This window comes from Martes martes (assembly GCF_963455335.1).
Source record: "Martes martes genome assembly, chromosome: 17".
Taxonomy (NCBI): domain Eukaryota; kingdom Metazoa; phylum Chordata; class Mammalia; order Carnivora; family Mustelidae; genus Martes; species Martes martes.
Genome location: NC_137905.1, coordinates 43,868,658 through 44,012,836, shown reverse-complemented (window position 1 = coordinate 44,012,836; position 144,179 = coordinate 43,868,658). Strand labels below are relative to the sequence as shown.

At 38.1% G+C, this 144,179-nt stretch overlaps 2 protein-coding genes across 4 annotated transcripts; one reads left to right on the top strand and one right to left on the bottom strand.

The window, feature by feature from the left end:
• Positions 1-54,435: 54,435 nt before the first annotated feature.
• ZNF569 (zinc finger protein 569) lies at positions 54,436-103,507 on the bottom strand. The gene is made up of 6 exons (XM_080828053.1): positions 103,357-103,507; positions 101,932-102,085; positions 92,926-92,976; positions 64,788-64,914; positions 64,340-64,435; positions 54,436-57,659 (listed from the first exon to the last, which is right to left on the bottom strand). Exons 3-6 carry the CDS (start codon positions 92,938-92,940, stop codon positions 55,837-55,839), a joined length of 2,061 nt encoding a protein of 686 aa, XP_080684179.1. The 5' UTR covers positions 92,941-92,976; positions 101,932-102,085; positions 103,357-103,507; the 3' UTR covers positions 54,436-55,836.
• A 9,871-nt stretch (positions 103,508-113,378) lies between these two features.
• On the top strand, positions 113,379-143,719 carry ZNF570 (zinc finger protein 570). Of its 3 annotated transcripts, none has more exons than XM_080827806.1 (5): positions 113,379-113,546; positions 114,281-114,466; positions 119,671-119,797; positions 120,124-120,219; positions 139,972-143,719. In XM_080827806.1, exons 2-5 carry the CDS (start codon positions 114,434-114,436, stop codon positions 141,327-141,329), a joined length of 1,614 nt encoding a protein of 537 aa, XP_080683932.1. In that variant the 5' UTR covers positions 113,379-113,546; positions 114,281-114,433; the 3' UTR covers positions 141,330-143,719. The 3 variants fall into 3 exon arrangements, with proteins under 3 accessions (XP_080683932.1, XP_080683933.1, XP_080683934.1); XM_080827807.1 differs by having other exon boundaries at positions 113,466-113,546; positions 114,285-114,466; XM_080827808.1 differs by having other exon boundaries at positions 113,504-113,546; positions 114,383-114,466.
• The last annotated feature ends 460 nt before the right edge of the window (positions 143,720-144,179 follow it).

Here is a 144,179-nt window from a genome sequence, read left to right as displayed (position 1 = left end):
TGTGTGGGAGGGTGTATATATATATATATATATATACATCTTAATCCATTCATCTATTGATGGACACTTGGGTTGCTTCCATATCGTGGCTATTGTAAATAATGCTGCAAAAAACTTAAGGGTACATATATCTTTGAGTCAGTATTTTGTTTTCATTGGGTAAATACACAGTGTGGAATTAGAGGATTGGAAGAGTTTCCATACTGTTTTCCAAAGTGGCTGTACCAATTTACATTCCCAAAAACAGTGCACAAGTATTCCTTGTTCCTCAAATCCTTGCTGGCAGTTGTTATTTCTTGTCTTTGTAATTTTAGCCATACTGAGAGGTGTGACATGGTATCTCATTGTGATTTTGTTTTGCATCTCCCTGATAATTAGTAATACTGAGTATTTTTTCATGTGTCTGTTTGCCATTTGTAAATCTTCTTTGGAAAAATGTCTCTTCAGGTCCTCTACCCATTTTTAATTGGATTATTTGTATTTTGGGTTTGGATTGTATAAGTTCTTTATATTTGGGGTATTAACCCTGTATCAGATATATCATTTGCAAATATCTTCTCCCATTCAGTAGGTTGCCTTTTTGTTTTGTTGGTTTCCTTCACTGTGTAAAACTTTTTGTTTTGATGTGCTCCCAATAGTTTATTTTTCTTTTTGTTTCCCCTTGCCTTACCAGACATATCTAGAAAAACATTCCTATGATGAATGTCAGAGAAATTACTGCCTATGTTCTCTTCTAGGACTTTTATGGTTTCAGTTCTCACATTTAGGTCTTTAATCCATTTTGACCCCTTTATGTATAGTATAAGAAAGGTGTCTGGTTTCAGTTTTTTGCAGGTAGCTGTCCTGTTAAATTAAAAAATTTATTTTTAATGTAATTTTTTTCATCATGGGAAGTGTATTCTTTAATCCCCATCACCTAATTCACCCATCCCCTACCCACCTCCCCTCTGGTAACCATTAGTTTGTTCTCTCTAGTCCAGCCTGTTTCTTGATTTGTCTTTTACTTTTTCCATTGTGTTTCTTTTATTTCTTAAATTCCACATATGAGTGAAATCATATGGAATCTGTCTTTCTCTGAGTTATTTCACTCTAGCTCTGTCCTTCTTGTTGCAAATGGCAAGAGCTCATTCTTTTTTATGGCTGAGTAATATTCACAGTATATACAGTATACTGAGTATACACAATATTCTCTTCAAAGTATACACAATATTCATGATTATACACATTGTGTATACTTATACTACATCATCTTTATCCATTCATCTATTGGTGGATACTTGGGCTGCTTTCATAATTTGGCTATTTTTAAATAATGTTACTGTAAACATAGGGAGCATATATCCCATTGAGTTAGTGTTTTTGCATTTAAATACCCAGTAGTGCAATTACTGGATTGTAGGGTAGTTCTATTTTTAATTTTTTGAGTTAACTCCATATTGTCTTCCACAATGGCTGCATCAGTTTGCATTCCCACCAACAGTGCATGACTGTACCTTTTTTTCTACTTCTTCACCAACACCTGATGTTTCTTGTTGATATTAGTCATTCTGATAAGTGTGAAGCAATATTTCATTGTAGTTTTTATTTGCATTACCCTGATGGTAAGTGGTGTTGAGTATTTTTCATGTGTCTATTGCCCATATATTTTTGGAGATATGTCTTTTATGATGTCTTCTATGATTTTTATGGTTTTAGGTCTCAAACTTAGGTCTTTAGACCATTTTGAATTTATTTTTGTGTATGCTGTAAGAAAGTGGTCCAGTTTCATTCTTTTGCACATAGCTGTCCAGTTTTTCCAATACCGTTTATTGAAAAGACTGTCTTTTCCCCATTGGATATTCTTGCTTCCTTTGAAGATTGACCATATAATTGTGAGTTTATTTCTAGGTTTTCTATTTTATCCATTGATCTATGTGTCTGTTTTTCTGCCAGTACCATACTGTTAAAATATAGCTTTATTTATTAAAAATATTATTTTTATTATTTTTATTATTATTATTATTTTTTCAGTGTTCCAAGATACATTGTTTATGCACCACACCCAGTGCTCCATGCAATACGTGCCCTCCTTAATACCCACCACCAGGCTCACCCAACTTCCCAATACCCCCCCCCCTTCAAAACCCTCAGATTGTTTTTTCAGAGTCCATAGTCACTCATGGTTCATCTCTCCCTCCAATTTACCCCAACTCCCTTCTCCTCTCCATCTCCCCATGTCCTCCATGTTGTTTCTTACGCTCCACAAATAAGTGAAACCATATGATAATTGACTCTCTCTGCTTGGCTTATATCACTCAGCATAATCTCCAGTCCCGTTCATGTTGATACAAAAGTTGGGTATTCATCTTTTCTGATGGAGGCATAATACTCCACTATATATATGGACCATGTCTTCTTTATCCATTCATCTGTTGAAAGGTATCTTGGCTCTTTCCACAGTTTGGCGATTGTGGCCACTGCTGCTATGAACATTGGGGTACAGATGGCCCTTCTCACTGCATCTGTATCTTTGGGGTAAATACCCAGTAGTAGAGCAATTGCAGGCTCATAAGGTAGCTCTATATTTAATTTCTTAAGGAATCTCCACACTGTTTTCCAAAGTGGCTGCACCAACTTGCATTCCCATCAACAGTGTAAGAGGTTCCCCCTTTCTCCACATCCTCTCCAACACTTGTTTACTGTCGTGTTAATTTTGACCATTCTAACTGGTGTACAGTGGTATCTCAATGTGGTTTTGATTTGATTCTCCCTGATGGCTAATGATGAACATTTTTTCATGTGTCTATTAGCCATTTGTATGTCATCTTTGGAGAAGTGTCTGTTCATGTCTTCTGCCCATTTTTTGATGTGATTATCTGGTTTTGTTTTGTTTTGTTTTGAGTGTTGAGCTTGAGGGGTTCCTTATAGATCTTGGATATCAGCCCTTTGCCTGTAGTGTCATTGCGAATATCTTCTCCCATTCCGTGGATTGCGTCTTTGTTTTGTTGACTGTTTTCTCTGCTGTGCACAAGCTTTTTATCTTGATGAAGTCCCAGAAGTTCATTTTTGCTTTTGTTTCACTTGCCTTTGGAGACATGCCTTGAAAGAAGTTGTTGTGGGTGATGCTGAAGAGGTGTTGAAGAGGCCTGTGTTCTCTAGGATTTTGATAGATTCCTGCCTCACATTGAGGTCTTTTATCCATTTCAATTTTATCTTTGTGTATGGTGTAAGAGAATGGTCAAGTTTCATTCTTCTGTACATAGCTGTCCAATTTTCCCAGCACCATTTATTGAAGAGACTGTCTTTTTTCCACTGGATATTTTTCCTGCTTTGTCGAAGATTATTTGACCATAGAGTTGCAGGTACATATCTGGGCTCTCTACTCTGTTCCACTGGTCAATGTGTCTGTTTTTGTGCCAGTACATGCTATCTTGGTGATCACAGCTTTGTAGTAAAGCTTGAAATCGGGCAACATGATGGCCTCTGTTTTTTTTTTTTTTTTCAACATTTCCTTAGTGATTCAGAGTCTTTTCTCGTTCCATACAAATTTTAGGATTGTTTGTTCCAGCACTTTGAAAAATGCTGGTGGAATTTTGATCGGGCTGGCATTGAAACTATAGATTGTTCTAGGCAGTATAGACATTTTAACAATGTTTATTCTTCTGATCCATGAGCATAGAATGCTTTTCCATCTTTTTGTGTCATCTTCAGTTACTTCCTTTTTTTATTATTATTTTTTATTTTTTTTAAATTAATTTATTTTAATAAACATATAATGTATTTTTATCCCCAGGGGTACAGGTCTGTGAATCGCCAGGTTTACACATTTCACAGCACTCATCATAGCACATACCCTCCCCAATGTCCATATCCCCACCACCCTCTCCCATCCCCTCTCCCCCCAGCAACCCTCAGTCTGTTTTTTGAGATTGAGTCTTTTATGGTTTATCTCCCTCCCAATCCCATCTTCTTTCATTTTTTCTTTTCCTACCTTGCCCCAACCCCCCCACATTGCATCTCCACGTCCTCATATCAAAAAGACCATATGATAGTTGTCTTTCTCCCATTGACTTATTTCGCTAAGCATAATACCCTCTAGTTCCATCCACGTCGTCACAAATGGCAAGATTTCATTTCTTTTGATGGCTGCATAGTATTCCATTGTGTATATATACCACATCTTCTTTATCTATTCATCTGTTGATGGACATCTAGGTTCTTTCCATAGTTTGGCTATTGCGGACATTGCTGCTATAAACATTCGGGTGCACGTGCCCCTTCGGAGCACCACGTTTGTATCTTTAGGATATATACCCAGTAGTGCAATCGCTGGGTCATAGGGTAGCTCTATTTTCAGTTTTTTGAGGAACCTCCACACTGTTTTCCAGAGTGGTTGCACCAGCTTGCATTCCCACCAGCAGTGTAGGAGGGTTCCCCTCTCTCCGCATCCTTGCCAGCAACTGTCATTTCTTGACTTGTTAATTTTAGCCATTCTGACTGGTGTGAGGTGATATCTCATTGTGGTTTTGATTTGTATTTCCCTGATGCCGAGTGATGTGGAGCATTTTTTCATGTGACTGTTGGTCATCTGGATGTCTTCTTTAAAGAAATGTCTGTTCATGCCCTCTGCCCATTTCTTGATTGGATTATTTGTTCTTGGGTGTTGAGTTTGATAAGTTCTTTATAGATTTTGGATACTAGCCCTTTATCTGATATGTCGTTTGCAAATATCTTCTCCCATTCTGTCAGTTGTCTTTTGGTTTTGTTGACTCTTTCCTTTGCTATGCAAAAGCTTTTGATCTTGATGAAATCCCAATAGTTCATTTTTGCCCTTGCTTCTGTTGCCTTTGGCAATGTTCCTAGGAAGAAGTTGCTGCGGTTGAGGTCAAAGAGGTTGCTGCCTGCATTCTCCTCAAGGATTTTGATGGATTCCTTTCTCACATTGAGGTCCTTCATCCATTTTGAGTCTATTTTCGTGTGTGGTGTAAGGAAATAGTCCAATTTCATTTTTCTGGATATGGCTGTCCAATTTTCCCAGCACCATTTGTTGAAGAGGCTATCTTTTTTCCATTGGACATTCCTTCCTGCTTTGTCGAAGATTAGTTGACCATAGAGTTGAGGGTCTATTTCTGGGCTTTCTATTCTGTTCCATTGATCTATATGTCTGTTTTTGTGCCAGTACCATACTGTCTTGATGATGACAGCTTTGTAATAGTACTTGAAGTCTGGAATTGTAATGGCACCGACTTTGGCTTTCTTTTTCAATATTCCTTTTGCTATTTGAGGTCTTTTCTGGTTCCATATAAATTTTAAGATTATTTGTTCTGTTTCTTTGAAAAAAATGGATGGGATTTTGATAGGGATTGCATTAAATGCATAGATTGCTTTAGGTAGAATAGACATTTTCACAATATTTGTTCTAATCCATGAGCATGGGACATTTTTCCATTTCTTTGTGCCTTCCTCAATTTCTTTCATGAGTACTTTATAGTTTTCTGAGTATAGATTCTTTGCCTCTTTGGTTAGATTTATTCCTAGGTTTCTTATGGTTTTGGGTGCAGTTGTAAATGGGACTGACTCCTTAATTTCTCTTTCTTCTGTCTTGTTGTTGGTGTAAAGAAATGTGACTGATTTCTGTGCATTGACTTTATATCCTGACACTTTACTGAATTCCTGTACAAGTTCTAGCAGTTTTGGAGTGGAGCCTTTTGGGTTTTCCACATATAGTATCATATCATCTGCAAAGAGTGATAGTTTGACTTCTTTGCCAATTTGGATGCCTTTAATTTCTTTTTGTTGTCTGATTGCTGAGGCTAGGACTTCTAGTACTATGTTGAACGGCAGTGGTGATAACGGACATCCTTGCCGTGTTCCTGACCTTAGCGGAAAAGCTTTCAGTTTTTCTCCATTGAGAATGATATTTGCAGTGGGTTTTTCATAGATGGCTTTGATAATATTGAGATATGTGCCCTCTATCCCTACACTTCGAAGAGTTTTAATCAGGAAGGGATGCTGCACTTTGTCAAATGCTTTTTCAGCATCTATTGAGAGTATCATATGGTTCTTACTCTTTCTTTTATTAATGTATTGTATCACATTGATTGATTTTGCGGATGTTGAACCAACCTTGCAGCCCTGGAATAAATCCCACTTGGTCGTGGTGAATAATCCTTTTAATGTACTGTTGGATCCTATTGGCCAGTATTTTGGTGAGAATTTTCACATCTGTGTTCATCAAGGATATTGGTCTGTAATTCTCTTTTTTGATGGAATTCTTGTCTGGTTTTGGGATCAAGGTGATGCTGGCCTCATAAAATGAGTTTGGAAGTTTTTCTTCCATTTCTATTTTTTGGAACAGTTTCAGGAGAATAGGAATTAATTCTTTAAATGTTTGGTAGAATTCCCTGGGAAGCCGTCTGGTCCTGGACTTTTGTTTGTTTGGAGATTTTTGATGACTGTTTCAATCTCCTTACTAGTTATGCATCTGTTCAGGTTTTCTATTTATTCCTGGTTCAGTTGTGGTAGTTTATATGTCTCTAGAAATGTATCCATTTCTTCCAGATTGTCGAATTTGTTGGCGTAGAGTTGCTTGTAGTATGTTATAATTATTTGTATTTCTTTGGTGTTGGTTGTGATCTCTCCTCTTTCATTCATGATTTTATTTATTTGCGTCCTTTCTCTTTTCTTTTTGATAAGTCTGGCCAGGGGTTTGTCAATCTTATTAATTCTTTCAAACAACCGGCTCCTAGTTTTGTTGTTCTATTTTTTTAGTTTCTATTTCATTGATTTCTGCTCTGATCTTTATGATTTCTCTTCTCCTGCTGGGTTTAGGCTTTCTTTGTTGTTCTTTCTCCAGCTCCTTTAGTTGTAGGGTTAGGTTGTGTATTTGAGACCTTTCTTGTTTCTTGAGAAAGGCTTGTACCGCTATATATTTTCCTCTCAGGACTGCCTTTATTGTGTCCCACAGATTTTGAACCGTTGTGTTTTCATTATCATTTGTTTCCATGAATTTTTTCAATTCTTCTTTAATTTCCTGGTTGACCCATTCATTTTTTAGAAGGATGCTGTTTAGTCTCCATGGATTTGCATTCTTTCCAAATTTCCTCTTGTGATTGACTTCTAGCTTCAGAGCATTGTGGTCCGAAAATATGCAGGGAATGATCCCAATCTTTTGATACCGGTTGAGACCTGATTTATGACCCAGGATGTGGTCTATTCTGGAGAATGTTCCATGTACACTAGAGAAGAATGTGTATTCTATTGTTTTGGGATGGAATGTTCCGAATATATCTGTGATGTCCATCTGGTCCAGTGTGACATTTAAGGCCTTTATTTCCTTGTTGATCTTTTGCTTAGATGATCTGTCCATTTCAGTGAGGGGAGTGTTAAAGTCCCCTGCTATTATTGTGTTGCTGTCGATGTATTTCTTTGATTTTGTTATTAGTTAGTTTATATAGTTGGCTGCTCCCATGTTAGGAGCATAGATATTTAAGATCGTTAGGTCTTCTTGTTGGACAGACCCTTTGAGTGTGATATAGTGTCCTTCCTCATCTCTTATAGTCTTTGGCTTAAAATCTAATTGATCTGATATAAGGATTGCCACCCCAGCTTTCTTCTGATGTCCATTAGCATGATACATTGTTTTCCACCCCCTCACTTAAAATCTGGAGGTGTCTTCGGGTCCAAAATGAGTTTCTTGTAGGCAGCATATTGATGGGTTTTGTTTTTTTATCCATTCTGATACCCTGTGTCTTTTGATTGGGGCATTTAGCCCATTAACATTCAGGGTAACTATTGAGAGATATGAATTTATTGCCATTGTATTGCCTGTAAGGTGACTCTTACTGTATATTGTCTCTGTTTCTTTCTGATCTACTACTTTTAGGCTCTCTCTTTGCTTAGAGGACCCCTTTCAATATTTCCTGTAAAGCTGGTTTGGTGTTTGCAAATTCTTTCAGCTTTTGTTTGTCCTGGAAGCTCTTTGTCTCTCCTCCTATTTTCAATGATATCCTAGCTGGATATAGTATTCTTGGCTGCATGTTTTTCTTGTTTAGTGCTCTGAATATATCATGCCAGTTCTTTCTGGCCTGCTAGGTCTCTGTGGATAGGTCCACTGCCAATCTAATGTTTTTACCCTTGTATGTTACAGACTTCTTTTTCCAGGCTGCTTTCAGGATTTTCTCTTTGTCGCTAAGACTTGTAAATTTTACTATCAGGTGACGAGGTGTGGACCTATTTTTATTGATTTTGAGGGGCGTTCTTAGCATCTCCTGGATTTTGATGTTTGTTCCCTTTGCCATATTAGGGAAATTCTCTGCAATAATTCTCTCCAATATACCTTCTGCTCCCCTCTCTCTTTCTTCTTCTTCTGGAATCCCAATTATTCTAATGTTGTGTCGTCTTATGGTGTCGCTTATCTCTCGAATTCTGTCCTCATGGTCCAGTATTTGTTTGTCTCTCTTTTGCTCAGCTTCTTTATTCTCTGTCATTTGGTCTTCTATGTCACTAATTCTTTCTTCTGCCTCATTTTTCCTAGCAGTAAGAGCTTCCATTTTTGATTGCACCTCATTAATAGCTTTTTTATTTCAACTTGGTTAGATTTTATTTTATTTATTTTATTCTTTTATTTCTCCAGAAAGGGCTTTTATCTCTCCCGAGAGGGTTTCTCTAATATCTTCTATGCCTTTTTCGAGCCCGGCTAGAACCTTGAGAATTGTCATTCTGAACTCTAGATCTGTCATGTTACCAATGTCCGTATTGATTAGGTCTCCAGCCTTTGGTACAGCCTCTTGTTCTTTTTTTTGAGGTGAGTTTTCCGCCTTGTCATTTTGTCCAGATAAGATTTGCTTTCTCCTCCTCTGGAATTCCACTGTTCTCCTTGGTGAGTGAAGTTGGTCTTGGCTGGATTTCTTGTTGATCTTCTGGGGGAGGGGCCTGTTGTAGTGATTCTCAAGTGTCTTTGCCTCAGGTGGAATTGCACCGCCCTTGCCAGGGGCCGGGCTAAGTAATCCGCTCGGGTTCGCTTTCGGGAGCTTTTGTTCCCTGAGTGCTTTCCATAGAGTTCCAGAGGACAGGAATGAAGATGGCGGCCTCCCAATCTCTGGCCCGAAGGAGCCGAGTGCTTGGGGTCCCGCTCCTCAGTGTGCCCTCAGAGAAAAGCGCCCAACCGCCCCTGCCTCCCTGGCCTCTGGTCGCACCTGGAGGAAAGCAGTCAATTGCTGGCACTTGGAGAAAAGCGCCCGGTCGCTTCCGTCTCCATGGCCTCCGGCTGCGCTCCGAGCCCACCCAGCCTGAGATCGGCTCAAGGTAACCCCGGGCTGAGAGCTCACTCCTCGTCTTTGTTGCTGTAGCCGGCTTCCCCGCTCTAATACCTGCAAGCTCTGCGGCACTCAGACACCCCCCGTCCTTCTGTGACCCCGCGGCACCTGGGGTTACGCTGACCCCACGTGGGCTTCCCCCCAGTTTAGCCTCTGGAGCGATGTCCCTCCGTGGAGCAGACTTTTCTTTTAAAAGTCCCGATTTTTAAAAGTCCCGATTTTGTGCTCCGTTGCTCCGCCGCTTGCCGGGAGCTGGCCCCTCCCCCCACAGTCTGTCTTCCCGTCGCTTTGGATTCACTTCTCCACAGGTCCTACCTTTCAGAAAGTGATTGATTTTCTGTTTCTAGAATTGTTGCTCTTCTTCTCTTCGATTTCCCGTTGGATTTGTAGGTGTTCACAATGGTTTGATAAGCTATCTAGCTGATCTCCTGCTACCTGATGTTGTCTCAGCCTGCTACTTCTCCATCTTGACTCCTCCCTCTCTTCAGTTACTTTCATGAGTGTTCCGTAGTTCCCCGAGTACAGATATTTACCTTTTTTTTTTTTTTAAGATTTTATTTATTTATTTGACAGGACACAGTGAGAGAGGGAACACAAGCAGAGGGAGTGGGAGAGGGTGAAGCGGGCTTCCCGCGGAGCTGGGAGTCTGATGCGGGGCTCCATCCCAGGACCCTGGGATCATGATCTGAGCTGAAGGCAGATGCTTAATGACCGAGCCACCTAGGCACCCCAATCCTTTATGTCTTTGGTTAGGTTTATTCCCAGGTATCTTATGGTTCTTGGTGCTGTAGTAAATGGGATCAATTCTCTAATTGCCCTTTCTATATTTTATTTTTATTGTATAAGAAAGCAACTGATTTCTATGCTTTGATTTTGTATCTTGCAACATTATTGTATTGCTGTGTGAGTTCTAGTAGTTTGGGGGTGATTACTACAGCTTTGTAATATACCTTGGAATCTGGAATTTTAGTACCTCCAGCTTTGCTTTTCTTTTTCAAGATTGCTTTATTCAGGGTTTTTTGTGGTTCCATACAAACTGTAGGATTATTTTTTTTGTTCTGGCTCTGTGAAAAATGCTGTTGGTATTTTGATAGGGATTGTATTAAATGTTTAGATTGCTTTGAGTAATATAGACATTTTAACAATATTTGTTCTTCAATCCATGAACATGGGATGTTTTCCATTTCTTTGTGTCGTCTTCAATTTCTTTCACCAGCATTTTAGAGTTTTCAGAATATAGGTCTTTCACCTCTTTGATTAAGTTTATCCTAGGTATTTTATTATTTTTGGTACCATTTTAAATGGGATTATCTTAATTTCTCTTTCTGATGCTTTATTATTATTTTTAAAATGATTTTATTCATTTAATAGAGACAGTGAGAGCAGGAACACAAGCAGGGGGAGTGGGAGAGGGAGAAGCAGGCTTCCTGCTGAGCAAGAAGCCTGATGTGGGGCTTGATCCCAGGACCCTGGAATCATGACCTGAACCAAAGGCAGAGACTTAATGACTGAGCCACCCAGGCACCTCATCTACTGCTTTATTATTAATGTCTAGAAATGAGAAGATATTTGTACATTGATTTTGTATCTTGAGACTACTGAATTATCAGTTTTAGAAGTTTTTTGATAGCGTCTTTAGGGTTTTCTATACATAATATGTCATCTGCATATTATGAAAGTTTTACTTATTCCTTCTTTGCTGATTTGGATGCATTTTATTTCTTTTTGTTGTCTGATTGCTGTGGCTAGCACTTCTAGTATTATGTTGAATTAAAGTGCTGAGAATGGAAATCCTTGTTTCTTGTTCCTGACCTCAGGGGAAAAGCTCTGAATTCTTCCCCCACCGAGTATAATGTTCAGTGTGGGTTTTTCAGATAAGGCCTTTATTGTGTTGTGGTATGTTCCCCTCTAATCTTACCTCATTCAGGGTTTTTTATCATGAATTGTACTTTGTCAGATGCTTTTTCTGCACCTACTGAAATGATCATATGGCTTTTATCTTTTCTCTTATTGATGTGATGTATCACACTGATTTATTTGTTAATATTCAATCAACCTTGCAACCCAGGAATAAATCCCATTTGATAGTTGTGAATTTTTTTAATGTATTGTTGGATTTGGTTTGCCGATATTTTGTTGAGGACTTTTGCATCTATGTTCATCAGAGATATTGGCCTGTAGTTTTCTTTTCTTGTGGTGTCTTTATTTGGTTTTGGTATCAGGGTAATGCTGGCCTCACAGAATGAATTTGGGTTTTCCTTCCTCTTGTATATTTTGGAATAGTTTGAGAATAAGTATTAACTCTTCTTTAAATGTTTGGTGGAATTCTCCTGTGAAGCCATATGGTCCTAACCTTTTGTTTGTTGAGAATTTTGGTAGTAATCTGTTTGTTGAGAATTTTGGTAATAATCTGTTCAAATTTCCTACTTCTTCCTGCTTTAGTTTTGGTAGATTTTATGTTTGTAGGAATTTATGCTAGGTTGTCCAATTTGTTGGCATATAAGTTTTCATAATATACTCTTTAGCTAAAGATTTATTAATTTCTTTCACAAGAACCATTTCCTGGTTTCATTGATCTGTTCTATTGTTTGAAGTTTCTATATCATGTATTTCTGCTCTAATCTTTTATTTCCATCCTCCTGCTGGGTTTGGGTTTTGTATGTGGTTCTTTGTCTAGCTCCATTAGGGGTAGCATTAGGTTGTTTGAGATTTTTCTTGCTACTTGAGGTAGGCCTGTATTGCAGTAACCTTCACACTTAGAACTGCTTTTGCTGAATCCCAAAGATTTTGGACCATTGCATTTTCATTTTCATTCGTTTACATGTAATTTTTTATTTCTTCTTTGATTTCTTGATTGACTCATTCATTGTTTAGTAACATGTCATTTAACCTCTATGTATTTGTGTCCTTTCCACATTTTTTCTTGTGGCTGATTTCTAGATTCATAGTGTTGTGGTCAGAAAGGATACATTGGTATGACTTCAGTGTTTCTGAATTTGTTGAGACTTGTTTTGTGGCCTAATATGTGATCTATTCTGAAAAATGTGCCTTGTGCACTTGATGAAAAGAATATGCCTTCAGAATGTTCTGAGTGTATGTGTTAAATCCATTAAATCCATTGTGTTATTCAAAGCCACTCTTTCCTTGTTGATTTTCTGATTGGATGATGTGGCCATCAGTGTAAGTGGGATGTTAAAGTCCACTACTGTTACTGTATTGCTATCAGTTATTTCCCTTATGTTTGTTATTCACTGTTTTATATATTTCGGGGCTCCCATGTTGGGTTCATAAATATTTATAGTTGTTATATCTTCTTGTTGGATTGTCTCCTTTATGATTATACAGTGTCCTTCTTTGTCTCTTTTAAGAGTATTTGTTTTAAGTCTAAAGTGATCAAAGTATTGCTAACTGGCTTTCTTTTGACAACCATTTGCATGATAAATAATTCTCCATCCCCTCAACTTGCAATTTGCAGGTGTCTTTCAGTCTGAAATGAGTCTCTTGTAGGCAGCATATAGATGGGTCTTGTTTTTTTATCCACTGTCACCCTATGTTTATTTGGATGTTTACTCCTTTTACATTCAAAGTTATTATTGATAGATACAGTGCCATTTTGTTACTTGTTTTGTAGTTGTTTCTATAGGTTTTCTCTGATCCTTTTTTCTCTTGTTATCTTCTGTGATTTGTTCGCTTTCTTTAGTGATATATTTGGATTCCTTTCCCTTTATTTTTTGCATATGTATTACTGATTTTTGACTTGTGGTAGCATTAGTTTTGTATACAACATCTTCTGCTTATAGTAGTCTAAGTTTATGGAGGCTTAAGTCTGAACCCATTTTTTTTTTACTCTTCCCTTACTTTTTAGGTATATAGCCTCATATTTTACATCTTTGTATTTTAAGGTTTTTTTTTTTTTTTACAGAAATACTTATACAAAATACTTTTGTGTTTTACTTTTTATACTCTCCCTCATGTTCTTTCCTTTCTACTCATAGAATCCCCTTTAATATTTCTACCACTTTTTGTGGTAGACTTTTTCTCTGAGAAAATCTTTCTCTCTCCTATCCTGAATGATAGGTTTGCTGGATAGGATATTCTTGGGTGCAGGTTTTTCCTTTCAGCATTTTAAATGTATCATGCCCCTTCCTTCTGACCTGCAAAGTTTCCTTCCCAGCACATTTACTGAAGAGACTTTTTCCCATTGTATATTCTTGTTTCCTCTGTCATAGGTTGGCTGACCATATAAATGTGGGCTTTATTCCTGGGATCTCCATTCTGTTCCCTTGATTCATTTTTGTTTTGGTACCATATGGTTTTGATTACTATAACTTTGTAGTATATCTTGGAATCTGGATTGTGATACCTCCAGGTGTTCTTTTTCAAGATTGCTTTGACTCTTCTGGGTCTTTTTTTGGTTTTAGCATTATTCTAATTCTGTGAAAAATACTTGTATTTGTTAGGGATTGCTTTGAATCTGTAGATTGTTTTATGCAGTCTGGGTATTTTAACAATATTAATTCTCCCAGTCCTTGAGCATGGAATATGTTTTTTTGTGTGTGTGTCAGTTTCAGTTTTTTTCTGACAGTGTTTTTTAGTTTCAAAATACAAGTCTTTCACCTCCTTGGTTAAGTTTATTCCTAGGTATTTTGTTGTTTTTGGTGCAACTGTAAATGGAATTTTTCATTTTTCTTTTCTTTTAAAAAGATTTTATTTGAGAGAGAGAGTGAGCGAGAGCACAGGCTGGGTGAGGGGCAGAAGAGCAGATTCCTCAGATGATCCTGGGATCATGACCTGAGCTGAAGGCAGCTGCTTAACTGACTGAGCCACCCAGGCATGCTGTTTTTTGTTTGTTTGTCTGTTTGTTTCACTTTTCATTCTGCTACTTCATAATGAGTATATAGAATGATACCAATATCTGCGTATTAATTTTTTTTTACTGATTTAATTATTTTTATTAACATATAATGTATTACTTGCCCCACAGGTACAGGTCTGTGAATAGTCAGGCTTACACACTTTACAACACTCACCATATCACAACCCTCCCCAATGTCCATAACCCAGCCACCCCCTCCATTCCCCCTTCCCCCACCAACCCTCAGTTTGTTTTGTTAGATTAAGAGTCTCATTGTCCCTCTCCCAATAACATCTTGTTTCCTTTTTCCCTTCCCTACCCCCCAAACCACCCACTCTACTTATCAAATTCCTCATATCAGGGAGATTATATAATTGTCTTTCTCTGACTGACTTATTTTGCTCAGCATAATACCTGTTGGTTCCATCCACATCGTTGCAAGTGGCAAGATTTCATTTCTTTTGATGGCTGCATAGTATTCCATTGTATATATATACCACATCTTCTTTATCCATTCATCTGTTGATGGACATCTAGGTTCTTTGCATAGTTTGGCTATTGTGGACATTGCTGCTATAAACATTTGGGTGCACGTGCCCTTTGGATCACTACATTTGTATCTTTAGGGTATACACCAAGTGGTGTGATTGCTGGGTCATAGGGTAGCTCTATTTTCAAATTTTTGAGGAACCTCTATGCTGTTTTCCAGGGTGGCTGCACCAGCTTACATTCCCACCAACAGTGTAGAACGGTTCTTCTTTCTCTGCATCCTTGCCACCATGTGTTGTTTCCTGACTTGTTAATTTTAGCCATTCTGACTGGTGTGAGGTGGTATCTCATTGTGGTTTTGATTTGTATTTCCCTGATGCCAAATGATGTGGCACACTTTTCATGTGTCTGTTGGCCATCTGGATGTTTTCTTTGCAGAAATGTCTGTTCATGTCCTCTGCCCGTTTCTTGATTGGATTATGTGTTCTTTGGGTGTTGAGTTTGATAAGTTCTTTATAGATTTTGGATACTAGCCCTTTATCTGAGATGTCATTTGCGAATATCTTTTCCCATTCTGTCTGTTGTCTTTTGGTTTTGTTGACTGTTTCCTTTGCTGTGCAAAAGCTTTTGATCTTGATGAAGTCCCAATAGTTCATTTTTGCCCTTGCTTCCCTTGCCTTTGGTGATGTTTCTAGGAAGAAGTTGCTGCGGCTGAGGTCGAAGAAGTTGCTGCCTGTGTTCTCTCTTAAGGATTTTATGGATTCCTGTATCACATTGAAGTCTTTCATCCATTTTGAGTCTATTTTTGTGTGTGGTATAAGGAAATGGTCCAGTTTCATTTTTCTGGATATGGCTGTCCAATTTTCCCAGCACCATTTGTTGAAGGGACTGTCTTTATTCCATTGGACATTCTTTCCTGCTTTGTCAAAGATTAGTTGACCATAGAGCTATGGGCTCTCTATTCTGTTCCATCGATCCATGTGTCTGTTTTGCGCCAGTACCATACTGTCTTGATGATGACAGCTTTGTAATAGAGCTTGAAGTCTGGAATTGTAATGGCACCAACTTTGGCTTTCTTTTTCAACATTCCTCTGGCTATTCAAGGTCTTTTCTGGTTCCATATAAATTTTAGGATTATTTGTTCCATATCTTCAAAAAAAATTGTTGGTATTTTGATAGGGATTGCCTTAAACGTGTAGATTGCTTTAGGTAGCAATCTACCTAGACATTTTCACAGTATTTGTTTTTCCAATCCATGAGTGTGGAACGTTTTTCCATTTCTTTGTGTCTTCCTCAGTTTCTTTCATGAGTACTTTATAGTTTTCTGAGTACAGATTTTTGCCTCTTTGGTTAGGTTTATTCCTAGGTATCTTATGGTTTTGGGTGCAATTGTAAATGGGATTGACTCCTTAATTTCTTTTTCTTCTTTCTTTTTGTTGTAGAGAAATGCAACTGCTTTCTATGCATTGATTTTATATCCTGACATGTTACTGAAATTCTGTAAGTTCTAGCAGTTTTGAAGTGGAGTCTTCTGGGTTTTCCACATAAAGTATATCATCTGCAAAGAGTGAGAGTTTGACTTCTTTGCCGATTTGGATGCCTTTAATTCCATTTTGTTGTCTGATTGCTGAGGCTAGGACTTCTAGGACTATGTTGAATAGCAGTGGTGATAGTGGACATCCCTGCCGTGTTCCTGACTTTAGGAGAAAAGCTCTCAGTTTTTCCCCATTGAGAATGATATTCACTGTGGGTTTTTCATAGATGGCTTTGATGATATTGAGGTATGTACCCTCTATCCCTACACTTTGAAGAGTGTTGATCAAGAAAGGATGCTGTGGTTTTTCCAGCATCTATTGAGAGTAGCATATAGTTCTTGTTTTCTTTTATTAATGTATTGTATCATGTTGATTGATTTGTGGATGTTGAAGCAGGCTTGCAGCCCAGGAATAAATCCCACTTGGTCGTGGTGAATAATCCTTTTAATGTCCTGTTGGATCCTATTGGCTAGTATTTTGGTGAGAATTTTTGCGTCTGTGTTAATCAAGGATATTGGTCTTGCAATTCTCCTTTTTGATGGGGTCTTTCTCTGGTTTGGGGTTCAAGGTAATGCTGGCCTTCTATTTCTGTTTTTTGGAACAGTTTCAGAATAGGTGTTAATTCTTCTTTAAATGTTTGGTAGAATTCCCCTGGGAAGCTGTCTGGCCCTGGGCTCTTGTTTGTTGGGAGATTTTTGATGACTGCTTTAATCTCCTTACTGTTTATGGGTCTGTTCAGGTTTTCTGTTTCTTTATATGTCTCTAGGAATGCATCCATCTCTTCCAGATTGTCAAATTTGCTGGTATAATAGTTCTTATAATTGCATTTCTTTGGTGTTAGTTGTGATCTCTTCTCTTTCATTTACTTGGGTCCTTTCTCTTTTTGATAAGTCTGGCCAGGGGTTTATCAATCTTATTAATTGTTTCAAAGAACCAGCTCCTAGTTTTGTTGATTTGTTCTGCTGTTCTTTTGGTTTCTATTTCATTGATTTCTGCTCTGTCCTTTATTATTTCTCTTCTCCTGCTGGTTTTAGGCTTCCTTTGCTGTTCTTTCTCTAGCTCCTTTACATGTAGGGTTAGGTTGTGTACTTGAGAGCTTATTTCTTGAGAAAGGCTTGTATTGCTAAATACTTTATTCTCAGGACTGCCTTTGCTTTGTCCCAAAGATTTTGAACAGTTGTGTTTTCATTGTTATTTGTTTCCATGAATTTTTTCAATTCTTCTTTAATTTCCTGGTTGACCCATTTATTCTTTAGTAGCATGCTCTTTAGCCTCCATGTATTTGAGTTCTTTCCAACTTTCCTCTTGTGATTGAGTTCTAGCTTCAGAGTATTGTGGTCTGATTGAGTTCTAGCTTCATAGTATTGTGGTCTGAAAATATACAGGGAATGATCCCAATCTTTTGTTACTGGTTGAGACCTGATTTGTGACCCAGGATGTGATCTATTGTGGAGAATGTTCCATGTGCACTAGAGAAGAATGTGTATTCTATTGTTTTGGGATGGAATGTTCTGAATATATCTGTGATATCCATCTGGTCCAGTGTGTCATTTAAAGCCTTTATTTCCTTATTGATCTTTTGCTTGGATGATCTGTCCATTTCAGTGAGGGAGATGTTAAAGTCCCCTACTATCATTGTAGTATTGTCAATGTGTTTATTTGATTTTGTTATTAATTGGCTTATATAGTTGGTTGCTCCCATGTTAGGGGCATAGATATTTAAAATTGTTAGATCTTCTTGTTGGACAGACCCTTTGAGTATGATATAGTGTCCTCCCTCATCTCTTATTATAGTTTTTGGCTTAAAATCTAATTTATCTGATTTAAGAATTGCCACCCCAGCTTTCTTTTGATGTCCGATAGAATGGTAAATTGTTTTTCCACCTCCTCACTTTAAATTTGGAGGTGTCTTTGGGTCTAAAATGAGTATCTTGCAGACAGCATATTCATGGTTTTTTTTTTTTAATCCGTTCTGATACCTTGTTTATTTTAATTGGGGGAATTTAGCCCATTTACATCCAGGGTACCTATTGAAAGATATAAATTTAGTGCCATTGTATCGCCTGTAAATTGACTGTTACTGTATATTGTCTCTGTTCCTTTCTGGTCTACTACTTTTAGGCTCTCTCTTAGCTTGGAGGACCCCTTTCAATATTGCCTGTAGGCCTGGTTTGGTGTTTGCAAATTCTTTCAGTTTTTGTTTGTCTTGGAAGCTTTTTATCTCTCCTTCTATTTTCAATGACAGCCTAGCTGGATATAGTATTCTTGGCTAGATATTTTTCTTGTTTAGTGCTCTGAATATATCATGCCAGTTCTTTCTGGCCTGCCAGGTCTCTGTGGATAAGTCTCTTGCCAATATAATATTTCTACCATTGTATGTTACAGACTTCTTGTCCCAAGCTGCTTTCAGGATTTTTTGTCACTAAGTCTTATAAATTTTACTAATAGATAATGGGGTATGCAGCTATTTTTATTGATTTTGAGTGGGTTCTCTGTGCCTCCTGGATTTTGATGCTTGTTCCCTTGACCATATTAAGGAAATTCTTTATTTTTTTTTTCTTTTTACCCTCTTTCTTCTCCCCCAGTATGGGGTCTCTTCTGATTTGATTAGCGTACATTCTTCTGGGGTGTGTATGAATATATATATATATATATATATATATATGACTAGTGAATAGAACAGAGCCACCTACTTGATTTTGGGTGTATTTTGGTCTCTTAGAAGAAACTACCTCCAAAATTAAAAAATATATATATGTATACAAAAATAAGGAGTAAACACAATGAAGGGATGGAATATGACTATAAAGATGAAAATTTTTAAAAAAAAATTCTAAGAAAGGAATTGGTAAGTTGGTTGGAAAAAGGAAAAAAAAAAAAAGAGGAAAGAATGTGTTAGGCTAGAGACTAAAAGCCCTGTGCTAGATTTAGGGTATATTTTGATCTATAAGAAGAAACTGTATCCCAGAAAAAATTCTGTATGTATACAAAAAATAAGGTTAAATACAATGAAGGATAAAATATGACTATAATAATGAAGGTTTAGAAAGATTTTTTTATAAAGGTATTGTTAATATATCTAGTTTAAAAAATGTTAAAAGAGGAAAGAGGAAAAGTTAAAATAAGAATAAGACCTTAATTTTGGAAGACTAAAGGATCATGGGGAGAGAGCCATGAATTCCATGGATTGCTTTCCCCTAGCTCTGCTATTCTCCTTGATCAGTAAGCTTGGTCTTGGCTGGATGTTCTTGTTGATCTTTTTGGGGAGGGGCCTGTTGCAGTGATTCTCAAATGTCTTTGCCCAAAGTGGAATTGTACTGCCCTTGCCAGGGGCCAGGCTAAGACATCTGCTTGGGTTTGCTCTCGGGGTTTTTGTTCCCTGAATGCTTTCTGTAGAGCTCTGGAGGACGGGAATGAAAATGGTGGCCTCCCAATCTCTGGCCTGGAGGAGCTGAAAGCTCAGGGCCCCACTCCTCAGTGCTCCCTCAGAGAAAAGCAGTCAATCCCTCCCCTCTTCCTGGTCTTCGGCCATGCTCTGAGCTCCCCTGGCCTATGACTGAGCATATTGGTCTCTGGCATACAGCCCCATTTGAAGTCTCCAAACCCAGCAAATTCCTGCCGCTGCTCCTCTGGGCGAGGAAGGTGAGTCTCCCCTAATCTGCCGCTTTTGGGGTCCCTGCTTAAAGAGCAGTGACCCGACTGTGGCACGGATCCCAGTTTAAGGTAACCCTGAACTCGGGATCCCAGTTTAAGGTAACCCTGAGCTGAGAGTTCACTCCTCAGCTGTCTCTGTAGTCGGCCTCCCTGCTCTAGTACGCGGGAGCTCTGCCACACTCAGACACCCCCGATCTTTCTGTGACCCTGTGGGACCTGAGACCACACTGTCCCCATGAGGGCTCCACACCACCCCCTGCTTAACCTCTGGAGCGATGTCCCTCAGTGGAGCTGACTTCTAAAAGTTCTGATTTTGTGCTCCGCTGCTCCACCGCTTGCCAGGAGGTGGGTCCTCCTCCTCCTCCCCCATCACAGCCTATCTTCCTATCACTTGGATTCACTTCTCCGCACATCCTGCCTTTCAGAAAGAGGTCGATTTTCTGTTCCTACAATTGCTGCTCTTCTTCTCTTCGATCTCCTGTTGAGTTTCTGGGTATTAATTTTTATTTATTTATTTATTTTTAATTTCTTTTCAGCATAACAGAATTCATTGTTTATGCACCACACCCAGTGCTCCATGCCATTATGTGCCCTCCATAATACTCACCACTTGGTTCCCCCAGCCTCCCACCCCCCGCCCCTTCAAAACCCTCAGATTGTTTTTCAGAGTCCATAGTCTCTCATGGTTCATCTCCCCTTCCAATTTCCCTCAACTCCCTTCTCCTCTCCATCCCCTTATGTCCTCCATGTTATTTGTTATGCTCCACAAATAAGTGAAACCATATGATAATTGACTCTCTCTGCTTGACTCTCTCTGCTTGACTTATTTCACTCAGCATAATCTCTTCCAGTCCTGTCCATGTTGATACAAAAGTTGGGTATTCATCCTTTCTGATGGAGGCATAATACTCCATAGTGTATATGGACCACATCTTCCTTATCCATTCATCCGTTGAAGAGCATCTTGGTTCTTTCCACAGTTTGGCGACCTTGGCCATTGCTGCTATAAACATTGGGGTACAGATGGCCCTTCTTTTCACTACATCTGTATCTTTGGGGTAAATACCCAGTAGTGCAATTGCAGGGTCATAGGGAAGCTCTATTTTTAATTTCTTAAGGAATCTCCACACTGTTCTCCAAAGTGGCTGCACCAACTTGCATTCCCACCAACAGTGTAAGAGGGTTCCCCTTTCTCCACATCCTTTTCCTGTCTTGCTGATTTTGGCCCTTCTAACTGCTGTAAGGTGGTATCTCAATGTGGTTTTAATTTGAATCTCCCTGATGGCTAGTGATGATGAACATGAACATTTTTTCATGTGTCTGGTAGCCATTTGTATGTCTTCATTGGAGAAGTGTCTGTTCATGTCTTCTGCCCATTTTTTGACATGATTATCTGTTTTGGAGAAGTGTCTGTTCATGTCTTCTGCCCATTTTTTGACATGATTATCTGTCTTCTGCCCATTTTTTTTTTTATAAATTTTTTATTTATTTTCAGCGTAACAGTATTCATTGTTTTTTCACCACACCCAGTGCTCCATGCAATCTGTGCCCTCCCTAATACCCACCACCTGGTTCCCCCACCCTCCCACCCCGCCCCTTCAAAACCCTCAGGTTGTTTTTCAGAGTCCATAGTCTCTCATGGTTCACCTCCCCTTCCAATTTCCCTCAACTCCCTTCTCCTCTCCATCTACCCTTGTCCTCTATATTATTTGATATGCTCCACCAATAAGTGAAACCATATGATACTTGACTTTCTCTGTTTGACTTATTTCACTCAGCATAATCTCTTCCAGTCCTGTCCATGTTGCTACAAAAGTTGGGTATTCGTCCTTTCTGATGGAGGCATAATACTCCATAGTGTATATGGACCACATCTTCCTTATCCATTCATCCGTTGAAGGGCATCTTGGTTCTTTCCACAGTTTGGCGACCGTGGCCATTGCTGCTATAAACATTGGGGTACAGATGGCCCTTCTTTTCACTACATCTGTATCTTTGGGGTAAATACCCAGCAGTGCAATTGCAGGGTCATAGGGAAGATCTATTTTTAATTTCCTGAGGAATCTCCACACTGTTCTCCAAAGTGGCTGCACCAGTTTGCATTCCCACCAACAGTGTAAGAGGGTTCCCCTTTCTCCACATCCTCTCCAACACACGTTGTTTCCTGTCTTGCTAATTTTGGCCATTCTAACTGGTGTAAGGTGGTATCTCAATGTGGTTTTGATTTGAATCTCCCTGATGGCTAGTGATGATGAACATTTTTTCATGTGTCTGGTAGCCATTTGTATGTCTTCCTTGGAGAAGTGTCTGTTCATATCTTCTGCCCATTTTTTAATATGATTATCTGTTTTGTGTGTGTTGAGTTTGAGGAGTTCTTTATAGATCCTGGATATCAACCTTTTATCTGTACTGTCATTTGCAAATATCTTCTCCCATTCCGTGGGTTGCCTCTTTGTTTTGATGACTGTTTCTTTTGCTGTGCAGAAGCTTTTTATCTTGATGAAGTCCCAGAAGTTCATCTTTGCCTTTGTTTCCTTCGCCTTTGGAGACATATCTTGAAAGAAGTTGCTGTGGCTGATATCAAAGAGGTTACTCCCTATGTTCTCCTCGAGGATTCTGATGGATTCCTGTCTCACGTTGAGGTCTTTTATCCATTTCGAGTTTATCTTTGTGTACGGTGTAAGAGAATGGTCAAGTTTCATTCTTCTACATATAGCTGTCCAGTTTTCCCAGCACCATTTATTGAAGAGACTGTCTTTTTTCCACTGGATATTTTTTCCTGTTTTGTCAAAGATTATTTGACCATAGAGTTGAGGGTCCATATCTGGGCTCTCTACTCTGTTCCACTGGTCCATGTGTCTGTTTTTATGCCAGTACCATGCTGTCTTGGTGATCACAGCTTTGTAGTAAAGCTTGAAATCAGGTAACGTGATGCCACCAGTTTTATTTTTGTTTTTCAACATTTCCTTAGCAATTCGGGGTCTCTTCTGATTCCATACAAATTTTAGTATTATTTGCTCCAGCTCTTTGAAAAATACTGGTGGAATTTTGATTGGAATGGCATTAAAAGTATAGATTGCTCTGGGCAGTATAGACATTTTAACGATGTTTATTCTTCCCATCCAAGAGCATGGAATGGTCTTCCATCTTTTTGTGTCTTCTTCAATTTCTTTTAGGAGTGTTCTGTAGTTCCTCGAGTACAGATCTTTAACCTCTTTGGTTAGGTTTATTCCGAGGTATCTTATGGTTTTTGGTGCTATAGTAAATGGAATCGATTCTCTAATTTGCCTTTCTGTATTTTCATTGTTAGTGTATAAGAAAGCCACTGATTTCTGGACATTGACTTTGTATCCTGCTACATTACTGAATTGCTGTATGAGTTCTAGTAGTTTGGAGGTGGAGTCTTTCGGGTTTTCCATATAAAGAATCATGTCATCTGCGAAGAGAGAGAGTTTGACTTCTTCCTTGCCAATTTGGATACCTTTTATTTCTCTTTGTTGTCTGATTGCTGTTGCTAGGACTTCTAATACTATGTTGAACAAGAGTGGTGAGAATGGGCATCCTTGTCGTGTTCCTGATCTCAATGGGAAGGCTGTAAGCTTTTTCCCATTGAGGATGATATTTGCTGTGGGTTTTTCATAGATAGATTTGATGAAGTTCAGGAATGTTCCCTCTATCCCTATACTTTGAAGCGTTTTAATCAGGAACGGATGCTGGATTTTGTCAAAAGCTTTTTCTGCATCAATGGAGAGGATCATGTGGTTCTTCTCTCTTCTCTTATTGATTTGTTCTATCACATTGATTGATTTGCGAATGTTGAACCATCCTTGTAACCCAGGGATGAATCCTACCTGGTCATGGTGGATAATCTTTTTAATGTGCTGTTGGATCCTGTTTGCTAGGATCTTGTTGAGAATCTTAGCATCCATATTCATCAGTGATATCGGTCTGAAATTCTCCTTTTTGGTAGGGTCTTTGCCTGGTTTGGGGATCAGGGTAATGCTGGCTTCATAAAAAGAGTCTGGAAGTTTTCCTTCTGCTTCAATTTTTTGAAACAGCTTCAGGAGAATAGGTATTATTTCTTCTTTGAAAGTTTGATAGAATTCCCCAGGGAATCCGTCAGGTCCTGGGCTCTTGTTTTTTGGGAGGTTTTTGATCACTACTTCAATCTCGTTACTAGATATCGGTCTATTCAGGTTGTCAATTTCTTCCTGGTTCAATTTTGGGAGTTTATAGTTTTCCAGGAATGCATCCATTTCATCTAGGTTGCTTAGCTTATTGGCATATAACTGTTGATAATAGCTTCTGATGATTGTTTCTACTTCCTTGGTGTTAGTTGTGATCTCTCCCTTTTCATTCATAATTTTATTAATTTGGGCTTTCTCTCTTTTCTTTTGGATTAGTGTGGCCAATGGTTTATCAATCTTATTGATTCTTTCAAAAAACCAGCTTCTAGTTTCGTTGATACGTTCTACTGTATCTCTGGTTTCTACCTCGTTGATCTCTGCTCTAATCTTGATTATTTCCCTTCTTACGTGTGGAGTTGGTTTGATTTGTTGTTGATTCTCCAGTTCTTTAAGGTGTAGAGACAGCTGGTGTATTCTGGATTTTTCAATTTTTTTGAGGGAGGCTTGGATGGCTATGAATTTCCCCCTTAGGACCGCCTTTGCTGTATCCCATAGGTTTTGGAGTGAAGTGTCTTCGTTCTCATTGGTTTCCATAAATTGTTTAAGTTCTTCTTTGATCTCCTGGTTGATCCAAGCATTCTTAAGCAAGGTGGTCTTTAGCTTCCAGGTATTTGAGTTCCTTCTGAACTTTTCCTTGTGATTGAGCTCCAGTTTCAAAGCATTGTGATCTGAGAATATGCAGGGAATAATCTCAGTCTTTTGGTATCGGTTGAGCCCTGATTTGTGACCCAGTATGTGGTCTATTCTGGAGAAGGTTCCATGTGCACTTGAGAAGAATGAGTATTCTGTTGTTTTAGGGTGGAATGTTCTGTATATATCTATGAGGTCCATCTGGTCCAATGTGTCATTCAATGCTCTTATTTCTTTATTGATTTTCTGCTTCGATGATCTGTCTATTTCTGAGAGAGGCGTGTTAAGATCTCCTACTATTAATGTATTCATATCAACATGACTCTTTATCTTGATTAATAGTTTTCTTATGTAATTGGCTGCTCCCATATTGGGGGCATAGATATTTACAATTGTTAGATCATCTTGGTGGATAGTCCCTTTAAGAATGATGTAGTGTCCTTCTGTATCCCTGACTACCGTCTTTAGTTTAAAATCTAATTTATCTGATATGAGAATCGCTACCCCGGCCTTCTTTTGAGGCCCATTGGCGTGAAAGATGCTTCTCCATCCCTTCACTTTCAGTCTGGGTGTATCTTTAGGTTCAAAATGGGTCTCTTGTAGACAACATATGGATGGGTCCTGTCGTTTTATCCAATCTGCAACCCTGTGTCGTTTTATGGGTGCATTTAGGCCATTCACATTGAGAGTGATTATTGAGAGATACGTTTTTATTGACATTGTGTTATCTTTGAAGTCTTTCTTTCTGTCGATTGTCTCTATATTTCTGTTCAATGCTATTCTTAGGATTTTTCCTCTTTTATAGAACCCCCCTTAATATTTCCTGCAGTGTCGGCTTGGTGGTTGCATAGTCTTTCAAGCCTTGCCGGTCTTGGAAACTCTTTATCTCTCCATCCATTTTGAATGTCAGTCTTGCTGGATAAAGTATTCTTGGCTGCATGTTCTTCTCATTTAGTGCCCTGAATATATCTTGCCAGCCCTTTCTGGCTTGCCAGGTCTCTGTGGACAGGTCTGACGTTATTCTGATGGGCTTTCCTCTGTATGTAAGGAGCTTCTTTGTCCTAGCGGCTTTCAAGAGATTGTATCTAGAATTATGATTCCTCAATTTTACTATGAGGTGCCTGGATGTTTTTTTTGAATTTATAATCTTGGGGGGGGGATCTTTCTACTTCTAGTACATGAACACTTGTTCCATTCGCAAGATTGGGAAAATTTTCATGAAAAACTTGATCCACTATATCTTCTAGACTTCTTTCTTTCTCCTCCCCTTCAGGGATTCCAATAATTCTGACGTTGGAACGTTTCATGGCATCATTTATTTCCCTGATTCTGTTTTCGTGGCTTCTAAGCTGTTTGTTCCAGGCTTCCTCCTGATCCTTTCTCTCTATTTGTTTGTCCTCCAGATCACTAATTCTATCTTCTGTCTCAGTTACCCTAGCTTTTAGAGAATTTAGATTAGATTGGAACTCATTGAGAGCGTTGTGAACCTCATCCCTGGTGGCCTTCAGCTCTGCCCTAACATTATGAACCTCCTCTCTGGTCGCTTTCAATTCTGCCCTAATCAATTCTGTTTGGTCATCCATGGCTTTCTCCAGCCTAGCTATTGCCTGGATAATTGTTAGCCTGAATTCTCTTTCTGACATATTGTCTATGTTGATAGCCGTTAACTCTGTTGCAGAAGGCCCATCCTCTGTATTTTTCTTCTGTTGGGGATTCCTCCTCCTAGTCATTTTGGTGAGAGATGACTGGACAGATGTAGCTGAATGTATTGACCGTGGTGCAGTCAAGGTGCACCCTGGAACGCTTCTGAGCACTCAGGATTCCCCTGGTGGATAATCTTTTTAATGTGCTGTTGGATCCTGTTTGCTAGGATCTTGTTGAGAATCTTAGCATCCATATTCATCAGTGATATCGGTCTGAAATTCTCCTTTTTGGTAGGGTCTTTGCCTGGTTTGGGGATCAGGGTAATGCTGGCTTCATAAAAAGAGTCTGGAAGTTTTCCTTCTGCTTCAATTTTTTGAAACAGCTTTAGGAGAATAGGTATTATTTCTTCTTTGAAAGTTTGATAGAATTCCCCAGGGAATCCGTCAGGTCCTGGGCTCTTGTTTTTTGGGAGGTTTTTGATCACTGCTTCAATCTCGTTACTAGATATCGGTCTATTCAGGTTGTCAATTTCTTCCTGGTTCAATTTTGGGAGTTTATAGTTTTCCAGGAATGCATCCATTTCATCTAGGTTGCTTAGCTTATTGGCATATAACTGTTGATAATAGCTTCTGATGATTGTTTCTACTTCCTTGGTGTTAGTTGTGATCTCTCCCTTTTCATTCTTAATTTTATTAATTTGGGCTTTCTCTCTTTTCTTTTGGATTAGTGTGGCCAATGGTTTATCGATCTTATTGATTCTTTCAAAAAACCAGCTTCTAGTTTCGTTGATACGTTCTACTGTATCTCTGGTTTCTACCTCGTTGATCTCTGCTCTAATCTTGATTATTTCCCTTCTTACGTGTGGAGTTGGTTTGATTTGTTGTTGATTCTCCAGTTCTTTAAGGTGTAGAGACAGCTGGTGTATTCTGGATTTTTCAATTTTTTTGAGGGAGGCTTGGATGGCTATGAATTTCCCCCTTAGGACCGCCTTTGCTGTATCCCATAGGTTTTGGAGTGAAGTGTCTTCGTTCTCATTGGTTTCCATAAATTGTTTAAGTTCTTCTTTGATCTCCTGGTTGATCCAAGCATTCTTAAGCAAGGTGGTCTTTAGCTTCCAGGTATTTGAGTTCCTTCTGAACTTTTCCTTGTGATTGAGCTCCAGTTTCAAAGCATTGTGATCTGAGAATATGCAGGGAATAATCTCAGTCTTTTGGTATCGGTTGAGCCCTGATTTGTGACCCAGTATGTGGTCTATTCTGGAGAAGGTTCCATGTGCACTTGAGAAGAATGAGTATTCTGTTGTTTTAGGGTGGAATGTTCTGTATATATCTATGAGGTCCATCTGGTCCAATGTGTCATTCAATGCTCTTATTTCTTTATTGATTTTCTGCTTCGATGATCTGTCTATTTCTGAGAGAGGCGTGTTAAGATCTCCTACTATTAATGTATTCATATCAACATGACTCTTTATCTTGATTAATAGTTTTCTTATGTAATTGGCTGCTCCCATATTGGGGGCATAGATATTTACAATTGTTAGATCATCTTGGTGGATAGTCCCTTTAAGAATGATGTAGTGTCCTTCTGTATCCCTGACTACCGTCTTTAGTTTAAAATCTAATTTATCTGATATGAGAATCGCTACCCCGGCCTTCTTTTGAGGCCCATTGGCGTGAAAGATGCTTCTCCATCCCTTCACTTTCAGTCTGGGTGTATCTTTAGGTTCAAAATGGGTCTCTTGTAGACAACATATGGATGGGTCCTGTCGTTTTATCCAATCTGCAACCCTGTGTCGTTTTATGGGTGCATTTAGGCCATTCACATTGAGAGTGATTATTGAGAGATACGTTTTTATTGACATTGTGTTATCTTTGAAGTCTTTCTTTCTGTCGATTGTCTCTATATTTCTGTTCAATGCTATTCTTAGGATTTTTCCTCTTTTATAGAACCCCCCTTAATATTTCCTGCAGTGTCGGCTTGGTGGTTGCATAGTCTTTCAAGCCTTGCCGGTCTTGGAAACTCTTTATCTCTCCATCCATTTTGAATGTCAGTCTTGCTGGATAAAGTATTCTTGGCTGCATGTTCTTCTCATTTAGTGCCCTGAATATATCTTGCCAGCCCTTTCTGGCTTGCCAGGTCTCTGTGGACAGGTCTGACGTTATTCTGATGGGCTTTCCTCTGTATGTAAGGAGCTTCTTTGTCCTAGCGGCTTTCAAGAGATTGTATCTAGAATTATGATTCCTCAATTTTACTATGAGGTGCCTGGATGTTTTTTTTGAATTTATAATCTTGGGGGGGGGGATCTTTCTACTTCTAGTACATGAACACTTGTTCCATTCGCAAGATTGGGAAAATTTTCATGAAAAACTTGATCCACTATATCTTCTAGACTTCTTTCTTTCTCCTCCCCTTCAGGGATTCCAATAATTCTGACGTTGGAACGTTTCATGGCATCATTTATTTCCCTGATTCTGTTTTCGTGGCTTCTAAGCTGTTTGTTCCAGGCTTCCTCCTGATCCTTTCTCTCTATTTGTTTGTCCTCCAGATCACTAATTCTATCTTCTGTCTCAGTTACCCTAGCTTTTAGAGAATTTAGATTAGATTGGAACTCATTGAGAGCGTTGTGAACCTCATCCCTGGTGGCCTTCAGCTCTGCCCTAACATTATGAACCTCCTCTCTGGTCGCTTTCAATTCTGCCCTAATCAATTCTGTTTGGTCATCCATGGCTTTCTCCAGCCTAGCTATTGCCTGGATAATTGTTAGCCTGAATTCTCTTTCTGACATATTGTCTATGTTGATAGCCGTTAACTCTGTTGCAGAAGGCCCATCCTCTGTATTTTTCTTCTGTTGGGGATTCCTCCTCCTAGTCATTTTGGTGAGAGATGACTGGACAGATGTAGCTGAATGTATTGACCGTGGTGCAGTCAAGGTGCACCCTGGAACGCTTCTGAGCACTCAGGATTCCCCACCCAAATGAGAGAAAAAAGAAAAGAAAAAGAAAAAAGAGGGAGAGAGAGAGACAGGAAAAAAAGGGAAGATAAAAGTGAAGGTTCAGCCCAAATGGGCCCCAGGGTAAGGTTTATGACGTATACAAACAAAAACAGACAAACAAAAAGACTGATGAAAGTATATGACGAGAGAAAAAATATATATATATATTAGCAAAAAAAAAGGAGGAGCCTCGTCAAGAAGAACCCCAAGTATAAGATTTATATACTATCCGGACAAACATAAATACACAGAGACACTGGCAGAAGAAAAAGATGGGAGCATGGTTATAGATTCTCGGTGTGGGCGAGGAAGGTTATTTTGGTTCTTCCTGGATGTATCTTGATATCTTTGTTAAAGGACTCAACTTTCCTAAGAAAAAGGGGGATTAAAAATTGGTTCACCTATAGGGGTAGCATTGCTTGGAGAAAGGGGATTACCTTGAAGTTTAACTCTATATGAATATTAGAAAATAAAAATAAAAAAGGAATAAACTGGACTAAACTAAATTAAAAATTTTTTTTAAAAATTAAGAAAATAGAAAAGCAAAAGAAAAACACATGTGTATGTATCAAAAAATTCAGGTTAGAAGTTTATCATGGAATTTGATGTACTGGACATCTCACTGTGATGGTAAATAGGTTAAAAAATTATCTATATAAAAAAAGAAAAAAAAATGAACCAGAATAGTGGGAAAGAATTAAAAATAAAAGTTGTATCTATGAAGTAGTGGTGGTTGTTCTCTTGTAGTCTTTTTTTTTTTTTTTTTCCTGATTTGTTTTCTGGGGGAGGGGGCTGCCACGTGGGTTTTCAGTCAATGATGTTCCCTGAGTTAAGTCCTCCCGACCCCCTCAAGGGGGTGGGCTCTGAGAAAAAAGTTTTTTTTCAGGTTTTTGTTCTCTGGAGGTTTTTATGCTTGTTCACTTCTTTTCTCTCGCCTTGACAGCTTTTGATGGTTTTTGGAGGTTTAGAGGAAAGAAAACTGCACCCCAACCTCCCTCTCAGAGAGAAGCCTCAGTCTGCTCCCCTGCAGGTGCTGCAGCCACTGGGCCGCTGGCAGAGCAGGTTCTGAGTCACGGTCCCTGGGGACGCAGGATCTCCTGCTTGTACGCAAAACCAAGGCAGCTGTGGCTGTCTGGGCAGCTCCAGACCGCCAGAGAGGTTCCAAGCAGCAATCGCACACTGAGATTTTCCCGCTGGCTGGGGCTGAGAGCTCAGGGCTTGCGCGCACCTCTCCCAGGGGATGGTTTGGGGCGCGGCGCCTCCAGCTCTATCGGCTCTATCGCCGCGTGGGTCTATCGCCGCGTGGGTCCCAGAACACCAGGCTGGGCGTGCACCTCTCTCAGGGGAGATTGAGGCACGCGTGCATCTCCAGTAAGGTGCGCGTTCTGCCGTCTGGTGTGGCTCCCAGCCCCTCACGGGAGCCGGACTCCACCCATTCTCGGGCGCACTGGCGGCTCTGGGACAAAGACCAGGTTTCTCCGCCGCACTCTCCGGCTCAGCGCCAGGGGATGCTGCCCTGGGTCTGGGGACTTAAGCCCCTATCCCTATCCGCCCCGATTCCCACAATTTCCCCGCTCGAGTCTTTGCTCTTTTGAGTGCTTTCAACAAGACTCCAAGTTAATGCTGGTCCCCAGATGCCGGGCACTCTCGTATCGGGGTATTATTTTCCAGTCGGTCGCCTCTGGTGGCTCCCTCCCCCTTTTGTTTATCTTCCGATATCAGTCCGACGTTCCCACTCCACTTTACCTGCCCACTGGCGTCTTCTGGCCCCCGTAGAGATCCAGACGTGTATAATTCTGATCTCAGGCTGATTTCATGGGTGATCGGAGTTCTTTGTTAGGTAATCAGCTCACTTTAGGGTGCAGGTTGAAAAGGCGCCTCCTCCTACTTCCCCTCCATCTTCAAGATCCCTTCTGCCCATTTTTTGACATGATTATCTGTTTTGTGTGTGTTGAGTTTGAGAAGTCCTTTACAGATCCTGGATATCAACCTTTTGTCTGTACTGTCATTTGCAAATATTTTCTCCCATTCCATGGGTTGCCTCTTTGTTCCTATCACTTGGATTCACTTCTCCGCACATCCTACCTTTCAGAAAGAGATCGATTTTCTGTTCTACAATTGCCGCTCTTCTTCTCTTTGATCTCCTGTTGAGTTTCTGGATATTAATTTTTTATCCTGCAACTTTACTACATTCATTTATTCTAGTAGTTTTTTGGTGGAATCTTTAGTGTATGTCATCCACAGATGGAGACGGTTTAACTTCTGATACTGATACCTTTTTTTTTTTCTTGTCCAATTGCTTTGACTAGGAATTTCGATACTGTGTTGAATAATAGTAGTGAGAATAGACATGCTTGTCTTGTTCACGATCCTAGAGGAAAAGCTTTCAGTTTTTCACCATCACGTGTGATGTCAGCTGTAGGTTTTGTTTACATATGGCCTTCACTATGTCAAGGTATGTTCCCTCTGTATCCACTTTGTTTTGATCATGATTGCATGTTATGTTTTGTCAAATCCTTTGTCTACATCTATTGAGATGATCATAATTTTTATCCTTTTTTTTCCTTAAAGATTATATTTATTTGACAGAGATCACAAGTAGGCAGAGAGGGAGGCAGAGATAGAGGGGGATGCAGGCTCCCTGCTGAGCAGAGAGCCCAATGCAGGGCTTGATCCCAGGACCCTAAGTTTATGACCTGAGCTGAAGGCAGAGGCTTAGCCCACTGAGCCACCCAGGCACCCCTATCCTTCATTTTCTTAATGTGGTATATTGTTTTGCAAAGATTGAACCATTTTTGAGTTCATAAATAAATCCCACTTTATTAAGGAGAACTATCCTTTTAAATATATTGTTGAATAGAATTTGCTGATAGTTTGTTGATAGTTTGTTGATTATTTTTGTGCCTATGTTCATCAGGAATATTGGCCTGTAATTTTATTTTGGGGGGTGGTTCTTTGTTCAGTTTTGGTATCAGAATAATGTTGGCCTTGTAGAATGAATTGGACACTTTCATTTCTTTTCTATTTTTGGGAATAGTTTGAAGAGAAAGCATATTAACTCTTCTTTGGTAGAATTCACTGGTTCTTGTGTACAGTCATCCCCTGTGTATATTGTGTGCGCTTGGTGACTTTCACTGGCTGGCTGGAGCTGTGGGTTGTGTGGGCTGCGGGTGGTGGGGTACTCTGTGCTCGGGCTGCCCTGACAGGATGGCTGGGGCCAAAATGGACACACAGTGGGATGGTCCTGAGGCACTCCACATAGTAGGTTCCCTGCAGGAAAGCTGACGCTGATATAAGTGCAAGGGGAGGTGTCCTGGGACCCTATACACAGAAGGTACCTTGGTAGGATAGCACAAGCTGAAGTGTGCACACAGTCCCTGGGCTCTCCATGCAGAGGACACCCTGGCAGGACAACTGAAGCTGAAGTGAGTATAAGTCTGAGTTTTCTTGTTCTGTGTAGATAGTGCCCATGCAGGATGGATGGAGCAGAGATGGGCATTGGCCAGTGTGGTCTCTGGGCTCTCTATTCAATGTCTGCCATGGGAGGAGAGCTGAAGCTGAGGGGGATGCCATTTGGGAATGTCCCAGGGTTCTCTACACTGAGGGTGACCTAGCAGAGCAGCTGAGGTGGGTGCAAGCTGGGGTGTCCCTGGGTGCTCACTGTAGTGTGAGCTGGTGAAGTGGGTGAAACCAAAGCTGGCACACGAAGGGTGGGGCTGTCCTGTGCTCTCCATGCAGGAAGTCCTTTGGCAGTGTGGCAGGGCTGAAGTAGGCATTAATGAGGAGGTCCTGGAGTACTCTGTGTTGGGCGTGCTCTAGCAAACCATCTAAAGGTGAAGTGGTGGGGCACCTGAGTGGCTCAGTGGGTTAAAGGACCCCAATCCCGGGGTCCTGGGATCGAGCCCTGCATCGGGCTCTCTGCTCAGCGGGAAGCCTGCTTCCCTTCCTCTCTCTCTGCCTGCCTCTCTGCCTACTTGTGGTCTCTGTCTGTCAAATAAATAAATAAAAATCTTTAAAAAAAAAATAAAGGTGAAGTGGTGTGGGCCTAGAATGTTCCAAGGTGCTTTGCCTATGTTACCTTGATGCAATGGCTGGAGCTGTAGTGAGCACTGATCAGGAGTGTCCTGGTGTGCACTGCCCCATGTCTACCTTGATGGGATAGCTGGGGCTGGTGTGGGTTAGAGGCCTGGGGCTCAGTGAAGTGGCAGACCAATTAGGGCACTGGATCCTGCTCACGTTCATACCAAGATGGAGGGGGAGTGTAAACCATGTTTCTCACCAGCTCTCCCAACTTAGAATTCCAGCAGCTTTTCTAGCATTTGGCAGAGTTCTAGGGCTGGCTTTTTGGTATGTTAGTTGCTCTTTTAAATTTTGGCTTTATTTCTATGCCCAAGTGTCTGGGGCTGGTGTAGGCTAGGAACAAATGCCTCTCTGAGGCAACAGGCCAGCTATAGGATCTGGACCCTGCAGCCTACACTCTCAAGGTGGAGGGGTTGTGTAAATCATGGTGCTCACCAGCCCCACCAAGGTGGAGAGAGTTCCAGGGTTGGATTTTTTTTTTTTTTTTAAGAGAGAGCAAGTGTGTGTGTGAGCTGGGGGGGAGGGGCAGAGGGAGAGAATCTCAAGCAGACTCCCCACTGAGCACAGAAGCCCGATATGGGGCCCCATCTCATGACCCTGAGATCATGACCTGAGCCAAAATCAAAAGTCAGATGCTTAAACCATTGCACCACCCAGGCACCCCTAGGGTTGGATCTTTTATATAGTAGTTGCTCTTTTAAGCCATGGCTTTTTACCTGTGCCCCAGGACAGATGAATCTGCTTCTGGTCCTTCTGTCCTTTCCCACTGCAGTTTACTTCATTGGGGGTAGGGGTTCCCTCCATTACCATGTTTCAATCTGTCTTGCTATTCTGTCTTTTGTTTTGCAGAAGCTTTTCAGTCATCCTTCAGTTCTTCTTCAGGAGGAAGTGATGTATAAATAAATAGAGATCTGGTCTGTCTGTGGAGGAGGTGAGTTCAGTATCTTCTAACATCACTATCTTGGACTGGACTTTCATAAATTAAATACAGTTAAGTACCTGTTTACACCAACAGTGGCAGAAGGTATATTCTTAACCAGGGATAATTACTACATAATTGCTGAATTAATCATATAGACTATCCTTATGACAAATATGAATTTTATTGAGTCTTAAGGATAAAACATTGTATAGTAAAGGGCAAACACTGTGGCACTAACTAGATACAAAATTTATTCCTAGCTGTGCCATTTTCTCCATGTCCTTGGAAAAAAATTATATCTCTAAGCTTTATTTTCCTTATCTGTGAGAATTAAATGGGAAAAAGATCTAAGCTAAGTAAATTGGAAAAAGATTGGAAAAAGATCTACTCCAGAATTGGTCAAAAGATCTACCCCAGAACTGGTCATTATTAAAAATGTGATGCACAGTTATTGGGTATAGGGAGTGAGTAGGGATTCTTGGTGAAAAGTAAGTTAGATATTCTTCAGAGTAAAATCCATTTGACTGAGTGAGAAGATTACTTAGTAAGTTATATTTAATAATGTGGTTGTGTGTATTCCAGATGACATGCAGCCTCAAGTGCCTCATCTGGAATACTCTCATGCCTAAAAATAAAAATATGCCTAAAAAGTGGCAGACAGTGTTCTCTCCCCTGAGCCTTTAACACATGGATGCTCATAGGGTACCTGGAAGGTGGTGATGATGGGGGTTTTAGCCATAGAAGGGGCCCAAATATTCTGAACTCTTGGAGGCCATCATTATTCTTCCTTCTCCCCTTACAGTTCAAGGAGCACTGCTGAAGTAGCACTTTTTTCTCTTATCCTGGGGAAGCAGGATTTTTTTTTCCTTTTTCACCCCTGACTTCCCCCTCCCACTAGTACAGGTGTAGCACATTCCTAAATCCTTCCCTTCCCACGCAGGAGATGGGAGACCTATCCTTGACATTTCTTCTCTTGCTGTGGAAATAACTTCCCTAGAATCAACAAGATATCTTTGATGGGTTAAAAATATGCCAGGAGTCCTTTATCTAATTCTCTGCCTCCTGAATCTGAGATGTTCTTAATGGTTTGGTTGACCAATAGAATATGGCAGAAGTAAGGTTCTGAAGCTAGGTTATAAAAAGCCTGTAGCTTTAGTCCAGTTGTCTTGGAATGCTCAATCTTGGGGTACTCCATATAGGAATCCAACCACCGTATTATAAAAAAACAGAGCCAACCTGGGGTCATATATAGGGAGTGGTGTCAAATGCACCAGCTGAGGTAATCAACTGCTGGCATTAACTGCCATCCATCTATGTGAATAATAGTGAGTATCCCAAATTTTATGAAAGACCTGAAACTATACATCCAAGAAGCTCAGTGAACTTCAAAATAATAGTGAGTATCCCAAATTTTATGAAAGACCTGAAACTATACATCCAAGAAGCTCAGTGAACTTCAAGGAAGATAATCTCCGAGGTCCACACTGAGTAAAATGAAATCGCTGAAAGACAGAATATCTTGAAAGCAGCAAGAGAAGAGCAGATAAGGGATCATCAATAAAATTAACAGCTGATTTCTCATGAGAAATCATGTGGGCCAGAAGATAATGGGATGAAAAATTAAAGTGCTGGGGTGGGAGGGCAGAAGTCTTTCCAACCAAGTGTTTATTGGCAAATCTGCTCTTTGAAAATGAAGGAGAAATTAATATAGTTCCAGATAAACAAAGGGCAAGAGAATTTTTATCTACTACACCTGCCCTGCAAGAAACAGTTAAAGGAGTTCTAAAGGCTGAAATAAAAGGACAAAGGACATGAGACAGTAACTCAGTCATACAAAGAAATAAAGATGACCAACAAAGGTAACTACATAGGTGTGTATATGAAAGCTAGTATTATTGTATTTCTGGTTTATCTCTTTGTTTGCTACATGATTAAGACAAATGCATAAAACAATTCTAAATCTATGTCAGTGGGCACGTGATGTATAAAGATGTGACTTGTGAAATTACAACAAAAATTTGGGACAGAGTTGGATAGGAGCAGAGGTAATGTGTCACTGAACTAATTTGGCATTAATTCAAGGTAGATTGGCATAAAGTTAGAATGTTAACTGTAATCCCCACAGTAACCTCTTTAAATTAAAGAATATACTAAAAAAGAAGGGAATAAAAATGGCACACTAGGAGAAGGTATAATATCATGTATGGAAAATAGTAAAACAGCAGAATGAGTCCTGCATTATCAGTAATCATTTTAAATGTAAATGAACTAAACTTAGGAATTAAAAAACAAGAGTCAAAGTGGATTTAAAAAATGAAAGAAAAAACAATGCAATTATACACTGCATGCCAGAGACTCATTTTAGACCCAAAGACACTAGTAGATACAACATCAAATTATGGAAAAAGATATTCCATGCAAATAGCAACCAGAAGAGATCTCGAAATGTGTTTTAGGTTTAAATTGTTACAAGAGACAAAGACAAAATGATATAATAATGAAAGGATCAATTCATCAAGAAGATAAAGATATATGCACCAGACACACAAAAAATATGAAGTAAACATGGACAGAATTGGAGACATACATGTCTCTTTAAATAGTGGATAAATCATATAGACAGAAGATCAGTAAGTAACTGGAGGACTTGAACAATATTAAAACCCAAATAGCCCTAACCAATACATTGGACACGCCACCCAACAACAGCAGATACACATTCTTCTCAGTATGTCAGTAATGTTCTCATGAACATTCTCCAGTATAGCCTGAGTGTTAGGCCATAAGGCAATTCTTATTTAAAACAAAATACTACAAAGTATCCTCTCTCACCAATAGAATGAGGCTTGGCATCAATAATAGAAAACTATCGATTTCACAAATATTAACACCATTAATTATTGTTAATTATAATATATAGTATGTCAATTATTATTAAATACCGGTAGTCAAAGAAATCACCATGTAAATTAGAAAGTACTTTGGAGGAGATTATGCTGAGTGAAATAAGTCAAGCAGAGACAGTTATCATATGGATTCACTTACTTGTGGAGCATAAGGAATAACACAGAAGACATTAAGAGAAGGAAAGGAAACGTGAATTGAGGGGGAGACAAACTATAGGTTTTGGAGGGGGGTTAGGTGAACCTGGTGGTGGATATTAAGGAGGGCACACATTGCATGGAGCACTGGGTGTGGTGCATAAACAATCTTAAGAACACTGAAAAATTAAAAAAGTACTTTGAGATGAATAACTAGGATTTTGGTGTGGCTAACTGAGCAAAATTACAGGGTACAGGATCAGCACATAAAAATCTTGTGTTTATACTCACCAACAATTAACAATCCCCAAAGGAAAGTAAGACTGATTCTATTTATAATAGCATTCAAAAGAATAAAAAACCTAGGAATGAATTCAGCTAAGGAAATGAAAACTCCAAAATGAAAACTTCAAAATATTGCTGAATAAAATCAAAATCATAATTACATGTAAACACATTTCATTTTCATGGATTGGAAGACATTGTAATAGAGTGCTAGGGCTACCACAGAAAAATACCACAGACTGGTTGGCTTAAAACACAGAAATTCATTTCTCTCAGTTCTAGAGGCTGAATATCCAAGATCGGAGTGTTGGCAGATTTTTCCTGAGGTCTTTCTCCTTGATGTGCAGATGGTCACCTTCTTACAGTATCCTCACAAGGCCTTTTCTCTGGAGGTGTGCTTTCTTGGTGTGTCTTCCTCTTTTTATAAGAACATTATTCCAATTGGATTAGGGCCCCACCCTTATGCCTTCATTTAACTTTAAGTGATTCCTTACAGGCCCATCTACAAATACAGTCACACAATGAGTTAGGGCCCCACCCTTATGCCTTCATTTAACTTTAAGTGATTCCTTACAGGCCCATCTACAAATACAGTCACACAATGAGTTAAGGCTTCAACATATGAATTTTGGGGACAAAATTCAGTTTATAAAAACTGGTAAGATAGCAACATTCCCCAAAGTAATGTACAGATTCAGTGCAATTCCTGTTAAAATTCAGTCTTCCTTTGCAAATTGGAAAAGCTGATCCTCAAAATCATATGGAATTTCACAAGCCCCAGATAGCCAAAACAATATTGAAAAGGAAAACAAAGTTGAAAGATTCACTTTGCAATTTCAGTATTTACTTCTAAGCTACAGTAATCAAACTTAGTAATCAAACTTACTAATGTAAGGAGAGACGTAAGGACCAGTGAAATAGAGTTGCAAGTCTAGAAATAAACCCAAACATCTATATTCTATTGATTTTTGATGATGATACCAAGACCATTCAATGGGGGGGGACAAATAGTCTCTCTAAGAAATGCTGGGGGTCTGCCTGGGTGGCTCAGTTGGTTAAGCAACTGCCTTCGGCTCAGGTCATGATCCCGGAGTCCCAGGATCGAGTCCCACATTGGGCTCCCAGCTGGGGACTCTGCTTCTCCCTCTGACCTTCTCCCCTCTCATTCTCTCTCTCTCTCTCTCTCTTAAAAAAAAAATGCTGGGTGCAAGGACTACTAGCTAAGTAAAAGAATTAAAATGGACCCTTGACTGACTCCATTTATAAAAATTGCCTTGAAATTAACCAATGACTCAAATTTAAGAGTTAAAAGTAGAATGGTTCAAGATGGCAGCATGGGAAGATCCTGAGCTTATTTCCTCCAATGAACACAACAAACCTATGACTACACGTGGGAATAACTCCCTCTCAACTAGAAACTGGGTAGAATAAATGCAGGTATGGTCTTGCTGAGGAAAAACCACACCCCAGGTATGGCGTTCCATGGTTGGGAGGTATCTCCAAGGTATAGAATTTTTATCAGAGGAACAAGAGATTCAGGAGAGCTAGGCCCCCAGAACACCTCACTTTGAAAACCAACAGGGAATATGTCCAGGAAAACTACAGAAATGTAGATAAAGGAAAACTTGCTCTTAAAAGGCTTACACAGACTCACTTGGCCTGGAAACCCGTAGAAAAACACCAAAGAGTGCATAAATCATACATGAAGGAGATTCACTTACGAATCTTGGAGAGACAAGATTCTCCTGTTGGGAGAGACAAAAGGAACCTGGACCTTTCCCTGGGGACTGAGACACTGGTGGACGGTATTTTTGTTTTCTTCTTGTGCCCTGATGGTTCTGCTCTGGCAGGTGCCATTCTTTAATTCTCCCTACAGACTGCTAATGCCAGAGGGTACAGGCTGCTGAGTGCCCCCACACAACCCTGCATGTTGGCTAGGCCTTGCAGTCAACAGGATGACCAGCATGCCCACAGTAGTTTCGGCAGGCTGAGGGCCAGCCCTACCTACCAGCACATATGCAGCAGTAAGGCCCCACCATGACAAGAGGGTGCACACGACCCATACACTGGATACCCCTGGAGCACCTAACTCTAGTGGCCAGGGAGGATTACACTTCAGGGCTTCACAGGGCATCTCTCTGTAAGGCCATTCGTTCAAGTCAAGGAGATGTAGCTGAACTACCTAATACCTAGAAACAAAGAGGCTAAATGAGACTGAAAAATATGTCTCAAATGAAAGAATAAGACAAAACTTCATAAAAATAGCTGAATGAGGGGCGCCTGGGTGGCTCAGTGGTTAAGCCTCTGCCTTCGGCTCAGGGCATGGTCTCAGGGTCCCGGGATCAAGCCCCACATTGGGCTCTCTGCTTGGCGGGGAGCCTGCTCCCCCCACCCCTGCCTGGCTCTCCACCTACTTGAGATCTCTGTCAAATAAATAATCTTTTTAAAAAATGAGGATAGTTTAAGGGACCTGTGGGGCAATATCAAATATACTAACATTCACATTATAAAGGTCCCAGAAGGAGAAGAGAGAAAGGGCAGAAACCTTAGTTCAAGAAATAATAGCTGAAAACTTCCCTAACCTGGCAAATGAAACACCAAGTCGAGAAAGCATAAAGAGTCTTAAACAAGATGAATGCAAAGAGATCCACACCAGGACACATAATTAAAATGTCAAAAATTAAAGAGAACGTTAAAAACAGCAAGAGAAAAGCAATGCATTATATATAAGGAAACTCCCCTAAGATTAGATTATCAGCTGCTTTCTTTTTTTTTTTCCCCAGGAGATACTTTTTGAGCCAAAGGGAATGGTGCAATGTATTTAAAGTGCTGAAAGGAAAAGACGTACAACCAACATATACTACTTGGCAAGTTTATCTTTCAAAATTGAAGAGGAGGGTTCTGGTCCAAGATGGTGAGGTAAGACCTTGACTTCCCCTCTTCCACAGAACATATCAAATTATACCTATTTATAGAGCAACTCTTCCTAGAGAACTGAGGGCTGACTGAACAGCTTCTATACAACAAAGTATAGGATGGCAAAAGAGAACAGCAAGAGAGATGGTTACATGGTAATGTATGGAACCCCCATCCCCACTGATATGAACTGCAGTGGGGAGGGATAGAACTGAGAGAGTGGGAACGGATTTGTCTATCTTTGGGCACAGGGAAAAAAGCCACAGTTTATAAAAGAGCCAGCCCCAGAACTCTGCCAAATGGCAGAAAAGCTTCTGGAGCAGTTGTGGGGGTGGTGGTCAGAGGGACTGGAGGGTGACATGGTTTATACTCCTCCCTCCACCTTGAAAGTGATAGGATTTGGGTCTGGACACCATAGGTGGCCGGCCACTTCATGCCAGGTCCCCTAGCTCACACCAGCCCTGGATGCACTGGGGCACAGAACAAAAAGCCACTGTTTAAAACTCCATCAAATGGGGGATGGGGGACTGGTGGACGTGGTTTACACTTCCCCCTCCAGCTTAAAAACATGAACAGGAATAGAGCTTGAGCACCCTAACCAGCATGCTGCCTCAGAGAACACTGGGGATCCCTAGCCCACACCAGCCCTGGTTGCACTGAGGAACAGAAGAAAAAAAAAAAAAAAAGCTCTGGTTTGAAAGAACAAGCAGCATAGAACAGATCCACCCCTAGAACCCCACCAAATTATGAGGTAGCTTCTGGAACTTTCCCCAGGTGGGAGGGACATGGCCTATGTTCCCCTTCCACACAGAAAGCACGACCAGTCAATGGTCCAGGTACCACAACCAGCCTGTAGCCTGATTCCTCAGGCTCCTGGCCCACACCAGTCCAAGTTATCCCACCAAGGCCGTCACAGGGCAGTGCACACCAGGACACTCCTAGGTAATGTGCACTGCAGCCCTGGCTTTGCACTGGGGTGATGCTGCTGCACTGGACCCCGCAACGCTCCAGGCCCTTACCAAATCAGCTTCAGTTTCTTTGCTTGAGCACTCCTGGCAGTAGACAGCTTTGGACACTTCTGGCTGGCATCTGCCTTGGATCTAGCTGCCCTGGTAGGGTGTCCCAGTGTGGAGTACCCTGGGAGTCCCCAGCCTGTGTCTACTGGTTGCAGCCACCCTGCCAGGCCACAACCTGCAGGAAGTGCCCCACCACACTGCTGCCTGCACTGGCCTCAGCCAGGGCACCCCATGCTCTGAGCATACGGAGACAGGCCAGCTTGCAACCAACTTCACTTCAGCCATCTCCCAGGGCATAAAGATCCCAGAAACCACATTGGCTTGCACCAAATTTAGCTTTAGCAGTCCCAGCAGAGTGTCCCAGGCACAGGGAACCCCAAACCCCCCCTGGCCTCTACCCTGCCTCAACAATAGCATCTTCCAAGGCATCTGTGTAGAGCTGGGTTTAGCATCCACTCAGCTTCTGCTATCCTACCAAGATACCTTCTGTATGTAGGGTCCCAGGACACCTCCCCTTGCACTTACATCAGCATCAGCTTTCCTGCTGGGAACCTTCTATGCGGAGTGCCTCAGGACCATCCCAGTGTGTGTCCATTTTGGCCCCAGCCATCCTGTCAGGGCAGCCCCAGCACAGAGTACCCCACCACCCCCAGCCCACACAACCCACAGCTCCAGCCAGCCAGTGAAAGTCACCAAGAACACACAGTCTACACAGGAGATGACCATACATGAGACCATTCAAGTTTAGGAGAAGGAGCTGTTCTGCCTAACTCATAGGAACACACACAGAATATCAAGCACAATGGGGTGACAAAGGATTATACCCCAAAAGAAGAACATGATAAAACCTTAGAAAAAGAACTAAATGAATTGGAGATGAGCAATATGTCTTACAAAGAATTTAAAGTAATATTTGTGGGCTCCTGGGTGGCTCAGTTCATTAAGCAACTGCCTTCGGCTCAGGTCATGATCCCGGAGTCCTGGGATCGAGTCACGCATCAGGCTCCCAGCTCCACAGGGAGTCTGCTTCTCCCTCCGACCTTCCCCCATCTCATGTGCTCTCTCACTGTCCCTCTCTAATAAATAAATAAAAACCTTTTTAAAAAAATAAAGTAATATTTGTGAAGATGTTCATTGGGCTGGAGAGACTAGTAGAACTCAGTGAGATCTTCAGAAGAGAAAACATAAAAAAGAACCAATCACAGTTGAAGCATACAGTAACTGAAATGAAAAATACACTAAAGGAAAAAAAAAAAAAAAGAAAAATACACTAAAGGGAATCAACAGTCTTCCATGCAGAAGAATGGATCGGCAATCTGGAAGACAGGATAATGGGAATCACCGAAGCCTACCAGCAAAAATAAAAGAAAAATATTTTATGATCTCTCTGCTTTAGGGTTTGTGAAATGCTGATTTACATGTAGAGAAATAAGAGAGGGTGGGTGGGACAGGTTAAAAAATAAAAATGAGAGTAGGTTAAGGATCTCTTGGATGACATCAAATGAAATAAATGTTCTCAAGAAGGAGGAGGAGGGGAAGGAAGAGAAAAGGGCAGAAAATTTACTTGAAGAAGTAATAACTGAAAACTTCCCTAGTTAGGGAAGGAAATAGATAACCAGGTTCAAGAAGCACCACATTTCCAAACAAGATGAACCCAAGGAGGCCCATGCCATAATACATAAAAATTAAAATTCCAAAAGTTAAAGAATTTTGTAAGTGGCAAGAGAGAAGCAAAACATGTTTGGGGAAACCTTCCTAAGGGTATCAGCTGATTTTTCAGCAGAATCTTTGCAGACCAGAATTGAGTGGTTTGATATATTGATATATTGAAAGGGCTAGAATCTAAGAATACTCTACCGAGGAAGATTATCATTCATTTTTGAAGGAGAGACAGTTTCCCAGACAAACAGACATTAAAGGAGTGCATCACAGCCAAACTGGCCTTACAAGAAAAGAAATGGCCATAATTAGAGGTAAGAAAAATTATGAATAAAAGATGTAAAATATGACAACATAAACAATCACAACCAAACTGGCCTTACAAGAAAAGAAATGGCCATAATTAGAGGTAAGAAAAATTATGAATAAAAGATGTAAAATATGACAACATAAACAATAAAACCTGGAGGAGGGAGTTAAAGTTGATTTCAAAGAATGTGTTTGACCATCAACTTTGAATATGCTGCCATTTACTTAGGATATTATATATGAACCTTGTGGTAACCAGAGACTCAAAACCTATACTAGATACCCAAAAAAGAAAGAAAAAGAAAGCCAAACATAACACTATAGAAACTCACCCACCACAAACAAGAAAGGAACACAGAAAAGTACAAAAACAAGAAGACAACAAAATGTACATACCTCTCAATAATTACTTTAAATGTAGATGGGCTAAATGCTCTACTCAAAAGACATAGGATGGTGGAATGCATTAAAAAAAACAAGACCCATCTATATGCTATCTACAAGAGACTCACTTCAGACAAACACACAGGCTAAAAGTAAAGGGATGGGAAAATATTTACCATCCAAATGGGAGTGAAACAAAAGCTGGGGTAATAATACTTAGTATCAGACAAAAGAGACTTTAAAACAAAGCTTAATGTTAAAGAGATCAATCCAACAAAAAATCCGACATTGGAGCAGTAAATATGTAAAGCAAATACTAACAGACATAAAGGGACGTATTGATAGTACTACAATAATACGAGGGGACTTTAACACCCCACTTATACCAATGGATAGATTAACCAGGCAGGAATTCAGTAAAGAAACACTGTCTTCAAGCACATTATTAGACCAAATAGACATAACACATACAGAATATTCCATCCAAAAAGAACAGAGTACACTGTTTTCACCTGCATAGGAAACATTCTCTTTGATAGATCACATGTTAGATTACACACATAACACTAGAGGGACTCATCAATCACACAGAAAGCAAGAGAAGAAGAAAAGAATAAAGAAGTACAAAAACAAGAAAACAATTAACAAATTGGCAATAAGCACATACCTATCAATAATTAAATGTGGACGGCCTAAATAAAAGACATAGGTTGGCAGAATGGATTAAAAAAAACAAGATCTACTTATGTAATGCTTACAAGATGCTCAGCTCAGATCTAAAGACACCTATCAAGTGAAAATGAAGAGATGGAAAAACATTTACCATGCAAAAGTTTAAAAATTTGTATAATACTAATATCAGACAAAATACTTTAAAACAGACTTTAATGAAAGGAAGATCATTACATAAAGATAAAAGGATTAGTCCAATAAGAGGATATAATAATCATAAATATCTATGCATCCAACATTTGAGCACCTGAACACATTAAGCAAATTATTAATGGACATAAAGAGAGAAATTGCTGGTAATTTGATAATAGGAGGGGACTTTAACACCCCACTTATATCAATGTATAGGTCATCCATGGAGAAAATCATGATATAAGTGTCTCTGAATGACACACTAAACCAACTGGACATAACAGATAGGTACAGAATGTTCCATCCAAAAAACAACACACATTCTTTTCAAGTGCACATGGAACTTTCTCCAGAAAGTTCTCCAGAACACATTTCATTTTAGGCCAAATAACAAATATCAAGATATTTAAAAATACTGAAACCATACCACACATCTTTTCTGACCACAGTGTTATGCACTAGGAATCACAAGAAAAAATAAAACTGGAAAAACATGAACACATGGAGGCTTAACAATGTGCCACATAATAAGCAAAAAAAAATTTTTTAAAGATTTTATTTATTTGATAGAGGTCACAAGTAGGCAGAGAGGCATGCAGAGAGAGAGGAAGGGAAGCAGGCTCCCCGATGAGCAGAGAGCCTGATGCAGGGCTCAATCCCCCAACTCTGGGATCATGACCTGAGCTGAAGGCAGAGGCTTTAACCCACTGAGGTGCCTAAGACAAGTAAAAATGAATACAAAATGATTCAAAAAATCTTTCGGATACAGTGAACAGTTTTAAGAGGCAGATATATAGAGATACAGGCCTATTTCAAGAAACAAGAAGAAGCTCAAATGATCTAATCTTACACCTAAAGGAACAAGAAAAAGAATAAACAAAGCCCAAGGTCAGTAGAAGGAAGGAACAAATAAAAATAGAGCAGAAATAAAGGATGTAGAGACTAAAAAGAAAGAAAAGTCAATGAAACCACGAGCTGTTTCTTTGAAACGAGAAAAAAAACTTTTTAGCCAGACTCATCAAGAAAAAAAAGAAAGTACCCCCCCAAAATCAGAAATGAAAGAGAATAACAAAATAGAAATAAAAAGGATTATAAGAGAATACTATGAAAAAGTATATGCTAATCCATTTGACAATCTAGAAAGAGATTCCTAGAAACATAATCTTCAAAACTAAGTAAGAAATAGAAAATCTGAACAGACCAATTAATTATTAGTAACAAGGGCTTCTGGGTGGCTCAGTGGGTTAAAGCCTCTGCCTTCAGCTCGGGTCATGGTCTCAGGGTCCTGGGATCGAGCCCCACGTTGGGCTCTCTGTTCAGCAGGGAGCCTGCTTCCCTCTCTCCCTCTGCCTGCCTCTCTACTTGTGATCTCTCTTTCTCTGTCAAATAAATAAATAAAATCTTTTAAAATAATTATTAGTAACAAAATTGCATCAGTAAAACAAAATGAAAAAAACAAAAAAAAACCCTAAAAAGCAAAGCAAAACAAAACAAAACAAAACCAAAACCAAAAACCAAAAAACCAAAAACCTACCTAGAAATAAACGTCCTGTATCAAATATTTTTTCAGGGACTTCTACCAAACATTTAAAGGATAATTAGTACCTCTTCTCTTGAAGCTATTTCATAAGGTGGAAGAGGACGAAGACTTCCAAATACATTCTACAAAGCCAGCATTACTCTGATACCCAAACCAGACAAAGACACCACCAAGAAAAAACTCACCAAAACAAGATCCAATATCTCTGATGAAAACAGAAAAGTCTGCAATAAAATATTAGTAAACTACATTCGGCAATACATTAACAGGATTATTCCCCATGGTGAAGTGAAATTATTCCAGGGATAAAAGGATGGTTCAGTGTTTGTAAATTAATCAGTGTGATATACCATATTAATAAAATGAAGGATGAAGATCATATGATCGTCTCAATACATGCAGAAAAAATATTTGACAAAATTGAACATGAATTCATGACAAAAATTCTCAACAAATTAGGTTTAGGGGGAACATACCACAACACAGTGAAGGCCACATATGAAAAATCCACAGGTTACATCATACACAATGGTGAAAATAGAGCTTTTTTTCCTAGGATTAGGTACAAGACAAGGATGTCCATTCTCACCACTTTTATACAATATAGTACTGGAATTCCTAGCCACAACAATTAGAGAAGAATAAGAAATAAAAGTCATCCATTTTGGAAAGAAGAATTTAAACTGTCACTACCTGCAGATGACATGATAATATACATGAAAACCCTAAAGAGCCCCCCCCTTACAAAACTATTAGAATAAATGAATTCAGTGAAGTTGCAGGATATAAAGTTAATACCTGGAAATTGGTTGTGTGTCTGTATGATCATACAAAATAACAGAACAAAAATTTAAGACAACAGTTCCATTTATAATTGCATCAGAAAGAAAAAAATACCTAGGAATAAACTTAACTAGAGAGGTCAAAGACCTATACTCTGAAAACCCTAAAACACTGATCAAAGAAACTGAAGATGATACAAACAAATGGAAAGCTATTCCATGCTCAGGGATTGGAAGACTATTGTTAAAATATCCACACTACACAAAGCAATCTACAGATTCAATGTAATCCCTATCAAAATACCAACAGCATTTTTCACAGAACTAGAACAAATGCTAAAATTTGTATGGGACCACAAAAGACAGAACAGTCAAAGCAATCTTGAAAAAGAAGAACAAATATGATGGTATCACAATCCCAGATTTCAGGATACACTACAAGCCATAATAATCAAAACAGTATGAAACTGGGACAAAAATAGATCAATAGAATAGACAGCCCAGAAATAAACTGACACTTATATGCCCAATTAATCTACAATGAAGGAGGCAAGAATTTACAGTGGTGGAAAAGACAGTCTCTTCAATAAATGGTGCTGGGAAAACTGGAGAACTGCCTTCAAAAGAATGTACCTGGACCACTTTCTAAAACCATACACAAAAATAACCTCAAAATGAGTTAAGGACCTAAATGTAAGACTGTGAACCATAAAATTCTAGAAAAGTATACAGGCAGTAATTTCTCTGACATCAGGCACAGTACAAGTTCTCTAGATATATCTATTAAAGCAAAGGAAACAAAACAAAAACAATTGGGAGTATACCAAATAAAAGTTTTGAACAGCGAAGGAAGCCATTAACAAAAACCAACCTAATGAATTGGAGAAGATATTTGCAAATGATATATCTGATAAGGGGTTTATATCAAAAATATATGAAGAACCTATACAACTCAATAACCTAAAGACAAATAATCTAATGAAAGAAATGGGCAAATGACCTGAATTGATATTTTTCAAAAGAATACATAAATGGCCAACACATGAAAAGATGCTATCACTAATTATCAAAAAAATCAAAACCACAATAAGCTATCATCTTATACCTGTCAGAATGGTTAAACTAAAAAAGACAAAGGAAAAATAACAAGTGTTGGTAAGAATGTGGAGAAAAATGAACCTTCATGCACTGCTGGTGGGAATGGAATTTGGTACAGCCACTGTGGAAAACAATATCGTGGTTCCTCGAAAAATTAAAAATAGAAATACCATATGATCCAGTATTTTCACTATTGGGTATTTACTGAAATAAAATGAAAAAACTAATTTGAAAAGATACATGCATCCCTATGTCTATGGCAGCATTATTTAGAACAGCTAAAATATGGAAGCAAGTGATTACCAATGGATGAACAAATAAGGAAGATGTGGTACAATGGAATAATACAGTGGAATATTATGTAGTCACAAAAATATTAGATCTTTCCATTTGCCACATCATGGATGGACCTAAAAGGTATTATGCTGTGAAATAAGTCAGACCAAGTAACAAATAATATGATTTCACTCATATGTGGAATCTAAGAAACAAAATTAATGAGTAAAGAAACAAAAATGAAATCAAACCTATAAATAAAGAACGAGTTGACGGTTGCCATAGGGGAGGTGGATAAAATGGGTGAAGGGGAGTGGTGGGAGATACAGGCTTTCAGCTATGAAATGAATAAAGCATGGGAATAAAAAGTATAGTATAGGGAATCTAGTCAGTGATAATGTAGTACCACTGCGTGGTGCCAGATAATAGCTCCATTTGTGGTGAGCATAGTATAACATAGAGAAGTTGAATCACTATGTACACTTGGACATAATGTAATGTGTGTCAACTATAGTTAAATAAGAAAGGTATAAAAACAATTGTAGAGGCAATAATGAGTTTTCCAGGTTGTTTGTCACTGAATGAGCTTCATAAGAAATATTAAAGAGATGTTTCTAATCAGGAAAGGCCATAACTGGATATAAGAAAATACATGAAAGAGAAGATCTCATTGACAAAGGTGATCATATAGTAGTGGACAAACCATTTATAAAGCTGCTATTAAAGATAAAAGACAAAAGTAAGATGAATCATATCTACAACAGCTTTTTAAGGGTTACACACACACACACACACACACACACACACACACGTCAAATATGATTAAAAAAACTTATTGCATGGGGGGGTGGTAGTGGTGAAAAAAATGTAGTGCTTTTAGAATGTGTTTAAACTTAAGAGATCACCTATCTAAAATATACTGCAATCTACAAAAATAAAGAGAAAGGAATCCAAACATGAAACTAAAGAGTGTCATTAAATCCCAAGGGAAGAGGGAGAAGATGAGCTACTGAAACAATAAAAAACAACAAAATGGCCATAACACAGCTACTGTAAATGGAATAAATGCTACAATCAAAATTGGAATGGATTAAATGTGGCTAAATGGATTAAAAGTCAGTAACAATCTGTATGCTGCCTGAAGACTCACTTCAGATCTAAAGATACAGACTAAGGCAGAATGGATGGGAAAAGATTCTATGGAAATGGAAATAATACTGGGTAGCAATAATTACTTAACAAAATAGTCTTTAAAGTCAAGGTGTAACAAAAGACATAGAAGTGCATTAAATTAAAAAATGAATCAATCCAGTAAGATACAACATTTATTTAGGTGTTCAACATTGGAATACCTAAATGTATAAGTCTAGTATTTAAAAACATAATGGAAGAAATTGACAGTCATGTAATAATAGTAAGGGTCTTTAACATCTCACGTAAGTGGGTAGATCATCTAGATAGAAGGGAAAAAAAGCACTGGCTTTAAACACATTAGAATAGATGGATTTATCGGATATATACAGAACATTCCACTCCAGAATACACATTCTTCTCAAGTGGACAGAGAACATTCGCAAGGATAAATCATATGTTAGGGCAGAAAACAAGTCTCAATAAATTTAAAAGACTGAAGTCATTTCAAGCATCTTTACCAACCACATGTATGCAACTAGGAATCAAGTATTAAAGAAAACTGGAAAAACACAAATATGTGAAGACAAAACAATATGCTGCTAAACAACCAGTGGGTCAATGAAGAAATCAAAGAGGAAATTAAATAAAAAAATCTTGAGGCAAATAAAAATGAAAACACAATATTCAAAATCTATGGGATGCAGCAAAAATTGTTCTAACAGAAGATTATACCAGTACAATCTCATGTCAAGAAACAAAAGGAAGGAAAGCTTCCAGACTCATTCTATGAGGCCAGCATTACACTGATACCTAAACCAGACATACACAAAAGGAAGGGAGGGAGGGAGAGAAGGAGGCAGGGGGAGGAGAGAGGGAGGGAAGGAGGAAGGAAGATAATTAGCTAGCAGCAATTATCCCTGATGAACATGGATGCTAAAATCCTCAACAAAATATTGGCAAACTGAATAAAAAAATATGATCAAAGAATCATACACCATGGTCATGTGGATGGTTCAATACATGCAAATCAATCAATGCGATATGCCACATTAACAAAACAGAGTATAAAGATATTATCATCTATAGATCCAGAAAAACCATATGACAAAAATTCATCATATATTTATGGTAAAAACTCTCAACCAAGTGTTTATACAGGGAAAGTACATTAACATAATAAAGCTATTCATGATAAACCCACAGCAAACATCATACTCTGTGGAGAAAAGCTAAAAGCTTTCCTCTAAGATCAGGAACAAGACAAGGATGCCCACTTTCACCACTTTTATTCATCATAGTATTGGCAATCCTAGCCATAGCAATTAGGTAAGAAAAATAAGTAAGGCATCCAAATCAGAAAGGAAGAAGTTAAACGGTCACTATTTGTAGATGACATGATCTTATATATAGAAAGCCCTAAGACTCCACCAAAAAACTATTAGAATAAATGAATTCAGTGAAGTTGCAGGATAGAAAGTGAATATACAAAAATCTAAAATTAGTATACAAAAATCTGTTGCCTATCTATGTACTAATAAAAATTATCATAAAGATAAATTAATAAAAGTCTCATTTACAAATGCACTAAGAAGAATCAGGTACCTAGGGATAACCACGGAGGAAAAAGACCTGTAAACTTTGGAAAAAGACCTGTACTTTGAAAACTGTAAGACATGATGCAAGAAACTGAAGATGGCAGAAACTTGTGGAAAGATACTGTGCTCATGGATTGGAAGAATTTATACCCAAAGCAACCTACATATTCAGTGTGATCCCTATCAAAATATCAATGGCATTTTTCACAAAACTAGCACAAATGATCCTAATATTTGAATATTTTGAATATTGAAAATGTGAATATTTGAGTATTTGAATACCTCAAATAACCAATGCAATCTTGAGAAAGAACAACAAAGTTGAAGGTATCACACGGTCTTATTTCAAGCTATACTACAAAGCTATAGTAATCAAAATAGGATGATCCTGGCACAAAAACAGAAATATACATCAATGGAACAATATAGATAGCCCAGAAATAAACTCAGGCTAAAATGGCCAATTAATTATGACAATAGAGGCAAGAATATACAATGGTGACAGTCTCTTTCATAAATGGACCAGTTTCTTATACTGTATACAAAAATAAACTCACATGGATTAAAGACTTAAATTGAGACCTGATACCATAAGATTCCTAGAACAAAGGCATAAACTCTGACACCAGTCTTAGCAATATCTTTTTTGATCTCCTTAGGCAAGGAGAACAAAAAGAACAATATACAATGGATTACATAAATGAGAAGGCTATTGTACAACAAAGGAGACCATCAATAAAAAGAAAGGCGGGGTGCTTGGGTGGCTCAGTGGGTTAAAGCCTCTGCATTCGGCACCGGTCATGATCCCAGGGTTCTGGGATCGAGCCCCACATCAGGCTCTCTGCTCAGCAGGGAGCCTTCTTCCCCTCTCCTCTCTCTGCCTGCCTCTCTGTCTACTTGTGATCTCTGTCAAATAAATAAAATCTTTTAAAAAAATAAAAAGAAAGGCAACCTACTGAATGAATGAAGGTATTTGCCAGTAGTATGTCTGATAAACAGTTAACATTCAAAATATTTAAAAGTCTCATACAACTCAACATAAAAGTAATCTGATTAAAAGTAGGAAGAAAATCTGAATACACATTTTTCCAAGGAAGATGACACTGAATAGATGCTCAACATCACTTAACTATCAGGGAAATGCAAGTAAAAACTACAATATGATATTAACTCCTATCTATCAGAATGGCTTAAAAAAATAAAGACGTTTGGTGATGATGTGGCAAAAAGGGAGCTCTTGTGCACTGTCAGTGTGATTGTAAATTGGTGTATCATTATGGGAAATAAAACTACTATAGGGGCCAGTAATTCTAGTTATTTATCTGGAGAAAATGAAAATACAGTTAGAAAAGACATATGTACCCCTATAATGCTAATCACGGAAGCAACCTAAATGTCTAAGGATAGATGAATGGATAAATAAGATGTGACATCTTTAAAACAATATTACTCAGCCATTAAAAAGAATAAAATATTGCCAATTGCAACAACACCGATGAGTCTAGAGGATATTATGCTAAGTAATTCAGATAGAAAAAGACAAATACCGTATTATTTCACTTATATGTGACAACTAAAAAACAAATGAAAAAAATCTCATGACCCTGAGACCATGACTTGAGCCGGATGCGTAACTGACTGAGCTACCCAGTCACCCCTGATTCCATTTATAATGTGTTTGTTTTGTTTTGTTTGTTGTTGTTGTTTTAAAGTGAGCAGGGCACACAGGGGGAGCAGCAGAGGGAGAGGGACAAAGATTCCCAAGCAGGCTCCCTGCCCAGCGCAGAGCCTGATGCCAGGGCTCAATCTCCCAACCCTGGGATCATAACCTGAGCCAAATCAAGAGTCAACCCTTAACTTGACTGAGCCACCCAGGTGCTCCTGTAAAACACTCTTTATAGGACACGATTATAGAAGAGATTACTGCTTGCAGGGGTTAAGTGTGTGACAGCAAAGGGTTAGAACAAGGGATCTTTCTGGTGGTAGAAGTTCTGTATGTTGATTGTGGTGGCAGAGAAATCAACAGGAGATAAAACCATATAGAACTACATGGACACATACACGAGTGCATGTAGAACCATTGATACCTGATAACATGTACAGATCATGCCAATGTCAAACTTGATATTGTACTTGAATTATGTAAAATGTTAATATTAGGGGAAACTGGATGTAGGACACACACACTAAATAGTACTAAACAGTACTATATTTTGGCAACCTCCTATAAATCATCATTATTTCTAAATAACATCTTTTTAAGAAAAAATATTTACTGAAGAAAGTGGGGGAAGGGGTAGAGAGGTAGAGGGGCAGAGGGAGAATCTTAAACAGACTCAGAGGTGAGCACAGAGCCTGTTGCAGGGCTTGATAGCATAGCATAAGCTGAAACCAAGAGTCCTACACTGAGCCAAATGCACCACCCAGGTGCCCCAATAAAGACATCTTTTGAAAGTCCCAGTAGAAAACAAAGAGACAAAATAATGAATGAGCTATTCACAGAAAAGGAAATTTGAGTTCCATAAATATTTGAATATTTGAAAGGTCTAAATATAAAACATTTTAGATCTGATACAGGGAAGTGAGCTTTCATATCTGCTGGTCACATACCTCACAAGATCTAAAATCACCAGCATCTGCACCCTCATTTGAGGATTCAGAAACCAAATAAAGCTTTGTTGAGATATGCTAAAATTTCTTCTGCTCTGATACAGGCATCTATACTTAGCTTGACATTGTCAGAATATTAATCATGTTTTACAGTATGTATGAAGGGTCAGTCTCTCCTCAATCTGAAACTAAGCCAAATGTAGGTGATTTTTTTTTCCAGATGGAGAGCCAATTATGTCAACAATTAACTATTTCTTTTGTTTCTTCACTGCTTTCAGCCTAGAGAATTTGTGTTTGAAATAAAAATAAAAATTTTAAAATTCCCATCAAGTAAATGCTATGTATATACTGCTGGTTTTTATTATCTAAGTTAACATTGTGAGGAGAGGGTAAGCAAAGTATCATCTTAATTCAGTTTGGTTTGTGTATTAGTAAAGATAGTTTTCTATAAATGTTAGTATTTGGTCATAAACAATCCATTTTTAAGTTGTTTCTATAGGTCGTGTTCCTCCCATTTGATTCTTATTTTAGAGAAACAGGAAAATAAGGAAAGGCAAGAAAGAAACAAAAGATAGCAACATATCTTAACAACCAGATTTGTTACCACATTTGCTTTCATTCTTTCATTTTTTTATTAAAGAAATGTTACAGATAAATTAACAATTCCATCTAAACCTCTCCCACTTCCACCAAGGCAACCAATGTCATAAATGGATATATGAACAACACACAGTACTGTTCTTTGCATTATTTTATTAAACTTATACAAATGTTACATCTTTTCATTGTACATTTTGCTTTTTTCTCTCAATATTTATATTGTGATCTAGGTACTATATGTCAAATTTGTACCTTCTCTCTAAATATTGTATTCTATCATAACAATAACTACATGGTATTAATCTATCCTTCTACTAATGAGAATCTGTTATATGTCCAATTTAGTGTAATACAAACCACGATGAACATAGAGATGTGTATCTTCGTGCCTGTATCTGTGTGCAATACACCAAAATAGAAATGACTATTTCATATTTATGTGTTCTTAGAGTGATCCAGTTACTCTAAAGTAATAAATCTATTTCATTTTCATCATAGTTTTAGAATTTTGCTTTTTATATTCTAGTCTTCAGTCGATCTGGATTTTATTTTTATATATAGTATAAAGTAGACAACTGTCATTTTTTGTTCAAATGAATCTTCCATTTATTGAATAGGCCGTTCTTTCTCCAGTGACTTCAATAGCAATACCATACAAAAAATTTCCTTATCTCCTTTCTTCAATCCTTGTTTTGTTTCCACTGATTTATTTACTTATCAAGAACACATTGTTTAGATACCAGCTTTAAATATGTGATGCTATCTGGTAGACTCTGTTTTCTCTTGTTTTTCACTTGTTTCAGCTATTTGTGGTCCTTTATGTTCTCATACAAAATTTTAAATCAGTTTGTGAAATTCTTAAAATTTAACTAGTGAAAACTTTGAATGGAAGTACCTTAGAGATTTGTGAATTTATATTTTTGAAAATGTGTTTTCAGACAATGTTATTTTTCTCAGAATTTCAGGTCCTACTTTATGTTCTTCAAAATGTTTTTAGTAACTTTATATATGTGTGTGTCTTGTAATTGCTATTGTGTTATCCTTAGAAATTTTATATCAATACATTTTCCAATTAACTATTTCCTGTGTAGGAGGATATTTTTACAGTTTCTTCCCTCCCCCCAAATCTTCTTTTTCTTGCTTAACATACTGGCTACAATAGGAGCTCAACTGTAATGCTGATATGCTGGTAGCAGACATCTTGTTTCATATTTTAATAAGAATCCTGAATAAATATCAATAGAGGTCTACCAAGGTTTTTGATGTTCAACTTATTTGTTACACAATTTGTCACGTTATGTAAGAATTGTTTCACAATTGTGACTTCTTCAAAAGGCTTTCCACATTCATAGTTTTCTGCTCTAAAACCAATCATGTAATGTGAAAGGAGGTGCTAATTCTGAAGGCTGTTCCATCTTCACAATATTCATAGTGTTTCTATTTCTACTGAGTATGAATTCTCTGGTGTCTAACAAGGTGTGACTTTTGGCTAAAAGCCTTACCACACTCATTACAATGATAAGGCTTCTCACCTGTATGTTTTCTCATGTGAAGTGTAAGAGATGAGATTTGAGAGAAGGCTTTTCCACATTTGCTACAGTCAAAGGGTTTCTCACCTGTGTGACCTCGTATATGTATAGTAAGGGATGAGCTTTGGGAGAAGGCTTTTCCACATTTATTACATTCATAGGGTTTCTCACCTGTATGACCTCTCATGTGCACAATAAGAGAAGTTCTTTGAGAGAAAGCTTTTCCACATTCATTACATACATAGGGCTTCTCACCAGTATGACTTCTCATATGTAAATTGAGCAGTGAACACTGAGAGAAGGCTTTCCCGCATTTATCACATTCATAAGGCTTTTCTCCTGTGTGACTTCTCAGATGAAGAGTAAGAGATGCAATTTGAGAAAAGGCTTTACCACATTCATTACAATCATAAGGCTTCTCTCCAGTGTGAACTTTCTGATGTGTAATAAAGTTTTGCTTTTGACTGAAGGCTTTACCACATTCATTGCATTCATAGGGTTTCTCCCCAGAATGAATTTTTTCATGGGCAATGAGATTTGATTTCTGGCTGAAGGCTTTGCCACATTCCTTACATATGTAGGGTTTTTCTCCAGTGTGAATTCTCTGGTGTCTAACAAGATTTGACATCTGAATGAAAGCTTTCCCACATTCATTACATTCATAAGGTTTCTCTCTAGTATGAATCTTCTGGTGTGTAATGAAGTTTTTCTTGTGGCTGAAGGCTTTTCTACATTCCTTACATTCATAAGGTTTTTCACCAGTATGACTTCTCATATGTACAGTAAGGGCTGAACTTTGAGAGAAGGATTTTCCACATTCATTACATTCATAGGGTTTCTCACCTGTATGAATTCTTACATGTATAATAAGCATAGAAAACTGAGAGAAGGCTTTTCCACATTTATCACATTTGTAAGGTTTTTCTCCTGTATGACTTCTCATATGAAGAGCAAGGGACGCAATTCGAGGGAAGGCTTTACCACATTCATTACATGCATAAGGTTTCTCCCCAGTATGAACTTTCTGATGTGCAGTGAGGCTTTGCTTCTGGCTGAATGCTTTCCCACACTCATTACATTCATATGGTTTCTCTCCAGTATGAATTTTTTCATGATCAATGAGATTTGATTTCTGGCTGAACGATTTCCCACATTCCTTACATGCATAGGGTTTCTCCCCGGTATGAATTCTTTGATGTCTAATGAGATTTGACATTTTAATGAAAGCTTTCCCACATTCATTACAATCATAAGACTGCTCCCTACTATGAATTTTATGATGTTTAATGAGTTTTTCCTTGTGGCTGAAAGCTTTTCTACACTTTTTACATTCATAAGGTTTTTCTCCAGTATGAATTCTCAGGTGTCTGATGAGGTCCAAAGTTTGACTAAATCCTTTCCCACAATGATTACACTTAAAGGGAGTTACTGCAAGATGGGATGGATTAATGCAAAATGATTTCATAGGTTCATTAAATTCAGAATGTTCCTTTCTTATAAGAATTCTATTATTATAATGACAGTCAAAATTATTATGTTCTAAACAATTTCCAAACAAGTCGTATTCATAGAGATTGTGACTGGAAGGAAAAAAGTCCAAGTTAAGAGGAAATGCATTTGCAAATTTCTTATGCCATTCATTGACTTTTTCTTCAGTCAGTGTTTTTGTGTATTTATCTTCAAATTGTGTCAAAAGTCTGTCCTGGATTTTCTGATGCTCAATTCCCCACATTTCTCCTAAAACAGATTGCAAATAAATATCACTTGAAAATTTTTCCAGTATTGTAAAATGAAGAAAATTTCAGGAAATATGCTATCATGGAATTGATTTTTGGTTTATGGTTTAGTTCCCCATTATAAAGCAAATTTCATGTATGTAGATCTGTTTTTGAAGCTTTAGGAGATCCCAGGAAAATAGGAATAAAAATACCTTTGATTGTGTTTAAAAATGGGATCTGAAACAAAACAGATGAACTGCCGGATAAATAAAAGGGAGAGTGCAGAATGTACAAATAAAGTAAAATGCAGAGGAAAAAAATAGGAAGTTAATTATAAAACTATTTTGTAGGACTCTATTAAAATAAGCTTTTACAAACTGCTTAACATAAATAATTTTCTGGAAAATGCAAATTACCAAAACTGACCCTGTAAGAGGTAGAAAACCTGTATGAACCAACTTCCACAAAATAAAGAGAAAAATATGAAAAAGCAATCCCATAAAAACAAATAAAAAAGGCCCACAGAGATCCACATGGGAATTTGAACATTTAGGGGACATTTGCTTTCATGATTTGCAAAAATGTTATAAATATAGAAAAAGAGAATTTCCAATTTTTTTTGTGTAAAACGTAATACCAAAACCTGAAAAAGATAACCAAAAAAGCAAACTACACACCAACTTCACTTATGAATATCAATGTAAAAATTCTACCTAAATTATCAAAATAACCCAGAAGGGAAAAAAAGTGACCTAGAGAACATTAAATATGTTACATCATACTTGTGTAGGTTTTAAAGTATAGAAGTATGTTTTACTATTAGAAAAATCTATTTTGGGGCGCCTGGGTGGCTCAGTGGGTTAAGCCGCTGCCTTCGGCTCAGGTCATGGTCTCAGGGTCCTGGGATCGAGCCCCGCGTCGGGCTCCTTGCTCAGAGGGGAGCCTGCTTCTCTCTCTGCCTCTGCCTGCCTTTCTGCCTGCTTGTGCTCTCTCTCTCTGTCAAATAAATAAATAAAATCTTAAAAAAAAAAAGAAAAATCTATTTTACTATTTTTTAACTATCTATTTTACTATTTTTACTATCTATTTTACTATTAGAAAAATCTACTTCTATATTAAAATGTTGAAGTAAAAAATAATCATTTCCAAAGATATTTTAAAAAATGATAAAACTAAATGAAACTTTCAAAAACATAATGAAACTTTCAAAAAATGGGAATACTTATTTAACTTGGGAAAAAGTACAGCGCAACTTAAACAGCACCATATTTAATAAGAAAAATCTACCCCCCAGCCAAAAAAAGAAAAATCCCCAAACACTGACATAATAAAAAGTACTATCACCACTATTATTACAGTACTGTGTAGTGCACTGAGAGACGAAATCAGAGGTAGAAAATGTGGAAAGGAAAGGCAAGATTAACATTTTTGTCAACCAGAGATAGAAAACGTGGAAAGGAAAGGTAAGATTAACATTTTTGTCAACAATAAAACAATTTACGTGCAGGATCAAAAGTGAAAAATTATTATAAGATAAAAACGTCATTAAATTCACTGTATCTTAGAAATTAATAGTTTCAATAACATAAATACAAAGAACTATTTAGAAAACATAACAGAAGACTATACTTACAATCACAACAAAAATTATGAAAAATATGGGAATTTAATAAGATCCCAAGATTTTCAGAAGATTAAATGGAAAGGTGCTACTGGTTGAATTGTGTGTACTGCAAAAAAGATATGTGGAAATCCTAATTCCCAGTACCTCAGAATGTGAAGTTAGTTGGAAAAAGGGTCAATGCAGATGCAATTAGTTAAAATGAGGTCATACCAAAGTAGGGTAGCTCATAATCTGACGTGTTCTGAGAGAAAGGATGCAATGTGAACAGATAGAAACACAGGGAGAACATGTAAGAATAAAGACACAGGCTGGCCTTGTGCCATTGCAAGCCAAGGAATGTCTAGGGCTACTAGAAGCTGAAAGTGGGAAGAAAGGGTCCTTCTTCTACAGATTTCAGAAGGAGCACGGCCTGGCAACACCTTGATTCAGGAATTCTAGCGTCCAGAACTGTGAGAATAAATTCCTGTTATTCTGAGCCACCCAGTTTGTGGTACTTCATTATGGCAGCCCTAGGAAACTAAGAAAATCACATTGCTAGAAAAGAACATTCAACCACAAAAATGACATTTATTCACAAGCTAACCTATCAATGTAATTTCATTAAAAATACTTGAAAATGCAGATAACAGCTCAAAGGAAATTGATGCTAGGGGTTACCACCTTAGGAAATGCATAAGAGAAGAGCTACTTTTCAATATGTATCCTTTTGTACTTTAGAGGTTTTATACTATAAGCATGTATGATGTATTTTAAAAAGTAAATAAAATTGTTCTGAGTACTGCACTAATAAAGTGAGAACAAACAATGGGCAGATAAAAACTTGATCAAAGAGTTGGAACATAAAATTGGAAGAGCCTACTTAGCATGACTGGATAGGGAGTAAGTAATGTGAGCAGAAGGGAAAACAAAGAGGGGGAAATTAAGCTTAAATATGGTATAATAAATACATGAATTTATTTCATCCAACCCCAAATCACACCAATGTGAGATAAAGAAAAATGCATAAACTAACAAAGACTACCCAAGAATAGATGGAAGACCATTCTCTTAAGAAATGGAGCAGAAATGCTGTCAAGTCAGGAACATGAGGCAGAGGATACAAAATAAAGGGACTGCCTCAAGCATAGAGTAACTACAAGCCCACTTATTTACTGAAGGATAACATTCAGTTCCCTGTTGCTGCTTAGCTCCAAGGTTGGAAAATGGAGATTTTTCTCCCTCTCTGCCAGACTGATAATAAAGGAAGGGAAAATTCCTGTGCAATCCCTCTCTGCCAGACTGATAATAAAGGAAGGGAAAATTCCTGTGCAACTGTAAAGCAGGTAAACTTAAGAGACTTGGTTGCAGATTACACATGTGAAAAGAAGGCAGAATACTAGCCTTTTGGTAAAAAGAAGGCAGAATACTAGCCTTTTGGGTCACTTAGGAGAAAAAGAGAAGTTCCATTAAGCAAATGATGTTGAAGAAGGTCAGATTAGGTTGCCCAAGTACATCCAAAGAGAAATGAAAAAGAATTTGATTCCACGTACAATAAAGGGCTTCAATATAAAAAACAGATGTATTCATATACAAGAACTGGTAAACTTTTTCTTAAAGTGTCAGATAGTAAATATTTTAGGCTTTGTGGGTCATACAGTCTTTGATGCAACTATTCAAGTTTGCCATTATAATGTGAAAGCAATCCTACACAAGATGTAAATGACTGGGTATGGCTATGTTTTAATAAAACTTTATTTTCAAAAATAAGAGGCAGGCTTACAAACCATATTATAGTTTGCTGATGATCCCTGTTCTAGATCAGAGTACTCATTTTCTTTCCCTAACATTACCCTTTTTTAAAAAAGCAAGCCAAGGAAGAACTAGCCTACCACTAAAAATGAGAAGGTGCTAAAACCAGATCTGTAAGATGTATTACAAAAGAAAAAACATAAAAGAAACAGGATATAAAGAAAGCAGAAAAAAGGCACCAGCTAAAACAATTATGGCACACAGTAAATGAAAATGTTGGCTATTTCCACAAATGGCAAAGCTTAATGATAATAAATCTATAAATCAAGAGCTGAAAATATAAATATAAACAAATGAGGTGAAAACAATAAGAAAACAGAAAGGGATAGGTGAAAAAAATAAGTGGCAGAACCAAGGAAAGAAATGGAAGAGAAAAACAAAACCAAGCAAAATGAAGAATACCATGCAAATCTGAGGAAAAAGAGACTAGGTAGTACTTTTAGTATTGAAATTATGGTACGGTAACCTCACAGTGAAGAATAAGCTAATGGTAAAACAAATTCTGATGCATCACTGGGCTTACAGAAAGTAGCATAAATCTCCAAGAACACCACAATATGCTCCACTAACCAGACCTGAATACCATACACTAAAAAATGAATAAAACAAAAACAAACAAGTATTAGCCAAAATCAGGTCTGCAAGAGGGATTTAGAAAGCAAGCGGGAAGATGAATTTGACTTGACTTCCTAGACAAATGAAAGCCTGTTAACTGAAGCATAAGCCTTGGGCCAAGGATAAGGAAAAGATCAACTGAGGTTCCTGCAAAAAGCCAGGACATTCAAAGAATGGTCAACTGGTCTTCACTAGGTAATGGCTGTTGGCATCTATCAGAAGCACATATGAATCATCTTTGGAAGAATGCAACCCCAATTTAGGACAACAAGATTATTTTAAAGATTTTATTTATTTATTTGACAGAGAGAGATCACAAGTAGGCAGAGAGGCAGGCAGAGAGAAAGAGGAGGAAGCAGGCTCCCTGCCGAGCAGAGAGCCCGATGCGGAACTCGATCCCAGGACCCTGAGATCATGACCTGAGCCGAAGGCAGAGGCTTAACCCACTGAGCCACCCAGGCGCCCCAGGACAACAAGATTATTGCAAAAAGGTTTAAAAATGCTGAATTCACAAACAGCAGTCATCAAGCATGTGAAGAATCAAGTACAATAAGCAAATCACCAAAACAAGATATTTAATCCTGAGGACTTAAAATATTAGAATTGTCAGGTATAAAAACACAACAGCTACATAGAGTATTTTGAAAAAAGCAAGGATAAAAACACAAACATGAACAAGCCACAGAAATCAGGGGTGAGAAAGATGTAGGAGAAAAAAAGCCAAAAAAAAAAAAAAGGAATTTCTAAATAAGCAAATGAAATAAAAGATGAATAAACACCGCTGAAGAGGGAATGAGTAAATCTGAAGATATATCTAAGGTAATTACTGAGAACTCAACACAGAAAGAGAGACAGAAAATAGTAAAGGAAATGAAAAAAAAATATGGAGGAAAAAAGATCTAGCCTCTGTCTTTAGGAGTCCCAGAAGGAGAGTGTAGAGAGAATGAAGGAAAGCCAATTAACTGATAATGTTGGCTAAGAAATCTACAGTGTTAAGGAAGACAAAAATAAGAGCACTATGGGATATGTTATACTAATAGATTGGAAAATACAGATGAAACAAGTTGTTAAATATAAGACTACCTTGGAACATCAGTGTATAGTAAAACTTTACAGATACAGAGCAAACTTAAGTATTTATGCAAACTTAAGTATTTATGGAAATTAGGTTTTTCAACTCTGTAAAAATTAATTTGAAACCAGAATTAAGTGGGTAATTTTCTAGAACAATATAACCTATTACCCAAAACTAATGCTAAAAGATACAAAAAACCTGTAGAATGGTATAAAGTAACAATGGATAAAAGCTGTCAAGAGCACTTTACCTCAATAACCCACAAGGTCCAAATAGGTGAACAATTAAGATAAACCAAAATTTTAAGGGAGTTATATGCTATTACAAGTATTCCAGAAGAAGGAGAAATGGTTTTAAATTCTAATTATGAAACCAGTGTAACAGTGTATCCAAAGCTGGAAAAAGTTTGAACAATTATTTAAATTCATGGTAAAAATGTAAGCATGAGTAATTACTAAGAAGTATGAAGACATAATTCACCCATATACATGAATGAAAAAAATCATAGGATAATCTCTTGTAAGGAAAGATTATTTTAACTAAATGAACATTAAAAAAAAACTTAAGGTGCCAAAAGTACCTCAAACAGGAATGTCCAACTGTGAAAAAATACTGGAAAAAGATACAAAAGATAAAAGGCCTCTCACATCAATACAGTCATATAAATTAAAAATTCAACAGAAAAACAGGCAAAAGACAGAAACCATTTATAAAGAAATACAGAGCTTAAACATAGAAAACATCCTGGATTTCACTCATAATAAAGGAAATACAAATTCAAACTAAAATGAATTGTTTTTCACCTATCAAATTGGGAAAGTTTTTAAAAATCCTAAGACTATGTCAGCAGAAATCCCTGGTAGAAATAAAAATGTAGTTTCTTTGGAGGGCAAAAAAAGACTTGGCACTATATACTACCAAATTAGAAATATATGCACGTATGTGTATATACATATTGCCTACATGTGTATGTATATGTATGTGGGTATATGTGTGTGTATAAATACATGTGCAGACAACTGTGTGCACAAATACATGACGAATGCAGCAGAAAATAAAGCTATGAGAAAAGTATCACTGACTTGAAAACTTAGTAAAACAGCTGTAGCCATTACTGAAGTATGAAAACAAAAGCTAAAAATACAGTGGGAAATGTAACTGAGTACAAAATAAAATACTAAGGCATTTATAATAGAAGGAAGAAAAGAAAGTAACATAAATGTCAACAGTTTAGTTGAGCAACTGGTTATGTGAATATGCAAATGCAAAATGAAAGAATCCTATGTAACAAGGTGGGCAGAGAGACTGAAGATGCTAATAATAGAATGATTGTCAAAGTAAAGCTAGAAATGAATTAGGAAATGCTAACACACAGATGAAAAGGCCAACTAGTCCTTTAAGTTCCATGGGAAGAAGAATGTTATCTAGAAAAGCCGTCTTAGGTTAGTAAATTATTCACATAGACTATTATTACTTAAAAGTCTACAGTCTTTAGGAAAATATATTTGGAGAACATTTCAGAGGGGTCAACGAGTCATGGATTAACCATTAAAAAGTTCCGGTCCCACCTCACCTGTCTGTTCCCTCCCTAACTAACCTGGATAGTGTCTCCTTAACACTTCTTCCTCCACCACCCAAGGTTCCTCTTCTTGCTCCAACTTGAAAATCACATCAGGTTTGGTGAATGGACAGCCTGTCAAGGGAAGTAACATAAGATTTGGGCATAAACACCAGGCACAAAAAAATCATTCAAGATCTTAGAATACTGAAAAAAAAAATAAAAAAGAAAAATCATTCAAGAATTGACACTGGCCCAGGGAAACCAGGCTTTCTGAAGGACAAGGACATGGTTTGTGGGGATGCTGTCCCTGAAACATAAGGGAGGATGACCGTTTCTTTTGATAGCTGCAGCACATATATTCATGTAAGCAAAGGCACCTCAAGGCGAAACTCACTCTAACAATTAAAGGTTCCACACATTTCAGAAATTTGGGGGAAAAGTATTTTACTCCCAGAATTTGAGTTATACAAGAAACTACCCTTACCCACTGTGATTAAGTTGTTATAGTTTTCTAGCATCACATTCCGGTACAGGTTCCTCTGAGCAGGATCCAACTGCTGCCACTCTTCCTGGGTGAAGTCAATAGCCACATCTTTGAATGTCACTGTTCCCTGTAACAACACACTCCTACTCAATCTGAAGTCATCCATTTTAAATGATGTAGAAAACATACTGAACCATGTTCTCAGAGTATCCAAAGGTAAGAGGTTATTTAAAATTTTATGGGGTTTTGTTATTTTCTAAACAAACAACAAAAAAACCCCAACATATTAACAACATTCTGTCAGTCTGTGTTCATTCACAGAATCAGCAAGCATGTATCTTAAATACCTACCATAGGTTTAAAGAGATCTTCAGCACCAAATTATACTGAATGTGGAAAATGGGAGGAATATAAAACTTTACTCATGTGGTTTGGGAACTCACTAGATGCCTGTGACTCATTAAGGTAGGCAAAAATGAAAACTGGATTTGGGTGGGAGCAGAAACAGGGAGAGAATGATATACACAATTTGAAATACAGTAGCAGCTGGATGTATTGTTCATTAGATCAAGAGAAATTTAGAAAAATGAGGATGTTCTGTTCATAAGCCTATAATAAGTGTCTGCAGCCATGAAAATGGGAGATGGGAAAATGGGAAATGCTAACTTTGTTAGCAAATAACAGATAAATAAAAAGAATAAATAAAAAAAGATCAACAAAGTTTTTTAAATGGTCTGAACCAGAATCACAACTAGAAGCATGAGAAAAGAGTATCAAGAAAGCTTTAGAATAAGTTCAGAAATGAGGTGCCAGTGACAAGTTTTATGAGAGCAATATGATTTGTATATAGAAATATAATTTAATCTTCCTAGTTAAAAACTGTATTAAGAACTAATGATGTACTATATGGTGGCCAAATGAACATAATAAAAAAATAGATAATAAAATAATACCTGAATAATAATAATAAAATATAAAAATAATAAATACCTGAATAATAATAATAAAATAGATAACAAAATAATACCTGAATAATAATAATAATAAAATATAAAAATAATAATAAAAAACCTGAAATGTTCAAAAGATTAACACAGGAAAAAAATCTTCAACAGCAACAGAACAAAGAGGTCTGTCCAAATTTCCTACCCTTTGAGGAATTTCTATGAGAGACTGGGTGAGATGAAATCACCAGGAGCTAATTCACAATCCGGTCTAAAAGGACCCTATGAATATGAACATCTACTAACACAAAGGGTTCAGAGTAGGCTGTGGGACTGAAATCCTCTTTGGAATCCTTTCTAATAAGTATCAAGGCCTTTGAAATAAACAGGTTTAAGAAACCAAAGGCCATATGCCTAAATAAGATATCTCTCATTTGTTTCCCTTACTCAACAACTTGATTTCCATCTATGGACAAAAGTGCTTTTGTGGGAGCTGTAAGAGCACCATACACCAAGAGGCTAAGGAGGAGACTCGCCTACTCATGCTTTGGGTAACAGGCATTTAAGAGCTCAGCCCTAGGTGTGGATTTTGTAATGACCCATGAAGCAATCTACCCCTCTTGGCTGTGGTCCTGGACCTTTGGAAAATACTGTCTTAGACGATCACCCATGGATAAGAGAACAAAAGTTCTCTTAAGAACTTTTGATAAGAGAACTTGGACAAGAGAACTTTCGTGGAAATCCAGTCTGTAGCAGAGAAGTCAGCATACTGCTGAGAGCAAAAAAAAATATGAGCAAAAAAAAATATGAGTTTAAAAATATGAGCAAAAAAAATATGAGTTTGGACTCATCACAGGGGATAAGAAGAACAGTTTGATTTTACTCACATCACCTATCTCCCAAGGTAGCACAGCTTAGGACCATGAGGGATGTTCATGGCCAGTGAACTTATCCATTAAGAAAAGTAAGAATGTATGAGTGAGCACTTGGTTTCCTAGCTGTGTGGGATAGAGCCAAAGTGGCTTATTTCTCTTTCACTGCATCCAGAGTACTGAATTCTGAGCTGCATGCCTGGAGGGTAGAATGAGTCTGGGAGAATAGCAGATAAGGAGTCTCATAAGGTATTAAGGGGATCCAGATCTTACCGTGTTGCAAACTCAACTAAGAAGCCTGCTCATGAGCTGCTCCATGTAATTTGCCCACAGATCCCCCTCACCCGTGGGCACCCTCAGAGTTCTGCAGACCTCATCTCCACAAACTCCCACCCCACAGCAGAGAGCCAGTCTGAATGCAGGCAAGGGAGAGACCAGAAACGTGAGTTTTAGTGCTTCCTTTGGAAAAACAACAAGGAGGCTGTCAGCAAGCAACCTGGTGTGCTGTAGGATGAAGAGAAGGTAGACAAGCTTAAGAATTCTTCTACAAGAGAGAGCAAGATGGGCACCTGGGTGGCTCAGTGGGTTAAAGCCTCTGCCTTCGGCTCAGGTCATGATCCCAGGGTCCTGGGATCGAGGCTCACATCGGGCTCTCTGCTCTGCAGGGAGCCTGCTTCCCTTCTTCCCTCTCTCCCTGCCTCTGCCTACTTGTAATCTGTCTGTCAAATAAATAAATAAAATCTTCAAAAAAAAAAAAAAAAGAGAGAGCAAGAACAGTGGGGCAGGTGTATTGATACAAGTTCTAAGAAAGCCTCAGAATCCCTAGCAGTGCTGTTGGAAGTTATTTCTCCTTCAGGAGAGAAATTAACTACTTTCAAGTAGTTAATGACTGGAGGATGTGAGAGCTACTTCAGATGTGAAGATAGCAATGCAGAAACTTCAAGGAATGTGAAAAAAATCAAGGAAACATGATACTGCCAAAGGATCACAATAATCTATCAGTAACTGATCTCAAAGACATGGAAACCTGATTTTCCAAATAAATATTTCGAAGTAGCTGTTTTAAGGAAACTCAAAGAGCTACAAAAAACACAGAAACATATCTTGATATTAGGAAAAAAGACATGAACAAAATGAAAATTTCTCAGAGAAATCATAAAAAAGAACCAAACATTCTGGAGCAGAAGAATACAATAAATGAAACAAAAGTGCACTAAAGAGCATCAACACCACAATGGATTAAGCAGAAGAAAGAATCTGTGAGTTAGAAGACAGAACTATAAATTATCTGTTCAGAGAAGAAAAAGAGTGAAGAAAGGCTACATGAATCATGGTGCATCATCAAACAAAACTATATTCACATTATGAAAATCTCAGAATGTGAAGACTGAGAAAAAGGGCAGAAAGCCTATTTAAATAAATAATGCCTGAAAACTTCCAAATCTGGAGAGAGATTTTGATATCCAAGTTCATAAAGCTCACAACTCTTGAGATCAAGAGCTGATGCATGCTGTACTGACAGAGCCAGCCAGGTACCCCACCACTGTATACTTTAAACTAACACAATAGTATATGTAAATTATATCTCAATAAAGTTGAAAAAAAATTTTTAAAAAGAAAGCAAAGTGCCAAAGTTTTCAGACCCTGAAATTCAGGGAGTTCTTGGGAATTCCCTTTAATGGGGATAATGACCAAACTAAGCTTGAACAAAGCACCCAGTTAAGAAGTAGGGCGGAGGAGAAAACATAATGCAGAAAGCTGGTCCTAGCGTAACGGTTTCACTAATCACATAGAAGGACAGAACCATGTAAGATGAATTCTTGATAATACTGCCTCAGCCTCAGATTTCTCCTAAGATGGATCAATAAAATAGTAAATAAAATTTAAAAACAAACACCACAGATTTGGTAAGAAAATCCTAACTGAACCCAACACAAGAGTGAGAGAATTCAAAAAGAAATAATTAAATAATCTTGAAAATACTTAATATAATTTTGCAAATGTGAAAATAGTCTAAAAACGAGAAATCTAGACCTTATATACATAAATCTCCAGATTTAAAAGTTGCTATTTATTTATTTGTCAGACAAAGGATGCAGGACTTGAACCCAGGGCCCTGGGATCGTGACCTGAGCTGAAGGCAAGACACTTAACTGACTGAGCCACCCAGGCGACCCTAAAAGTTGATGTTTTAAACATAAATAATGAAGCAGGCAAACACTAACCCTATCTACCCTGCTAGCACTGCGTGCCCCAACCCGACGTCCCCCTGCCAACCTTCCCCACCCAACTCATCCACCTCAGCAGGCATCCCTCTAAGGCAGCTCCTACCTCCTTACCCTTGGCAGGTAGCCTTGGACAGACTTGTGCCACTCCCAGTGGATTCCTGCTCTGGGGAGGAGGACTGATAACAGCACACACCAGTGCACATGCAGTTCCTGAAGCAGGGTCTCTTAGCTGGTTGTACAGGGAGCAAACCCTGCCCTTCAGTGCACCTGCAGCTGTGATAGAGAGGCTAATTGTAGACAGGTAGGCTAAAAGTTGGCCCTACCTAGCCAGGCCCCCTCCACAACTCAGGGAGCAAATCCTGCTCAATATGCCCACAAAAAGTAAAGCAGGGGGTGCCTTGGTGGCTCAGTCAGTTAAGTGTCTCCCTGCTCAAGCCTGCTTCTCTCTCTCCCTCTACCACATTCCGTTTGTGCTTTCTCTCTCCCTGTCAAATAAAAAAAAAAAAAAAATCAGGTCATTGCAACTGGCTTGGCTGAAGGCAAATACAGCTCAGGCACAAGAGGAGGTAGCATGAAGCCTACACAGGGAACACCAGTAGAGCACCTGGTTCTGGTCACCAGTAGGGACTGCATTACATGGAACCAAAGGACCTCTTCTACATAAGCCTCAACTTTCAAGACCAGGAGATGTAGCTAACCTACGTAGTACATAAAAAAACAGAAAATCAGACAGAAAGAGATAAAAGAGTATGTCCCAAATGGAAGTACAAGACAAAATCAGAGTTAAAAAGCTAAACTAAATGGAGATAAGCAATATGCCTGAAAAAGAATTCAAAGTAATGATCATAAAGATTCTGAATGGACATGAGAAAAGAGTGGATGAACTCAGAATTCGGCAAAGGCATAGAAAATATGAAAAAGAACCAATCAGAGCTGAAGAATTCAACAACTGATATAAAAAATATACTAGAGGACATTAACAGCAGATTAGAGGATGCAGAAGAATGGATCAGTGATCTGGAATAAATGAAACCAGATGAATGCAAAATAAAAATAACAAGGAGGAGGAAGAGGAGAGGGAGGAGAAAAAGAAAAGAAAGAAGAAAAGTGAAGAAGAAAGATACAAGAAAGAAGCAGATGCAGAAGAAGAATAGGTTAAGGGAAGTCTGCAACGTCATTAAGAGAAATAACATTTGTATTACAGATATCTGAGAAGGAATGGGGGTGGGGCAGAAAACTTCAAAGAAATAATAGCTGAAAACTTCCCTAATGTGGGGAAGGAAACAGCCAAGTCCAGAAGCTGCAGAGAGCCCCAAACAAGATGACCCCAAGTAGATCCACACCAAGACACACAATTACAATGGCAAAAACCTGGTAAAGAGAGAATTTTAAAGCAGCAAAAGACAAGAAAAGTTACATAACAAGGGAAACCTCATAAGGCTATTAGCTGATTTTTCAGCAGAAACTTTGCAGGCCAAAAGAAAGTGGCAAGAAATACTCAAAGTGCTGAAAGGGAAAAACCTACAACCAAGAATACTCTATCCAGCAAGGTTATCATTCAGAATAAAAAGAGAGATAAAGAGTTTCCTAGACCAAAAAAAAAAAAAAAAAAGTTAAAGGAGTTAACAAGAACTGTTTAAGTTAGGTTAAAAGGTTAAAACTAGGGGTAAGGAAATTATGTAAGAAAAAAATTCACACGTAAAAGCAAATGTATAACAAAGGTAGTAGATTAATCACTTAAAAGGCCAGTACAGAAATTAAAACACAAAAGTAGCAACATTGATTATATCTATGAAAATTACTCAAGGGGCACAAAAGTAAAAGATGTAAAATATGACATCATTATATACATAAAATGTCGAGGCAGAGTAAACACTCAGAGCTTTTAGAATGTGTTCAAACTCAAGCAACAACTTAATATACACTGCTATACACAAAAGATGTTATATATGAACCCAAAGATAACCACAAATCAAAAATCTATAATACATATACAAAAAATAAAGGGAAAAGACCCCAAGAATAACACCAAAAAACCCGATCAAGCCACACAGGAAGAGAGCAAGAGAAGAAAAAACAGAAGAACTAAAAATAAGAAAACAACAAAATGGTAATAAGTATAACATACCTATCAATAATCCTTTAAATATAATGACTAAATGCTCCAATCAAAGGACACAAGGTACTAAATGGATAAAAAACCCAATACCTATCTATATGCTACCTATAACAGATTCACTTCAGATCTAAGATAACACAGAGACTGAAAATGAACAGATGGAAAAACATATGCCAGGATACCAATACTTATATAAACAGAACAGACTTAAAGACTAGCAAGAGACAAAGAAGGGTACTGCATAATGATAAAGGGATCAATGCAAGTGGAGGGTATAACAATTGTAAATATCTGTGTACCCATATATATATAAAAGACATTAACAGACATAAAGGGAGAAACTGATAATAATACAGTAGTAGTAAAAGGCTTTAACAACCCACTTAAACCAACGGATAGATCAATCAAACAAAAACTCAACAAGGAAACAGTGGCTCTAAATGACACATTAGACAAGATGGACCTGACAGATACATACAGAACATTACTTCCCCAAACAGCAGAATACACATTATGTTCAAGGGGACATGAAAAATTCTCCAGGACAGATCACATTTAGATTTCAAAAGAAGTCTCAATAAATATAAGAAGACTGAAATCACACGAAGCATCTTTTCCACATCAATAGTATGAAAACAGAAGTAAAAAACTGGGAAAAACAAACACATGGAGGCTAAACAACATGTTATTAAACAACCAAAGGGGCAACAAAGAAACCAATGAGGAAATTTAAAAATATATGGAAGCAAATGAAAATGAAAACACAGCAGTACAAAATTTGGGGGAATGTTGAAAAAGCTGTTAGAAAAGAGAAGTTTATAGTGATACCAGGCCTACGTCAAGAAACAAAATTCTCAAACAATCTAACCTTATACCTAGGAGTTTGGAAAAGCACAACAGATGAAACCTAAAGCCAGCAGAAGAAAGGAAATGATAAAGCTCAGAACAAAAATAAAGGATATAGAAACTAAAAGAACAACAGGAAAGATCATTGAAACCAGGAGCTGGGTCTTTGAAAAAATTAATAAAATTGATAAACCTCTAGCTAGATTTACCAGAGAAATCACAAATACATAAAATCACAAACCAGAGAGGAGAAATAACAATCAACACCACAGAAATACAAATAATTATAAGAGAATTATTATGAAGACTATTTGCCAACAAATTGGAGAACCTGGAAGAAATGGATAAATTCCTCCAACATAAAACTACCAGAACTAAAACAGGAAGAAATAGAAAACCTGGATAGTAAAAAGAAAAAAAAAAACCAGCAAAGAAATTGAATCAGTAATCAAAAACTCCCAACAAAGTAAGTCCAGGGCCAGGGCCACATGGCTTCAGAGGTGAATTCTACCAAATATTTAAAGAAGAGTTAATACCTATTCCTCTCAAACTATAACAAAAAGTAGAAAAGGAAGGAAAACTTTCAAATTCATTCTATGAGGCCAACACTACCCTGAATCAGATAAAGTCATCATTAAAAAAGAGAACTACAGGCCAATATCCCTAATGAACATAGATGCAAAAATTCTCAACAAAATACAAGCAAACCAAATCCAACAATACATTTAAGGTATCATTCATCATGACGAAGTGGGAACTATTCCTGGGTTGCAATGGTGGTTCAATATTCACTAATCAATCAACATGATACATCACATTAATAAAAGAATGATAAGAACTACATGATCATTTCAGTACATGCTGAAAAAGCAACTGAACCAAGTTACAGCATCTATTCATACTAAAAACACTCAAAAAGTAGGATTAGAGGGAACATATCTCAACATAATAAAGGCCATATATGAAAAACCCACAATACCCTAAATGAGGAAAAACTGAATGCTTTTTCCTATACTGTCAGGAACAAGACAGGGATGTCTACTCTCACCACTTATTTAACACAGTACTGGAAGTCTATGAGACAACAAAATCAGCAACAAAAAGAAATAAAAGGCATCCAAACTGGTATGGAAGAAGTAAAACTTTCACTATTTATAGATGACATGATACTATATAGAGAAAACACAAAGACTCCACCAAAAAACTGCTGGAACTGATAAATGAATTCAGCAAAACCACAGGATACAAAATCAATCCACAGAAATCTGTTGCATTTCTATACTCCAACAGTGAAGCAGCAGAAAGAGAAATCAAGGAACCAACCCTACTTACAAATGCACAAAAAACAGTAAGATACCTAAGAATAAACCTAACCAAAGAGGTAAATGACCTGTACTCTGAAACTATAAAACACTGATGAAAGAAACTGAAGATGACACAAAGAAATAGATATTCAATGCTCATCGATTGGAAGAACAAATATTGTTAAAATGTCTATATTCCCCAAACCAATCCACATATTTAAGGCAATCCCTAGCAAAATATCAACAGCATTTTTCACAGAACCAGAACAAACAATCCTAAAACTTGCATGGAACCATGAAAGACCCAGAATAGACAAAGCAACCTTGAAAAACAAAAGCAAAGTTGGAGGCATCACAATTCTGGACTTCAAGTTATATTACAAAGCTATAATAATCTTGTCTATTTCCACAGTTTAGCAATTTTGGACACTGTTGCTATGAACATTGGAGTAACATATGGCCCATCTGTATCTTTGGCATGGAGCATAAACAATGAACACTGAACAAGGAACACTGAAAAAATAAAAATTAAAAAATTAAAAAATTAAAATTAAAAAAAACCCCAAAGCTGCAATAATCGAAAGAGTATGGTACTGACACAAGAACAGACAATGGAATGGAATGGCTCAGTGGAATATAAGACCCAGAAATGAACCCACAATTATATGGTCAATCTTTGACAAAGCGGGAAAGAATATCCAATGGTTAAGACAGTCTTTTCAACAAATGGTGTTGGGAAAACTGGACAGCAAAATGCAAAACGAAAATACTAATTCAGAAAGATATATGCACCCCTGTTTACTGCAGTCTTCTTTATAATAGCCAAGATACCAGAGTCCACTGATAGATGAACAGATTAAAAAATGTGATATACATACAAACAATACATGATGGAATATTAATCAGCCATAAAAAATGAGATCTCGCCATTTGCAAAAACATAGATGGATCCAGAGGGTATTAAATGAAATAAGCCAGAGAAGGAAAAGACAAATATCAGCTGATTTCACCTCTATATGAAATCTAAAATACAAAACAAATGAACATACAAAAAAACCCCCCCACAACCCCACAAAATACTCAAATACAAAGAACTGCTGGTTGCTAGAGGGCAGATGTGTGGAGGGAATGAGCGAAATAAAGGAGATTAAGAGGTATGACCTCCCACCTATAAAATAAATAAGTCACAAAAATGAAAAGTACAGCATAGAAAACATAGTGAATAATTTTGTAATATTTTTGTACAGTGATAGGTGGCAACCACTTATCATGGTGAGCAATGAGTAATGTAAGAATTGCCGAATCAAATACTATACACTTGAAAGGAAATAGCATAGTTTGTCAATTATACTCCAATAATAAAATAAATAAAAGGAAATATGAAACCTACACCCTCTAAAAAGAAAAAGAAGAAATCCGTTAACAGTGTGCTACCATAGCACAGACTATTACTCTTATACCAGTGTGCTACCATAGCACAGACTATTACTCTTTTACTCCAGGATGTATTCTTCCCCTTTTCCAGAGTTTTGCCTGGGCTCACGGCCTCCTGAAATAAATTATCATTTTTTAATTCCTTGGAAAAGGTATTTTTATACAATAATAATCTGGACAATGAGATGAAAGTAGAAATATTATGTGTAACTACTGGTAAGTGAGTTTAAAGGGATGAGGTGATACCTTTTCTGTCTTCCTCCTTCCTGTGGAATGGTAAGGAAATGTGACAGCCAGGCAGATCTACATTTGGGTTAATGAAGCAGAAGCGAACTATTAAAGGATGAGATAGAGTAGTGATATAGAAGTTTTCTGGTTCCCTATTCCTTGGAGATAGAAGACTAGATCTGTTTGTTGGTACCTGAACTTCTACATGAGGGACAAATAAAATTCTGTCCTGTTTAAGCAACTGTTATCTAGAATTGCTATCACAAGCCATCAATAGTTAAATCTATAGAGACAGATAAAAATGCTCATGCCAGACAGAGAGCATTTCAAACCGTGGAGATAGTTCTTAGATCTCCTTCAACAGAACCAACTTTGAGAAGCATAGTTGGTAGACATCCTCCAGCTGTTCCTTCTACTATTGAGTTCATGCTGAGACCATGATCTTCCCAAGATACTCCCAGCCAAGACTAACAGCGAGGGTATTAAAGCCTGTACCATTTCTACCTGATGTGAGACTCTTCTAATAGGAAAGGTTTGGTCGCTGAACTAGCTAAGGCTTTATCAGAGTTGCAAGATGATCTGAGTTACCAGAAGAATCAACAAGCTTAAAAAGAAAGAGATTAAAAGAAACTATGCAATCTGAGGAAAAAAAAACATTTTAAAAAAATGAACACAGAAATGTGTAGCAGCAATAAACATATGAACATAGGTATATATGAACATCAGAAAGAGAGGAAAGGACAAAAAAATATTAAAAGAAATGGCTGAAAATGTCCAAGTTTGATATTTAAAAACCCCCTAATACACAAATCCAAAATACTCAATGAACCCGAAACAGGATAAACATGGAGAGTCAAACCCAAATACTTCATACTCAAGAGGGTGAAAACAGAATTCCAGGGAAGATGGTGGAGCAGGAGGACCCTACAAAGACAACTAGATAACATTCACATCAGTGTAAGTAACCCAGAAAATGACCCAGGAAATGTCAGAACAACTCACTACAGCTAAATACAGAGAAGAGGCACCATCAAAGAGGGTAGGAAGGGTGGAAGCATAGTTGGGAACTAAACAGACCCACGGAACCATATTCAAGAGGGAAGGATGCAGCAGGCACAGAAAGTGGAGAGAAACAGACTCTCTCACTGGGGAGTCCAGTCAGATGAATCCCCAGAACACTGGCTTTGAAAACCAAGGGGGCTAAGATGCAGGTGTTCTTACAGTAAGTGGGACTCAAATCCTAGAACTTTAAAAATCAGCAGGCTCAGCTCTGGGAGAGCTGGGTGAGAGGAAATTGAGCCCCCACCCATAAAGAGAGCACAAAAAGCCCTACAGAGATACAACACAGAAACAGCAGTTTGAAAAACTCTGGGGGTATATGGGAGGTGGAGATTTGTTTACTAATCTCAGGGCATTGTGCTAGAAGGCAGGGATCCTTGAGAGATTCCTCCAGGAGTAACAAGAACCAGTACAGTGCTGACACTTGTTGCTACCTAACTTGCTAACAGGGTGCCCTGCTCCCACATTCTTCTGTGGACATACCCCTTCCAGCCAAGCTTCAGCTCTAGGTCCTGTTACATAGCAGACCCACGCAAACCTTGCTAACAGCATGCCTCCTGAACTCTTCCTACTCGCTTCTGTGGATCTGCCCCCTGCAAAATGCTTAGTGAGACCCCATCCAAAGCAGTGCCTTACACGCCCTTATAGAGGCCAACACCACTCCAAAGTGACTCCTGCCCTGGTGAGAGGGAAAGATATCTACAAACAACTATCAGACTGTGGCCCTAGTAATAGTCTGGGAGCAACAACAGAAGGAACAAGTATTGGCAACATTGTATTAAAAAAAAAGAAGAAGAAGAAAGAAAAAGAAACCCTTATGCACTGTTGGTAGGAATACAAACTGTTGCAAACACTGTGGAAAACAGTATGGAGGTTATGCAAAAAATTAAAAGTAAGGGGTGCCTGGGTGGCTCAGTGGGTTAAAGCCTCTGCTTTTGGCTCAGGTCATGATCCCAGGGTCCTGGGATCGAGCCCCACATCGGTCTCTCTGCTCTGCGGGGAGCCTGCTTCCCCCTGCTTCTCTCTCTCTCTCTCTGCCTGCCTCTCTGGCTACTTGTGATCTCTGTCAAATAAATAAATAAAATCTTTTTAAAAAATAATAAAAGTAAAACTATGATATGACCCAGTTATTACACTACCAGGTATTTACCCAAAGAACAAGAAAATACTAATTTGAAAAGATACATGCAACCCTATGTTTATTGCAGTATTATTTATAATAATCAAATTATGGAAGCAATCCAAGTGTCTATTGATAGATGAATAAAAATGACATAGTACACACACACACACACACACAATGGAGTACTACTCAGACATAAAAAGAGTGAAATCTTGCCATTTGTAGCAACATGGATGGAGCCAGAGGGTATCATACTAAGTGAAACAAGTCAGTCAAAGACAAATACCATATGATTTCACTCATATGTGAAATTAAGAAACAAAACTAACAAAGAAAAAAAAAAAAAGACAAACTAAGAAACAGGACCTTAACTATAGAAAACATACTAATGGTTACCCAAGGGGAGGTGGATGGGGTGGATGGGTGAAATAAGTGAAGGGGATTAAGAGTACACATATAATTACCACTGAGTAGTATACAGAATTGCTGAATTACTGTATCATACACATGAAACTAATATAACACTGTATGTTAACTATACCGGCTTTAAAATAATTGGTTCCTGGGGGCAAAATGGCAGAGCAGTAGGAGACCCTGTTTCAACTGGTCCTCTAAAGTGAGCTAAATATCTACCAGAACACTGAACACCCATGAAATCAGACTGAAATATAAGCCTATACACTTGTGGATCTCCACGGGGGCAGAAGACATCAGTGGAGAGGTAAAGTGGAGTGGGAACGATCAGACTGATATTGGAGGATAAACAGATGGGGGAGAGAGCCACCAGAAGTGACCCACTGGAAAGTAATACCCCAATATGAATGTGCCCTGTGATTGGGGACCAGAATTAACTTGGAGTCTGGTTAAAAGCAATCAAAAAGAGCAAAAGATCTTAAGGAGCAACTGGTGGAATCAGGCCGTCTCAGGCACAGGCCTAAGCCCATGGACCCAGGACAGCCACCACAGGTGACCACCCGTGCCAGAGAGTCTGGTGGAGCCTCCAGTCTGAGGTCCCTGAGCTAGCGGCTTTCCACTGCTTGCACCACCAGTCGAATGGGCGCACTCCCACTTCGGCCGGCACCTCAGAGAGCCTAGTGTGGGCGCCAGCCACTCTAGGACCACAGCCTTCCGTGACCCACCATGGGGTCTGAATGCTACCGGCCCACGCATGAGAGAACCCAGCACGATCTCTGGTCGGGACCCTTTGGCGGCACCCTTTGGTGAACTGAGGGACCACTAGGTCTGAGCGCACCCGCTGGTGGGCCTGGACTCCAGACAGCAGTCCTGGCAAAGGCAACCACTGGAAGGGGGCTCCCTGGACCAATATCCCTCATGGTTTTAGTGGCACGGGGGTGCAGAGACAAGCGGGTGCCTCGGGTGACCACGGGAACAATGGTGGCTGGAGGTGCAAACTGCCTGTGAGTGGTTGCGCTGTTCAGTGGAGTATGTAGAGGTAAAGTCTGTGTGTTCTGGACCACCCAGAGGGGAACAGTCTAAGGCTTCTCTCTTTCTTTACTCTGACCTTCTGAATAATGTCAGACCTGTCCACAGAAACCTGGCAAGCCAGAAAGGGCTGGCAAGACATATTCAGGGCACTAAATGAGAAGAACTTGTAGCCAAGAATACTTTATCCAGCAAGATTGACATTCAAAATGGATGGAGAGATAAAGAGCTTCCAAGCCTGGCAAGGTTTAAAAGAGGATGTGACCACCAAGCCAGCACTATAAGAAATATTAAGAGTGGATATATAAAAGAAGAAAGAACCCAAGAGTGACATAGAACAGAAATTTACAGAGACAATCTATAGAAACAAGGACTTCACAGGGCAACATGATGTCAATAAAAGCTTATCTTGCAATAATCACTCTCAACGTGAACAGCCTAAAGGCTCCCACAAAACAGCACAGGGTTGCAGATCGGATAAAATCACAGGATCCATCCACATGCTGTCTACAAAAGACACATTTGGAACCTAAAGATACATCCAGACTGAAAGTGAAGCGATGGAGAAGCATCTTTCATGCCAACAGGCCTCAAAAAAAAAGCTGGGATAGCGATTCTCATATCAGATAAGTTAGATTTTAAGCTAAAGACTGTAGTCAGAGATACAGAAGGACACTACATCATTCTGAAAGGGTCTATTCACCAAGAAGATCTAACAGGTAAATATTTATGCCCCCAATATGGGAGCAGCCAACTACATAAGCCAACTGTTAATCAAAATTAAGAGTCATACTGATATGAATACATTAATTGTAGGGGATAATAACACACCACTCTCAGTAATAGACAGATCATCCAAGCAGAAAATCAATAAAGAAACAAGAGCTTTGAATGACACACTGGGCCAAATGGATCTCATAGATATATACAGAACATTCTACTCTAAAACAAGAGAATACTCATTCTTCTCCAGTGCACACAGAACTTTCTACAGAATAGACCACATACTGGGTCACAAATCAGGGCTCAACCGATACCAAAAGACTGAGATTATTCCCTGCATATTCTCAGGCCACAGTGCTTTGAAACTGGAACTCAACCACAAGAAAAAGTTTGGAAGGAATTCAAACACTTGGAAGCTAAAGACCAACCTGCTCAATAATGTTTGGATCAACCAGGAAATCAAAGAAGGACTTAAACAATTCATGGAAATCAGTGAGAATGAAGACACATCGGTTCAAAACCTATGGGATGGCAAAGATGGTCCTAATGGGGAAATACATAGCCATCCAAGTCTCACTCAAAAAAAACCAAAAAATCCCAAATATACCAGCTCTCTTTACACCTTAAAGAATTGGAAAATCACCAACAAATTAAGCCAACCCCACACACAAAAAAGGAAATAATCAAGATTACAGCAGAGATCAATGAGTTAGAAACCAGAGATACAGTATAACACATCAACAAATCTAGAAGCTGGTTCTTTAAAAGAATCAATAAGATCGATAAACCACTGGCCAAAAACTAATCCAAATAAAAAGTGGCCAAACTAGTCCAAAAGAAAAGAGAGAGGATCCAAATTAATAAAATTATGAAGGAAAGGGGAGAGATCAGGACTATCACCAAGGAAATAGAAACAATCATCAGAAATTATTAACAGTTATATGCCAATAAGTTAACCAACCTAGAAGAAATGGATGCATTCCTGGAAACCTATAAACTTCCAAGACTGAAACAGGAAGAAACTGACAACCTGAACAGACCAATATCTAGTAACGAGATTGAAGCAGTGATCAAAAACCTCCCAAAAAGCAAGAGCCCAGGACCCTATGGATTTCCTGGTGAATTCTACTAAACATTCAAGGAAGAAATAATACCTACTCTCCTGAAGCTGTTTCAAAAAATAGAAACAGAAGGAAAACTTCCAGACTCTTTCTATGATGCCAGCATTACCCTGATCCCCAAACCAGGCAAAGACCCCATCAAAAAGGAGAATTTCAGACCAATATCCCTGATGAATATGAATGCCAAGATTCTCAACAAGATCCTAGCTAATAGTATCCTAGCTAATAGGCTCCAGGAGTACATTAAAAGATTATCTACCATGACCAGGTGGGATTTATCCCTGGGATGCAAGGGTGGTTCAACATTTGCAAATCAATCAATGTGATAGAACAAATCAATGAGAGAAGAAAGAAGAACCACATGGTCCTCTCAACTGATGCAAAAAAAGCATATGACAAAATACAGAATCCGTTTCTGATTAAAACTCTTCAAAGCATATGGGTGGAGGGGACATTCCTCAACTTCATAAAATCTATCTTATGAAAAACCCACAGTGAATATCATTCTCAATGGGGAAAAGCTGACAGTGTTCCCTTTGAGATCAGGAACACAACAAGAATGCCCTCTCTCGAGACAAACCATGAGAGACTCTTAATGTCACAAAACAAACTGAGTGGGGCGGGGGGGAGAGGGGTAGGGGGTTAGGGAGAGGGTGGTGGGGTTATGGACACTGGGGAGGGTATGTGCTATGGTGAGTGCTGTGAAGTGTGTAAACCTGGCAATTCACAGACCTGTACCCCTGGGGCTAATAATAATTATATGTTTATTAAAAAATTTAAAAATTTTTAAAAAAATGCCCTCTCTCGCCACTGTTGTTCAACATACTACTAGAAGTCCTAGCAACAGCAATGAGAAAACAAAAAGAAATAACAGATATTCAAATTCGCAAAGAAGAAGTCAAACTCTCTTCACAAATGATATGATACTTTATATGGAAAACCCAAAAGACTCCACCCCCAAACTATTAGAACTCATACAGCAATTCAGTAATGTGGCAGGATACAAAATCAAGGCACAGAAATCAGTTGCTTTCTTATACACTAACAGTGAAAATACAGAAGGGAAATTAGAGAATCGATTCCATTTACTATAGCACCAAGAACCATAAGATACCTGGGAATAAACCTAACCAAAGAGGCAAAGGATCTGTACTTGAGGAACTACAGAACACTCATGAAAGAAATTGAAGAAGACACAAAAAGATGGAAAAGCATTCTATGCTCATGGATCAGAAGAATAAACATTGTTAAATGTCTATTCTGCCTAGAGCAATCTATACTTTCAATGCCATCCTGATCAAAATTCCACCAGCATTTTTCAAAGTGCTAGAACAAACAATCCTAAAATTTGTATGGAACAAGAAAAGACCCCAAATTGCTAAGGAAATGTCGAAAAAGAAAAACAAAACTGGGGACATCATGATGCCTGATTACAAGGTTTACTACAAAGCTGTGATCACCAAGACGGCATGGTACTGGCACAAAAACAGACACACAGACCAGTGGAACAGAGTAGAGAGCCCAGATATGGACCCACAACTCTATGGTCAAATAATCTTCGACAAAGCAGGAAAAAATATCCAGTGGAAAAAAGACAGTCTCTTCAATAAATGGTGCTGGGAAAATTGGATAGCTATGCATAGAAGAATGAAACTTGACCATTCTCTTACACCATACACAAAGATAAACTCGAAATGGATAAAAGACCTCAATGTGAGGCAGGAATCTATCAAAATCCTAGAGGAGAACAAGGCAGTAGCCTCTTCAACATCAGCCACAGCAACTTCTTTTAAGACATTATCTCCAAAGGCAACCGAAACAAAAGCAAAAATGAACTTTTGGAATTTCATCAAGATAAAAAGCTTGTGGGGCGCCTGGGCGGCTCAGTGGGTTAAAGCTTCTGCCTTTGGTTGAGGTCATGATCCCAGGGTCCTGGGATCGAGCCCTGCATCGGGCTCTCTGCTCAGCAGGGAGCCTGCTTCTCTGCCTAATTGTGACCTCTGTCTATCAAATAAGCAAAAATAAAATCTTTTTAAAAAAAAGATAAAAAGCTTGTGCACAGCAAACGAAATAGTCAACAAAACAAGGAGGCAACCCATGGAATGGGAAAAGATATTCGCAAATGACACTATAGACAAAGGGCTGATATCCAAGATCTATAAAGAATTCCTCAAACTCAACACTCAAAAAAAAAAACATAATCACGTCAAAAAATGAGAAGACAGGAACAGACACTTCTCCAAAGAAGACATACAAATGGCTAATAGACACATGAAAAAATGTTCATCATCATTAGCCATCAGGGAGATTCAAATCAAAACCACACTGAGATACCACCTTACAACCAGTTAGAACGGCTAAAATCAACAAGACAGTAAACAACAAGTGTTGGAGAGGATGTGGAGAAAGAACCCTTTATACTACTGGTGTGAATGCAAGTTGGTGTAGCCACTTTGGAAAACAGTGTGGAGATTCCTTAAGAAATTAAATGTGGAGCCACCCTATGACCCTGCAACTGCACTACGGGGTATTTACCTCAAAGATACAGATGCAGTGAAAAGAAGGGCCATATGTACCCCAATGTTCATAGCAGCAATGGCCACAATTGCCAAACTGTGGAAAGAGCCAAGATGCCCTTCAACAGACGAATGGATAAAGAAGATATGGTCCATATATATAATGGAGTATTATGCCTCCATCAGAAAGGATGAATACCCAACTTTTGTATCAACATGGACAGGACTGGAGGAGATCCTGCTGAGTGAAATAAGTCAAGCAGAGAGAGTCAATTACCATATGGTTTCACTTACTTGTGGAGCATAAGGAATAACATGGAGGACATCAGGAGAAGGAAAGAAAAAGTGATCTGGGGGAAATCAGAGGGGTAGACAAACCATGAGAGACTGTGGACTGAGAAATAAACTGAGGGTTTTGGAGGGGAGGAGGTTGGGGGGTTAGGTGAGCCTGGTGGTGGGTATTAAGGAGGACACGTATTGGATGGAGCACTGGGTATGGTGCATAAACAATGAATCTTGGAACACTGAAAAAATAAAATTAAAGGGGTGCCTGGGTACCTCAGTGGGTTAAGCCTCTGCCTTCCACTTGGGTATGATCTCAGGGTCCTGGGATTGAGCCCCGTGTCAGTCTCTCTGCTCAGCAGGGAGCCCGCTTCCCCCTTTCTCTCTGCCTGTCTCTCTGCCTACTTGTGACCTCTCTGTCAAATAAATAAATAAAATCTTTTTAAAAAATTAAATTTTTAAAAATAAAAAAATAAAATAAAACTTTAAAAATGCTGAAAGTAAAGATAGAAAAACTTATAAGCAGCAAGAGTTTCGATCCATTATCTATAGGCCACAATAGAACTGTCCAGCTGACTTCTCATCTGAAACAATGAAAGTCAAATGGCATTGAGACAATATATTCAAAATACTTAAAGAAAAAAACAGTATCTACCAATAATCTTTTTTTTTTTTTTTAAGATTTACTTGTTTTACAAAGAGAGAGAGCACATGCACATGGGGGTTTGTGGGGGGAGGCAGGCAGAGGGAGAGTCCCCAGCAGACTCTGTTGCTCAGTGCAGAGCCTGATGCAGGGCTTGACCTCATGACCCTGAGATCGTGACCAGAGCAGAAACCAAGAGTCAGATGCTTAATAAAGTACACCACCCAGGTATCCCTCAAATAATAATGATATATCTAGCAAGGTGATCTTTCAAAAATAAAATGATTATACTAAATAGGGAAGACAGAAAAGGTAACATATTTTATTATTCTACCAATATGAATTATACAGAATAGGCAATTTCATAGAGACAAAATGCAGATTGGTGGTTGCCAAGGGCTAGGGGGAGAATAGGATGGAGAATGAATGTTTAATGCATGGGGTTTATTTTAGAGTGATGAAAATGCTTCGGAACTAGGTAGAGGTGGTAGCTGCACAACACTGTGAATGGCAGAGTGAATGCTGCTGAATCATTCAATTTAAATTAATTTACTCTAGGGGTGCCTGGGTGGTGCAGTGGGCTAAGCCTCTACCTTCAGCTCGGGTCATGGTCTCAGGGTCCTGGGATCAAGCCCCACATCGGGCTCTCTGCTCGGCGGGGAGCCTGCTCCCTCCTCCCCCCACCTGCCTCTGCCTACTTGTGATCTCTGTCTGCCAAATAAATAAATAAAATCTTTTAAAAAAATAAAATAATTTACTTTATATTCTGTGAATTTCACCTTAAGAAAAGGAATATGAAAAATATTTCCAGTTAAACAGAGAATTCATTGCTAGCCGCTGGCCTCACCAGAAATAATAAAGGAAGTTCCTTTATTATTAGGAAGTGACACTAAACATTAACTAAAATCTTCATGAAAAAATAAGTAGCTCAAGTAAAGGACTAACCCAAGCCAAATGCAGAGTACACAGTAGGTTTGTCAATTTAATTTTCCTAGGCACTCTGCTCTATGTTTCTGGAGAAATGAACCTATTATTTCCAGGTGAAAAACAATAATATTATCTTTCACCTTTCCAGGTGAAAGATAATATGGAAAGAAAAGCACAAAATAGTCTTCCTCTAGTGGCTAATTTTCTTACTTCTGAATAAATACACCTTGTCATCAATATCCTGGGACCTTCCATGGCCTTCTTTTATACTATGCCAGGCTTCATATTGGCACTCAAAGACTCAAGACAGAGGATAAATTGGAAGAGGAAAACCTTCTCCCTCCCCTTGGAGACCTGGGATTGAAAAGAAAGACTGGGACATAGGGAGATAGGCAGTTAAATGTGTGCTCCGAACTCCCCAACTCCAACACATTCAGGAGGAGTGAGACAGACAGTAGTTAGGAGGGCAAAGTGTCGTGGTCAAGTTAGGAGGACTTTCAGTAGCCTTTGGTTCCCATTGTAGCATATATCCTGAGAAGGGTATGACAGGGCTCTTGCAGAAGACAAGAGGGCCCCAGACTGTGGGATATATGGAATCCAGCAACTCTTTGAAGGACATGACAGAATCAAGAAATCTATGGAGGAAGCAAGATCCAAAGGAGGACAGTTGAAAAGAAGATGCTCTTGCACCATGACTTAGATGAAACATAACACAAATTTATCAGCTACAGAACACCAAGAAAAAGGAGCCAGATAAAGCAGATTCAGTAGATACCAGCTAGCATAGATTCATGAAGGGACCAGGGACCATCTTCCTCCCCAAGTCAGAAAGATCTTCTTCCATACCTCAGACACCACCTTAAAAGGGGGCAGGGGTACAGACTAACTGAATGACTGAATAATTACTCAAAGAAACAATTTACTGATATACTAAGTTTTGAACAGATTGCGTTAAAACTAGCTTTTTTCTGTTCCATGCTCATGGACTGGAAGAACAAATATTGTTTTTGCTAATGAAAAAACAATTTTTTGAAAATGTTTATGCTACCTAAAGCAATCTACACATTTAAGTCAATCCCTATCAAAATACCATCAATTTTTTTCAAAGAAATGGAACAAATAATCCTAAAATTTATATGGAACCAGAAAAGACCTTGAATAGCCAGAGGAATGTTGAAAAAGAAAGCCAAAGGTGGTACTATCATAATTCCAGACTTCAAGCTCTATTACAAAGCTGTCATCATCAAGACAGTATGGTACTGGCACAAAAACAGACATATAGACAAATGAAACAGAATAGAGAGCCCAGAAATAGACCCTCAACTCTATGGTCAACTAATCTTTGACAAAGCAGGAAAGAATGTCCAATGGAAAAAAGACGGTCTCTTTAACAAATGGTGTGGGAAAATCGGACAGCCACATGCAGAAGAATGAAACTGGACCATTTCCTTATGCCACACACAAAAATAGATTCAAAATGGATGAAGGACCTCAATGTGAGAAAGGAATCCATCAAAATCCTTGAGGAGAACACAGGCAGCAACCTCTTTGACCTCAGCCACAGCAACTTCTTCCTAGAAACATCACCAAAGGCAAGGGAAGCAAGGGCAAAAATGAACTACTGGGGCTTCATCAAGATCAAAAGCTTTTGCACAGCAAAGGAAACAGTCAACAAAACCAAAAGAAAACTGACAGAATGGGAAAAGATATTCGCAAATGACATATCAGATAAAGGGCTAGTATCCAAAATCTATAAAGAGCTTAGCAAACTCAACACCCAAAGAACAAATAATCCAATCAAGAAATGGGCAGAGGATATGAACAGACATTTCTGCAAAGAAGACATCCAGATGGCCAACAGACACATGAAAAAGTGCTCCACATCACTCGGCATCAGGGAAATACAAATCAAAACCACAATGAGATAACCATCTCACACCAGTCAGAGTGGCTAAAATTAACAAGTCAGGAAATGACACATGCTGGCGAGGATGCAGAAAAAGGGGAACCCTCCTACACTGTTGGTGGGAATGCAAGCTGGTGCAACCACTCTGGAAAACAGCATGGAGATTCCTCAAAAAGTTGAAATTAGAGCTACCCTACGACCCAGCAATTGCACTACTGGGTATATACTCTAAAGATACAAATGTAGTGATCCAAAGGGGCACGTGCACCCAGATGTTTGTAGCAGCAATGTCCTCAATAGCCAAAGTATGGAAAGAACCTAGATGTCCATCAACTGATGAATGGATAAAGAAGATATATACACACATGCATATATGTACATACACACACACACATATATACAATGGAATACTATGCAGCCATCAAAAGAAGTGAAATCTTGCCATTTACAACAACGTGAATGAAACTAGAGGGTATTATGCTCAGCAAAATAAGTCAATCAGAGAAAGACAATTATCATATGATCTCCCTGATATGAGGAATTTGAGAGGCAAAGTAGGAGGTTTGGGGGGTAGGGAAGGAAAAAATGAAACAAGATGGGATCGGGAGGGAGACAAACTATAAGAGACTCTTAATCTCACAAAACAAACAGGGTTGCTGGGGGCAGGTGGGTAGGAAGAGGGTGGTTGGGTTATGGACATTGGGGAGGGTATGTGCTATGGTGAGTGCTGGGAAGTGTGTAAGCCTGATTACGCACAGACATGTACCCCTGGGGCAAATAATACATTATATGTTATTAAAAAAATAATTTAGGGGCACCTGGGTGGCTCAGTGGGTAAAGCCTCTGCCTTTGGCTCAGGTCATGATCTCACAGTCCTGGGATCAAGCCCCGCATCGGGCTCTCTGCTCGACAGGGAGCCTGCTTCCCCCTCTCTCTGACTGCTTCTCCCTCTCTCTGACTGCTTCTCTGCCTACTTGTGATCTTTGCCTACTTGTGATCTTTGTCTGTCAAATAAATAAAATCTTTAAAAATAATAGTAATTTTAAAATGTTAAAAAAAACAAAACTAGCTTTTTTCATTCTATTAAACAGAACTCATAAAGGATGTCAACATATTTTTTTTAAAAGATTTTATTTATTTATTTGACAGAGAGAGATCACGAGTAGGCAGATAGGCAGGCAGAGAGGGAGAGGAGAAAGCAGGCTCCCCGCCAAGCAGAGAGCCCGATGTGGGACTCGATCCCAGGACCCCGAGATCATGACCCGAGCCGAAGGCAGTGGCTTAACCCACTGAGCCACCCAGGTGCCCAGGATGTCAACATATTTTTAATGAACTGTATTTTTAACGCACATCTCAGTGTAGTACAGTAATTCTGTGACCTTTATACATATGAAATCACTGATTAACGTTAATAGACAAAAAATATGGATGCTGTGAGGAGGTAAATGAGAGTCTGACAATGTTCAAATTCTCCAAAGAACTTATAATCACAAAATTGACCTTACTAGAATCACACTGGCATTAGGCAAAATTCATCTTCATAGTTTTGGACATCTCTGTCCAAAGAGCATTCATTGAGCACTTGTGGTAGGCACTACAGGAACTGCTAAATAAAACAGGTTTGCAAAGGCACTTATATCTTGGTTCCACTCTACCTTCTAATGCCAGAAGTCAACCTACCAAAATCTGCTTTCAAGAAAGTTCTGATGTCTGTCAAACATACCTTATTATAAACTACTATATTAACTCTCCAGGAAAATACCCAAGTGAGTATACACCCACCAAGGTTAGTTTTGTAATTAACCAAATTAACAGAAAAATGGAGAAAACTTTGATCAAGATCATATATACACAAAAAGTATTTGACAAAACTTAACACCAATTTATGACCAACACTCTTAGCAGAATACAAGCACTCTTAGGAATACAGGGAAATTTCTTTGAACCGGAAGAGTATTTACAAAAATACCTACACCAAATTATCATACTTACTCATAATTACTGAATATATATTCCTAAGACAGAATGGGACAAAGATCACTCACCACATCTATTCAACATTATACTACATTTAATGATCAAAATTAGGCAAGAAAAAAAGGGGGCATGAGAATTTAAAATGAAGAAAACTGTTCACTTGCAGATAATATATTTTTGAATGTAATTTGATGTCAAAATTTCAGCAGTTTTAATTGTGGAAATAGACTAATTCTAAAATTGATAAGGAAATATAAGTAGCTACAAGTAGCTAAGGCAATGCTGAAGAAGAAAAAGATGAAGGATTTATTTGCATTATCGAATAAAGATTTTTAGAACATATATATGGTAATTAAGATATAGCGGGATTGACATAGGAAATCAAAACAATGGAAAAGGACATAAAGTCAGAAATACATATACTAACATGAATAGGTCTGAAAACAATGTGGAATGAAAAAAAAAGATGAGTTGCAGAACTGTAAGTCTTATCAGGTTCCCAGTTATTTAAAAATCTAAAACATAGAACAACTTTAAGTAGTGTTTATATATACAAAATCATGTGGTAAAAATATAAAACTGAACTCTATGGATATAGATAACATTCATAAAAGTGACTGCCTGTGGGACAAAGTATCTGTAATATTCTGATTACTTTGTTGAAAAAAAATCCTGAGGCAAAAATGACAAAAGATTAAAATCTGCTAATCTGGGGAGCTGCGTATGTGGCTGCTTATTCTACTTCTCCCTCCCTCTTCTTAGATTTTAAAATAATAAAGAAAGAGAGAAGAAAAAAAGAGAAAAAAGCAGCTCTTCATTAGTTCTATTATTTTGTGTTTTTCTAACTCACTGACTTAAACTTTATTCTTACCAATTACTTTTTAAATTTTCTCATTTTGTTTCTAATTACTAGAATGGTATATTTTGTTCATTTCATTTCATTCTGATATGTTTATTAACATTTTTTTCAGCCTGTAGCTTTACTTCTGCGCATTGTTTTATTTTTTTAAAGATTTAAAAAAATTTTTTTATTTATTTGACAGAGAGAGATCGCAAGTAGGCAGAGAGGCCCGCAGAGAGGGAGGGAAAAGCAGGCTCCCTGCTGAGCAGAGAGCTGGATGCAGGGCTCAATTCCAGGACCCTGAGATCATGACCTATGCCGAAGGCAGAGGCTTAACCTATTGAGCCATCCCGGTGCCCCTGTGCATTGTTTTATTTTTAAAAATGTTTTGCAACATAAATTTTTAAGTCCCTGTTGGTCTGGGTTGTTTATGCTAGTTAAAAAATTTCCATGTGAATGTTTTTCTTTTTGAATCTTTTATTATTAACTTCATATTTAATTGCATTGTGGAACTACTGAAATGTACAGTTTCTACTTTTGAAATTTACTGAATTTTATTCATGCCTAATACATGGTCAGTTTTTAAGTTATTTCATAACCAAATAAGGGATAATAACTGTTTCGAGGCTATAAGCTACCTTAATCTATTAGCTCTATCAAATTATTATTGGCAGATACATTTTTTAATATCTAGTTCATCTAGCATGAGTTAAGACATTAATGAAAGTTTCCCTACCAATACGTATCTTCTTATTTCCAGTGTTACAGTAAATTTGCTGTTGGTTATCTGATAAGGAAGCAGTCCTAAGCCATTTATCTGTATTATCTATTGCACTCATTTTAAAGCTCTGTTCTTTTTGTTTGTTTAAAGCTTACTGTTTTGACTTTTATCATACCTGGTATTAACACACAGACTTTTCCTTTCTTTTAAAGTGAAATTTTGGACAGTCACTTCAGAAACCATTTGGCAGTATCAATAAAAGGTAACCTATGTATATGACCTATAACTCAGAAATTCTACTTTTGGTTTATATACGAAAGAATGTGTACATATGTGCAACAAAAGACAGCTATAAGAAAATTCACAGCAGCAATATTTGTAATTGTCCTCAAATAAAAACTACCTAAATGGCAATCAATAATAGAATGGATAAATAAAATTATGGCTTATTCACATAACTGAATAAAATAAAGCAATGAAATTAACCAAACTATAACTATATGCAATAATTCAACATGAATCTGACACACACAGTATTAGGCAAAAGAAGCCACAGAGTATATATATTAATGAGGTTCAAACTCAGGCAGATATAATATGTAGTGATAGAAGTTGAATAGTGGTTACCCCTGGAATAGCGGTAATGACTTCAGAAAAGTGCAGAAGAAATCTCATGGTTGTTAGGGTAATGTTCTAATTCTCGATCTATTGCTTTTGCAAGTTACACAGTGACAGTGTGTTCACTTTGAAAATTAACTGTTTTTTTTTTTTTAAAAGATTTTATTTATTTAACAGACAGAGATCACAAGTAGGCAGAGAGGCAGACAGAGAGAGAGGAGGAAACAGGCTCCCCGCTGAGCAGAGAGCCAGATGCGGGGCTTGATCCCAGGACCCTGGGATCATGACCTGAGCTGAAGGCAGAGGCCTTAACCCACTGAGCCACCCAGGTGCCCTGAAAATTAACTGTTTTAAGAAAAAACTGGATATATAGAGAAGCTGCTAGATACGGATACATAGTCAAAGAAGGTGTATCTCAGTATACGAAAGCTTTGACCTGAGGATGAAAAAGCAGTAAAGTGAGATATGTTTAATAGCTAAGAGTGCAGGATAAATCTGAAAGATAAAGATTCCAAAGGAAGTATGAAAGATGAAGTTTTGAGGAAAAGGAATTATCCTTGAAGAGGAGGTGGACATCAACCTCTTTTTTTTTTTTTAATATTTTATTTATTTGAGAGAGAGAGAGAGAGAGAGCATAAGGGGGAAGGGCTGAGGGAGAAGCAGACTCCCTACTGAGCAGGGAGCCAATGTGGGGCTTGGATGCAGGGCTTGATGAGATCAAGACATGAGCTGAAGGCACTTGTTTAACTGACTGAGCACCCAGGCGTCCCAATATCACTTACTTTAAGAGTAAAAGAACAAGGAACCATGGACTCAAGACATTAAAACCACAAATATTCACAAAAACTATGTATACAAGGCACAGAATGTTCTAGGGGCTGGAGACACATCAGTAAACCAAATAAAACATATTCTCTGTTCACATTTCAGTGGACTAAAATAACTTACCAGAAATTATTAGACTGTGGCCCAATCTACAGTAAATACCCACCGAGAAATATAATTATGTAGGGTCATTTGAGATACACATATCTCATCTATTCCTTCAGACATTCTAGTATTCTTTAAAATTATATATGACACATATAGAATAATGTGGTGAAATGCACTAACCTTTTTTTTTAAGATTTTATTTTTAAGTAATCTCTGCACCCAACGTGGGGCCCAAACTCACAACTGCAAGATCAAGTGTCACATGCTCTACTGACTGAGGCAGCCAGCCACCCCTAGGATGCACTAATCTTAAATGTACATGATACACTTTTATACATTTAAATATTTATACATTTAAATAAATACATTTAAATATAAACAACCACATTTTCAGCACTCCAGAAGATTCTCTCCTACTCCTTCCCAGTTACTATCCTCTTAGGGTAACTACTATCCTGATTTCTATCACAAGAGATTAGTTTTTCCAGCTTTCAAATTGCATATAAATGGAACCATATCTTTTGTTTCTGGCTTCTCTCACTCCAATGTTTCTGAAATTTATCTATATTGTTGTGGGTAACCAGTATCTGCCATTTTTTAAAAATTGTTGTGTGGTCTTCCTTTGCATGCAAGGGATAATTAATCCCTTTTTCTGATAATCTTCATTTGCATTCTTTCCTATGCTGGCTATTTTTAACATATATACTTTGTTTTATCCTTTATCAAAACAGACCATCAAAATAGCTGGGTTTGACAACTATAAGAGGTCACACTCTATTCATTGACCTAGGTGCCAAAGAAGAGCTTACTTCTAAGAAAAGTTCATTTTAATCCTTATTTACAATGAAAATTATGCAAAGAATTTTTGCTCTGGTTTGTTTCACCTATAATAATGAAACTGAAGGGGAACCTGGGTGGCTCAGTGGGTTAAAGCCTCTGCTTTCGGCTCAGGTCATGATCCCAGAGTCCTGGGATCGAGTCCCGCATCGGGCTCTCTGCTCAGCAGGGAGCCTGCTTCTTCCTCTCTCTGCCTGCCTCTCTGCCCACTTGTGATCTCTGTCTGTCAAATAAATAAATAAAATCTTTTAAAAAAAAAAAGTTAAAAAAAAATAATGAAACTGAAAACTGAAGCCCAACTTTAATTTCTCTGGATGAATACCTTTCTATATTACCATATTTTAACTCTTTCCTGGTCTAAATCTTCCAAATTTATTTCCTCTGAAAAAGTTTATCTATATAAGATTTTCTAATTTACTGTACAGATTATTGTAATCCTTTTAAACTACACTATAGAATATAGTAGAGAACAAATATACTACTTAAAACTTACCTGGGATTCAGTCATTTCCTCTTTCTGGTAATAGGGCGTGAAAAGGCAAAGCTGTGAAAGAGAAGAAAAGCCATTAGACCAGGCATGCTTTGTGGTTTCAGAAACCTGCACCCACACAGTGGATTAAAGGTCACCCTGTAAATGATTCTTGGATCCAGCAGAAAGGCCAAGAATATTCATACCAGAGGTGCTGACAGGTATAAGGATGACTAGAATGATCATGCATAGCTTAGGCATAAGGTGGGTCAGAATAAGAGTTCATATGTGGGAGATGTCCCATGAATTTGTCAATAGCTCTGTATCAGAAAACAAAACAAAACAGTTCACAAGGAACAGTAAGCTATATAGCTTCATGAAAGAACATAACCAAGAAAATTATTAAATTGACAAAATACCTAAGGAATTTTAATGTATTGACACATTACCAACTAAATGGGAATTTACCCAAAATGGTAATATATTTCAAAGAAGGAGTAAGAAGTTTGTGTGTCTGAGTGATGTGTATCAGAGATCTTGGTGGTGGTAAGAGAGTTAAATTCTTATTTGTCATAGTAAAAAATATAAATATAAATCTGTAAAGTGTCAAATAATAACAAGATAAACATGTGATTTGGAAAAATTGAAGAAATGTAAGAAATCACACTTAGGAGCTGAAAGTGCTCTCGGAAACAGGAATTAGGGATGGGGAAAAAAGAAACAGGACATAGTTTTTCATATTATTGCAAGTCTAGTAGCATTATTTCAGTTTTTAAAATAAAAATTCACCTATTATTTTCTCCAAAATAAAATTTAATCAAGAAAACACATACCATTGCAATCAGTACTACAGTGTATAATGAACAACACAGATGTCCTCCCCTGCTCCATGCACAGTTCCTTTCCCAGTTTTACTTTAAGGAAAATGAATCTTATTTTACTAAGTAAAAAAAATTTTTTTGGTTGTTGTTGGATTGTAATTGATTTTTGTCACTCATTTGAAGTTTTTTCTTAAAGCATCTTTTTAGAAAAGCTTTAGGACAGATGAATTATAGTGGGAAAGAACAGTGACTTGGGAGCAGAGATTTGCTTTCTAGTCTCTCTACCACTAATAAGCACTGTGACCCTGGGAACCCCACATTCTTAGAACCATTATAATCAATCCTTAAAAGAGAATAGCTGAGGGGCACCTGGGTGGCTCAGTAGTTATGCATCTGCCTTCCGCTCAGGTCATGATCCCAGAGTTCTGGGATCTAGCCCCACATTGGGCTCCCTGCCCAGCTGGAGGCCTGCTTCTCCCTCTCCCTCTCCCTCTCCCATTCCCCCTGCTTGTGTTCCCTCTCTCACTGTCTCTCTCTCTTTCAAATAAAAAAAAAAGAGAGAGAGAGAACAGCAGAATAAAATGGGTGTCTCAGTAGTTCCCCAGCAATAACAGTGCAAAATTCTGTAAAGAAAATTTGAACCTTGCTAAGGATAGAGAACCAGCATATTCCAAAAGGCTGTATGTGGCAGATAATGTTACCAACAATAGCCAATTGTCCTCATTTTATTCCTTGAAAACTAAACTTTAATTTTTTCACATGGCAATATACATTCTCCCAAGGATGAATCATGATTGATCCAGGACAGTGAAGGTAATCCTATTCTCCTTTTCCTGTTACCCGCTTTTCCAGCAACCCTTGCAGCTCGGGGTTACAATGTGACACAATACTGGATAACAGGAGTTAAGGTATTTACTAGGGGAGAAGAGATATGGAAAAATTTGTGATATTTTATTTTTCTGCATATTATCTCCTGAATATAGCAGCCCTTTGGGCCTGGAGGTGCACACCAGCACATTCTGTTGTCAGGACTGTTCCAGTTCTAGTAGTAGACATCAGTCTACTAAAAGGTGGGCATGGGTACAGATTAAAAGAGAATTATTTTAAGCTTTGCGCAGTGGCAGTATCGTAGCCAATGAGGTTTATCCGAGGCGCGATTATTGCTAATTAAAAGAGAATTATTTTATTTAAAAGCAATCGTTTATGGTGAACTGAATTCATCAACTAGCTGAAGAGTGGACACCAATCAGGACTCCCTCTACTCTCTTTCCTCTTTCCCTTCTTAACCAACGGAGCCACCCAGGTGCCCCATGATGGATTTCATCACAGAATTTCTAATAGCAGCAGAGGCGTCTAGGTGGCTCCGTTGGTTAAGCGTCTGCCTTCAGCTCAGGTCTCAATCTCAGGGTCCTGGGATTGAGCGCCACATCAGGCTCAGGTCATGATCTCAGGGTGCTGGGATCGAGCCCTGCATTGGGTTCCCATTCAGTGGGGAATCTGCTTGGGATTCTCTTTTCCTCTGCCCCCCTGCTCTGCTCTAATTAAAAAAAAAAAAAAAATTCTAATAGCAGCAGTATGTGAACTGGAAGAATGGCTCAACAAAAATTATATTTTAGTTAAGGACTTACAAATGATGTAAAGAAATGAGAGCTCTTATTTAAAAGGGTTTCTTCAGGTGCCTGGGTGGCTCAGTGGGTTAAAGCCTCTATCTTCGGCTCAGGTCATGATCCCAGGGTCCTGGGATCGAGCCCTGCATTGAACTCTCTGCTCAGCCGGGAACCTGCTTCCCTCTCTCTCTCTCTCTGCCTGCCTCTCTGCCTACTTGTGATCTCTGTCTGTCAAATAAATAAATAAATAAATCTTTAAAAAAATAAAATAAAAGGGTTTCTTCAATGTCACCTTCAACACAGTTAGGTCCTACATTTATATAACAGTACATGTAAATAAAATTTGTCTCATTCCGCCTTCCATTTTAGGTTCCACCTCCATCCTCATTGCTATCTATAAAAAAGATTGCTAGGAACATGACTGGGATTGCGTTTAATCTATAGATCAAATTAAAGATCAAATGAAAATAGGAGTCTCTCAATTCATGAATATAGTATATTTCTCCACTTATTTTTTATTTCTTTCATCATAGTTTTTTTCATTTTCGGCATACAGGGTCCACACATATTCTGTGAGATTTATTTTTAAGTACTTTATTTTGGGGCATGCTAATAAATTTTTATTTCAAATTCCAATTGTTCATTGCTGGAATATAAAAATGATTTAACTTTATATACTGATTATGTATCCTACAACCATGCTAAATTCATATAAGAGGTCTAGGAGATTTTTCGTAGGTTCTCTGAGGTTTTCTATCTAAATAGTTGGGTTGTCCCCAACAGAAACAGCTGTATTTCTTCCTTTCTGATTTGCGTGTCTTTGTCTTTCTCTTGCTTTATTGCACTAGTTAGGACTTCCAATATAACGGTGAATGACGGTGGTCTGAGGACATCTTCACTTTGTTGCCAATCTTAGAGGTAAAGCATTATCTCAATGCTAAGTATAATGTAAGCTCTAGTATTCGGGTTTTTTTTTTTTTTTGACCTTTAATAAAGAACATTCCCTTCTGCTCTTAAATTGCTGAGTATTATTTTTTTCATGAATAAATGCTGAATTTTGTCAAGTGCTTCTTTTGCATCTATCAAAATGATCATATAACTCTTTACTCTCTTCTGGTGAATTACAGTAACTAATTTTCAAATAATGAACTTAAAATTTATCTTGAGGTGCCTGGGTATCTCAGTTAGTTGAGTGGCCAACTCTTGATTTTGGCTCAGGTCATGATCTCAGGTTTCTGGAATTGAGCCCTGCATTGGGCTCCCCATTCAGTGGGGAGTCTGCTTGAGAATTCTTTCTCCCTCTCCCTTTGCCCCCCAACCCCAATTATGCTCTCTCTCAAATAAATCTTTAAAAAAATTATTTTGTATTCCCAAAATGAACAACCCATTTAGACATATTATCCTTTTTATATTGCTAGATTCAATTTTTCATTTTGATGTTGAAGATTTTTGTTTTTAGTCCATGAGAAATACTAGTCTGCAGTTTTTTTTCTTGTAATGTCTCTGTCTGGTTTTGGTACCAGGGTAAGGGTGGTCTCATAACATGAGTTGGCAAGTGTTCGGCTCACAAGTGTTCTTCTACTTACTGGGAAAGTTTATATACGATTGTTATGATTTCTTCCTTAGATGTTTACTATTTCACTTGTGAAATTATCTGGGTGTGTAGTTTCCTTTTTAGAAAGTCTTTTTGTTTATTAAGGTATAATTGAAGGGTGCCTGGGTGGCTCAGTCAGTTAAGCATCTGTCTGCCTTTGGCTCAGGTCATGATCCCAAGGGTTGTGGGATCGAGCCCTGCATCAGGCTCCCTTAGGGAGCAGGGAGAAGCCCTGCTTCTCCCTCTCCTGCTCCCCGCTTGTGCTCACTCTCTCTGTCAAATAAATAAATAAAATCTTAAAAAAAAAAAAAAAGGTCTAGTTGACATACGGCCTTATATAGGTTTCACGTGTACAATATTATGATTCAATATTTGAGTACATTGTGAAAGGATCACCAAAATAAGTCTAGTTAACATCTATCACCTTACATAGTTACAAGAATTTTTTTATTGTGTGAAAACTTTAAAGATGTACTATCTTACGTGCACCCGAATGTTTATAGCAGCAATGTCCACAATAGCCAAACTATGGAAAGAACCTAGATGTCCATCAACAGATGAATGGATAAAGATGTGGTATATATATATACAATGGAATACTATGCAGCCATCAAAAGAAATGAAATCATGCCATTTGCAACGACATGGATGGAACTAGAGGGTATTATGCTTAGCGAAATACGTCAATCGAAGAAAGACAACTATCATATGATCTCTTTGATATGAGGAAGTGGAGATGCAATGGGGGGGGGGTTGGGGGGAGGTAGGAAAAGAAAAAATGAAAGAAGATGGGATCGGGAGGGAGACAAACCATAAAAGACTCAATCTCAAAAAACAGACTGAGGGTTGCTGGGGGGAGGGGGGACGGGAGAGGGTGGTGGGGATGTGGACATTGGGGAGGGCATGGGCTATGATGAGTGCTGTGAAAGGTGTAAACCTGGTGATTCACAGACCTATACCCCTGGGGATAAAAATACATTATATGTTTATTAAAATAAATAAATAAATTTTAAAAAAAAAGATGTACTATCTTAGCAACTTTCACATATGCAATACAGTATTGTTAACTATAGTCACCATGCTATACATTACATCCCTAGGGCTTAAGTTTAAACCCTAAGTTTGTACCTTTTGACTACCTTCACCTATTTCTCTCATCCTCTACCCAACCCCCTGCCTCTAGCAACCATCAGTCTGTTCTCTTTATCAATAAGCTTGGTATTTTAGGGTGACATTTGTTTTTTTATTTTTTTAGATTACACATAAAAGAGAAATTACATAGTACTTCTCTTTCTCTGACTTATTTCACTTAGCATAATGCCCTCGAGGTCCATCCATGTTGTCACAAATGGCAAGATTTCATCCTTTCTTATGACTGAATAATATCCCATTGTATGTATGTATGTATGTATGTGCACGTGCATGCACACACACACGTTTTCTTTACATATTCATCTATCAATGGGACACTTAGGTTGTATCCATATCTTGGCTATTGTAAATAATGCTGCAACAAACATGGGGGTACATGAATCTTTCTAAATTAGTGTTTTTGTTTTCTTCAGATAAATACTATGAAGTACGACTGCTGGATCATTTATATTTTTAATTTATTGAGGAACCGCCATACTATTTTCCATAGTGGCTCTATCAATTTACATTCCAATCAACAATGCATAAGTGTGTTTCTTTTTCTCCCCATCCTTGCCAACACTTGTTTTTTCTTGTCTTTTCAATAATAGCCATTCTAACAGATGTGAGGTGACACCTCATTGTGGCTTTGATTTGCACTTCCAGATCACTAATTGCTGAATATCACTTTATCTTTTTATGTATCTGTTGGCCATATGTATGTCTTTTTTGAAAAAATGCCTATTCGGCTCTCCTGCCCATTTAAAAAATTGGATTGTTTGGGGTTTTTTGCTATTGAGTTTTATGAGTTCTTTATATATTTATAAACTCCTTTATCAGGTATGTGATTTGTAAATATTTTCTCTCATTTAGTAGACTGCGTTTTCATTTTCTTGGTCTCCTTTGCTGTGCATAAGCTTTTAGTTTTATGTAGTCCCACTTGTTTGTTTTTAATTTCCTTGCTTTTGCTTTTGGTATCATGGGTTTTTTTTCTTTTAAGATTTTATTTATTTATTTGATAGACAGAGATCACAAGTAGGCAGAGAGGCAGGCAGAGAGAGAAGGGAAAGCGGGTTCCCTCGTGAGCAGAGAGCCCAATGCAGAGCTCGACCCCAATACCCTGGGATCATGACCTGAGCCGAAGGCCGAGGCTTTAACCCATCGAGCCAGCCAGGAACCCCGGTATCATGGGTTTTTAAACACAAATTCAATTTCCTTAATAAATATACGATTCAGATTATTTCTTATTGAGTAAATATTGGTAGTGTGTACCCTTCAAAAAAAAAAGTACCCATTTATGTAACACACTTATTAAAAAGACTTTCTTTTTTCCATTGAATATTCTTTCCTGCTTTGTTGTAGATTAGCTGACCATAAAGAAATGCTTGATTCCATGCTCAGGGCAGGAAATGTTCAAAATGATCTTGGGGGGCGCCTGGGTGGCTCAGTGGGTTAAAGCCACTGCCTTCGGCTCAGGTCATGATTCCAGCGTCCTGGGATCGAGCCCCGCATCAGGCTCTCTGCTCAGCAGGGAGCCTGCTTCCTCCCTTCTCTCTCTGCCAGCCTCTCTGCCTACTTGTGATCTGTGTGTCAAATAAATAAATAAAATCTTTAAAAAAAAATGATCTTGGAATAACCCTTCATACCAGAACGTAGAACATTATCAAAGACTTCTGGAGATGTGTTGGAAAGACTTAGAGGCCATCTCAAAGAGGTAACCAAAGATGGGAAAATTGGAGCTTCACAAAGGAAATAACCACAATGGCTTGAATCATTCCAAATGTTAAAATCGATGCGTATGTAATAATCATAATCATTCACTGGGAAATGCTTAGAAACCAATTCAATAGCCTGAAAACCTATAAAGGGAAAGAATCTATTCTACTTTTCCTGTAAAAACTTTCCTCAAGGTAACCAAAGAGTTGATGACAGAAATTTTTTCTTTAAAAAAAATATTCCAGCCAGTAAATGAAGAAGGGATATAGATAGAAATCATTTTGTAACCCCTACTGAAATGTAGCTGATAATCTCTCATGTTTTCTTAAACTGGTATGTTGGTAAAAAGGAAGATAGTTCTATTTTGAAAACAGTGGACAACTAAAGGGCAAATATCCTCCAATCTCTCCACCTTACAACCAACCCAACAGTTCTCCAACCCCATCAGAACTTCCATTCCTCTGTTCTACCAATGTTCCACTGTCCCTCACCTTCCTATCCTGACTTTTCTACCTACCTGGCCTAAAATTCAGTCAATCAATATAATTAATTCCTGCCAACTTAGACACTCTTTCCTCTCACATTATTCCTAATTAGTTCATGAAACCAACACTCTGGTTAAATCCAACTCCATCTACCCCTCCATTTCCCTCCCTTTTCCATTTACAGAAAAACTTGAAGGGTTGTCTATACTTCGTAGCTCCATTTTTAAAAAATTAATTAATTAATTTTAAAGATTTTATTTATTTATTTAACAGACAGAGATCACAAGTAGGCGGGGGGGGGGCAGGAAGCAGGCTCCCTGCTGAGCACAGAGCCCCATGCGGGGCTCGATCCTAGGGTCCTGGGATCGTGACCTGAGCCGAAGGCAGAGGCTTTAACCCACTGAGCCACCCAGGTGCCCCATGTAGCTCCAATTTTCTTCTCCATTTCTCTCTTTAGCCCCATACTCCACCGAAACTGCTCTTCAGGATCACCAATGACTTTCATGTTGCTAATGTCAACATTCTTTTCTCAGTCCTCATTTTACTTTGGCCTATCAGCAGCACTGACACAGTTTTTAACACACATTTTTCCTTTCATTTCCAGGAAATCAAACTCACCTACATTCCCTCCAACCATTCCAACTAGCTCCTGTCAATCCTCTTTGCTGGTTCCTCATTTCCCAGACTTTGTTGGACTGACCCCTCTACCTTTTTCTATCTATCTTACCTTTTAACTGATCTCATTCAGTAAATTCACTTTAAATATCTATATATTGATAATACCCAAATTTATGTCTTCAGCCTAGATCTTAGATCCTTTTGAACTTCAGACTTATATATCATACTGCCAACTTAATACCTCTACTTGGATGTCCAGTGGACATCCCATGCTTCATATACTAAATTCCAAACTGAAATCTCACTATCTCCCTATGCCCCAAGTCAGTTTTTCCTACTGTCTTTCCTTTCTCAGTTAATGATAACTGCATTCTTCAAGTTGCTCAGATTAAAAAATGTTTTGTTATCTTGTCACACTTACATTCCACATCAGTTCCATCAGCAAACTGTATCAGCTCTATCTTTAAATTATATCTAATACATGACTTCTCGCCATTTTTACTACTCTGGTCCAGATCATCATCTTTTCCCTAGATTATTGTACTTATTGTATTGTATTCCTAATTGGTCTTTCTGCTTCTGCCCTTGACCCCCCCACCCCAGCCTTCCTCCTATAGTTCTCTTATCAGAGCAGCCAAAGTGATCCACCTATATCATAAGCAGGTAAGATCACTCCCATGATCTAAATTCTCCAACAACTTCCAAAATCATAATATGGCCCATAAGATTAAACCTGATCTGCCCCCTTCCCTCCACTTACCTTCTCTCATTTCTCACTAGTCTTCATTTCATTTGCTCTTTTTCAGCCACACCAACCTCTTTGCTGTAACAGGCATGTTCCCACCTCAAGACTTTTTAAACTGTTGTCCACGCTGCCTAGATTATATGCATAAATAGCCCCTTTACTTCCCTCAAATCTTTATTATTACCTTTTCGGGATGCCTTCCCTGGCTACCCCATCTAAAACTCTAATTCCCTTCTCAAATGCTGTATGTTTTTCTGTTTTACTTTTTCTCCTAATATTTTTCACTGCTGAATATATGTTATATTTAACTCACCTCATTTATTATCTGGACCACAACAATGTAAGTACCATGACAGCAGAGAGTTTCTCTTTTGTTCAGTGCTATACCTGAAGCATCTAGCACTGTTCCTATCACACAAATAGCAGTCAATAAATGGTGTTGATGAATAAATGAATATCTGAAGAATCTAGAAAATAAATTTGAAAACAGAATACTGCTTTAGAAGAATATTTTGGGAAATACATAATTCACACACACAAAAAAAAGATTTTTAAAATGCTTAACCAGTAGTAACCAAACAACTGCAAATTAAGAAAATTTTACATCTATGAAGTTAGCAAAAATTACTAATAGCAGATAATCATTGTTATCAGGGTGTATGAATATAGGCAATCTTATACTATGCCAATAATAGTGTAAATTATTTGAACCTTACAGGAGAATAATTGGATAGACTTAGGGAATCTTTAATAAACACATACATATTGCCCAATCAGTTACACTTCTAGGAACCTGTCCCCCCCACACACACAAATCAGAAAAGCGCATTATAACATATGACAACTAATTGCTGATAAACACGTTGTTCATAATGGCAAGAAACTGGATAAAACAAATTACCCATCAATAGAGGTAAATGTATTAAAATGTATGGCATGAAAAACTTTAAAACGATGACATAAATTTAAATGGAAAGATACGGTGTATTGTTAAATGACAAAGGTAGGTTACAGAACTGTATGTATAGTGTAATAACAATTTCCAAGCTATTTTGCACATATATGTTAATAAATGAATGGGTGTGTATGTATTCACAGAGGGGGTAAAGATGGTAAGTAAATTTTGATAGTTGCTGGCAGAATTCTGAATTTTTTTTATTTTCTTTGAGCTTTTTTATATTTTGCGATTGGGGCGGGCAGTCGGGGGCAAGGGGCAAGAAGTTAGTATGTACATAAAACGTGGCTAATACACAAAAATAAAATTTAAGATAAATAAATACTAAAAGTGTTGGGTCTATTGGTAGCCATCATAAAAACCTATTTCCAATTACCATAAACCAAAGAAATGAAGCCCTGGTACAAAAAGCCGCACAAATCTACACACAGCCGTGCTCTACCTTTCCTCCACGGAGCTTCTCAAGCACTCACGATCCCACATCACGCACGTTCGCATCCACGTTCATAATGAAACATAGAAGGAAAAGCACGTCCCCCAAATGCGCTCACACACGGTCTCACGGCCACACTCAGTCGCAAACAAACGTCTGGCAAACAGTCACATCACGCTACACTCCCAGTCCTTCACGGGCCCCTCCCACGGCCTCAGGGAACCAGCCGCACCCGCAACAGCCCCGCCGGCATCCTCCTCCAGTACCACAGGCACCGGGTCCGCAGGCCCCTACTCCCAACCAGCACAAAGGGTCCCGGACTCAGAGCTCGCGGCCTCCCGGAGACTCACCAGCGAACCCGCGGAGACAGGCACAGTTCCACACCTCAATGCCGGCCAAGTGGCACCGCCGGTGCGGACCGAGTCTGAGGCGCCTCTAAGGTCAGCGCCGGCTGTGCCTGAGGGCAGCACGAGCCTCGGTCCGTTAGACGCCGGCCAACACTTCCCAGAGGCCCCCGCGGCTCACGGGGGGGGGCGGGTCGGCTTTCCTGCCGACGAGAAGCGGCAATAATCTACCGCTGCGTTTAAGGGCGTCCAGATCTGCCGAGGAGGTTCAGCTTTTTGCTGCAGCTGCTTCGCTTGAGCCGGGCACTCCACTCGGAGCCCGGGAGTGGAACTTGGTGCTGAGAAGAATCTGAAAGGGTTCACAACTTTAGGATACGAACTACATTTCCCAGAGGTCTTCACGGCCAAGTCAATTTTCTGCGAAAAGTCTCTTGCTCCTTATGGTTGGCTGGGTCTCCTGTTCCCCGGGTTATGGTGCGTGATCCGTGAAGGAAGCGCCGCTCCGTCGGTGTAGTTCCGTCTGGTCCAGGCCCCTCCCGGACTTCAGTGGGGTGAAGGTGGGCGAAAAAATTAGGGGCCCGTGGAGGGACTAGACGGGCCAGCTGGAGCCTCAAGCTTCTGGCGGCAGTCAGAAAAGAGAGGAGTGGCGTTGTGTGACCGTGTGTGGGAGATATCGGCCGTGGAACTTGGGGTAGGGTGTCTGCGGAGTCGAGAGACTCTGAGATCCAGTGACTTTGGGAGTCATGCGAATTCGCGACCATTTGTGTGACCATGGTCGCGTTGTATGTTCTTGTGGCCGTTTGATTCCGACCCTGCGGTTTTTTCAGAGACAGTGTCCTTGTGTTAATTATTTGTGTGTTTCTGCGTTTCTGACTGGCCCCTGTTACAATATTGAAACTTAAAGGGTACCAATAAACCACAGTCACCAAGATATTAAATGGGAGGAATTTTAGAGGTTTGTGAATCCATATTACTGAAACACCCATGCTTTTTACTTCTGTGTTACTCCTTATTCAGTGTGTGTTACATGGACAAAGGTGATACTGGTAATTTAGAAAGATGCTGTTGAAGAGGGCAAAGACATTGAGCCATCAAATGGAAAGGTCATGTCGGGAGTGGAAAGTCTACGGGGGAAAGTAGAGAAATAACCAGGATCAAAAACCTAAAAATCTAACAAAGCAGGCTATATGTCACTTCTGCTCCAAAGATCTCACTCTTTTTTTTCAGCATTTCATGTGAGTTTGGCTCTGACTCCAGAAGAATTAAAAAACAATTGACAATGAAAATTGAAGACTGCAATAATTTTGCAGTAGAGACTAAAATGGAGAAAATGTCTATGAAAACACCAACGCAGTGTTTTTCTGCTATGGTATGTTGACAAAGAACAAAATACTGCAGACTACAGCATGCTAAATATCAGGACCTTGTGGTTGTTGAAGGTATCAGAGAGGATTCTGACTCATAAGCTTACCATGAAGCTATATAAAGGCCACATGACTATGTTACCTCCAGGATGCAGTAGAAGATAGTCTTCCTTTCACTAGGTGATAAAGGGCATTTTTTCAGAGTAGTGTGAATATCTAAGAAGGGACAAGAGACTCCCAGTCAAACACTACATAAGACAGAACAAGTCCTCCAAATAAGCTTTGCTTGTCTTTTGTCTCTACCAATAGTAATTTTTTTCTAAGAATTATTTTTGCTTATCATTTTGTTAAGAGATGATAAAAGAACAATTGTTCTATGTCCATCCAGCTTCCTGATTTTTTATGCTTGTAGATTTGTCTATTTCTCCTTTGATTTCTGTTAACTTTGCTTTACATATTTTGAAGCTCTCTTATTGGATGATATATATTTTGAATTGTGGTAACTTTTATGGATTGATCCAACATGCTCTTATAGAATTTTCTCTTTATAATAATTGCTTTTTTATCTGGTCTATATTGATATTACTATAGTTTCACCATCCTTCTTTTGGTTAGTGCATGGTTTATCTCTTTCTACCCTTTTGCTTTTAACCTGTTTTATTTTTTGAGGTGTCTATGTTATTAAACAGCATTATTTTAAAAATAATGACAATCTTACTCTTTAATTTGACATATTTAGTGAATTTACATTTAATGTAGTTGGGTTTTGGTCTACCACTTTAGAATTTATTTACTTTTTGGTCTAGCTTTTTTTTAATTTTAATTTTTTACTTGAGATAATTCTAGATTTGCATACAGTTGTAAGAAATAATCCAGAAATCCCATGTGCCCTTTATCCAGTTTCTCCCAATGACAACATCTTCCAAAACTATATCTAGTATTATATATAATATCACAACCTGGATATTGACATTGACACAGTCAAGATTTAAAATATTTTCATCATTACAAAGATATTTCATGTGTCCTTTTATAGCCACCCCTACTTCCTTTCTGCCCCCAGCCTCCTCTTTAAGGCCGGGCAACCCTAATCTGTTCTCTCATCTCTGTAATTTTACCTTTCAAGAATATTATATAAATGGAATGATAAAATATGTAATATAAGCATTGGTTTTTCATGCAGCTTAATTCCCTGGAGATTCAGATATGTTGTTACATGTGTAAGAAATTCATTCCTTTTTATTGCTGAGTAGTATTCAGTGTGAATGTACTACACTTTCTTTAGTCAATTAGTCATTGAAGAACATGAGTTGTTTTAAACTTTTGGCCGTTATAACTAAAGCTGCTGTACCCATTTGTGTTAAGTTTTTTGTGTGAACTAGATTTTCATTTCTTTTAGGTGAACACCCCAGAAAGGTTTTAGAAGGAATTTATCAATTTATACCAAAAAACAAAAATGGAAAAAAAAAATCCTGAGATTTTGATTGCGATTGTGTTGAAAATACAGATGAATTTGGGAAGAATTGACATCTTTAAAATGGTGAATCTTGTGACCCATGAACATAGTATATATCTCCATTTAGATCCTCTTTCATTTCTCTCAGAAATATTGTGTAGTTTTTGAAGGTAGTGAAATCTTTTGTCAGAATTATCCCCAAGTATTTCAGATTTTTTGACACTATTGTAAATGGCATTTCTAAAAATTTCAATTTCCAATTGTTCCTTGCCAGCATATAGAAATACAATTGATTTTTGTACGTTGATCTTGTAGCCTGTTACTTTGCTAAGGTCACTTAGTGTTTCTACTACAATTTTGGAGGTTCCATTGGATTTTCTACATAGATGATCATGTCACCTGTGGAAAAAAGACATCGGTACCTATTCCTAACTGTTGGAAATAGTGATACCCATTTCTTTTCCAATTTGCAGGTACTACCCATAAGTTGGCATATTAAGACTGATGATCACACACACACACACACACACACACACACACACATCCCAAGAGGGTATGAAAGTTTTATTACTCACATAATGAAGCTTTCTAGGAGAAGCAGGGCAGGCTTCACAAGAAAGTCTGCAAATGGTTTGCAAAAGCAAGGAACTGAAATTGGCAGGGCTTTGGGATTTAAATCTGCAAGAGCCAAAGACGGGAGCACCTGAGCTTGTGGGCACAAGAGAAAAGAGGAAGAGTGAGGCTTAAAAACCAGGTACTTCTGCCACTCTCGGAGCTGCTTGCATGCTCCTTCCGTGCACGCCTGGTGAGGCAGCAGCTGAGGAGACTCTAGACCACCATGCGGCTGGCAAACAGCCCAAGGAATGAGTCAAGATTGAGAACAATGATCGTATTCACTTGGAGGTGGTGAAATAGGATGGTCCTGTGGTGCAGTTTTAAGATTAAGATGGCATTCAAATACTTAGTATAAATGAAAGCCCACTGTGAACAATAGGGTTTGTTAATGAGGTGAATTAGATTCAGATCTGACAGGCAGCCAATCAGTAAAACAGACTCATCTGCACAGTTGGAAATGGATGATGAAAATATAATTGATGTGTTCTAACAGCAGACAGATCCCTAAGAAGGGATCTGCTACATTACTCCAGAACTCTGTTCCTCCAGACAAAGAAGACATCCTCAATTAGAAAAATGCAATTTGGTTCCACCACATCTTAACTGTTACCATATGGTTTTTCTGGTCTTTCATCTTCCTCTTCCCTATTCCCTTATTGTACATAAATTAGTGTACGTGCATGAGCATATTGCTTTAAAAAAAAAAAACTAAATGCTGATTAACATCAAATGGAGATGGGGTGGGGAAAAATACTGGTTCTGTGAAAATACCCCTTTTCCATTAGTAATATGCTCTTCAGCTTTTATCTTTATATACTCTGTAAGTTATTTTGCTCTGTTTAACAAAAACAGAACAACAAAAATCCTTGTTGACCTTGTTTGATTGGATAATTTTAAGGTTTTTCATTTATCATTGTTAAACCAAGGATAATTTTATAACTTCTTTGTACATAGCTGTTACATGTAAGACAATCTGTCTTTAAGTTAGGATAAATTACTCTAAAAGAAATGAATCCTAGATAGTTTTCCCTTTGTGTCAAGTGTCTTGTTAAAAAAAAAAAAAAGTGGGTTTTTTTTTCAATCTGTGAGCAAACATCAAAAAATAGAATTAGACTCTTCATTACATTATCAAATCTGAATGCTGTTTCTTTTCCTGATTTCACCGGCAAAAACTTTCAATACAAGATTGAATAGAAGTAGGGATACCTTTGCCCTGTATCTGATCTTTGAGGGTAAGTATTCAGTGTTGTTCTGTGAAACGGTAGCTGAAAGTTTTTTGCTAGATGGCTTTTATTTAATTAGGAAGGTTTTTTTCTTTTCCTGGTAAGTGTGTTTATTAAGAATGGATGTTGATTTTTGTCAAATGCTTTTCCTGCATCTATTGAGATGGTAATACTGATTTTCTCTTTTAGTTCAGTAATATAGTGAATTACACTGGGCCTCAAATCTTAAACCAATCTTAGGTTCCTGAGACAGACATCACCTGGCCATTGTGCTTTATCATTTTTATATATTGTTGGATTCAATTTGCTAAAGTTTTATTAATAGATTTATGAGGGATGTTTGTCTGTAGTTTTTGGGAGGGGGTAATATTTTTGTCTAGATAACTTCTAGAGTGAGTTGAGAAGATTTCCCCTCTTTTCAGTATCCTGAAAGAGTACAGAATTATCATTTTTTTCTTTAAATGCTTAAGAGAATTTAAAATGTTTGCTAGAAATGAAAATTAAATAGAAATGTGTAATAAAATTTACCAGTGAAGCTATCTGGGACTGGTATTTTTATTTTTATTTTTTGTAGGAAGGTTTTTAATTACAAATGCAATTTATTTAAATAGATATAAGGGCTAGTCTGGTTAACTACTTTTTAAAAATTTATTTATTTATTTGACAGAGAGAGAGAGAGAGATCACAAGTAAGCAGAGAGGCAGGCAGAGAGAGGGGGTGGAAGCAGGCTCCCCGCTGAGCAGAGAGCCCGATGTGGGGCTCGATCCCAGGACCCTGAGATCATGACCTGAGCCGAAGGCAGAGGCTTTAACCCACTGAGCCACCCAGGCGCCCCTACTGTGTTATCCTTTTAATGTTAGTAGAATCTGTAGTGATGGCACCTCTCGCGTTCCTGGTTTGCGTAGTTATTTCCCTTCCTTTCCTCTTCAGTCTGGCTAGTTTTATATTTATTAATCTCAAAGAATTACCTTTAGGTTGCATTGGTTTATCTTTATTTTTCAGTTTTCTATTTCATTGATTTCTGCTCTGATCTTTATTATTTCCTTTGTTTTTTACTTACATTATGTTTAATTTGCTCTTTTTCTGGTATGTTCAAGTGGAAAATGAAGTCATGGATTTGAGACTTTGATTTCTTCTTTGCTAGTACAGTATTTGATTCTATAAATTTCCTCCTGATTACTGCTTCAATGGCATCCCATAATTTTTATGTTTTCATGTTCTTTTGGGTCAAAATACTTTCTAATTTTTTTTGATTTCTTCTTTAATCCATGGGTTATTTAAAACTGTATGTTTTCAAATATTAGAGAATTATCCACATATTTTTTAGCTATCTTTTGAAGATATTTTTATTTGAGAGAGAGCAAGCGAGAGCATGGGCAGAGGGAGAGGGAGAAGCAGGCTCCCCGCTGAGTAGAGAGTCCCACGTGGGGCTGGATCCCGAGACCCTCAGATCATGACCTGAGCCAAAAGCAGATGCTTAACTGACTGAACCACCCATGTGCCCCTCAGCTATTGATTTCTAATTCAGTTTCATTTTGGAAAGAGGTTTGTTTTGTGGTCCAGAATATATTCTTTGTATATGCTCCATGTGCTCCTGAAAAAAATGAGTATTTTTTTTTCATTTGTTGGTTGTAGTCCCTGTAAATATCAATTAGCTCAAATAACAGTGTTTTTCAAATCTTCTGTTTTAGCTTATTTTCTTTCTACTTGTTCTAGCAATTATTATTATTTTTTAAGATTTTATTTATTTATTTGACAGAGATCACAAGTAGGCAGAGAGACAGGCAGACAGAGAGCAAGGGAAGCAGACTCCCTGCTGAGCAGAGAGCCTGATGTGGGGCTCAATCCCAGGACCCTGGGGTCATGACCCGAGCCGAAGGCAGAGGCTTTAACCCACTGAGCCACCTAGGTGCCCCTCTAGCAATTATTGAGAGTGGTATTGGACTCTCTGATTTACCATTGTGGACTCTTCTTTTTCTTCCAGTTTAATCAGTTGTTGTTTCATGTATTTTGAAAGTATTGTTAGATGCATAAACATTTATGATTGTTATTTTCTTTTGATGAACTGACCTTCATTATTATGAAATGATCTTCTTTATCCCTATATTTTTTGTTCTGAAATCTAATTTGTAGATATTAATACAGCTACTCCAGTTTTTTAACAGCTTTATTGAGATACAACTCACCTATCATACAATTCACCCTTTTAAAGTGTACAATTCAATTTTTAGTATGTTACATTATTAAATTTTATATTACTATAAAATGTTTAACAAAATTTGCCATTTTGACATTTCTAAATGTACAACTCAGTGGCATTAAGTGCATTCACAATGTTCTACAATCACCAGTATTGTCTATTTCCAAAATTTTTATCATCCAAAATGGAAACTCTGTAATCACTAAACATATGAAGCAGTCAACTCTCAATCCCTCCTCCTTCCCCACAGCCCCTGGTAACCACTATTTTCTTTCTCTATGAAGTTGCCTAATGCAAATATCTCATATAAGCAGAATATAATATTTGTCCCTTTGTGTATGATTTATACTTTGTATAATTGTTTCAAGGTTCATCCATGTAGTAACGTGTTCTCAAACTTTATTCCTCTTAATGGCTGAATATCATTCCATTGTATGTACATACCACATTTGTTTATCCATTCATCTGTTGATGGACACTTGGGTTGTTTCCACCTTTTGGCTATTTTGAATAATGCTATAATGAACGCTGGAATACACGTATCTGTTCAAGTCCCTGCTTTCAATTCCTTTGGGAGTGGAACTGCTACGTCATATGGTAAACCTATGCTAAGCTTTAGAAGAACTGACAAACTGTTTTCTATAGCAGCTGCACCATTTTATATTCTTAACATCATCATACAAAGCTTTTAAGTTATACGTGTCCTCATCAATATTTGCTATTTTGATAATACTGATCCTAGTAGGTATACAGTGGTATCTCATAGTTTTATTTGCATTTCTTTAATAATACTGAGCATCTTTGTATGTGTATATTGGCCATTATTATCTTCTTTAGAGAAATAAAATTCAAGTGTTTTGCTCATCTTTTAATTGGGTTGTCTTCTTGTTGAGCTTTAGGAGTTCTTTATATATATTCTGATATTAAATCCTTGTCAAATACATGATTTACAAATATTTTTACCCATTCTGTAGGCTCTTTTCACTTTCTTGAAATGTCCTTTGATAAGGCCCTTTCTTGTTAATGTTTTTAATTTTGATGAAGTCTAATATATCTGTTTTTTCCCCTTTGGTTGCTTGTGATTTTGTTGTCATATCTAAGAACCCATTTGCCAAATCCGAGGTTATTCCAGCTTTCTCTACACAGCATTACCATGGTGTATTTCCATCCTTGTACTTCTAACGATTGGTAGAGTTCTGTTTAACTTCTCAGAGGCAGCATGTGGTTGAGTCATAGTTTTTCATCCCATCTGAAACTCTGGGCCTTTTAATTGGATGTTCAGATAAATTATATTTAGTCTGATAATTGATATAAGCCTGCCATTTTGCAATTTGTTTCCCATCTGTTTTTTGTTCCCTTCTCTAACTTCTTTTGGATTGAGTGATTTCTGATAATTGGATTCCACTTTATCTTCCTTGTTGGACTATTAGCTATAACTTTTTGTTTTGTTAGGTTAGTGGTTGCTGTAGGGCTTAGAGTGAAAATCTTTCACTTGTTATAGTGTTTGTTCAAGTGATAGTATATTACTTCACATAGAATGTAGGAACCTTAGGGGTACGTGGATGGTTCAGTCGGTTAAGTGTCTGACTCTTGATTTTGGCTTAGGTTGTGATCTCAGGGTTCAGAGATCGAGCCCCACATTGGGCTCTGCATGCAGTGCGGAGTCGGCTTGTCCCTCTCCTTTTGTTCCTCCTCCCTGCTCATGTGTGCGCTCTCTGAGATGAATAAATAAATAAAATCTTAAAGAAAAAAAGAAAGTAGTAAACTTAGGATAGTTTATTTCCACTTCCTTCTCTTCTCCTGGCCTTTCTGTTATTGTTATTCTATGATTTGCATATATATCCAAAGTTACATTGTTTTTAACAGTAACTTATCTTTTGGTGAGATTTAATTAATAAACATGTCTTACATATTTACCCTATAGTTATCTCTAATGCTCTTCATTCCCTTGTGTAGATCCAGATTTCTATTTGTTATTCAATCATACATATATTTTAGCCTCTTGAGGTTGTCCTTCTGCTCATTAGTATTCTATTAGAGATTTTTTAAAGTTTATTTTGTCCATGTCTATCCCAGCACCTTGAAGAGCATCTGGCACACAGCTGGTGCTTTCTAATTAGATACCTCAGAGAAAAATTTCAATCACAATCCACATCCATTAGACTAGTGCTCAGGACCTGTCACACACACTATCCTATTACATTCTTACCCCACTCTCCACCAGTCAGTCCCTTTCTGTATAACACATTCTCTCAGGTAATACCACAAATGTCACACAATAACACAACCTTACACATGGTCACAGAAAACCAGCATACCCACCCTAACACCCAGAGTTTTACACAGAAACACACACAATGACAGAATCAAAGGGTCATGCAGCAACTCACAAAATTACAGTCCTGTGACAGAACTTGTGGGGAGACAATAAATAAAAACTTAAAATACAAACGCTATTGTTCTAAGGGAGTATGGATCAGATTGAGGCGGTCAGAGAGGTGTGATCAGGGCAGGCCTTTTTGGAGACGTGACAGTATCTGAAAGGACAGAGTAAGGGAACTTTGAAGATACCCAGCAGAAGAGCCATTTTAGTAAGGGGAGGGGGACACATTCACACCCATAATCACCAAATCACAAATACAAGAACCGTACACAAAGGGTGACACTCTTCCTTTGGATCTTCAAGCTAACCCATTCCGAACCAAAAACGCCCTAGGGAAGGCAGAGTTGGGTGGAATTATAGTGCACCTGCGCACTCTACTCTCTGCTCTCCCTGTCCCACACAGTTTTTTCGGGTACCCCAGCTCAATTGTAGGAGCACGTCCCTCACCCCGTTTGTGCGGACCGCACACACGAACCGCACCCCCTGGGGCCTGGCTACTCGGCACCTCTAAGTTCTCCGCCCCGTTGCAAAGGGAGGTGGACCAAGCACTTGTGTCTGCGCACTTCAGTCCCAGTCCGTCTAGTTGACGCTCGACCCGGTTCCTTTGGCGGACCCAGGATCCGAGGTGAGATTTAGGCTCCCTCTGCAGTGCCAGGAACAGCCCGGCGTGAGGAGGACCCGAGGCCGAGGGGCTCCGTTACTAACACCCAACGACGCCGCGCCAGTGCAGTCGGACTCTGCAGCGCCGCTTTTTCTGGTCTGGACTACATTTCCCAGTGGCCCCTGCGAGCACAGGGCCGGCGGTCCCTTTGTGTCCTCCGGAGGCCCAGTCGCTTCTTTCCGGGCCCGCGGGGGTGGGTTCCCATCAGACTCTTAAGGCAGGAGGTGGGCCAGAATAGAGATTGCCCGAGCCTTCGGAGCAGGGACGGGATCTTTCCGCAGTTGACTTCTGCAGGTAGGGAATGGGCTGAGGAGTGGGCTGTGGTTCACCCGGACGGCGGTTCCCGGGCCCTCGGTGTGACTCTAGGTGCGAGATGGTGGTTGGTTGTCATACAGTGTGAGGCTGTCATCTGATGTGACTGTGCACGTCGTATCTGTGACTGTGGGTGCAGGCGAGTCGATGGTGCTACAGAGTGTGAGACTGTGAGTGGGGGTGGGAGGGTATTGTGTCCCCCGTTGTTCCAGTACCCACGGCCTCTTTGTAACTGGAGTTGTGTGAGTGTAAACGTAGGTTGTGATACCCTAGTGTTTGAGACTTGGAGCTACGGATGAGCGTGACGGGGTGAGGCTGCCCATACCCATGACGACTGATTGTTCTGTGTATAAGACCGTGGATGGCGCTGTAGTTTTTAAGAATGAGTAGGTGGGGGTACTGAGTGAGACTGTGTGCCGCCAATATCTTTTGAAGCTAGCCAGGTGATGCCAGTGTGCCACCAAGTTTCAGAATCACTGGTCTATTTATTGGAGAGAAGAAAGACTGGAGTCAGGAAGACCTTTGTTTGATCTGGGTACTGTTATTCATTAGTTGTGTGTCTTTATGTAAATGATTACATTCCTTGGAGTCTTTATTTGTAAAAATCTAGAAAATCTATTGCTAAAATAATAAATTAGGAAGTGATTTAGTCATGGGTTAAATTGCATGCAAACAAATTTCTAGATCTCTCCCTTATGCTTTCTCTCTGTTGGAAGGAAGGGTGCAACAGAAGGAAAGAGAAGCTGAAAAATTCTAGGTTGGTGGTTCTGGATGCTGCAAGGAAACCCTAGTTTTTCATGTTCTCTTCCCCATCTCAGTCATCTGAGGACACTACCATTTCCCAAGAGAAGAGCTAAGGGGAGGAAAGAATGGCTGTTGGACTTCTTAAAGCCATGTACCAGGTGAGTTGGTGTTTTCTATTTCCTGAGATATTTTACTGTTCTTTATACCAAACAGATATTAACTTTGCTTTTGCTGAAACTTTCCTGGGTAAGTAATCGTGTCACTTATTATATCCCTCCTGCAGCTGATTCCTACCTCTTTCAGGATAAATGCTGAAGTCCTTGCCTTAGCCTGCAAGGCTGTACATAATCTGGTCGACTTTTTGAGCTCAGGTAATCACTCCATTTGTAACTCACTCACTCAGTTCTAGTAGTGAGCTGAGTACATTAAGAAAAAAATTTTTTTTTACCTGAATACATTCTTAACTCATAGACTTGTACTTGCTGTTCCCTCTGCCTGGAATGCTATTCCCCAAGATACAGACTAACTTCTTCATTGTAGACTCTGCTCAAACATTCATTCTCTCAACATATTTTTATTGAGCACCTGTTGAGTAAGAAGGCTTAGTCCTTGGTCCTCTTCTCCACCTACGCTCACTCCTTTGGTAATCTCATTCTGTCTCATGGCTTTAAATGCCATCTATATGCCAACAGTCACCAAATTATATATAGTCAAGACCTCTCTCCTGAAATGCAGACTTGTATATCCAGCTACCTACTTAGCATCTTCATTTGGTTGTATAATGATACCTCAAACTCAAATGTCTCAAACTTAGTGAAACAAGCCATTAGAAGTTTGGGGGCATAGAAGTGACATGATCTAATTCTCACTTAATAGAATCACTCTGGCTGCTGTTGAGAATAAACTGAATGGGACAAGGATAGAAATAGGAAAACCAATTAGGAAACTTTTACATACGTCCCTGTCTCAGGTACACAAGGTAAAATCTTCTATCATGAAGTTCTGGTTGTTCTATGTTCAAAATATATCCAGAAGTTGACCACTTTTACTACCATTACTGCTTCCATTCTGGTCCGAACTGTCATCTCTCATCTAGGTTATTGCTTTGCTCTTCTACCTTTTCTTTCTACTTTCACCCTTCCTCTCTTTTAGCCTATTCTCAACAGAGCAGTCAAAGTGATTCTTTTACACAAGTCATATTATATGATTCTTCATGGTAGGAATAGAAACAATAGAAAGTATAGAAAATTCTTTCAAATATTTTAGCTGTAAGGGAATAAGAGAAAGGGTAGTAACTGAAGTGTGGTCAACAAGGTTTTTTCAAGATAGGTTTATAGCTGTATTCTGATGTTTAAGATTCAGTAGAAAGGGAAATTTGAAGATGAAGAAAAGTGAAGAGGGAGAAAAAAAAAAGTGAAGAGGGGATTGCTGGAACACTGCTTGAGTAGGAGGACGACCTGAGGTCTACTGGACAAGTGGAGGGGTCAGACTTTGCTAAGAAAGTGTTTGTTCATATAGACTAGTAATAGGAGCAAGTTAGAGTATGTCGGGACAGTGCAGGTAGATGTGTAGATGTTGTGGGAGTTTGAAGAAATTCTCCTAGAATGGATTTTGGATTTTGTTTTGTTTTGTTTTGTTTTTTTAAAGATTTATTTATTTATTTATTTGACAGACAGAGATCACAAGTAGGCAGAGAGGCAGGCAGAGAGAGAGGGGGAAGCAGGCTCCCCGCTGAGCAGAGAGCCCAATGCGGGGCTCGATCCCAGGACCCTGAGATCATGACCTGAGCCGAAGGTAGAGGCTTTAACCCACTGAGCCACCCAGGTGCCCCTGGATTTTGGTTTTTGAATGAAACAGAAAGCAAGATCATTGGTAAGGATGAGGAAAAAGGTTTTGAATATTTGAGGGGAGAGGGAAAGTATGGAACGGTCATTTAGGGGAGTAGGGACATGAACGGACTAGAGAAATGTACCATATAGGGATTTTGGCCCTCTTGAGGTTCGTGTCATGAATTTAAAGTGAGACCAATTGACATGATTGGTGTGATTTTCTCCAGGAAAGTACAGTGGTTCAAGGTACAGAAATAGAATATGCTGAGAGATGGCAGTGGTTTAACCAGGTGGGTAAGGACAGGGAAGTCGAGGGTATGGTGATTATAACAAATGGTCATGCTAGGAAGTGAAAACATGGTAAGTCAGTGATTTGTAGGTTCTAGTGGGATCTAAGAATTATCCTAATTGGGGTACCAGAGGGCAAAAGTTGGAATATAGGAGGTAGAAGTCAGAGTGGGAGAGTTAGGATTAGGGAGGGTTTGCTCCTTACTGGTAATGACAAAGTCTGGGGCATGGCATTGGAAGTGAATGACTATTGAAGTGTGGAGGACAAGACTACAGGAGGAGAGAAGGGACACAGAACTGGGAGGCCTGGTTGTTGGGAGGATTATTTATACAGATACTGAAATGACCAAAGATTATGTATGATAGGAGTAGCGTTGGAGAGAGTGACAGTGAGCCAGGCTCTGAAGTGCTGAAGGAATGACAGAGTATTGGTATCTACCAGGAACTGGTAGACAACTAAAACAGGGAGGGATGATAGAGTCTGATTTCATGAGATTTAAAACTAGGTGTCTTTCAGGGAGGTGGGAGGAGTAATGGTCTAAAAATAAATGTAAGGAGCAGAGAGATCACCTGCCTTACCTCCAGGTGCTGTGGTACAAGGAATGTGGGAAATAAAAACACTCACCACATGACAGGGCTTCAAGGGAAGTAGTCAGTCCTCTCAGCTAGGAGCCGTGTTTCTGTGCAGGCAGAAAGGTGAAGAGAATGGTTGACTTTCTTCATCCTGGTTTAATTATAATTATGAATGGATATTGAAACCAAGTATTTGGTTAGAGATCAACATTTTCTTTTCAATTTTTTTAAATTCCAGTGTAGTTACTTACAGTGCTATATTAGTTTTCAGGTGTACAATATAGTGATCTCATGGTTGTATATATTACTTGGTGCGCACCAAAACCAGTGCGTTCCTAATCCCCCTCACCTACTTCACCTATCTGCCTCCCCCCACCTCCCCTCTGGTAACCTTCTGTTTGTTCTCTATAGTTAAGGATCTGTTTTTTGGTTTATCTCTCTTTCCCCCCCTTTGTTCATTTGCTTTGTTTCTTAAATTCCGCATGAGTGAAGTCATATGGTATTTATCTTTCTCTGACCTATTTCACTTAGCATTATACTCTCTAGCTCCTTTCGTGTTGTTGCGAATGGCAAGATTTCATTCTTTTTTATGGCTGAGTAATATTCCATGGTGTGTGTGTGTGTGTGTGTGTGTGTGTGTGTGTGTGTGTAGAGAGAGGTCAAATATTTTTAAGAGATCATTTGTTAGAGATCAGGTATTTTAAAGTAATAATTTAAAGCTCCTTATGTTGATGTCATTATTTTCATTAACTTTCATTCAAAGAATCATTGAAAAGTTTATGTCATATATGAAAAATAGTTATACATTTATTATATATATTTATATAAGGTAAGGAAAACATTTTTGGAAGCATATATGGCATATGAACCAAACTCTTAACAGGAACATTTCTGCAATATATGAGGGATGTTATTGGTTGGGCAGAGATGAAGAAATTCGCAAACTACTTAGCATTATAAATAAGAAAAAGTTACTGAGTGTGGTAAAACACTTTTTTAAAAGTAACTTGGAAAAAATAAAAGAATTTTTTAAAAGATTTTATTTATTTATTTGAGAGAGAGACAGTGATAGCAACAGAGATAGCAAGAGAGAGCACAAGCAGGGAAGAGAGGGCGAAGCAGGCTCCCTGCTGAGCAAGGCTCAATCTTAGGACCTGGGATCCCAGGATCCCATCATGACCTGAGCTGAAGGGAGATGCTTAACTGACTGAGCCACCCAGGCACCCCTGTAAAACACTTTAATAATTTTTATTCTGTAGAGACAGTTTAACTATGACAAAATTATATCAAATGCCCAATAAATGTTTTCTTGCCTTGACAGATTCACCTCTTCTAAAAATTATATACACACACAAACAGGTGTTAGCTTTCATCAGCAGGCGGTCGCATTATAGAAACCTAAAATCCAGCTGAATCACAGCATAGCTCCAAATTTTAAGAACTTTGCCTAGCCCCTATAGGCAGAAGCAGTATTCTGAGAAGAACACCCATTTCTTTCTTTCTTTTTTTAAGATTTTATTTATTAATTTGACAGAGAGAGAGAGAGATCACAAGGAGACCGAGCAGCAGGTGGTGGGGTGGGGCGGGGAGCAGGCTCCCTGCTGAGTAGAGAGCCCCACGCGGGGCTTGATCCCAGGACCCTGAGATCATGACCTGAGCTGAAGGCAGAGGCTTAACCCACTGAGCCACCCAGGCACCCCCACCCATTTCTTTATACAAAATTTTAAGTACTCTGGGTTAAAGTATTTGAATTTTAATAGAATTGATGATTTGCTGTCCTTAGTCTAGCACAATTTTCAGAGATATAGCAAGAACTTTCTGGTCTCCCTCTCTCTTTTTTAAAAGATTTATTTATTTATTTGAGAGAGAAAGAGAGCATGCACAAGGGGAGGGGCAGAGGGAGAGAGACTACAAGCTGAGCACACAGCCTGACAATGGAACTCGATCTCAGGACCCTGAGATCATGACCTGATCAGAAACCAATAGTGGGATGCTTAATTCACTGTGCCACCCGGGTACCCCAGCACTTCCTGGTCTCATTTTTAATCCTCTCATAGTTTCTTGAACTCTTCAAACTGATCATTCATTAATTCAGTTTATTCAGCAAATATTTGAATGTCTCATGTGTGCCAAATACTGTCCTATAACTAGGGCTATAACAGTGAGCAAAGCAAAAATGTATTCTGCCCTCATGGACTTCACTTTTTTTTTTTAAAGATTTTATTTATTTATTTGACAGAGATCACAAGCAGGCAGAGAGGCAGGCAGAGAGAGAGGGGGAAACAGGCTCCCTGCTGAGCAGAGAGCCCTATTCGGGGCTCGATCCCAGGACCCTGAGATCATGACCTGAGCCGAAGGCAGGGGCTTAACCACTGAGCAACCCAGGTGCCCCTGGACTTCAAATTTTAGTGGAGGTTGGGAGCACACAATAACAAAATAATTAAGTGCCATGGCAAACAACAAAGGAGGGTTAGGGAAATACAGAATAGGAGTAAGAGCTTGCTATTTTAATACAGAATGATCTGAGAAGTCCAAGAGGCCTGGGGGGGAACGTGCTTGACAATTTTGATTTGAGGATGTAATATCAGGGAAAGCACAGTACACTTAGGGCAAAACAAGTAAGGTGAATATGGTAAGAGATGAAGTTATTTCATTGATTTATTTCATTTCAGGAGTTGGTAACCTTCAGAGATGTGGCTGTAGATTTCTCCCAAGAGGAGTGGGACTGTCTAAATTCTTCTCAGAGGCATCTGTATAGTAATGTGATGTTGGAGAACTACCGGATCTTGGTGTCCCTAGGTAAGAATATCTTATCCTTGTAAAATTGAGCTTCTGCTCATAAGGGCCTCTTTGCTACCATTATTGTGAATCTTTGGGTGGCATCCTCAGTGCTTGGCTGAAGTTGCTGTGCCAAAGTAATGGTTTAATATTTGTAAAGTTGCCAGTAGATGGGTCTGTTATTAATCTGTGTTGGAAGCTTCAGCTTTCCTGTAATTTGAATACATGTCCTTTATATATTTTTCTCTGGCTAACTGTAAACTTCCTCTTCCCTGTTAATCAAAGGATTGGTTATAAGTTATGGGATATCCTCTGCATGACCAGATTGTTTCTTTTCATACATGCAGGACTTTGCTTTTCTAAGCCAAATGTGATATTATTGTTGGAACAAGGGAAAGAGCCCTGGATGGTGAAGAGAGAGCTGGCAAAAGGCTTGTGCTCAGGTGAGTGAAGAGGAAATAGGCAGGCAAAAACCTCTGGAGATGATGGCTCAGCCTGACTTAGAGGTATCACCTCTTCATTCTTCTTTGTTGGCATGTTCTTTGATGTTCTAGGTCTTACTAGAAACTTGAGGCCTTTTAATGTGCTCTCCAATTTATTCTTCATGGTCCCTCCTTTAATACTTTGCTCCCTCCTTTCTAAAAACTCATCTATTCTGAGTCTCATTCCTTCCTAGTTTCATAAGTCTCTTCCAGTCTTTTAATCTTTTCCTAATCTGATAAACTTTTTGAGCTGTACAGACAGCTGTAACTAAAGGGCCAGATTCAAGTCTTGATTCTTACATGCAGTAAAATTTTAGGCAAGTTACTTAACCTCTCTACTTTTATTTTGTTATCTATAAAATGGAATATACTTTTCTTTTATTTTTTTAATATTTTATTTATTTATTCGACAGACAGAGATCACAAGTAGGCAGAGAAGCAGGCAGAGAGAGAGAGGAGGAGGAAGCAGGCTTCCCGCTGAGCAGAGAGCCCGATGCGGGGCTTGATCCCAGGACCCTGGGATCATGACCTGGGCTGAAGGCAGAGGCTTTAACCCACTGAGCCACCCAGGTGCCCCCTTTTTAAAAATTTCTTTTCAGTGCTCCAGAATTCATTGTTTATGCACCACACCCAGTGCTCCATGCAATACGTGCCCTCCTTAATACCCACCACCAGGCTCACCCAACCTTCCATCCCCTCCCCTCCAAAACCCTCAGTTTGTTTCTCAGAGTCCACAGTCTTTCATGGTTCGTCTCCCCCTCCAATTTCCCCCAACCTACTTCTCCTCTCCATCTCCCCTTGTCCTCCATGTTATGTGTTATGCTCCACAAATAAGTGAAACCATACGATAATTGACTTTCTCTGTTTGACTCATTTCACTCAGCATAATCTCTTCCAGTCCTGCCCATGTTGATACAAAAGTTGGGTATTCATCCTTTCTCATGGAGGCATAATACTCCATAGTATATATGAACCATATCTTCTTTATCCATTCATCTGTTGAAGGGCATCTTGGTTCTTTCCACAGTTTGGCAACTGTGGCAATTGTTGCTATGAACATTAGGGTATAGATGGCCCTTCTTTTCACTACATCTGTATCTTTTGTGGTAAACACCCAGTAGTGCAATTACAGGGTCATAGGGTAGCTCTACATTTAATTTCTTAAGGAATCTCCACACTGTTTTCCAAAGTGGCTGCACCAACTTGCATTCCCACCAACAGTGTAAGAGGTTTCCCCTTTCTCCACATCCTCTCCAACACATGTTGTTTACTATCTTGTTAATTTTGGCCATTCTAACTGGTGTAAGGTGGTATCTCAATGTGGTTTTGCTTTGAATCTCCCTTATGGCTGGTGGTGATGAACATTTTTTCATGTGTCTGTTAGCCATTTGTATGTCGTCTTTGGAGATATACTTTTAAAGTGCTTTAACAATTCTCTTCTCATATTGTGAACTCAAAGGCTGTTAGTTGCTATTGTTGTAGTAGTAGTGTATCTCCAAATGCCTTGTTTTTCTCTTAATGGTAAGTTCATTCATTCTTTCATTCCTTTCATCAACATTTATTGAATTTTTGAAGATTACATGCAAGATGCTAGAGCACTGTGTATTTGTAGAAGTTATCAAACAATTGATGGGCCAGTAGCAGAGATACAATATTAAACTATAAATGGCATATGTGAGAAGAAAGCTGACACAAGGAAGCTCAGAGAAAGAGGTGAGAGGCCAAAGAGTCTGGGTAACTGAGAAGATGATGGTCTCTATATAACACAGGTGAGAAGCTAGAAAACATTTGAGAGAGAATAAATTAAGAGTTTAGGTTTGTGGCATAGGAAGGAGTTTTAGTTAGACATAGGAAGCATTAGGTAAAACAGAAGACTAAAGTTAAAAGGAAAATGAGTGTTACTGTAAATATCTCTGTCAATATCACTCAACTCACCCCCACCAGTACTTCTCCCCTGTCTTTTATGTCCTTGTTCAATTTTTTAAAAACAATATTTGATGTGAAACTGTAGTGTCAAGGAATATACGATTAAATTTTGTTAATTATTATTACTAAATAAATCACACATACATGAATGTATATTAGCATATGTATATGGTTTAAATAGTAATAGAACAAAACCCATGTACCTACTTCTTAGCTTAAGAAATAGAAAATTGTTGGGGTGCCTGGCTGGCTCAGTTGGTAGAGCATGCCCCATGTTGGGTATAGAGATTACTTAAAAAAAAAAAAAAAGGAAATAAGAAATTGTCAATGCCATTATAGGCCTTTGAGGGCTGCCTAATGATAAACCATTCCCCACCCGTGGCCTATCCCTACCCCTTACCAGAGAAACCATTATTCTACAATTTTGCTTATCTTTTCTTGACTTTTCTTAATAGTTGTGCCATTACCCTTAAGCAAAATATGATGTTTGTGTATTTTCAACTTTTTACATCTGAAAATATGTGGTGCATGTAATTCTGACTTTTTTTTTCAACTCAAAATTATATTCCTGAGGGGGTTCTGGGTGGCTCAGTCAGTTAAGCATCTGACTCTTGACTTTGGCTCAGGTCATGATCTCAGGATTGTGAGAGTGAGCTCTGAGTCGGGCTCCCTGCTCAGTGGAGAGTCTGCTTCTCTCTCGCTCTCTGCCCCTCCCCTCACTTTTAGTTTTCTCAATTGTTTGCTGTGCTGGATTTTATTTATTTTTTTTTCCAGAAGGTTTTTATTTTGATGTAGTCCCAATAATTTTTTTCCTTTTATTTCCCATCCCTAAGAGGACTTATCTAGAAAAAAGTTGCTCAGCATATTTCAGAGAAATTACTGTCTGTGCTCTCCTATAGGATTTTTATGGCCTCAGACTTCACATACAGGTTTTTAATCTATTTTGAGGGGGTTTTTTTGGTGTGTGTATGGCATAAGAAAGTGGTCTAGTTTCATTCTTTTACATATTGCTGTCTAGTTTTCCCAACAACATTTGTTGAAGAGACTGCCTTTTTTCCATTGGATGGTCTTTCCTGCTTTGTCAGAAATTAATTGACCATATAATTGTGGTTTCATTTCTGGATTTTCTACTCTGTTCTTTTGATCTATGTGTCTGTTTTTGTGCTAATACCATATTGTTGGCTTTTTTTTAAGATTTTGTTTTTAAGTAATCTCTATACCCAAGGTGGTGCTCAAATTTACAATCCTCAGATCAAGAGTGGCATGCTCCACCGACTGAGCCAGCCACGTACTCCTGGTACCATACTCTTTGGATTATGACAGCTTTGTAGTATAACTCAAGTCTGGAATTATGATGCCTCCAGCTTTGCTTTGCTTTTTCTAGGTTGCTTTGGCTATTTGAGCCAAAGCTCTTTGTGGTTCCTTACACATTTTAGGATTTATCTGCTCTACTTCTGTGAAAAATGCTGTTGGCATTTTTATAGGGATTGCATTAAATGTATAGATCGCTTTGGTCAATATAGACATTTTAACAGTATTTGTTCTTCCCATCCATGAGCATGAGATATTTTCTTTGTGTCATCTTCATTTTCTTTCATCAGTATTTATAGTTTTCAGATCCCAGGTCTTTCACCTCTTTGCCTAGGTTTATTTATAGGTGTCTTACTACTTTTGATGCTGATTAGAGAGCCCTATGTGGAGCTCGATCCCAGGTCTCTGGGATCATGACCTGAGCCGAAGGCAGAGGCTTTAACCCACTGAGCCACCTAGGCACCCCTCTGCTATTTCATTTTTGGTGTATGGAAATGCAACAGATTTCTGTACATTTGGTATCCTGTAACATTTATAATCACTACTCATTTATCAGTTTTAGCAATTTTTTGGTGGAGTCTTTTGGATTTTTCTATTATATATAGTATCATGTCATCTAATAGTGAAGGCATCCTTTTTTATTTGGATGCTTTTTATTTCATATAGTTGTGTGATGATAGCAGGCATTCTTGCTCACTTTTGGTCTTAATGAGAGTGCTTTCATATTTTGTTATTAATAACTCTGATATTTAAAGGTTTTTGGATCTTTTTGCTTCTGTTTGCTAGAGTTTCATTATAGAAAGCTTTTGAAAGGCATCTGGGTGGCTCAGTTGGTTGGGCGTCTGCCTTTGACTCAGATCATGGTCCCAGGGTTCTGAGATTGAGTCCCACATTGGGCTCTCTGCTCAGTGGGAAGCCTGCTTCTCTCTCTCCCTTTGCCTGGAGCTCCCCCTGCTTGTGCTCTCTCTATCAAATAAATAAATAAAATCTTAAAAAAAAAAAAGAAAGCTTTTACGTTTTAACAAATGTTTTTCCAGCTCTGTAGATGATTAGATGGTTTTTAGTTTTTCATCTGTTAACATGGTGAATTACATATTACATTTTTAATGTTGAACTAACTTTATAGACCTGAGACAAACCCCTTTATATATTTTTCATTCATGGCTACTTGCTGCTTGCCAATATATTTTTTAGGTTTTTTGCATCTACAGTAATCAGTGAGAAAGGTTGATGTTCAATTTTTCCTTCATGTACTCTTCTTGTCAGATTTTGGAATCAAGATACTAGTCTCTTAACATTTATTGGTGGGTATTCCTCTTTTTTCTTCCTTAGAATAATTTGTGTAAAATCAAAATTCTTTGTTTTTTGAATGGTAGAACTTTGTTCATCTTGGCCTGTGATTTTTCTTATGAAAAGGGTTTAAACAACTAATTCAATTTGTTATAAGATCCTGTTTCTCTTATAATCATGGAGTTTTGGTATTTTTCTAAGAATTTCTATGTCTTATGTAAATATTCAAATTTATTATATAAAGTTGTCCATTATCTTCTCTTATCTAAAGTTGGCAGTGTATGTAATTATGACCTATTTTTTTTCTTCCAAAAAGGGAGAAACAAATTTTTCCATGGATTTCTCTTTTTTTTTTGTATTTTCAGACACTTTTCACTTCACTGATCCTCTCTAATTTATCTTTTTAAAAATTTCATGGGGGTGCTCGCTTCGGCAGCACATATACTAAAAAAAAAAAAATTTCATGGGGGTGCCTGGATGGCTCAGTCAGTTGAATGTCTCCCTTCGGCTCACGTCATGATCCCAGAGTCCTGGGATCGAGCCCCACATCAGGCTCTCTGCTCACTGCCTGTTTCTCCATCTCCTCTGCCTGCTGCTCCCCCTGCCTATGCTCTCTCCCTCTGTCAAATAAATAAAAATCTCTTAAAAATTTCATTAATTTCTCTTCTTTATTATTTAATTCTTCCCATGTTTGTTTATGCTATTCTCTCCTTTTTAAACTTTTTTAAAAAAAGATTTTATTTATTTATTCGACAGAGAGAAAGAGAGATCACAAGTAGGCAGAGAGGTAGGCAGAGAGAGAGGGGGAAGCAGGCTCCCTGCTGAGCCAAGAGCCCAATGTGGGGCTCGATCCCAGGACCCTGGGATCATGACCCGAGCCGAAGGCAGAGGCTTTAACCCGCTGAGCCACCCAGGCACCCCAATCTTTTTTTAACTTTTAAAGTTAGATAATTCATTGTTTATGAAGATTTCTCTTTTCTATTATAAGCACTTAAGACTATATTAGGAATAGGGGCACCTGACTGGCTCACTTAGTGGAACATATGACTCTTGATTTTGGGATTGTGAGTTCAAGCCCTATACTGGGTATAGTGATTACTTAGAAATAAAAATTTTTAAGACCATATTAGGAATATATTCCACATATTTTGATAGGTTGTGTTTTTGTTATCATGTATATCTAAGCATTTTCTAATTTCCATTGATTTTTTTTGTGGACCCATGAATTACTTGGGATTTTTAGGTTCCAAATTCAAGTTTTTGTTTCTTTAACTGCACTGTAGTTAGAGAATATGGTCTATTTAATTCAAATTCTTTAAAATTTAATTTATGTATTAGTGATTAATTTTGGTAAATAGTTGGTGTGTCCTAGGAAATAATATCTGTTTCTGGTTGTGCAATATATAGCATTTGATATATGCCCTTTGGATTAGCTCATTAATTTTGCTGATCAAATCTTCTGTATCATTGATTTTTTTTTAATTTTTAAATTTTTTAATAAACATATAATGTATTTTTATCCCCAGGGGTACAGGTCTGTGAATCGCCAGGTTTACACATTTCACAGCACTCATGATAGCACATACACTCCCCAATGTCCATATCCCCACCACCCTCTTCCATCCCCCGTCCCCCCAGCAACCCTCAGTCTGTTTTTTGAGATTGAGTCTTTTATGGTTTGTCTCCCTCCCAATCCCATCTTCTTTCATTTTTTTTTCCTACCCCCCAACCCCCCTACATTGCATCTCCACTTTCTTATATCAGGGAGATCGTATGATAGTTGTCTTTCTCCTATTGACTTATTTCGCTAAGCATAATACCCTCTAGTTCCATCCACGTCGTCGCAAATGGCAAGATTTCATGTCTTTTGATGGCTGCATAGTATTCCACTATATATATATATATATATATATATATATATATATATATATATATCACATCTTCTTTATCCATTCATCTGTTGATGGACATCTAGGTTCTTTCCATAGTTTGGCTATTGTGGACATTGCTGCTATAAACATTCGGGTGCACGTGCCCCTTTGGAGCACCACGTTTGTATCTTTAGGATATATACCCAGTAGTGCAATTGCTGGGTCATAGGGTAGCTCTATTTTCAGTTTTTTGAGGAACCTCCACACTGTTTTCCAGAGTGGTTGCACCAGATTGCATTCCCACCAACAGTGTAGGAGGGTTCCCCTCTCTCTGCATCCTCGCCAGCATCTGTCATTTCTTGACTTGTTAATTTTAGCCATTCTGACTGGTGTGAGGTGGTATCTCATTGTGGTTTTGATTTGTATTTCCCTGATGCTGAGTGATGTGGAACATTTTTTCATGTGTCTGTTGGCCATCTGGATGTCTTCTTTGCAGAAATGTCTGTTCATGTCCTCTGCCCATTTCTTGATTGGATTATTTGTTCTTTGGGTGTTGAGTTTGCTAAGCTCTTTATAGATTTTGGATACTAGCCCTTTATCTGATATGTATCATTGATTTTTTAAAAAATCTCTGAGAAGTCAATTATAGGAAGACTTGTCAAAAAACTCTAATGGTGAATACATAATTTTTTGGTAATTCTGACAACTGGTTTTTTACATTTTAAAAGTATTTTATTAGGTCATATGTTTTTGGAATTGTTTTATTTCTCTGGTAAATTCTTCCATATATTATTGTTACCCTCTTTAAATCTAGTGATGATTTTTCCCTTAACTATATTGCTTGATATTAGTGTAGCTATACTAGCCTTCTTTTGTTAATACTTCCTTGGTGTAGTTTTTTATCTCTCTACTCCCTTACTCTCTGTGTTTATCTTATAAAGAGTACTTATAGCTAAAGAGTTTTTTAGTCTACTCTGATAATCTGTATCTTTTAACTAAATGATGATAGTTACATATTTTGGTATTATTGGTAGAATTGGACTAATTTCCACCATCTTATTTTCTTTTATAAATTCTTTTCCTATTTTTTGTTTCTTGACTTTTACTCCATCTACCACTTTGAAAGATAAACAGTCTATTTCTATTCTTCTATTGGTTAGCTTAAAAAATTTAACATTTATGGGACATCTGGCTAGTTCAGTCAGTAAAACATACGACTCTTGATATTAGGGTTGTAAGTTCGAGCCCCACTTTGGCTGTAGAGATTACTTGAAAATAAAATCTTTTAAAAAAAAGTTAACATTAATAATCACTTTAACAAAGTCTAAAATTAATCCTTACCTTTATTTTCCTCCCTTAAAAATATAAGAACTTTAGAATGATTTAATTTCACTTATCCTCATTTTGGTTATTTTTTAATCCCATAAATTATTTCATTTTATGAAGTTACAAAATTAGACCATTATTTTGTTCAGTTAGTGTTGTTTAGATTTACTCATATTTCATTTTCTTCTTTCATCATTCCTTTCTATATCCCAGAACTTTTTCCTGTGTCAACTCCTTTGTCAATAAATATACTATTTATACAGACTGTTTTGTTATTATTAATTTATTCATTTGTTTGGTATACTTATTTTGCTTTCATGCATATAAGAATATATATATGCACTCATAAATTGACAGTCATTATTTTTATCAGCACCTGAAAGATACCACTCCATACTTTTCTGGCTTCTATTTTTGGTATTAAGATGTCAGTTCTCATTAATATTTTCTTCCTTGCTTCTTTTAAAAACTACCTTCTCGGGGCACCTGGGTGGCTCAGTGGGTTAAAGCCTCTGCCTTCAGCTCAGGTCATGATCCCAGCGTCCTGGGATCGAGCCCCACATCGGGCTCTCTGCTCGGCAGGGGGCCTGCTCCCTCCTCTCTCTCTGCCTGCCTCTCTGCCTACTTGTGATCTCTGTCTGTCGGATGGATAAATAAAATCTTAAAAAAAAAAAAAAACTAAAAAAAAAAACTACCTTCTCTTTGCCCTTGTTATTCTGTATTTTCACTATGACATATCTACATTAAATATCATTTTAATTGCTCTACTTGGGATTATGGTTCTGATATCTGACCATTCAGGTCTTAACAGTTCCTGGGTAGTGATCAGTGGTTATTTTTTTCACATATTATCATTCCCCTATTCTCTGTATTTTCTTTTCCTAAGACTCCAGTTAGATGTGGCTAAGACCTTCTTTCTCATCAGGGTTAAACTGAGGGTGTTAGCTTCAGTTGTCCCTTACTTACTTGAAAGTACCTTCTGGAATCTTTTTGACTTCTGGGAGTTTACCTTAATTTCTTGCCAGCTTTGCAACACATCTAAAAAAGATATTTTCTGTATTTTACATAACATCTTATGTCTTTTAGTTGTTTTAACCAGACAGGTTTGTCATATTAACCAGCCTGCTCTAATGATGGACAGGAATCCTGACACTGTTAAAAGGATCTGGCAACTCACTGCCATGTTGCTGTCTCTAATTTTATACCCATATACACTCCATGTGAATGAGAAAAGAGTGCATCTATACCTTTTGATAACATGGTAGATTAAATATAATATCATAATGTATTTTCTTAATTTACATTTCTTTGAATACATGAGATTAATAGTTACATGCATTTATTACCCAGTTAAAAGTTGTGTCTTCACATCATTTGTCTATTTTTAATGAATTATTAATCCATTTTGCATATTTATAAGGGTTCTACCTTAAGGATTTTTTTTTGTTTTATATTAAAAACATTTATTTGTTTATAGTAAGATACTGTAATAAAATTTACTCTTAACCATTTTTAAAGTATATTGTCCATATTGTTTTGCTACAAGCACCAGAATCTTCCCATAGAACTCTTTTCATCTTGTAAGACTGAAACTCTATATGCATTAAACAGTAATTCTCCATTCTCCCCTTCCCTAGTCCTTGGCAACCACCATTCCACCTTCTTTCTTTGAATTTCAATAATCTAGGTACTTGATATAAGTGGACAGCATTTGTCTTTTTGTGACTGGCTTATTTTACATGGGTTAATGTCTTCAAAGTTGAATCACGTCGTAGCATGTCTCACATTTTCCTCCTTTTCATTTATTTTTTTTAAAGATTTTTTATTTATTTATTTGACAGACAGAGATCACAAGTAGGCAGAGAGGCAGGCAGAGAGAGAGGAGGAAGCAGACTCCCCACTGAGCAGAGAGCCCGAAGCGGGGCTCGATCCCAGGATCCTGGGATCAGGGCCTGAGCTGAAGGCAGAGGCTTTAACCCACTGAGCCACCCAGGTGCCCCAATTTCCTCCTTTTCAAAAGTGAAATAACATTTGATTGTGTGTGTATACACACACACACACACACACACACACACACACACCACATTTTGTTTATCCATCCATTTAATGACACTTTGGTTGCTTCCATCTTTTGGCTATTGTAAATAATGCTCCTGTGAACATAGAAGCACAACCACCTATTTAAGACCTTGTTTCCAGTTCTTTTGGGTATATACTTAGAAGAGAAATTGCTGGATCTTATTTTTAATTTTTGAGGAACTGCCATACTGTTTTCCATGGAGGCTCTCCCACTTTACATTCTCACCAACAGTGCCAAGGGTTCCAATTTCCCCACATTTTCACTACCACCTGTTATTTTCTTTTTCTTTCTTTCTTTTTTAATCGTAGCCATCCTAATCAGTATGAAGTAGCATCTTGTGGTTTTGATTTGCATTCCCCTAATGATTAGTGATGTTGAACATCCTTTCATACTTGTTGGCCATTTGTATATCTTCTTTGGAAAAATGTCTGTTCAAGTCCTTTGTCTATTTTTTAATTGTGTTCTTGTCCAGGTGCAGTTCTTTATATATTCTGGATATATATGCATTTTCAGATGCATGATTTGCAGATGTTTTTCTCCCATTCTGTGGGCTGCCTTTTTACTTTGTTGATTATAACCTTTAATAAATAAAAGATTTTAATTTTCATGAAATTCAGTTTTACTTTTCCTTTGGTGCCTATGCTTTATGATATCATAACCAAGAAATCATTGCTAAATTCAATGTCATGAGTATTTTTGAGTATTTTTCCCTATGTTTGCAACTAAAAATATTTTAGTTTTAGGTTTTACATTTAGGTCTCTGATCCATTTGAAGTAAACTTTTGTATATGATGTAAAGTAAGAGCCCAGCTCTTTTGTTTGCATAAGGATACCCAATTTTCTCGGCACCATTTGTTGAAAAGCCTGTCCTTTCCCACTGAATGGTCTTTGCACCCTTAGCATCTGTATGTCTTCTTTGGGAAAAAATGTCTATACATGTCTTTTGCCCATTTCTGAATTGGATTATTTGTTTTGGGGGTTTTGAGTGTGATAAGTTCTTTATAGATTTTGAATATTAACTCTTATCAGATACATCATTTGTAAATATCATTTCCCATTCAGTAGGTTGCCTTTTAGTTTTGTTGATTGTATCCTTTGATGTGCAGAAACTTAGTTTGATGAAGTTCCAATAGTGTTTGTTTTTGTTTTGTTTGTTTTTGTTTCCCTTGCCTAGAGACATATCTAGCAAGAAGTTGCTATGGCTGATGTCAAAGAGGTTACTGTCCATGTTCCTTAGGATTTTAATGGCTTCCTGTCTCATATTTAGGTCTTTCCTCCATTTTGGACTTATTTTGTGGGTATGATGTAAGAAAGTGGTCCAGTTTTCACAACACCATTTGTTGAAGAGACTGTCTTTTTTCCATTGGATATTCTTTCCTGCTTTGTCAAAGATTAATTGACCATATAGTAGTGGGTTCATTTCTGGATTTTTTATTCTGTTCTGTTGATCTGTAAGTCTGTTTTTGTGCCAGTACCATACTGTCTTGTTCACTATGCTTTGTAATATAACTTGAAGTCCAGAATTGTGATGCCTCTAGTTTTGCTTTGCTTTTTCAAGTTTGCTTTGTCTATTCAGGGTCTTTTGTGTTTCCATACAAATTTTAGGCTTGTTTGTTCTAGTTCTGTGAAAAATATTGTTGGTATTTTGATAGGGATTGCATTAAACCCATAGATTGCTTTGGGTAGTGTAGATATTTTAACAATATTTGTTATTCCAATCCATGAGCATGGAATGTCTTTCCATTTCTTTGCAGCATATTCAATTTCTTTCTTCACTGTTTTATAGTTTTCAGAGTACAGGTCTTTCACCTCTTTAGATAGGTTTATTCCTAGGTATCTTATGGCTTTTGGTACAATTGTAAAAGGGATTGAGTCCTTGATTTATATTTCTGTTGCTTCGTTATTTATGTATGGAAATGCAACTAATTTCTTTCCTTTTTTTTTTCCGTCCAAGATTTTATTTAAATTCAAATTAGTTAACATATAGTGTAGTACTACTTTCAGGAATAGAATTTAGTGATTCATCACTTACGTATAACACCCAGTACTCATCACAGCAACTGCCCTCCTTAATGCCCATCACCCATTTAGCCCATCTCCTCCACCCATCTCTCCTCCAGCACACTCAGTTTGTTCTCTGTAGTTAAGAGTCTCCTGAGGTGCCTGGATGGCTCAGTTGATTGAGCATCTAACTCTTGATCTCGGCTCAGGTCTGATCTCACAGTTGTGGATTCGAGCCCCACAGTGGGTTCTGCACTAGGCATGGAGCCTTCTTAAAAAAAAAAAAAGAGAGAGAGTCTCTTAAGGTGTGCCTCTCTCTTTGTTTTTATCTTATTTTATTTTCCCTTCCCTTCCCCTATGTTCATCTCTTTTGTTTCTTAAATGCCACATGAGTGAAATTGCATGGTATTTGTCTTTCTCTGACTTATTTCACTTAGCATAATACACTCTAGTTCCGTTTCTGTCATTCCAAATAGCAATAGTTCATTCTTTTTGATGGTTGAGTAATATTTCTTTATATATATACACACACACACACACACATCCACATCTTCTTTATCCATTCATCAGTCAGTGGATATGTGGGCTCTTTCCATAATTTGGCTGTTGTTGATAGTGCTGCTCTAAACACTAGGGTGCATGTGCCCCTTCAAATCTGTAGTTTTGTATCCTTTGGATAAATACCTAATAGTGCATTTGCTAGGTTGTATGGTAGTTCTGTTTTTAACTTTTTGAGGAACCTCCATACTGTTTTCCAGAGTGGTTATACCAGTTTGCATTCCCACCAGCAGTGTAAGAGGATTCCCCTTTCTCCACATCTTTGCCGACATCTGTTGTTTCCTGAGTTGTTTGTTTAGGAATTCTGACAGGTAGTGAGCTGGTACCTCATTGTGGTTTTGATTTGTATTTCCCTGTTGATAAGTGATGGTGAGCATTTTCTCATGTGTCTCTTAGCCATTAATGTAATAGGTTTCTATACATTTATTTTGCCCTATGACTCTACTGAATTCAGGTATCAATTCTAGCAATTTTTTGTGGAGTCTTTTAGATATAGATATAGAGTATCATGTCATCAGCAAATAATCAAAGTTTGATTTATTCCTAATGATTTGGCTGCCTTTTATTTCTTTGTATTGTCTGACTGCTATGGCTAGGACTTCCAGTACTGTTAAATAAAAGTGGTGAGAGAGGCGTCTGGGTGGCACAGTCAGTTGTGTGTACGACTCTTAGTTTTATATTAGGTCATGATTTCAGGGTCATGAGATAGAGCCCCATGTTGGGCTCTGCACTCAGTGTGGAGTCTACTTAAGTTTCTCTATCCTTTCCCTCTGCCCCTCCCACTAGTGTGCTCTCTCTCTCTCTCAAATAGATAAATAAATCTTCTTGAAAAAATAACAGTGGTGACAGTGGACATCACTCTCTTGTTCTTGACTGTACTGGAAGAGCACTCAGTTTTTCCCTATTGAGGATGATAATAGCTGGGTTTTTCATATAAGTTGGCACCCTTATCAAAAGTCATTTGACTATATATGTGAGGGTTTATTGTTGGGCTTTCTATTTTCTATTCCATTAGTCTGTATGTCTGTCCTTATGCCAGTACTACACTGTTTTGATTACTGTAGCTCTGTAGAAATTTCTGAAATCAGGAATTGTGAGACTTTGTTCTTGCTTTTCCAGATTTGTTCTGGAAATTTGATCTTCCTCTTCAAGATTACTTTCACTATTTGGGGTCCATTGAGATTCCATATGAATTTTAGGATCAATTTTTTCTTATATCTGAAAAAAAAATCATTGGGATTTAAGAGGAATTGTACTGAATTTATAGATAGCTTCAGGTAGTATATACTTCTTAGTAATATTAATGTTCTAATTCATGAATTCAGGATATCTCCATTTATTTACAGCTTATTTGATTTCTTTCTGCAATGTTTTGCAGTTTTCATTGTATAAGTCTCACCTCTTTGATTAATTCCTATTTTATTCTATTGTAAATAGAGTTGTTTTAATTTCATTTTCAGATTGTTCATTGTTCATGTATAGAAATGCAACTAATTTGGATGTGTTGACTTTGTATCTTGCTACTTTGCTGAATTTGTTTATTAGTTCAAATGGACGGTGAGGGCAAGTGGAGTCTTTAGTGTTTCTACATAGAAGAGCATGTCATCTACAAACACATAATTTTACTTCTAACTTTATAATGTGGATTTTAAAATTTTATTTTTCTTGACTAATTTCTCTGGCTAGAACATCCAGTAGTATCCTGACTAGAAGTGGTGAAGGTAGGCATTCTTGCCTTTTTCCTGGAAATCTTGGAGGAAAGCTTTTAGTCTTTTACCATTAAATATGGTTTTAGCTATGGGCTTTTCATATATGGCTTGTATTACGTTGAAGTAGTTTCTTTCTATTGCCAGTTTGTTGAGTGTTTTTTAATCATGAAAGGGCTTTGGATTTTGTCAAATGCTTTTTCTGCACCAATTGAAATGATCATTTTTCCTTCTGTTAATGTGTGTTACATTAATTTTTGCTGAACCATCCTTGCAGTCCAGCATTAAATTCCACTTGGTCATGGTGTATAATCCTTACAATATGCTGTTGAATTCAGTTTGCTAGTATTTGTTGATGATTTTTACATCAGTGCTCATAAGAGATATTGGTTTCTAGTTTTCTCATAGTATCTTATAGTCTTGCTTTGGTATCAGAGTAATGCTGGCCTCACAGAATGAGTTTGGAATTCATCACTCCTCTTCATTTCTTTGGAAGAGTTTGAGGAGGATTTGTGTGAATGTTTTAAATGTGTGATAGAATTCACCACAGACACTATCTGGTCCTAGGCCTTTTCTTGTTAGAAGATTTTGGATTACTGATTCAGTCAACTTACTAGTTACGTGTCTGTTCAGATTTTTCTATTTCTTTATGATTCAGTCTTGGTAGGTTGTATGTTTCTTAGAATTTGTCCATTTTACCCAGTTTACCCCATTTGTTGGCATGCAGTTGTTCATAGTACTCTCTTATAATCCTTTTTATTTCTGTATGATTGGTCATAATGTGGCACCTTTCATTTCTGATTTTAGTTATTCAGGTCTTTTTTTCTTAGTCAACCCAAATAAAAGTTTGTCAGTTTTGCCTATCTTTTTGAATAACTATCTCTTGGTTTTGCTGATTCTATTATTTTTCTGTTTATTTTGTTTATCTCTGCTTAGTCTTTCCTAGCTTTGGATTTTAGTTTGCTCTTTTTCTAGTTTGTTAAGATGCAAAGTTAGGTTGTTGATTTTGGCTCTTTCTTCTTTAATGTAAGCATTAATAGCTATATATTTCCCTTTTAGCACAGCTTTTGATGCGTCCCCTAATTTTTGGTATGTTATATTTTTATTTCCATTGGTTTCAAGATAACTTGTGATATCTTCTTTGACTTGTTGGTTGGTTAAGTGTTTAACTTCCATATATTTGTGGATTTTTCCAGTTTTCATTTTGCTTTTGATTCCTAGTTTAATTTCATTATGATTGAGAAAGGTAATTTGTATGATTTCAATCTTTTAATATTTATTAATGCATCTTTTATGGACAACACATAGTCTATCCTAGATACATGTTTACTTTTTTGATGTGCTTTATGATTTAAAAAAAATTTTTTTTAAGATTTTTTATTTATTTGAAAGAGAGAAAGATCACAAGTAGGCAGGCAGAGAGAGTGGGAGAAGCAGGCTCCCCTCTGAGCAGAGAGCCCAGTGTGGGGCTCGATTCCAAGACCCTGAGATCATGACCTGAGCCAAAGGCAGAGGCTTAACCCACTGAGCCATCCAGGTGCCCCTGGATTCTTAAAAAGGTCAGTTTTCCAAACTGCAAAATCTGAGAGAACAGTCTACACAAGACTGTGCTTATTTCAGACACCAGCTGCAAATCTGGATCTTCAGGGCCGCCCTCATTTCTGACGAGCTGGCTACAGATAAGGGGGTACCTGCAGACACCCTCACGTTTGATAATTCACAACAGTGGTTCACAGAGGTCAGGGAAGAACTATATTATGATTACAGTTTTATTTTAACAAAAGATACAAAGAACCAGCCAAAAGTAGAGACACCAAGGGCAAGGTCTCCAAGAGCTGCAAACATGAAGGGGCCCTCCAGACATTTCAGTGTTTAAAAGAATAAGCTCTCAAGAGAACGTCATTGTACAGGGTTATTTGTTTTTTGTGTGTGTGTGTTTCAGTTTCTTTATGTAGGCATGATTGAGTGAGTCGTTGCTGAGTCCCCAATGTGATTCAATCTCCAGCCTCCTTCCCTTCCCAAAAGTCAAACTGATACCATGGTGGCTCAAAGCACCAATACTTTAGTTACATGGTTGGTCTTTCTGACATGGCCAGCCTCCATCCTAAATCATCACATTAGCAAAAATTATATAGGGGTATGTTGTGAGTCATAAACTATAGTTATAAACTATCAGGTGTGGTCCAAGGGGCTCACTATGAATAACAGTGACACTCCTTCCAGGAATATAGAGGCTTTAAATGGACCACAAAGTTCTGCCAAATTCTTTATTAAACAATTTTTAAAAAAATTCACAATGCAGTTCTGATTATGAGTGAAAGTAATATATTGATTTAGAATTAATGGCTTTACATTGTTCTTCACATAGAAAATCAAAGTATGCATCTTCTCCCTTTATGCAGATTTATGGGGGGGGGCATTGGGTCCCTCATTAGAATTGTAAAGCTTTTGCCTCTTTCTTGTAAAGTTTATTTTTAAGCTATTTTCCCTCTTCATTTTTGTTGTCAATGTTATAGTTTTCTTCTGAGGTTAATTATTTTCTTTATGCTTTCCCTTATTCCTTTTTAAAATTGATTCTAAAATTACAAAATGATACATTCTTATTTGAAACAATAAGTATAAATACTACAGTAATCTCCCTTCTACATAGCTTCTACATTCTATTAGGCATCTTTTATTTATGTAATGACTAATTTCCGGTGTTTTGCAAGTCACAACATGCACATAATTCTTTTTTTTTTTTAAGATTTTTTTTATTTTATTTGACAGAGATCACAAGTAGGCAGAGAGGCAGGCAGAGAAAGAGAGAGGAGGAAGCAGACTCCCTGCTGAGCAGAGAGCCTAATGCGGGGCTTGATCCCAGGATCCTGGGATCCTGAGCCGAAGGCAGAGGCTTTAACCCACTGAGCCACCCAGGCGCCCCCACATAATTCTTTTTAATGATCACTATCGTTAGCTGTTGTTATTATTTTTGTGACATTTCTTGACTAATATTCCAGGTTTTTATTCTTTTCTTTTATTCTTTTTTAAAAAAAGATTTTATTTATTTATTTGAGATAGAGCACAAGCAGGGAGGAGGGTCAAAGGGACAAGGATAAGCAGATTCCCTGTTGAGCAGGGAACTCGAAGTAGGACTAGATTCCAGGACCCTGAGATCATGACCTGAGCCAAAGGCAAGTTGCTCAACTGAGTGAGCCACCCAGGTCTCCCAATTTTATTCTTTTTCAGTATAAATACTCTTTTCCAGTATTTTATTCTTTTTCAGTATAAATGATTGAACAAGTTGATTTTCATTACAACCTTTAGTTTAATATCATGTGATATTAATATTCTAAACCATAATTTTTTGTTTAACATTCCTTTTTTAAATATTTTTTAAAATTTTATTTATTTATTTATTTTTAAAGATTTTATTTATTTGAGACTGAGCGAGAGAGAAAGCATAAGCCAGGGGGAGAGACAGAGGGAGAAACAGACACCCCGCTGAGCAGGGAGCCTGACTCAGGGCTCAATCCTAGGACCCTGGGATCATGACCTGAGCCCAAGGCAGATGCTTAACTGACTGAGCCACCCAGGTGCCCCTTAACATTTTTTTTTAACACTTACTCCTTCTTAATCTCTTTTACTTTGTTCTGTTTTCTCAGATATCTTAATGTTGGAGTGCTTTAGGGTTGTTCATTACTTGCTCCTTTCTCTTCTATTTATCCACACTCATTCTCTTGGTAATATATTCTCTTTTACTACCATGTACATGTTGGCAGGTGCCTGGGTGGTTCAGTCGGTTAAACATTTGCCTTCAGCTCAGATCATGATCTCAGAGTCCTGGGATCGAGTCCTAGGTTGAGGCTCCCTCTGCCTGCCGCTCCTCCTGCTTGTGCTCTCTCTCTCTGACAAATAAATAAATAAAACCTTTGGGGCACCTGGGTGGCTCAGTGGGTTAAGCCTCTGCCTTCGGTTCACGTCATGGTCTCAGGGTCCTGGGATCGAGCCCCGCATCAGGCTCTCTACTCAGCAGGGAGCCTGCTTCCCCCTCTCCCTCTGCCTGCCTCTCTGTCTACTTGTGATCTCTCTCTGTCAAATAAATAAATAAAATACTTTTAAAAATAAATAAATAAATAAAATCTTTAAGAAACACACATACAAACTACCATGTATATGTTGGCAATTCCTAGTTTAAAATTCCAGACCTCTATCTTAAACTCAGTCTTATGGGTCCATCTGCCTTCTCAGCATTTCCATTTCATTATCTAAAAAAATACCTTAAGTTTATTATATTCAAAATTGAACCCAGATCTTCCATATCTCTCCACCTAAACCTGCTGTGCCCGTGGCCTTCCCCTTCACTGTTGATGGTTAATCCATGCTGCCATTGCTCAGACCATAGACTTTGAAGGCTTGCTTATCTCATTTTTCTGTTACAGTTCATATCCAATCTGTCAGGATATCCTCTTGGCATCTCCTACAAAATATACCTAGAATCTGACCATCTCGCCATACCTCCATTGATAGCTCCTTGGTCTGGTTAGTCATCTCTTCACCTGGATTACTAAAATCTTAGGTCCCCTTGCTTCTTCCCTATTTTCCACCTTTCAGTATTTTTATTAAACTGTAAATAGATATCACTCCTTTACTCCACAAACACTTCAGTAGTTCTCTATCCCTCTCAAGCTAAGAGCCAAATTCCTTAGAAAGCGTATGAAGCTTAAATAATCTTTCATCTCCTGACTTCATCTCCTACTACACTTCTCCAGTAACACTGGCCTACTTGCTATTTCTCAAACATAGAAAACATGCTTCTATTTTGAGGCTGTTTCCTTTGCCCAGAATGGTTTCTCCATATATCTAAGTGATTAACTTCTTTGCTTGCTTCAAAATCTTTGCTTAAATGTTAACTTACTAATTATTTTTACCTCTTGCTTCACCAGCATTCCTAATCTCTTTTACCCTGCTTTTCATTTTCTGTAGCACATAGTACTTCCTAATATATAATAAAATTTACTCATTTAGCATTTATTTCCTATCCCTCCTAAGAATATAAGGTCCAAGGGGCGCCTGGGTGGCTCAGTCCTTAAGCATCTGCCTTTGACTCTGGTCATGATCCCAGGGTCCTGGGATTGAGCCCCGCATTGGGCTCCCTGCTCAGTGGGAAGCCTACTTCTCCCTGTCCCACTCCCCCTGCGTGAGTTCCCTCTCTTGCTGTGTCTCTCTCTGTGTAAAATAAATAAGTAAAATCTTAAAAAATTCAGAAGATTATATGGCACACGTTTCAGTGAATATTCTTCAAAGAAGCAACTATAAGAATAGAGGTTATTTCAGTGCCTGTGTTAATCATACATGCATAAAATTATAACCAAGTCCCTCCACTTCTAAAATTCCTTATTGACCTGAGATTTACCTTACTGATTTCCTTATAATTCTAATCATTCCTCCTCAAGTTTCTGTGTGACCTGTTTTGTTTCTTGCAAACGTCAGAACTATAAAAGCCAATTTTCTTGTGGCTTTATTTATTAAATTTGCATACTTCACTGTATGAATGTACTTTCATAAATGTTTCTTCTGGTACATGATAGAGGAGATGTTTTCTTTTTTTTCGTATATGTACTGCTGAAGCGAGCACGAGACGTTTTCTTTAATTATTTTTCAGGCTGGGAATCTATGTGTGACACTGAAGAATTAACTTCAAAGCAGAACATTTATGAAGCACAGTCATCACAGAAGATAATAGAAAAACTCACAAGCTATGGCCTTGAGTATTCCAGTTTGAGAGAAGAATGGAAATGTGAGGGCAATTTTGAGAAACAGTCAGTTAATCAGAAGGCATGTTTCAAGGAAGAGACAATCACTCATGAAGAAGCCCTTGTTAATAAAAGAGCACAAGAATATAACAAATCTTGGGGAAGTTTCCATCTGAACACACTGCTTCATACACAACAGATAATCACCAAAGAGGAAAAAGTACATAAGCATGATACACATAAGAAAAGCTTTAGAAAAAATTTAATGGCCATTAAGCCCAAGAGTATCTATACAGAGAAGAAACTCTTGAAATGTAATGACTGTGAAAAAGTCTTTAGCCAGAGCTCATCTCTTACTCTTCATCAAAGAATTCATACTGGAGAGAAACCATATAAATGTGTAGAATGTGGAAAAGCCTTTAGCCAGAGATCAAATCTTGTTCAACATCAGAGGATTCATACTGGAGAGAAACCCTATGAATGTAAGGAATGTAGGAAAGCCTTCAGTCAGAATGCACACCTTGTTCAACACCTGAGAGTTCATACTGGAGAAAAACCTTATGAATGCAAGGTGTGTAGGAAAGCCTTTAGCCAGTTTGCTTACCTTGCTCAACATCAGAGAGTTCATACTGGAGAGAAACCTTATGAATGTATTGAATGTGGGAAAGCATTTAGCAATAGATCATCCATTGCTCAACACCAGAGAGTTCATACTGGTGAGAAACCGTACGAATGTAATGTCTGTGGGAAAGCATTTAGCCTTCGTGCATACCTTACTGTACACCAGAGAATACATACTGGAGAGAGACCCTATGAATGTAAGGAATGTGGGAAGGCTTTCAGCCAGAATTCACATCTTGCTCAACATCAGAGAATTCATACTGGAGAAAAACCTTACAAATGTCAAGAATGTAGGAAAGCATTCAGCCAGATTGCCTACCTTGCCCAACATCAAAGAGTTCATACTGGAGAGAAACCCTATGAATGTATTAAATGTGGAAAGGCTTTTAGCAATGACTCATCCCTTACTCAACATCAGAGAGTTCATACTGGAGAGAAGCCTTATGAATGTAACGTTTGTGGAAAGGCTTTTAGTTACTGTGGATCCCTTGCCCAACATCAGAGAATTCATACTGGAGAGAGACCTTATGAATGTAAGGAATGCAAGAAAACTTTCAGGCAGCATGCACACCTTGCTCATCATCAGAGAATCCATCTTGGGGAATCTCTCTCACCACCCAATCCAGTCAATCACCAAGTCCTCTAGACATTCTCATAAGTATTTCCAGAATTTATACTCTTTTCTCTGTAGTCTACAATTCATCTCACCTGGGTCACCATGCTGTAGCTTTCTAACATGTCTTCCTGTATCAACTTTTGGTTCCTTTAAATTCATTTCCCACCATGACCCAAACTGATTTTTTTTTTTTTTGAGTGTAAGAATACATCACTGCCTCCAATTAAAACTTTTTTGGGGCTTACTATTGTTCTTAAGCTAATATCTAAAGTCTTAAAATTGTCTATGAGGCATTTCATATCTGGTTCTATACCTTTCAGCCTTATTTTATTCCAGTCTCCTTCTCTGAGCACTAGGCACTTCCCAGGACTAAGAGCTTAGATTCTGGAAAATCATAGCTCTACCACTACTGTGGCATTATGTGACTTTGAGTAATTTGTTTGACCTATCTAAACCTCAGGGTTTTCTTTAATTCTTAAAATAGGGGTAATAAAGGATACTGTATTGTAGAAATGTGATTATTAAATGAAATAGTGTCTGTTGTAGATTGATGCATATTAAGTAATAAATTTGCATGTAAAGTGCTTCACATAGCACAACAAACACAGCAGGTATTCAATAAATCATGATAGCTTACATGTATTGAGTGCCTACTATGCACCAGGCACTGTTCTACACACTCAACATATATAAACTCACTTACTCGGCCCAGCTAGAATAAGGTTCCTCAATGGATAAAGTAGAACATTCCTGGGAAGCAGCAGGTCAGAATTGAGAAAACCCAAACATTTGAGAAATATAAGTGGGAGTCTTCATACTCTAGATAAGTAATCAATATAGACACAAGTAGTAGACCTACACCTACAACCAGTTTTAGGAAGTTTCTAAAGAGAATTGGATAAACCAATCAATATGAAGAAAATGGGGATTCACACAGAATACAGAACTCACATTTAGATCAAGAAAAGAAAACACTATCACAATTAACTCCAAAAAACAATAAACATAGAAAATTCATACTATCCCATAAAAAGGCACCAGGCCCAGGCAATGGTATTGGGTGAATCTAGGTAAATTTAAGAAGGTTTTAAATTGTTCCATGCCACAGAAAAAGTATAAATTTTGTAAATTTTTTAACCAGTGGTTGTAAAATTGAAACCAAAAGGGGATTGAGGGAAAGAAGTTACAAATATATATAGGCTTTTACATATTTGAAATATATACGTTTCCATTCATTCAGTGAATATTAAGTAGCTACTGTTTGCTGGACACTGTTTTAGATATGAGGAGACAGTAGTGATGAATACTAAGACTATGTCCTCATGGAGTTTAAAGTTATTTAAAGGCTAAAATTGAATTGAAATTGTTCACAGTTAAATATAAAATAGATTCTCTCAACTCAACAAAATGAAGAATAATAAACTGGGAGTAGCATATAATCTAGGCTGAAGAGACTCAGGATAATAATGTTATGTTATTCCTAGTTCACAAATTCACTGCAATTAGAACTAAAACTCCTCAGGTCTTTTTGCCCTTTAATTTCACAACCTTGTTCTGAAATTCATCTATGAAGTGTGACTTGTTAAGACACCAAGGAAGTTGAGTCTGACCTACAGAAATTCTGCATATGAGAAAGATGGTTTATACCTGTAGAGAAAGGATGGATTTGAGGTTATTAGAATAATTGTTTATATCCATTATAGTAAGGGAAATGCAAATAAAACCACAGTTAACTATTTCAAAATCATCACATTGGCAAAAAGTGTCACACAGCCAATTACTAGAAAGATGTGGAACAGTAGGATGTTCATACAGTGCTGTTGGAAGTAGTTGTATTTAGGATAATTTAGCAATATCTAGTAAAGTTGAAAATATGCATACTCTCTGACCCAGCAGTTCCATACTTAAACCTCTTATAGTCTCTCCTCATGTGTTTAGGGTGATGTACATAAAGTCTATTTCAGCATTACTTGAGAGTGAAAAGTTCAAAGCAATCAAAATAACCATTAGGGTGAATGTAAGTTATAGCCTAAGTCAAAAGGAATGAAGTAGAGATACTTCTATCAACACGGATAAATCTTTTTTAAAAAAAGGATAAATGTTAAAATAATATTAATGAAATGGAACTGGAGAGTATTTTGTATGAGATGGTACCACTTATATAAAGTTTGAAAATATGCAAATTGATGCTATGTGTATATGGCTAAATACCATATAGATTTAGTGTTACAACATTCATGGAAATAATAAATCCAAAACAGGAGTGACATATGGAGGGGGAAAAATGAGATTGAGAAAAGGATGCAAAGGGAGATATCTTTTAATCATTTACTTCTTTAAAAAATAAGCAAGTGTGGCCAATTCTTACAAATCGATAAAACTGGTTGTTGGTTTATAGGTAGGTTCTTATTCTCTGTATCTTTCATAATAAAAAAAATAAAGAATATTAAATATTTTTTTGTCAAGTTATTTCCTTGCCATACCTCAATCATGACACTGGTGTTCCCATCTATATTCACCATTCTCTTCAGAGAGAAGCTGACACATAATTGATCATACAGTCTCCTCATTCTTTTTTTTTTAATTTATTTATTTGACAGATCACAAGTAGGCAGAGAGGCAGGCAGAGAGAGAAGGGAGGAAGCAGGCTCCCTGCTGAGCAGAGAGCCCGATGCGGGGCTCGATCCCAGGACGCTGGGATCATGACCTGAGCCGAAGGCAGCGGCTTTAACCCACCAAGCCACCCAGGCACCCCTAGTCTCCTCATTCTTTTAATATAGCACATTATATTGATTTTTTTAAAGTAGGTACCACACCCAGCATGGAGCCCAATGCCGGGCTTGAACTCATGACGGTGAGATCAAGACATGAACTGAGATC

Excerpts from the sequence above, each read along its gene's own strand:
- ZNF569 (XM_080828053.1), bottom strand. Across the intron at positions 64,436-64,787 it reads TAACAACTTAATCACAGTGG|GCTGTCCATTCACCAAACCT; the intron begins GTAAGGGTAGTT and ends TTCCCTTGACAG. Across the intron at positions 57,660-64,339 it reads GTTAAGGAGACACTATCCAG|GAGAAATGTGGGGAATTGAG; the intron begins GTTAGTTAGGGA and ends AATCTGTTTTAG.
- ZNF570 (XM_080827806.1), top strand. The coding sequence starts at position 114,434 with ATGGCTGTTGGACTTCTTAAAGCCATGTACCAG. Across the intron at positions 119,798-120,123 it reads CCGGATCTTGGTGTCCCTAG|GACTTTGCTTTTCTAAGCCA; the intron begins GTAAGAATATCT and ends TCATACATGCAG. Across the intron at positions 120,220-139,971 it reads GGCAAAAGGCTTGTGCTCAG|GCTGGGAATCTATGTGTGAC; the intron begins GTGAGTGAAGAG and ends ATTATTTTTCAG.